Source organism: Erigeron canadensis, chromosome 2 (assembly GCF_010389155.1).
Source record: "Erigeron canadensis isolate Cc75 chromosome 2, C_canadensis_v1, whole genome shotgun sequence".
NCBI lineage: Eukaryota > Viridiplantae > Streptophyta > Magnoliopsida > Asterales > Asteraceae > Erigeron > Erigeron canadensis.
The window spans coordinates 35,175,254-35,288,962 of record NC_057762.1 but is presented as its reverse complement, the minus strand read 5'-3'; the positions used below and the strand labels follow the sequence as shown (position 1 = coordinate 35,288,962).

Below are 113,709 nucleotides of genomic sequence, written 5' to 3'. Positions count from 1 at the left end.
ATGAATATAACGCAAAATATGAATTTAGAAATAGTTAAAAATATTGTATAGTTACTTATAACATGCAAAATATTACTCGTAGCTTAGTGACGAAGAAATAGAAGTAGGTGGGAAGGGTGTTGGACATATGTCAGCACCCGGTAGACTAGTATGAAGGGCAGCCAATTCCGATGGGAGTTGATTACGTGGATACAGAGTGGTAAAAAAAAATAGGATCGAGTGATTTCGTCATTATGGTCCATGCATGGGCCTGTCGAGATCCTGGAATATGGTAAATGATGTCGGCAATTTTTTTAGTTGTAAAGTCGTTTTTAGATAAATATCTATCTCACTACTTTTTTTACTTGATTGTAAACTTCTACCTTTTGTCACACACATATAACTTTATCTTAATTTGGATAAGCATTTAATTAGGCGGTGATAGAAAATATTAAAAAATCAAGTAATCCTAAGACTAACCGCTAGTACATGCACCTAATATGCATGTTTATATTGATAAGTTTTCGAAAAGTCAGAAGTGCCTTTCCATATTTCATGAAAGTTTTTTTCTTAACGTACAGCAATTTTATTAATACGAAAAAAACTAATTAACCGGCCAGTTAAAAAGAGCTCAACCGTTAACAAGAAATTACATAGTTGAGGCTTTTTAAGCCACTACTTTATTAATTAATTAACCAAAAAATACTACTTTTCCTTCGACTAAATATTTTTTCGATTTTTTATGTTTGGATGACTGGATCGGATTGCTGTGGTTTGTGTTGGAGTTTCTGATGGTGACTTTCATAATAGCGGTTATCACTGTTGTGGCTATTGAAGTGTTGTTTGTCAGTTAGAGATCAAATTCTTGGGTGTTGAAATGAAGTGTCAGATTGTATATATGCATGCATGGTTAGGATATATATATCCTTGCATAATATATACTTGGTTAATTAAGTATGTGATGTTCCATGATTAATATATACTCGTAGTAGCTTACAAACATATTACATTGTCTCTAGAATTTGCATATGTCTGTTACGAATTAAGATGTATTTTAAATTATTCAATGTGTGACTGGGTAAATGGTTGGATTGTTGACGTGTCCACTGTCCAGCTGGGTGAATCTATCCAACAAATTAAGGTATTATTAGTTAACATTCCTTATGTGTTGTGTCCAGTATGTGCATGCTAACGAGTTAATTAGAGTAAGTCGGACAATTTTGACATGAAATTTGTTAACACGACACAACTTGCTCTGAATAGGTTTTGTGTAGTTTGACCTTAATAGGTTTCGTGTTTTAATAGGTCCGGAATTCCGGATTTATTAAGACCCTGTCTGGAGCTCTTAAGATTATACATATATATCATATATATAAAATACTAAGAATCCTCCCTTTTCTGCTCACTCGTAGGGGTCCGGACCCCACAAAGGGGCGATATTATGATTTGATATATAATTTTTATACTGTAAATGTCTATGAACTTTTGTAATATAAGTATTATTATCGCCATATAATAATTGAGATTTGTAAGAGTTTTTGTATCGTTAAGTTTTTTTTAATATTAGTCAAAATTTCTATAAAATATATGTTAACAGGTTTCTTAACAGGTATTCACAAGTGCACCTGTTAATTTTCGTGTTGTGTTCGTGTTTGAAAAAAAATGAAACGATTAGTTAACAGGTCGTGTTCGTGTTTAACCTTAATAGGTTCGTGTCTTAATAGATTTCGTGTGACCTATTAACAGGTTTCGTGTGACATGTTATGTCAACCCTATCCTCTAGCCATGCATGTGTACGTTCTCATAATGTACGGTTGCCCATAAAGTGTGGTACTCGATATCAAAATGGCTAGATATGCGGTACTGTACGTCGGCCAAGAATTAGAAGGTTATAGAGGTGATTGTTTTCTGCGCATTGGAAGAGTAGAAATGAAACAATATTTTCACTCGGAAAAAATTAAAGGGCTTTCTTAATTTGTGCAATTGTTTCTTTTTACTTTTTTTTGGTACTCATATAGATCATAGATGTAAGAAATGTTGTCTTATTTTGCGATGAGTGGATCAAGATTCAAGCTAGAACCCCGCTTTTTCATGTAGTTAATTTTTTGATACATTTTCAACTAATTCGTACGTAGTTAATAAATTATATGTTATAAATAAAAAAACATAAATATATCAACGAGTATCTTTCCTTTTTGGGGGTACGCATATGGATGTAAGAAATATTGTGTGATTGAGATGAGTAAATCAAGAGCCCTGTTTTTTCATGTAATTAATTTTGAAACTGATTGATTCATTTTCAACTAGCTATTATAGCTAACAAATTATATGTTAAAATAAATAAATAAAAACATAAATCAAATGTATACTTTGGGAGGAAACAGATGACATGTCACGATACCCGTGTCCGCGTCCCATACCCAACAAGCCATTCCTCGCCCCACCCCAAAACATGTTGGGATTTAAGTTTTCTCATTATATTCGATCAAGATTTAAATTCCTATCCAAAAGATAATTACGGACTTATATTTATCGATTTAAATCAACTTTCGTTTTACTTCTTAAAACTAAAATGTCTTAGAAACAATTAATTACTTAAACGAAACAAAATGTAAGTCATTTTTGTCTCTTTAATTATTAGACAAGTTATTTGAGATATTTTTGTTTTTCCCCCCCTAATTTGGTGGATACACTTTTCTACTCTTTTAACTTCCACAACCATTCACAACATGACCTATGATATTAATTAGTGTAATTACTTGAACTTGAATGCATCGAAATTGTTATAAAGCTAGCTACCAACACTTATTCTAATCTATGTTATTGAATTACCGGTAACGATAAACAAGCAAAAAAGTAAAGGTTTGTCCTAGAAAAGTGTAAAGAGAGTTGTACACGGGGTTTGTCACTTTGTCGACCATTTTCTTTTCGCTTTGATCTCAAATCAACAAGACATCCTTTATAGTTTATATCGTCGATAATCTTTCTACAGGTTCATTAACGAACTTTTGCTCATTAGTCTACAAAGTCGTATACCCTAATCCTAAAGCTTATCTTTATCCTTATATATATGTTTTAAAAATGTATGTATGTGTATATCATCTGTATATGTAAAATGTAAATGTTTGCCAAACTAAGTTGTTAAGGTTGTTTCTATGAACTTCTCAAATTACTTTGAAAAACTAAGTTGTTAGCTTCAAGACTGGGCTAGAAGTGAACTAGAAACCTGCTATGTGCAGTTTTAGGTAAGATCTGCTTCGGTCATAGACTGGACCCAAATGCTGAGTTTATTTTCTCATCATAAAATTTGAAAGTTATAAACTTCAAATGATGTTTGTGGACGCAAGTTCAAATCTAGTTATTACTACTATTCATGATACATGTGTAATGGCTGAGAATATTGTAACACAGATCAACTGAGACGCATTCCATGGACTTAATTCTAGTCATTAACTACCAACCCCAAACTTTTCGTTACATTGTCTATTCCAATCTTTTATCAATTCATTCAATTTTAAGTTTTTAACTAATCATAAGATAAGGAGGATGCGAGCTTGTTCGTGTGTTTCCATCTCCACATTTCATTTCGGATGTTGAATGATCCAAATGAAAGAACATAAAGTTCGTATGCTGGCCTTTACCCAAATGTCGGGACATCAATGTTGGTCATATCTTGTATTTGCTCAGGCTCAACATCAGCCAAACATGGGAGTCACTGAGTGGGTAAGTGTGTTGGCAAGTGGGACATAAATTGATACATATCCTATGTCAACAAGACTATTATGTGCTGTTTTTTTATTGCAGCTATTTATTTTTACTTGCTGTTTATTTATGAAGTGGCTGTTTTATTTGCTGTTTTTTTATAGTATTCCTCAAATTTTATAAGACTTTTAGAAGAGGTTTGCAACAACGAAGACCATCCCTTGGGATCACCTTGTGATGACGATTTCTGGTCAAAATTTGCCAAATGCCTGAACAAACGGAGTCAACATATTTTTCCGCCCAGTTGTGTGAAAAATTTTCCGATCATTTATTTGCTGCCTACAAAATAATGAAGGTGATGTCAACACTGTTTTTTGGCCCAAAAGATTTCATATACATTTTGTGGTTTGCAGTATCCTAACTTTAATAAGGAAGCTTACGTTGGTGGAAGGAATATTGACAAGCAATTGGAAGCTCTTGATAAGTTATACGGCCTCCATGCCCATAAATTCATACCTATTCCGGAAACTCCGCCATCAAGCGGCTCTAAACGATCATATGATAGCCGGACCTCCTTTACAGTAGCACCTGGTTCCACTATACCATTGGGGGAGGAGATTGAAATACAAGGACTTCTGGATCAGATGGCAAGTGAGAATCACTTACATATCGGTGATATCGCTTTCGCTCAAGATTTTCTCTCAAACAGCCCCTGGGCAGCGGGTTCTTTCAGACGAGAACAAGACGTAGTTAAGAGGAGGAGAATGATTCGCAATGCACGACACGAGATGGGTAAACAATGGATGGAGAAAAAAATGAGAAATATGTGATGTGTAGAAACATGTTAATTTGTGTGGAATCATGTACTGTTTGGCTACATTGAATTTCAACTTTTCATTTCTTCTTGTTTGCCATTAAATTGTAGGGAAACAAACCAATTCCATTAAAATTTCAAACTTTTCATTTTTTCTTGTTTGTCATTAAATTCACTAGAACACGCGCAAGGTACGACAATGATCACAAACAAAAAGCTCGTATTACACGGAGTAATACCCCGTGTGTAAAAGGCGTTTTTACCCTTTCTTTTAAATGGTATATAAATATTTTAAAATAATTATTTAGTAGACTATTTTGTTTATCAGTCCAACCACAACGACCTCCAAGCTAAGTCACATTAAAAGGCAATGCACAACATTGATTTGGTCGTTTTAATTAGATATACGATGTTAGATGATGTGTAATTTAATTAGAATTGTTGCAACCAAGATGTCCCATTCTTCCACCCTTTCCATCCATTCATTTCATTGGTTATTAACATTTATGCTTGAAAATGAGTTTGGAAGCGTCTCCTAATTGATTTTGAGGTGAAAATGAGGTTTTGGCGTATTTTGGGTCGAATTTGTGCAGGTTTTAGTGGCCGTTAATTCTAATCCCTACTAAGATGATCACCCCTTGCCTATTTGGATGGATTAAAATACCCCAACTAAGATGACCATTGGTGTTTAGTTGAAATTACCCCTATACCCCAACTAAGATCTTGATGGGTAACATAAAATGGTATGGTAGTTAATGTTTATTTCGTTACCAAAAGCTTAAAGGTTTTGGTAACGAAATAAACATTGTGTTGGCATCCGCATGGACCATCGCAATGTTTTGTTTTAATTAAACAGTCGGATTCCCCTTGTCTGTACCAGTTGTGAGTTGGCTGTTCGACGCCCGGGGAAGGCCCCCGAAGGAGCCGTTTCCAGTCCGTCCCACGGCCGGCACGCGGCGACCCGCTCTCGCCGCGAAAGAAGCTCGAGCAGTCCGCCGACAGCCGACGGGTTCGGGACTGGGACCCCCGTGCCTAGCCCTTAGAGCCAATCCTTTTCCCGAGGTTACGGATCCATTTTGCCGACTTCCTTTGCCTACATTGTTCCATCGACTAGAGGTTGTTCACCTTGGAGACCTGATGAGGTTTTGAGTACGACCGGGCTTGGGAGGCACTCGGTCCTCCGGATTTTCAAGGGCCGCCGGGGGCGCAGCAGACACCGCGCTACGTGCGTTGCTCTTCCAGCCGCTGGATAGTTCACCATCTTTTGGGTCCCGCCAGGCATGCTCACACTCGAACCCTTCTAAGAAGATCAAGGTCGGTCGGCAGTGCACCCCTCGAAGGGGATCCCGCCAATCAGCTTCCTTGCGCCTTGCGGGTTTACTCACCCGTTGACTCGCACACATGTCAGATTCCTTGGTCCGTGTTTCAAGACGGGCCGAATGAGGTGCCCGCTGGCCGGTGCCAGGAGCACGCAGGTGCCAAAGCACGCCATGACGGCACGTACTGCCAACCACGATCGACGCGACGACATCTCCACAGGCATATCAACAGCCCGGGCTTTGGCCGCCGCACCAATCTGCACCGGTCCACGCCCCGAGTCGATTAGCGGACCGTGTTTCGCCGTTCCACATCCGACCGGGACGCATCGCCGGCCCCCATTCGCTTCCCTCCCGACAATTTCAAGCACTCTTTGACTCTCTTTTCAAAGTCCTTTTCATCTTTCCCTCGCGGTACTTGTTTGCTATCGGTCTCACGCCAGTAGTTAGCCTTGGACGAAAATTACCTCCCGATTGGGGCTTCATTCCCAAACAACCCGACTCACAGACCGCGCCTCGTGGTGTGACAGGGTCCGGGCACGACGGGGCTCTCACCCTCTCCGGCGCCCCTTCCAGGGGACTTGGGCCCGGTCCGCCGCTGAGGACGCTTCTCCAAACTACAATTCGGACAGCAAGGCAATCCGATTTTCAAGCTGGGTTGTTCCCGGTTCGCTCGCCGCTAAGGGAATCCTTCCCATTTGATAGGAAGTGACTCCAACAAATCTATGGGACCAACTATAGGAAGCTTTCATAGGTGAGTTTTACTCACTTAGAACTCAAATAAGGTTGGAGAATTTGATTAGGTCCTTTGTGCAAGATGTTGATGAGGATGTTGTAGATGCATGGATTCGTTTCAAGGAAATGTTAAGGAATTGCCCAGGCCATGATTTGACCAAAGAGAAATATGTTGAGTTGTTCTTTGATGGATTGGATAAGAAATCTAAGAGAGAGTTGGGTTATGCCTTCGGTGGAAGTTTCAACAAAATTACACCCAATGTTTGGACCACCTAATACTATCTTGAGAAAGCAGGATATCTTTTGTGTACCTGTTTTGGTTAAATTGTATGATGTCCCATTAGTGGCATACACGGAGGATGGCCTGATCATGGTGGCAAGTAAGTTGGATATCCCGATCATGTTGGACTCTTATACCAGTGACATGTGTCTACACTCTATGGGACACAACAGTTATGCTCGGGCTTTAATAGAAATAAATTCAGATCAAGAGTTGAGGATGAAGCTGGTTGTTCCTATTTCGAGTTTGACCAGGAAGGGTTATACTAAAGAAACAGTGGTTGTTGAGTACGAGTGGAAACCCCCTAGATGTTCTACTAGTCTTTGGCCACTCTGATATAATGTGTCCGAAAGTATTAATACAAGTGAAGGTGGTTCAGAAGGACGAAAATACGGATGATGGTTTCACTTATATGGAAAGAAAGAGTGGTAGAGGGAAACAGGTGGAAGGAATGAGGCTTACTAAACCAATGACGAATTTTGTGTATAGGCGAAAGCAACAGAGAGAGCCGTAAGTGGCTTCTATATCTACAGCTGAAAAAACCTTAGTTTTGAATTCGGCTTGTAAGAAGGAGGTCCCTATGTCTCTAACTAGTCCTAAAGTTGCATTAAAAAATTCCTTTGATGTGTTAAAAAGTATGACCGATGACTACACGAATGCTTTACTTTTTCATGTTGGGGAAGTGACTCTACAAGTGGTTGATACTGATGAAGACGAGGTAGAGATGGTTTATGATGAAACTACAAGTTTCATGGGTCAACAGACAAAAGTAGTTAATACTAGCAAGGACAAAACAGGATATGTGTGAAACTGTGTAAAACCCAGAGCAGCAGACTAAAATAGATGAGAAAACAAGAAACACATGTAGTGGAGGTTCAAGGAATGTGAGTAGAGTGATGACGATGAGGATGAAGTCTACGACTTCGATGCAAATGAAATTTCTGAAATACATAGGGCTTTTTGCAAAACAATGGACGCCACTTTAAAAGGTCATCCCAAAAAATAGATTATTCGTCATCAGTAATCTAGTTTAATTGGTTGTCTACTTTTGTAAGCACTTGGTAGTGGTTTTATACTTGTGTTAATTATGAATTATGTATCGGTAGTAGGTTGTGTCAGTTAAGTATGTTGTATTGCCTATGTAACGTGCTGAGATGTGAGTCTCACTCACATCCTATGTACTTCATTGTTTTTGGCGTAATATACTTATCGGGCTTAAAGCCTTTACCCCCCCCCCCCAACCCTCCCCAACAAAAAAAAGAGCTACTTGAAACCAGTAATTCTAGTGCTGGCTTTGAAAAAATGTCAGTATCCGGCAATGTGAATGCCGGGTTTAAACATGGCATGTGGCAGGCGTTGGACACGTAGGATGAAACCAGTGGTGTCATTGCCGGGTTTGAGTGATTTGGACAAACTTTTTAAATTGAAAGCTTGTTTGGTAGAATGAGAGGCAAGTATGCCTCATTTGGGAAAAAAATTCTTATAACTAAAATTGAAAGCGTTATTGGCTATTTGGGTGTTGAAAATGGGTGTTTGTTAAAACATACCTCATCCGTCAGGTTGCGCCGGATATTCTCCAAGGCTTTCTTCAACTCAATCTTATTATTCGTTCGTTTGCCTGGTGCTACCATAAGTGGGCTATAGTACTATGGAGAGGGATATCTTTCGGTGACTTGGGAGACGAACCAACCCCCAGGAAAACATCTTTTACTTTTACGGTATGTATAAAAAGTAAAACGTCCCGTAAGGGTCTATATTACCCGTATTTCTTGTTTATTTGTTAATTTAGTAATTTAAGTAGCAGACTAAACTTCTTTTTTTTTTTGTTATATTTGCTTGAAAATGGACCGTACATGTCATATGATTGTTATTCACAACTGCAATGATTGTTAAATTACATTCAACTTTTTGAAACAAATATGTAACTTAAACTATATAAACCACATCTTTATAATATTTATCACATACAATAAGCCACATAGTTTATCACAATCAATTTTGTAATCTTACTTAATCAGTTTAAGGAGAAATGATTGCAATATTCCGTACGGTATATTGTTATTCCATTTGGTCCCAAGTTTATAACTTTCATTGACTTTAATTAGTCGACTAGTATATTAGCAGTCGACTTCACCGACCACTAGCTTTGTGTGATGGTTGGTGTTGATGATGTTAGAAAGAAACGATAATAAATGGTATGAATTAATTTATACGAGTGTTGATTAACATCCATGTACGTGAGACATTTATTATATATATATATATTAATTAGGTCTTTTACTCGCACGATGTGCGACTAATTAAAATATCGTTAATGAAATATACATAAGAAAAATTATCTAGCTAGATGTCGATATTGATAATTAGTAAAAGTGTTTTGTGTTAATTTATACAACCTTATCATTCGTTGGATTGGTAAAAATGTACAGTTAATTACAGGATTTTCAATTTTGGTTAAAAAAAATAAATTTTTACCTAAAATAAAAATTTTTAAGATCTATATAACATTTGAAAATTAGGTAAGTAATAATTTTTATAAAAATATTAAAATAATTTAATTTAAATAGTTTTAATCGTCACTATAAAAAGAATTAGATATACTTATTTTTGCGAGTAATGATTGTTGTTTTCTTTAAATGTTTTTTATATTCAATTTATTGTTCTATTCTTTTACATTGCAAATTTTTAATCAACACATTCTAACTATAAATTAAAATTTTGAAAAATCAATTTAATAGCCATTACTTACAGGATTTTCAATTTTGGTTAAAAAAAAACAAATTTTTATCTAAAATAAATAATTTTAAGATCTATATAACATTTGAAAATTAGGTAAGTCATAATTTTTATAAAAGTATTTATATATACATAATAAATAAATTAAATATTGTCAAAAAATTTACGAAAATGACACGTAGGATAAATCATATGTGGCATTGTTGGAAGAGAGTTTAAATTAAGGTGGATGGCCTAAAAATCCTATGATAACTACTCTTTTAATAGATATATAGATATAAAATAAGTGGCAAAATATCGTGTGTCAAAGTTTATCTTGGATTAACCAGCCCCACTAATTAGGTGAGTTGACCAGGGTATTTTCTAATTTCTAAATCCACTATGTGGGCTTCGGAGGTGGGGTTTCCCCAAGGTATCGGGTTCGAATTTTGGGTTTTTTATCGCTGGTTAAAAACTTAAAATTACCTCCAACACGTCTGAATCGAAACCAACTTAATTTTTTTTAAAAAAAGTTCATCCTGGATTAGATTGGAAGAACTTTTAACAAAAATAACTTATTTACCTTTCCGAATCGACATGTTGAACTATTCGCAAACGGTTGATTTTATGTACAAGTCCTTCAATTATTCGTCTGTGTCCATGACATTAAGGTAAAAATATATAAATAGAAAACATGGGTGTATGATGCCTCCGTCTTAAATGAAAAGAAAACAACGAAATGGACTAGGCCTTTTATCTCGCCCGTCATTCGTAAATGGGATACTTACTGTAGATAATCTAAAAGTAAAAACTAATGGTATCAAAAATTTTAAAATGTAAAAATGATCTCATTACCATTACATGACCTGGACACCATCGAATCTGCATTTTTAGAACTTTATATATGAGGCTAGAATTTAATGGTAATTAGTATCTTAAAGAAATTATTTTTTTGTCAAACGGAAATCAAACTAACATAGAACTTTAGATTTTAAGAAGACTATGTTTTTCTTATTACTAGACCAGGACTTGTTAGTACTAGTAACTTTTTCAAACAAAACGAACTTCGTTTGCTGAGTATGACTATTGACTAGGACTCTAGGAGCCTCGGAGGGGCCCTTTTCATGGCTGTTCTGTGAGCAGTTAAACATATACGAGTAATAGTACAATGATATGAGTAATATAATGCAGGCCCTGTGACTTATTGGGCCTTATAAAAAATCTCACTTGCACTTTTTTTTTAAAGGTTAATTTCGCGTGAAACTTCATGTCACGATTCGACAGCGAGAGGTCTAGTATACGTTGTCTTAACCGGGTCTGCGTTAGAGAGCTCTCTCGAAGTAGAAATGCCTATTTCAAATACCCAATGGGAGAAAAACCCCTACTAATCCGCCCGAAGGCACAACGATTAATAGGGGTAATCCCCCGCCCCTCAGACTTGAACCTAAGTATACTTAAGTCAAGTCCTCATAGAAGGACTACCTATATCTCAAAGTTGGTGGAATGAGGATTTGAACCTAAGACCTATAGGTCACAAGGGGAACTCCAAACCACTACACTAACTCATCATTGATAAATCTCACTTGCATTTAGCACGCCTTCATTACAAGTTTGAGATTTAGGTCACGTTTGGTTCACATAATTTGATGGAATTGGAATTGAAATCCACTTTTTAGTACATTTGGTTTCTTCCATCACGTCAATTTTCAAAAAAATAAAAACATTCCGTCAAATTCCATTCTTTCGAATTCCAATTTCTTTGAAAGATTTTATTCCTTACAAAAGCATTCCGTGAACCAAATGCGCCCTTAGAGTTTTTACTTCAAATTTTAATGTGAGCAAAATATTCTCAAAAATGTCAAAAATTTCCAGATATCGGATAATCTTAAAATTGGAGTTGATTATGTGAAGAGACAAGTCGTTAAAACCAAAATAACCGTTCAAAGAAATGAAAACAAGAAATAACAAAATTACAAGAAATATAAACTCACAATGGCACGTAATTAAAGTTTGAACTACACATACATCTATTTAGACGTTGGATAAAATTCTTAACTAACTTGTTATGTAAACTTTATATTTAAGGAAATCTGCTTTCGTTTCATATATTTAAAGGATTGTATTTTAAGACTAAGTGGTAAGAGGTATTCCATGGGTGGGGGGCTTTTGGCCACATGGCTCTATGTCATCATGTTAGGCATTCTCAGGGTGTGAGGCATCTTGGATGGGTGGAGGGACTTCTTACATTTGTCACTATATGATTGATTGAATGTATATAAAAGTGAAAAAGTGAAAGGAGAAGAGAGAGAGTTTACATGAGAAGAAACAAAAGTCAAAAAAAAGTCGACGGTTGTGCCTAACTGTGAAGGGCAAAAAAGCAAGTCGGGCAATGTATACGACGTTCTGTTGGCTTTTTTTTGGTGGGTGGGGGGGAGGTGGAATCCGGTTTAGAAACGCCTCACACCACTCGGTCTGATGAATCAATCATCAAGAGAATATAGTTAGTTTCTGGTGCTAACTCATCAAATAAACCCTATACAGAGAGCCATGTGAACTGCTACATGTAATGTCATGTGTACTTGAAAGATGATGAAACAAGAATCAACGATTAACTAGCTATTTTTTGTTGGCATATAATCATATTATTATAAGTCGTATGTCCGGAAATAATTTAAGCCTACGGGGTCACACGAAATGACACGGTAACTCGATAATAACAATTGATATATTAAAGTAATATATTAATTAGTTTGATCACGAAATAATTAATTAAACATAGTTAAAGGATTAATTATATTTAATTGATTAAAAAATATTTAATTGATTAAAAAAGAGGATTAAAATGTGAAAATTGGAAAGTGGGCTTGGACCTTGGTGCATGTATGGGGGACGGCTCATCAAGGCTTTCCATAGCCTTGATGTTGCTTAGTTTCCAAGTTATGTTTAACCTAAAATTACCCTATAAATACAAGGGCTAATTCCTAGGTTTTTCATTCATTCAATTCACAAACAATTCTCCTCTCTCCCTCTTCTCTTGGTTCGACCGAACTCCCCACCTCAAAGGGGTTTTCGGTTTTCGACTTAAGTTAGGGTTTTAAACAAAGGGTTGTTTAGGTTCGTGATCGGGGTACTAGCATACATTATTCGGGGTGTCTAGTGTGCGATCGTGGAGGGGTTTTGCTTTAAACCCTAAGCATTAATAATAAGATTATTATTATTTCAATTGGATCTTTGCATATAAGGTACATGTCTTAATTCTCTCTTTGTTAATTAATGTGATTGCATATATGTTTCGATTTCTTTCGTTGCGCTTATTCGTGATCTTGTATGTTTATGTGTTCATATTCTAACATCTTTAATATTAATTATTTAAATCTTAATTCTGCTGTTGAGCAAATATATTAAACGCTTTTGCAACCAAATCTCAAATTTATTGTAAAACTTCTCTAAATGTAAGAAATTGAGTAAGTGGTCCAGTTTACCTCGAGCGATCAAGTAGTGATTACATGGTCCTTGGTCAATTTACCTTGATATATCATAAACTCATAAAGTCATTCATATGCAGACTCAAACAACCTTCATTGGTATTTTATTGTTGATTATTATAACATATTTTAATTAAACAATTAATTTTTAGAGGTGCATATTATACACTTGATTCGTTACGATACCCTTAATTTACATTTTAAAAATTCCAATATCAATAATTTTAAATTATCTACGATATATTAGGGAAATATCTACACAATGCGGCGACGACGACAATTGATGGTGGTGGCTCAAATGATGGTACCGGTGATAAATAGTGTAGTTTTTAGTGGTGTAAAAGGAGTAATGTAGTTATTTTAGTTGTTAAAGGTAGATGTTGTCAATTAAATTCTTTAAAGATATCATAGATGTTTCAAGTATGTATTACAAATATTTTTAGTGGAGATGCTTAATATATAAATAATGAGTAAACAAGAGAGACATGTTGTGTTTAATTATCATTTATCAGTTTCTTTGTGGAAAAAATGAAAGACAATGTCTTATGAAACTATTTACAACAAATAACTTTAAATTGTTAATTAAAATAATTATACTATCTAATATTACATCAATTGTCTTTACATTAATAATCACACTTTTACCATAAACGCCCGTTCTACTGTTACCGCCGCCACTGCTATCTTTTCTTCAATTTTGTGCCTTTTTAATTTTATTTATATCTTTTTACCGTTCCCGAGTGCTAAGACAAACGGACCGCATTTCAAGTTTGCATAAACAATTCTAATGATTGCAAAATACGAGGAGCTTATCTTTTTGTTCCGTCAATCCTGATGACGTTATCTCCTCGATCTGCATTATATTCGGTGAAACTTGATCTCTCTTTACACAAATAGCCACCTACCTTTCTATGTATTTATTGACCATGGTACATGATAGAGAGTTATTGAACCAATTTGTCTATTTTCATAAAACTGTGATCTTAATTCTTTGTTAACCCCATTACACATATTTATTTAAATAATAATAAACAATAGTTTTGTTGAATACAGATATAAGAATATTTTTTTCTCATTACTTTCTCAATAGTCTTATGGCATGATCAGGATGTGCAGGGTTTAACATAACTCATGGCTGATTTATTTGTACAAGAGATGGTTGATGTTTCTTATTTCAAGGGACTAAAGCTGACATAACTGAAAAGATAAGGGGCTGGATTGCTATTTTAATAAAAGATTGACGACTATATATAGACAGTCAAAGTCACCAATAACCCGTATCTGGATGATTATCGTATACGATACAAATACATCTATTTTATTTTAGTTTTTCTTCTAGTATTCCAAACTATCAATCTCCATGCTGTTTCTTATCTAACACTTCTTCATAATTATCATCATCATTATCATATTGTGGAACAGTATCAAAGGCCTTCGAATCGATTTTTCTTTTATACACTTTTGCAGCAATTCAACCGACTCTTCTGGTAACTTACTTACACTTGAATCATCATATATTCATAACCCTGTTTTGTTTTTGTTTTTGTTTTTTTTCATTAACTATTTTGTTGAATCGCAAAATACCCGACTCCACCAGCTCAATAGTTATTTTGCTAACCCCCAACTCAACTTTGATTCTAACTTTCTTGATTATAAAAACCGCAAAATATATTTTTGTATACCATACCGTAGATTATACTTATATAAGGGGTATATATGCTAGATCTGTTTTTACAAATCTCCATGGGCTTACAAAGTAAATGTTACTGTTTTTTTTTTAATGATGTGAAATAAGCTTTACATGACCAATCTCTTTGTTACATATATATAAACCTAATGTTTATTTTGACCCGAAAAATATGACCAAGAGAAAACAAAAGGAATGACGGTTAGTTTGGAAATAACACAATTGCCCCTGATGAACCCCCTTCTGGAAAGAGTTGTAAGAAATTACCCGAATTAATTTACACTCTAAACCCTTATCTTGTAAATCAACACTATTATGTTTACATCAATTACATTTACGCTAACCTACACTATTTGAGATGCTGCCACCACGACCAATAGACTACGCCACTACCAGACCGCCTCATCTGAATTGCGCGGGTACCGTGCTAGTATAATATAAGTATATAAAAGTAGTTGTTAAGTTATAGTTATCCACTACCCAAATTGTTTTTTGTTTCTTAGGAAGAAAGAATGGATAAGAATGAGAATGATTTGATCGTGGTGAAGAAAGATGGTGCAGAGGGAATAGCATACGTGAGAATCAACAGACCAAAATCATTGAACTCCTTGACAAAGCCTATGATGACGGATTTGGCAAACGCATTCAAAGCCCTTGACGCCGATGAATCCGTGGGCGTTATCATACTGAGCGGGTCGGGTCGGTCTTTTTGTTCAGGGGTGGACCTTACAGCTGCCGAAGATGTGTTCAAAGGAGACGTCAAGGATATTAACAAGGACCCTGTTGCTCAGATGGAGCGTTGTCGGAAACCCATCATCGGGGCGATATCAGGATTTGCAATAACGGCTGGATTTGAGATAGCGCTTGCTTGTGATATTTTAATCGCTTCTACCGATGCTAAGTTCATTGATACCCATGTCAGGTTGGTGGACCCAACACATTCAACACTTGTGTTATTTATTCTTATTAACATGTCCACGTTTACTTGTAGGTTTGGGATATTTCCTTCATGGGGTCTCTCTCAAAAGCTTTCGCGCATAATAGGAACCAACAAAGCTCGAGAAGTTTCCCTAACAGCTGGCCCATTAACAGCAGCGACCGCAGAGAAGTTGGGATTTGTTAACCATGTAGTTGAAAGTAGTAAATTGTTAGAGAAAGCCCGTGAAGTTGCAGTGGCCATTAACAAAAATAACCGCGATTTGGTGTTAAGATACAAAGCAGTGATAAACGACGGTATCAAGCTAGACCTTCATCATGCTCTTTTGCTAGAAAAGGTATGCGCGATCCACTATACTAATTGTTTCATGTCTATATCAAAGTGAATCCTTAAGATCGAGTTGCTGTTTTTTTGGTTGTTGATTGCTAGGGGTGTTCATTATTCGGATTAACCGAATAGCCCACCCAATTCATTTGACTTGTGTATTATTTGGATTAGGTTATTTGGATTTGGTTTGGTGTTTGGGTGAAACCGATTAAGAAAGTTGTTAAATGGTTCGGTTTTGGTTTATAAAATTTTCAATTGGGGCCCAACCGAAACCCGGTTAAGCTTTTAATGTTTAATAAAGCTATAATAACCTAATTTAAATGATATAAATAGAACTTCAATTATTTTAATAATTTAATCCAAAAAATCTTAATACATGTAATTATTTGAATAACCTCACCATGAATAAACAATATGATGTACATTAACATTCGAAGTGCATAATTATTCAAATATACTAAATTAAAACTTGAAAACGTTTTTTATTTGGGTAATCCAAAACCCAACCAAATAACCCGAACTTTATTTGGGTGGTTTGGATTGGGTGGCCACATATGTGGATTGGGTAATGGGCGGTTTAATAATTCATAAAAAACCGAATAACCCAAACCGAATAACTTTATTCCCCCAAAACTTGACCAAATGAACACCCCTATTGATTGCGGTTTCTTATGGCAGGAGAGAGCTCATGAATATTACAATGGAATGACAAAGGAGCAGTTCAAGAAAATGCAAGAGTTCATAGCAGGTAGAAGTTCTAAAAAACCTGCTGCCAAGCTATAATTTATATGTTTATTCGTGTTGTGTTATGTGAAAGTTGTACCATGTTCTGAATTTCTATCTAAATGTGGGTAAGCTAAAGCCTAAAATAACATTCACTTTCTTATATCTAATGTACCATCTTCATGTATCTAAGTCTCATTACCACATCCCCGATGCCAAAAAACACCTATACTATATGTTGGTGATTGAACATTCAAACGTTAATTTAAAGTCACCAAGATACAATAGCAATACATATGCATAAAATAGAAGAACACAAACTTACAGAATCATTATTAATGGATAGATATGCAGTTGGATTGTTTGTTTGAACAAGAGTTGTTCGACGGTTCTTACAGAATCACTATTTACGGATGGATGGAATACACAATTACTCCATTTAATATCCGAGTTTGTGACATGCTTTTATGCAGAGTCCTATAAATTAGACATGAGAGGGAATACAAACCTGAAAACAGGGGCTGCATAAATAGAAATGGATATTATAGGTGTTTGATCCTATAATGTTTTCACTGGAAATATATTCAGTGATGTGCTGTGCACATTAAGTTCTTAAGGAAGACTGTAAGTTGTATCTGAAATTTGTGTAAAAGGGAAATAATATCCGTCCATATAATTTTTCTTAGTAGTCACCAGTGCGCATAAGGCGACTTGATGTTCTCAACTTCTCATAGCCTTACTGGGCGACACCTTGTCACCTTGAATTGGCAGGGAAAGGATTTAGAAATGATTACCGGATACCTCGGCTGGACAGAGAAAAGCAACTCGCTTACTCGGTTATATTTATCATCATCTACATGTTGAGTACCAACTCAAACACTAGAGACAATATAAACAAACATGTGAAAAAGAAAAGAACGTTGAAACTACGTGGGTGGGCAGATCAACAAGATGTGCTTATTTTGCAGTTGGGTTAAAGATAAATAGGTATATGGATGAGAAAATGGAGTAGTTTTTGTTTATTATGCAGTTGTTTATTTTGCAATTTTTAATTTCAATATCCGCAGTCTAATTGGGGTATCCCCTTACCCTGACTGTACCCTTTTCTTTAGGCAATCTTATGGTATGTTCACGAGTAGAAAGACTACCTCATAAAGGTCTTCGGCTAGATGGTGTGAATACAATGCAGGTCCTATGACTTATTGGGCCCTATTCAACTATCCCGGTTAGTCGGTTACAATGGCTCAATTACAGAAAATGTAGGTAAAAGGAAAATGGGAGAAAGGAAGAAGGATAGAACGTGTAACCTTTTACTACATTGAGCTTTGAATAGTTTTTTTTTTTGGAATGGCTGCATTTCGAATGAGCTATAAGTCCACCATCATGAAATGGTGATGCCTATGGCCAGTGTAGGGAAGTTGGTCCGTCTGACTAAGAGCATCATTGACGAGATTTGGATGGTTAACAGAACTTAACAGAAACTTGCATATATAGTTGCATCAATAGACTCGAAAAAAAGACAAATTGGAGAACAAACAAGGGTCAATTGGGATTTTTGGGAAGAAAAAAGAAAGGTACTTTAAGAATTATATTAATCCATTTCAAATTGAGAAAACATTAATAAACGTGGGAGTAATTAAGGGAAGGTTAGGTGACAACTAACATAGCCAAAAAAATATATGAAGTGGTAGAAGTCGTATAATCATTCTCTACCTTCATTCCGTGGGCCTCATCACTTTCCCTTTTTCTAATACGTCGTCATCTTTTTACTCCAAAGTCTCCTTATTTACAAAGGGTTATGACAAAAATGTATCTTTACAACTTCACGTACTACACTAATACTCAGTATATCCTTTATCAATCACAACGAATTGAAATGGTTAGTCTTTAGGGATTTGTGACAAGGATGATGAGAATGAATCTGGTTTTTTTGATTGCACACTTGTTTAGATAAGAAGAAACAATTTGCAAATGTTTGTTGACTTCTTTTTTTTGTAAAAGGCAAATGTTTGTTGGTTTAATCGGTTATAAATTAATAATTTTTGAAAACTTTGTATCCTAATTACTTGTCTAATACCAATGAATTTGAGATGGCAAATTGGCAACTTAATTACTCCGGACACATAACATGAACACAAACTTTATTTTCCTAAATTGGATGTAAAACCAGCCGATTTTTCCCCAAAAGTCGTTATAAACAATCTCTTTACTTTTGGATAGAAGCAAGACTGTTTATGTTGCATCTTCAATTCTCCATATCTAGGTGTTGTTGGATGTGAAAATGGTTTATTTGAACCTTCAAAATGACCCGTTATCCATATTCTTATGGCTTAAACCAATTAATAACTGAACGTCAATTAAGTATTTAAGTTATCTTTTTCATCTTTGTTGTAAGCCGCTGCCATTGTTGTTTAATAGTCAGACTTTCTATTGTTATTGTAAGAGATTTCGGTTAAGGATCCCATCAGATAAACATATAATTGAGGGATCAAAAAATATAGAGTTTTGCTAAACAAAGCTTTAAGGACTTTCGTTAAGATGTATTAATTAGTTGTACACTTACCTTAAAATTCAGGGGGCCGACATTTAATATAGAAATATATAACCTTTTTATGTACGTTAAGTGAAGCCTAAAGGCTTACTTTAGCATTTTCAAAAACTTTAATTTCCTTACCAGACCGTGCAGATGTGAATTAAAGATTTCAATTAAACTGCGTGTACATGAGTTAAATATTAGCTTTGTCTAAATAACTTGAATTTTTAATTTATATGAGATCCTCATAATTATATTATTTGATTTCTTGTTATGATCCCACCAAGTAAACGATTAAGAGCGGTCAAAGAAAATGTTTGGAAATTATAATTTTATGACCATTTAAACTGTGTATATGTAACTTGAAGACTTCTATTAAACTACTTACGTACACCTAAGTTATATATTAGCCTTAAAGAACTTGTATAACTTCTTTCATTTACCATTTTTTTTAAAGGTAAATTTTGCTGGAAACTTCGTGTCACGATTCGAATGCGGAAGGCCCAACATACGTTGTCTTAACCGGATCTGCACTAGAGAGTTCCCTCGAAGTAAAAATGCGCATTTTAAATACCAAATGGGGGAAAACCCCTACTAATCCACCCGAAGGCACGACGATTTATAGAGGTAAACCCTGTCCCTTCAAACTTAAACCTGGTTATACCCAAGTCAAGCCCTCATAAAGGGACTTAATTCTTATGTCCTCCCCAAAGCTTGATCATAAGGAAAGATGACCTTTCAACCATTGAGCCAAAGCCCAATGACTCATTCATTTACCATTTAACTGGCTCAATGACTCATTCATTTACCATTTAACGTACCTTATATTATTGTAATATCATCGTCATAATATTCTTTGTGAACTGTAAATAAAATCAAATATTGCTCTATTTTAGTTTTAGTAAATACAATGGCCTTATAATATATCCATCCAATAATGTGTAATACGTACGTGGCATAATCTAATCATATCAATTAGATATTGACTACTAATTATAATATTTGTAATATGTAATATTTACTACCATTCTAAGAAAATCTTGTTTTAAATAAGGAATTAATATATATTATTTCTTTGACCATGTTCTTTCATAAGGATCTTTTTTTTTTCTTTTAAATTTACTTTATATCAAGCAAAAGCAATAATCTTATATTATACGAGTATGCTGCAATTGTAATGTAATGTAATTTAATGCTATTTAACATTATTTCAAACGGGATTGCTATTTAATATTTATAATATAAAAATTAGCATGTCCACACCACACTATCATTTGGACTCTATATAAATCCACATATTCACTTATCAATTTGCATATATTTCTCACACAACACAACAGCCATGTCTAGAACCTCCATCATTTTTCTCACAGTATTCCTTGTCTTCTTCACGTTGTCTTCCGATGCCCGCCTCGTACCCGCTCTACCAGATACCGTCGTCACCCCCACCGTTAACGTCGCCACAGAAAAGGTATATATTTATTGTAGTATATATGTTATAGAGTTTTTATAAATGCTTTATTTACAAGACCAACTATACTTGGTGGATTAATTTATAATCTCAAACAATTTTATTTTATTATTTTTTGTAGGGTGTTGTTGAAGAAAGTTGTGAAGGAATTGGGAAAGAAGAGTGTTTGATGAGAAGGACACTTGTTGCTCATGTCGATTATATTTACACCCAAGATAAAAATCCTTGATCGAATAATTCACCCTTGCGATTTAATATATGTTTCAGATTATTTTAGCTTCACTATATATATGCTTTTATTTTTCTTGAAATATACTCCATCTTTATTTGCTTAAGTGATTTTGTACATGAAAATAGAGCAATATGATTTTTTTTCAATATGTTATAGACAAGTGTCTTTGAAACTTCAACCTTATTCAAGACATTAATTTTGTAAAGGTAATTAATATATATATATATAATATGTTATATTTCTATGGTGGCATCATTTTCTTATAAACTATTTATGAAGTAACTATGTTTATTTTGATAAAAAAAAAACATAAATAAAAATAATTCAGGAGGATAGTCGATTGAACATTGAAGGCGTTACCAAATAATCATAGAGTTTCAAGTCCTATGTAAGGACAAATGTGTATTGCAGTACTCTTGTAGATGCTGATTAGTATGTCTTGTCTTTGCTCATCCACACAAATAACTTTAAAAAGTTATATATATTTCTGATTGAATCTCTTTAAAACAAAAGTTACAAACATAACACTTTTAAAGAAAAAAAAAAACTTAATGAGTTTCCTTGACAACTGATAAAGAAAAAAAAGATTCTATACAACCTTAAGAGCAATAACCTTAAACAAAATAAAACATAAATTATGTAGTTTACTAATTTAGAATACTAGGATACACATTCCATAGTTTTTTTAAGATATCTGACATAATAGATGACCCTTTTAGTATTTTTGCAAGGTTATTCGATATTAAAACTCCAAATAAAGTTATTTTTAACAAAGATATACTTTTCAGCTAAAATAGGTTACTGCAAGTTATTAAAAATGATTTTCAATAAAGAGCAATTAATTTATTGACTCCGATTTAGTTGTCTAATCAGATTTTTTTCCTTATCTGTGGTCAGTTTCAACGATTTTTTAGACTGCTTTCGAGATAGTACCGTATATGCTTAGAGTTCCTGCCAAAAAACAGAACATAGTTACTAGCTAGTGAAAAAACAGAACTTTCTTTTTGGTCGCTTTGGTATTGCGTAAACATTATTCATTACAACACGTACATACATATATATTCGAATGATATGTTTTACTTTTCACTATACCACCGAAGGAATATTATTTACAACACTCCCAAGTCAAAAGTCATACGTGTTTTAATTATAATATATTGTTTTTTTTCTACAAATTTCCTACGTTCTTACGCACCATATACACACGAGTCAACGAGACACATCTGATGAGTGGACTCATGCATTTGGCCACGCTTTCAAATGGTCATCACAATGGGCCCCATCCTTACTATTTACGCACCATACAACACTACACTTGTTTAACAATTTCTTTATGGAAAGGGCTTCGGTAATCAGGGAATATAATATATGTGCTTTGATATTGGCTAAAATCAGATATAGCAAATAACATGTATTTTCATGTAACTTCAGTCTCTATTATTTAGACTCAATTACTAGGGGACTAAGTGAAGTTTTTCCGGTCCTTGGATTTTGCCTACTCAAATAGAAAATGATAGAATCCGACTAGACAAAAGACTGCCCTCAATGAGTATACCCTCACCTATACAATACATAGCTACTAGCTAGTGGGGGACGTATATATTCTATTCAAAAAATCGTCATTTCATAAACAATAATAATAGTAGTTAATGAGAAAATAAACCCTGTTAGTATGATTACATCAAGCTTCTTGTCTTTCTTTAATTTATATATATCTATATTACTTTATAATTGAAATAAAGGGGTTTTTTAATTTTTAAGTATTTTAAAAATTCTTTTTTAATTTAAAATTTTGATTTTCTTGAAAAATATAAAATGAGCTGTTATGATTAGAGATGATGTACATTAATTAATGTTGTTTTAATCATATACTTCCTCAGTCTCAGTTTAAATGTTTAAATTTAACTTGTTGAGTCTTTCTTTTCTAATTTTGATCATAAGTATTTTTATTTGTATATTATAATACATAATGAAAGTTATTGGGTTAAACCCCAGTGACCAGGGGTGTTTAACTAAACCTGCTATGCGGGCCCCCGGGAGAGTTTGCTCCAAGGTCTCGAGTTCGAGCCTTGATAGGTTCTCCTCGACGGTATTTTCCAATAAAGAAAATGGTATTGTGAGAAATGCTATTTAAGATCCGCTTAGTGTGAGACCCTTTCGTTGTTTGATTAGTACATATCATACACGTCTGAGATAAAATTCACTTATCAAAAAAAAAAATATTTTACATCAATTATTGTATAAGAAACATGAAACAATTTACGGTTAAAATTATAAAAAAATAAGACTTCAAAAGTTTAAATTGAAACGGAGGAAGCTGTTCTTTTTAATGAAGTTTGACATTTTGGAAAAATTAAATACAGTACTACATAGTTTATAGAGTCAACATAAATTTGCATGTACATATATTAAATTGAAAAAAAAAAATCAAATTTGAAACATAACACCAATACTATAACTTCTCTTTTACAAAAACCATTATATGCGATCAATTTAACAATAAAGATCAAGGTATGTAAGTGTAATTTAACTATTTTGAATTCACCTAAAGACTATTGTTTAATGTTTTTGGACCTTCACTTTCTTGGTCCCTAGGCATATGTCTTTCGTGCCTCCTATCCCAGCTGACCTTGATAAAGTTTATTGTTATACAACTTAGAAACATTCGACTCATGTCCATTGTAAAGATACAATTCTAGTTCTTAAATACACCATTTTCCAGATCTACACAAATCATTAACAAGAAAGTTAGATTGGCTCGCCGGTTTTTTGTTTGTGTAGAATGGGTGGGTCATGGGCGGGTCATGGGCTTTCTAGGATAGTTGCGTTAATGTGTATGTATTTTTAAATGACGAGCTTACTATTAAGAAAACTAGTGCATGAAATTTGTAAGAATTCGTGGGTAAACCTCCAGCATCCACCCACTACCCACACACCTACGCCCCTTTATGAGAGGGATGATATCTTACCTTTCATTATCTTTTTCATTACTCATTTCTAACCAATCACATTATGTCACCTCAACTCCACCACTCATTCATTACTCATTCAAATTTTGTTGACATCCAACTACTCACTTTACCACTCACTACAATTAAAAAAAAAACTTAAAAAAAAAAAGGCTAAATCACAAAGAATCTAACCATTGATGATGACTCGTAAGTTGTTCCCATGGATTATGGGGTGCTTGGTCTGACCACTCAATTTGACGCCACCACTCGTGGTGGAAGGTTGGTGGGGGTGTTCCAGCGTGGTGTCACGCCCACCACTCGCCTATCTTCCATCCAATGCCAATGCCATTACGGAGTAAAAGTGATTCTATCCTATTATATATTTACTAAACATAATGTGAAATGTACAAATTCTTTAAGCTTGAAATGTACAAGTTCTTATACCACATATTAATTTTTACCAAATTTCATTTAACTTTTATCCCATATCAAAGTTTTTGTTTTCATTTTATCCACACTAAACTTTTATGTTCTCATGTTTTCATCAAATAACTTTCACACATTTACGGTTTCCTTTTAAAAACACCATAAAGTTTGTATCTTTTAACTTTTACTCCACATCAACAGTGCACTTTGTCCGTACTCAACTTTTAGCAACGATATCGCTGCTAATAGTCAAGTAAGGACAATACGGCTTTGTTGACAGTCATATTGAACAATGTACGAATAAGGTATCAAACTTTTAACAGCACATCGCTGGTAAGAATACTAATACACTGCTCGGCCTACCTGGTGCCTTGATATATCACATTTTTTAGTCGTACATCATATATCTACGGTGTTATGTCTTAAAATATGTATACTAGTGTATAATTAAAAATTATAATGTACGGATCATCGTTTTGGAAATTGTCTATTCAAGAGGGTCCTTTCCCCACCCATAATAAATGGTGGATCCGCCTCTGTATTCTAATGTCAAGGATTCCCATTTTAAGCAATATAATTTAAGCATATTTAAAAGTGCTTATTCAATAATCAAAGAGAATACTGTTCTAAAAAAATAATCAAAGAGAATATGATCGTGAGCGTTACGGTAAATACATCGACTTCCACATTTTGATATGATGAGTCAACTAAAGTAATCCATTTAGTGGGGTCGGGTCAACATCAATGACTGCATTAGAATTAAGTAACCATAAGTTTTCTGCATCAGACAAACAAAAACTACTACGAAATTAGAACATCACCATCGGTAAATGCTAAATAGTTGGTAACTAAAACAAAATATTATTGAAATATCAAACCAAAACAATCTCTAATTTGGCAGTTTCCGTTGGGTCTGTTTCTCAATATGTATAGACGGCAATCATAGAATATTTTCACATTTTTATCATATTCAAATTGAATGCATTTTATCTTATTATTTTTTGTAAACATGATAATAAATGTATGGGCAAAAAACAATCTTTAGACTTTTTCTAGGATGGCATGTAGATCTGGTTAATTTGATTTTGATAGGATATATCCTTGTTGACCAATATAAAAGATTACAAAATTTGGAGTTATCAATCTTCTAAAGTTCACACTGGTTTATATAACGAACGAAAATAACATATTTCAATAATACAAGGTGTTTTCAGTCGATTTGTTCGTTTTTTTTTTCTTCTTTGTGGTTCACTGGTTTTTCATGAAATTTAGAGGCCTATCTTTCAGGTGATGATCCGTACATCACCTTTATTTAACCGTGCATAACTGTACGTGCTTTAAAAGTAGTGTTGTACCATAATTTCTAACAGTTTGATGGTGTACATCTAAAGAATATGGTGTTTGGATTAACTACTTCCAATTTTTTTATAAGTTACATAGTACGTGATCTCCGATTCTCAGAACAAACATGATGGTGCAAAACAAACTTTACACATGATACATGGTAACGAAATGAAATTGTAATTAGTCAAGGAAATATCAAATAGGGAAAAGTGATGATGATGATACTATTGTCCACCCAAGTTTGATGAAATACGTTTCACAAATTTTGAAAAAATATTGAAAATTTAAAATGTGATGAGGTTTTCATTTAACTCAAGTGTGTAACAACATCATTTTGATTTTCTGTTAAAATATTGTAGCTTATTATTATGCATATATAAGTGAACTTAGTATTGCAAACTTGTAACAACCTTAGTATAATCCTATATCCAAAGCAAACTTGTTAGGTGATTAAGCATGACCATATGTATGACATATTGACATAGTCATACTTTGGCTTATTTTCTTTCCCATATATGCAAAAATAGCCAATTGTAGATATATAGATAAGGGTCTCGTTATAGAACACTTCAATTCGACATAAACATTTAAATACCCATCATACGAAAAGTCTTTGTGTCTTACATATATAATTTAATTTATTTTTAGAGACCTTTTAGAGTATGAGAATCTAAAGAGGGATACGATATTGTTATTACCTAATACCGAATGTCAAACAACTTGAATACATGTTCTCAAAAAGGCTCCGACAATTGATAACGAATTCTAGTTTTAACCACCAGGTCGACAATTCTAACCTAGCTACTTTTTCTTGCTTTCATTATGACACATGGTAGGTGCTACTATCAAAACAGTTCAAAGTCAAATTTTGACAATCTTATAACATAAACTTTTAGTTCAAAGTTAGCGTGGATAAATGTGTTGTTAAAAAATAATTATAAAAGTTTACACTAAAAAGTGTGAACTTTTAGTTCTATCACACTTTTTAGTGTGGAGAAATTTCTACACACTTTTAGTTCTTTATAATTTTACACACATAAAAGTATGACAAAATTTTTGATTTGTTCACGCTAACTAAAAGTGTAGACAAATGAATCATAATTTGTAATGAATAATGCTGAAACATTATTTGATACAAAACATAGTTAGAAACTAAACAAATAAAACAATAATTGGACAGGTGACAATTTAAGTTTTCTAAAGATAATACTTAAAAGTGGCTGCTATATATAAATGAGCAATATCTGGAAGGCTTGTAGAAAAATATGTAAACTGACGTAACCAGGACGTATGTTTCGATTGTAACCGTGACTAGAGATTTATCAAAAGTCTTTAGCATATATGATAAGGATTCATCAAAAAAAGGTTGTCTCTGAAATTAAATATAAGTCCAATTAGCGTCATCAGAATGTATTTTTCCAGGACCTTCTAGTCTTCGAGCTAGACGAATTCACATAAGCTTTTCTGAAATGAATAACCACCTTTTATTTGTTGATTGACTTATTGGTCATTATATTCATGGAGCTAGCCACTACAGTCGACTTTTTGACTAACCATATACTTATCTGATTTAAGGATTTGACCTCCCTCATGGTAGTTATTAATTTAGTTAATTAGTTATAAGAAGCTGTCTGCTCTGTTTTCTTCGTCCGTCGATCGTCAGTCAACATGATTTTTTAGATGCATATATATGCCATAAATCAATAATTGTGCATAATTTCTTACAAGAATTCTTGTTTTTTTAGTTTTAATTTGAATCGGACTGTGTACTCATTTATATTAAACTAGTTTCTTACTAGCATTTTATTTGTTTATATTTAATGTCGTTCAAAAAAAAATCGCTCACATATGGCAGCTACTATATATTACGGAGAATCTCTAGAAACTCATTATACTGGCCTGTCGCTTTTTAACTTATTTTTCTACAACTAATTAATTAAGGCCATTCTAAAAAGTGAGGCATGGTTGGATAATTTGTAAATTATAATCCATTACATTCTTTTGATTTGGTGATTAAATACCCTTAACGTATAGGTTGATTTTGTGGGGGTTGCATTTGTTAGGTTAGATGGATTTTACCTTCTCTAGGTCAAAATAAAATTAGGGTAAATTCTTTAGCAGTAGGCAATAGCTTAGCAACGAAACAATCGTCGCTATAGAGTAGTTTGACTAACAGAGTCAAGCTGTTATTTTGTTGTTTAGCTGGCCTTTAGCAAAGACATTCCGGTGTCGCCAAAAACTTCCATAGAACCCAATTTTCTTGTAGTGATGATACAATTTAGACATAGTAAGATGAAAGTTTGAGGCTCCCTCGTTCCCTATTAAAATCTACCATCCCTGTTTTTAAAGTTAATTGTTGTAATTTAAAAGTTATAGGTGACGTTTTTTCTTTTCGGACAATAAACGTAAAATGATTATTTGTTGCATAAAGGAATACATTTTGGGACTATTAATCACTTAATATTTGATCGAGAGGAGGGTCTTCAATCTTTTTTCATGTAAAGCTAGCCAATCAACCTGGCCAGGCATTCCATGTTCATGGGCCAGCCCATAGCCGAGTTGCGAACCGTGGTACCATGCCAACAAGTGTTTAATAGAAGTCATTAACTACCAAAATGTATCTCTTTTTATATATTTATTTTCTGTGAAAGTGAATTTCACTTGAAATTTTGTGTCGTGATTCGACAGCAGGAGGTCTAACATACGTTGGCATAATTGGTTCTGCGCTAGAGAGCTCCATCAGAGTAGAAATTCCTATTTCAAATACCCGATGGGGGAAAACCCCCTACTAATCCGACATGGCGATTAATAGGGGTAAACTTTTTTCTCTCAGACTTGAACCTGGGTATACCATGTCAAACCATCATATAAGGACTTTCTATGTCCACTCAAGATTTGAACACAAGACTTCTTGAAAGAGGGGATGTTTAAATTCCCCACACATAACATGTAGAACTGGTCATGTGGGGATCGTAGTGAAATTGGCCGAGTAAACATTGTCTTTGTGGTGTCAGGACTTTGAACGCATGCTGTGCATCTGATTGTCATGAACCATGATGTTTAAGAAAATTATGCCGTAATTAAACTAATATTTGCTTCTTAAAATATGTAAAAAAAAAAAAAAAAAGGATTTATTTTCCTGGGATGGTCCTTTGCTAAAATGCGTCCTACTTTTCCTGACTTTTTTTTAACAACGTGCCTACTTTTCATAAAGCTAAATGCTTGACTAATTTTTACAACGAACCGGCCTTCTATCTTTTCTCATTGGCAAATTTCTTTGGCAGTGCATCTTTTGAAAACTAACTACAGATTAATTAAGAACTCAAATTGTCAAAAAGAATGATTTTATCAATTTACACTATTTGAACATGTGTGGATGAGTGGATCCAAACTGAATAGAATACCATCAAGTTCAGATTCAAATCAATATATTTTGTTTGAACTTAAATGCATTTTAAAAAAGTCTAAAAATTCTTCATGTAAAAACTTTCTATGTAGTTCACATATATCCCCAGGCACCGTCCTGGGTCAGCCATTAAGATGTCTTTCTTCATTCGTCAAATGTCTACGTGATAAATAGATGATGAACACAGAACAAGTTTTATGTTTTGTGAAATTGAGACTTTCTAACGTAAGGTATAATAATTAACGAGTACTAATAGTCGTGCGCATTACACAGATTGACTCATAATAACCATAATGTCTTTATCAGTAACCATTATTTCTAATCAGTGATAACACAAATTATAATATATAGTAAGAAAAAGACAGAGCACGAAAGTTAAATCAGTCAGTCTAAATATAATATTTCTAATCATATGCTTTTAATCAAAATAAATATATAACCAAAACTTTTATAAGGCATCTAATCATAAATATAGCGTCATGTGTCGATTAAAGGAAGATACAATCCTATTTTAATTTATTGGTAAATATGAGACGAACTGGACGATACAATAAATTTTAAGATATTGAGACTTTTTAGTAGTTATCAAAAAATATATCATTTCTCATTTTCAATATCTACTAAACAAATGTACTCTACTAAATTTTTTTCCTAAACTCATTTTTAATTACCAAAAGAAAAAGAGAATTTTAAAGAGGTTTTTTTTAGGATGACTTAAATATATATTTTATCTATATCTATATTTCTATATTATAAAAATAATAGTTTTTTATTTTATTTTTGGGAATGCCTGAAAATTAAATATGAAATATTTTAACTTGGTTACCCATTTGCTTTGGTAATATTTAATTTAATTGGATTAGGACGTCCACACTTTGATTCGTTCGTTAAAGTCTCCTTGTACATTCCCACTTTCAACTATATGTCATTATGTCTGCGAGTCGCAGACTGCGACCAATATATACCATTACGGCGAGACGTTAGTTGAAACTTGAAAACATGAAATAGCTTATCTATTGATGCATTTATTCATGCAATTTGGGAGATCAAACACTAAATAATGGTGGTCGTAATTACGTATTTCGATTCGTGACGTATTCTATTTACAGGGTTAAAACTCAACAAATTATTTATTTATATATATTTTGGAATAAAACAAAATCGAGTCCGATCCTTTTCATAGAAATGTCATTTCTTTAAATTAAACCTTTCTTTTTGAGAGGTATGACATCTATGTATTCCATTTCACTATTTTCGAAGGAGTAATCAATTCCATGCATGTAATTTGAGATAAATTGAGAAATAAAATATGTTGGCTAACAATATTAATTAATATTAATTAGAGATCGATGTCTTGTTGACAATGTCACACTAGTTAGTTGTTGCTGCGAAAGTTTTTCTTTTCAACATATCTAGCGTTTACCTATCTTAATTTTACAACCGTAATCTCCCATTTTTATCTTGAATTAGGATCCTCTAAAGTTATTTTCATGTTTGGATGCTCTTAAGCCTTTAATTGCAAGCAAGATCGATTTTCCTATTAATATTTGGGTTAATATTCCGTTGTTATTAAAATAAGAGATCAATGCATAAAATTGTGCTAAACTTTATTGTTCAGTTTGATATTGTGTGTACTTAATTATATTTAACTTGTAACCTTTATTGTGGTATATATTAAACTTTTAAAACTCGTGCTGGATTTTTTATCATCTTGGCCGTTGTCTCATTATCTGTGGCAATACTTGCATCTGCGATTTTAATTTTTACAAGCCACTGCTAGCAAGGTTTGATGAGGGATATCCATTACACCATCTTTAAATTTATTGGTTATTTCTCGGCTACCATTGCATCTTTCTGCCTCACCGTTGTCGTATTTGTCCCCCTCGACCTCAACCCATGGATTGCGTATCCTGTCATATGTATTCTATTTACTGCCACCCTTTTTGCCTGCTACTACCTTCTTTGGAAATATGTATGTGTTTTTCAACCAGATGACAACCAGTTCCAGCTCCCCATCCATAAGCTTGCAGGTCTTTTTATTACCCCGCCTTTCTGTATCACATGGTTTGCGTTCGTCTCCCATGGCCTTCACTGGATCAGGTATATGGTCTTGTGTCTTAACTTAACGATCCTAGTTGCATCTTGCTTCTTTACTGCATATATGACCCTTTTTTATGAAAGGAAACAACTTGGCTACTCATCCAATGATCCAACAAGACAAAAAGACCATCAATCATCCTATGGGGTTTAGCTTAGCTTCTTGATATCTTACCTAGAATAAAAGGTTTCTCAGACTTCGCTTACTGTGTTTTGTTTTATGGATCCATGTTTTTGTTGAATATTTACTTCATGTAATGTACTTCAATGAAATGCAATGCTTTTTCTTTTCTTTATTTCTTTATCGTCTTTGTATATACCTCCTACATATGAGGGAAACCCATATAATAGAGGTTTTTAAAGTTGGATACCCATAACACAAATTAAACTTGATATAATAAATTACACTTTCATGCACTAATCTTTTTAAATATTGATTTAAAGTTGAGATTAATTAAAGTTATAGGGTTGTTTGAATATACGGGATTGAAATTAAAAGTTGGTTGTGAACTTGTGATTATTAAACCCAATTCATTAGAAGCTCGAGATCAGCTACGTTTTTAGGCTATCTCCAATGGGGTGCCTTTGAGTTCCGTTAAAGTTGTCCAAAACTAAGGATTTTTTAAAGGATGTCTTTACCTAAGGGCATGCTATTACTTGTCCTTATCTAATATATTTTTGTTTTTAGTTTGAGGTAAAAAGATGTGTAAGGATATTTGTATGGTTGGAGATAAAATTATAGGATTTGAAAGATTCATAAGGATTGGTAAGGATATGATGTGGCAGCTCAAAGACGCCTTTGGAGATAGCCTTAGCTATTTTGATCTTGATTTTTGTCTTGAGCTAGCACAGTAAATATGTTTGTCTAAGAGTTCGAGATTAATTAAAGATCCAATCTTTGGATAACGGCCTTGTTCGTATATAACCAACAAATTAAATAAGTGGATTGAATTGCCACCATCAACACGATCATCCTCGATCGACTAACTTGAATATAACTAATGCGATCCCTTACTAAGCTATTAGATAGAGAGACGTATGTTAATTAATACAAACATATAGACGTATATGTACATACATAATGATATACATCTCTTTAGTTATGCATAGTTGCATAGATATACGCATATGGCATATGTAGATTATAGTATGCTTTTTACTAATTTGTGTACATCCTAAAGTCTACCTTTTGCTTCACCAAGTTCACACCATATTTTGGTGTCTATAAATTCACTTTTTCTTAATTTCATGATGCATCTCCATGAACTCAAGGATAACCATGTCTAGAGCCATCACCCTCTTCCTCATACTATCCCTTCTCCTAGCCTCCACACTATCGGATGCCACCCGCCCGATGTCCACTCTCCGAAAGACCACCTGCTTCACCTCACTAGTTACAAAATCTGACAACAAGGTAGGGTAATTAAATGTCTATACTATTGTCTAGTTAATAATTACATGCATCACCAATTATAATTGATAGATATTGTCTAGTTAAATCTCTATAGTATAGTTTTTCTTTGAAAAAGCCAAGCGAATCACTTACATCCATTTGTGTGTGTTTTTCATTTATTTAGGATGATGTTGATGAGAGTTGTGAAGGAGTTGGAAAAGAAGACTGCTTGACGAGAAGAACACTTGTTGATGCTCACCTTGACTATATTTATACCCAAGAGAAAAACCCATAATATTATTTATGCTAGAAAGGGTTTATATATATTGTGGTAATCCAAATATTGTTAGTTATGCTAAGTAAACGTTCATGTTAATGATCGACGCAAAATGACTTTTCGACTGTGAGCTAGTAATGTATATATTATTATTTTTAATATAAGATATATGTACACCTTTATGAATTTGTTCGCACTAATTAATTGTAGACGGTTATATGGAAGAGCAATTCAACAAACTTAGAGCATCGGTTGATAAAAGCTTTTTATTATTACATTAAGCTTTATAAAAAGCTTTGATTAATTGGAGTAAAACTTTTTATATAATGACTTGATAAATTTCAAGTCATTTGAGCAAACAAATACTCTCTTTCGTTTAAACTATATTACTAAAAAATGTATCAAAGACTTTCTTTAGTGTTTTATCATTGGAGGAAAAACTTTATGAAAAGCTTTTTTATAATAAGTCTTTGATAAAAAGCTTTCAAAAAACAACCATTGTGGATGCTCTTATATGCAATTTCAAAAGTGTGTATACTATAGAGTAATATGCACTTTTAAGAAACTATAGAGTGCCAATGGATTAGTGACTTATTTGGTAAGATTTTAGATATTGGGGAAATTCTTCACGGTTCAATTCTCATTTTCTACATTTACAAGAGTGCCTGGTTCAGATATGCCTGGTTCGAGATTCACATAATGTATAATTGGATGTCACTGTAATGTCTCTAATGTTAACTACCGGCAAATAAAAAAAAAACAAAACTATAGATCATAGAAGAGAGAGCAATAATTAAAATTAAAGAGATAAAAATACCCATATGGGCCTTTGCATGGGTTCACAATTGGGTTTCAAAATATACCCCAAAATCCATTTCTAATAGGTTTAGAACTTGGATACCCAGTTAACCCACTTATATTATACGGCAATACCCAAAAATAAATCGATACCAAAATCCCAGAATTGGAGCAGAGAAACAAGATGTTCAATAGAAGGAGATTCCTGTCGCTCCCCATGGTTATTGGAGCTGTTGTGTAAGTTCTAGAATCATTTAATTTAATTTATAATAATTAAATCAATTATTCTGGATCTACTTATGCACCTTCCCTTCATGAATTTTATACATTGCTTATTAAGTTATGTAAGTTTTTTTTGCTTGGTTATGTATGTTTTTGGTATGCCTTAATTTAGATGTTTATGGGGGCGTTTGAATTATCTTATTTTAGGCTTATTGTAGTTTGAGTTCATTGCTTATTTATGCTGATAAGCTCAAGTTGTTAGGGGTGTTTGTGTTAGCTTATTTTGAAGTTTATTACTGTAGCTTATTTTTAACCATTGGGTAATAGCCCAGTGGCCACCAACCGCCACTTTAAAGGGGAGGTCTTGGGTTTGAGTCTTGCCAAAGGCAAACTTGAGATAATCAGGGGATTATTAAGTGGTCGAGAATCAACTGGCTGGGAGATTAATGGGTACCAAATGGTACATGGGATCAGGAGGTTTCCATCCAATTACCTTTTTTTTTTGTTTATTACTGTAGTTTATTAGGTTCGGTTTATGTTAAAAAGCCACTTTTTGTGGCTTGTTTTCAGGCTTACAACCTTGCAATATTAAGTCACAGTAAACTTATTAGCCTAAAAATAAGCCACAAAAGGCAGTCTTACCAGATAAGCCAAACCTAAATAAGCTAATAAGCTCGAAAATAAGCTAACCCAAATTTGAATAAGCTTATAAGTGAGAAAAATGATGCTCTTTGAAATTTGGGCTAATTGTTATTAAAGCATCGAACTATTCTTTCAATCTTGATCATTATTATGACTACTCAACCAATAAAAATGTCTAACATTTGTGTTTACCTTTCACAGTCGTCTAATTTAAGATCCGTATTTATTAAAAAAGAACTTCCCAAATGAAATTCCATACTAGTTTCAAACTCATCATCTTCTCAAACTTTCTCGTCCAACTCCATTTTTTTGGACAAACTTCACTTTTTCCTGCCCAAGGCCCACCTTCATCTTTTTGGGGCGAATTCCATGACTTTCGGCGAATATATTTTCTGTCAAACTCAACTGATGGGAAACTTACTTCCCTGCTACCATTAGCTTATAATGCCCACTTGTTTTTGGCTCCCAAATGTGGTCTTCGACTCTTCATTGTCATGTGGTGGCCATTATTTCAACTTATCAATGGGGCTTCCAATAGTGAAAAAAATATACACAGAGACACTCAAAGATAAAAATTCATAGAGTACTCAAAATCAAACTCGCTTTGCTGTCATTTTCTCCATTTCTTGTTTATCTTTGTTTTGAACTCATACAATGATTTCCCGTAACAGACTCTTGTACAGTCACAGAAGTTTGTAATTTTGGGTATTAGAAGGTATAAACTTTTATGCATTATATTAAAGTTATTTTCTTTCTATGTAATTTTAGGAAACAAAAGATGGAAGAAAAGAAAGTGCCACATAAGAAAATAACTATGTTTCATCAGATTTTAGAGTCACATAAGACCATTCGTAACCGTTCACCCTTTCACCTACATTTTTTTCTGCCACATCAGCGTCACCTTCTTATTTCTTTCACCTTCTACTTTTCGCCTTAACCATTTACCTATCATTTGGTCCCCACTTTTATTTAATTAATAACACAATAGATACATTTTAATAATTATAAATAACATATTACTCGTATTTCATAAGCTTGTAAAAGATTCCAGGCCCCACAAATACTCCTTTTCAGTAGGTGAAAGGTTTAGCCAAGTGACTTTCACCTTTCCATTTAACCTACATGTAATAAGGCTTTTACCTACTATTGGACACATTTCACCTTTCCATTTAACCGACCGTTATAAATGGTCTAAGACGCATTTTGAAGATATCCTGTGAAACATTCATTTTAGACATTTTGTAGTTTTTTTTATTTTTTTTATAGGTAACTTTTATTCACAAATAATCACCCACTCAAACGAGTGATGACACTATACACGTATTACATACAGAAATTGAAGCTTAGCCAATCCTGCCAGCTAATAAAACCATCCCTAGCTCTATTACAATACCATAGCCCATACGAAACCAAGTGTTTTAACTTCTTGAAAAATCCTATCAACATTGACATTTTGTTCGAATCTTTTTTCGTTCCTTGCCTTCCAAAGACACCAACAAGCCACAAACACAATGCCCTTGAAGACCTTTCTCGCCTTCTTGCCAAGCCCAACATACTTATGCATTTCGACAATATCTTCGACAGTAAAAGGATATAAGGGACTTGCACCACTCACTAAGCTAATGCCAAATCTTCATTTTTTTAGGTGAGTAGTCATAATAATGATTGGAGGATAGTACGGTACCTTTAGAACACCCCCTCTTAACTGTTTTTTTTATGGCTATTTGGTTATGCTTATAGGGATTCTATTTACTTAAATTGCATTTATTTATTTTTTTGGTATAGGTTAATTGGATCGCATTTATTGTTTAGAATTATGTAAAACCCTACCGGTCAGGTACAAAGGGATTGAGGTTTAGCAATTATCGTGTGGTCTTTTTCAGTATTGGTGTTGTCTCTGGAAAAGCTATATTTGGACCACCAGTGGATGAGTACTGGAAGAAGAAACTTGCGGAAGAGGCTGCTGCCAAGGAGACTGACACCAGCTCGTCTTAATAGATTTTAAAAACAGTGAAGATCGTTGAATGAACATTTGCAGTTTTCTGTTGCACGTTCGACTGATGTATTTAAGTCCGTGAAAGTAGCTTACCCCCCTGCAAGAAGTTGAAATATGCTGAACTGTTGGGTGTAACAAGTGTTAAACTTATGAGTACAGTACAGAATGAAAGTGTCTCTTAGTTCATTTTTTCTTGACCATGTTCAGGAAGCACAAAATTACAAGTTATATTCCAAGTTTAATAAAAGCTTTACTTTCATACTTGCATATCAGTATGTTCAGTGTCGGATTTAAACAGAATTAGCAATCTCTATTTGTTGTGCTGCAGTTTGTTATCGTTCCAAAACTTTTGACCATGTTTTGGTTTTTTGGATTTGATGCAAAGGCCAAATCAAATTGAACTGCTCCAATTTAAGACACTCGGTTTGGTTCCCAGAAAGTGAAAGGCTGTTAACTGTGTTTACATTGGTTTACATTACAATGATAAATGTCCAATACACATTAGTTGGTCTTCATCCAAAATGCAAGATAACAGTGAAAGGTGGTTCCTCTATGATGAATTCGGCCTTTGTTGGTCCAAAAACCATATATAAGTATCGATCATAACCGATTCAAGTTGGATTTTAGGAACCCATACTATTCTCAAAATCAAACCAAAATCACAATTGTGTTATAAAGTATGCGAATTTCAATATTCATATACTTGAAGTTCAACCCTGTATACAGTATAACCTAAAGGGTCAAATACATAAATTTAAAACTGCTACAATATTATTGAGCTGTGATAAGCTATAACAAACATACAACATGTAAAATGAAAAGGGACAACTTCACTTCTATTTCACTCTATTCAACTTCTTTGAAAATTTTTTCTCCTTTATTGATTCATCAACAACAATACTTTTCGAGCCACCTTCCAAACTCTGCAAGGGCCGATACTTGATTCTAGACAACCGCTCCTTCGTTGCTTCAAGTCTAGTAGTCTCATCCTTCTTAGCCTTAAGAAAACCCGAAATCTGCTGCTTACAAAGCTTAATCTCCATCTCTAACGCATTAATCCTTGAAGCAACAGGCACACTACAATGCTCAACAATCTGTTTTTGCCTACTATGAATAATTGCAGGCTGCCACACCTTCAAAGCCGTAGAAGCTTCCCTCACTTTCAGCAAATTCTTTAACTCAACAATCGCGGATTTAATCTTGTCGTTTTCCTGCACCAGTTTTCCCTCTATTTCATGCAACTTTCTTTTGTGTTCGTGAACCTGAGACTCTACTCTAAGCACGGCTCTTTTTTCCGCCAACAGCCTCTTAACTTTATCCTTGTCAAACTTAATCTGGTAAAGCGTTTTGGGAGGCGGGTAGTTGGTGGAAGACGAAGGCTGGGTAGGGAAATCAAAAGTCAATAACTTTGACCACAAAACGCCTTCTTTTGATAGACGGTTAAGGCGTCTGCAAGTCATGGATAGGCAACAAAGATCTTTGTAGTTCAAACATGTCGTTTCGACTCCTAGCTCCAATATCCACCTCCACAATTCGTCGGGTAACGACATCTATAAAACCTCTAGAATATTATATTAAAATTTAAGCTTAAAGTTTAAGTATTCAGCCCCGTTCAGCTCTTACGAGTTCAGACACAATTATAAATAGAGAGATATTCTGAAGCCTAATTTACTGATATTGGATTCGGGTGGAATTGTTTACACCATCTAAAGAATTGGTTGATGATTTCTATTTGATAACAAAATAAGTAGAATTCACCAAAATTTAGGGTTTAAAGATTTGTTGGTGGTAGACAGTAGTAGGATGCAATTGAATATATTTTGGAACTGGAATTAGAAATAAATGAATTTTAAAAAATTAAAAATCAAAAACCAACCTGTGGAGGAAGAGAGCGATCGATTGCGTTGAGAAGTTGATTGATAATTTGATATGATAGCCGTGAAATTTCAGCCCAATTTCTGAAGTTAGCAAATGTTAACATTCATCCCCTTTAAGTTTCTATTTTCCTTTTTTTAACAATAAATTTAGATTCGACATTTTTTTATTACTTTTACTTTATAATTTATACTAATACTAATCTTTAAGGCCCATTCGATTGACGAATAGTTTTAAAAAATATATATATATCAAAGGTAAATATCAAAATAAACAGTAAAACATGTGAAAAATAACAAATCATGAACAAAAAATAATTAAAAGAATAAACCCTTTTATAGTAGAAGAAACCATAATCACACTACAATTGATAACAATAATTAAAAAAAGATGAAAAATAACAATAACATAACAGATCCATATCAAATAACTTTAATTGTCATGTTGACTAACTTTGACCGTAAATCACTTTGTTTGTTTCATGTAACACTTGATATAAAATATATGAATGGATTGGGTTTTTAATGTACTTTTCATTCATATAAGTTTCATCAACTAACATATAATACAAACAAAGTTATTTATGGTCAAAGTTAGTCAACATGACAACTAAAATGGGACGGGTGGAGTAATAAACAAACACAAATAAAATACTAAAAATAAAATTAAAGTGATATTTATTTTTTGTTTAAAAATTTACTGAATTTGATTTGTTTATTAAATATGGAAGGAGAAAAATAATATAAATGAGAATGAGGAATAAAAATTTAGGTTGTATATATAATAATTTATTTGAAGGGTTTATGTTGTCATCCTTATTGCCATATGGTGCATTTGGTTGGCTAGAAACAAGCATGTTTTTAGCCACATCAGGTCATCTCCAGATCTAATAATGGTTGAGATCAAGATGATATCCCAGCTTTGGTTATCCTCACGTTCTAATGGGGCTGCCACAAATTTTACCACCTCTTTAGCCTAGCCTTGTTTTCCCCGCTGATCCTGGTCCGTTGTTCATGTTTTTTCTAGCATACATCTTTTGCCCCTACTTGGTCTTGGTTAATTTTCTCTTTTGTTATTGTAATTGGTGCCTTGGTAGAACTCTTTGTAGCCTGCGTGCCGTTAGTGATGGATGATATTGTTGGATAGTTGTGGTGAGTAGGGGTCTTCGGGGATTGTTTGGGTTTGTATAAAAACACCACGGTGTGAAAACTGGTGGCTCGAAATCTATCGGTAGGAGTTTTTCTTATGTCTTGGTTGATCTATACTTGACATAATTTTTTTTTTATATCTTTTGCAATATAATAGTTGAAGTCCCAGGATATATCTAGATTGTGCAGTTTTGTTGATATTTCTAGATATTTGGTGCTTGTAATCCATGTCTTCTAGTACCTTGCTAGATTACAGCTTATTAATATATATCACCTTTGTCGTTCAAAAAAAAACCCTTAACTTTGATATAAATGATATTTTAGTTATATTTTAATTATACTACAGTTTTATATAAAGACTTTTCATGTTTTACTTTAATTCATTGTAATTTTTTGATAATGAAATTTCATTTTACTTGTATTAGTATTACTTGTATTTTACTTGTATTAGAAGAAAACAAATATTAAATTTGACATTTTTGAGTTGAGTACGAGCTATTTTATAGCATTTAGTAAATTCAAACTTTTTTAGTTGACACGAGCCACTGACCTAGTTTATAGCATTAGTGAGCCAAGCTCCCGTCTACATGATGAAGGCTTGTCAAACTATTGAGCCAAAAGAGTCGTGTCACAAACTTCCTTTGCGACTTCCATAGTTCCATGGTTATGGATTCAACTAGAGGGACTCCTATCAGCAATCTAGTATTACATTTAACCTTAATCTTAGTCCATACTTATAAAATGGAAAAAAAATAATAATGAAGCATCTTATTGTAAAACATACATATCCAGATTTATGTACAAGTAGCAATTCAAAGTGCCATAATTTAAATTCACAGAAACTGTTAACATGATATTCACATAAGGAAGATACATAACAAATTCATTAACAATGTGTAAAAGACAAAAAACATCATCATGCCACATCGATGTCGTCAACATCAAGCCAATCATTCGGAACCTTCGCCTCAGAGTTGCGACCGCTCACCTGTCGAGGTCCAGCAGTCGAAGAGTCACTGCCAAGCTGAACCCAGTCTCGTGAGTCTTTTGTTGACGAATCAGAACCATTTTTGTAATTTGCAGGGACATCTCCATCGTCTTCCTCAAGATCACTGAACGATACGTCCTCATCATTCTCGATGGGGATTGTAGTTGTACCAGTGACGTTCTCTGAGTTATCATCTTTATCATCGTCATCCTTCAACCAATCATCATCGTCTTTATCTTCAGCTACATTTTGATTTGTTTCGGTCGCATTTCGTGGCTCCTCTTGGATAACTGATTTGTCTACAATCTGAACTTCTTCAGATGGGATGGGATGTTTTTCGGTCTTTGCATCAACCGAAGTACCAGAGGTGGATGCTTGAGTTGTAGATAGCTCAAGTGGCACAGATTCTGATTGAACGCCAGATGGCTCAGGAAGATGCTGTTCTTGAGAAGAATCTGGCTTAAATTCGGAATAAAGAAGGTTATTTCCCGACCCTTCCTCCTCCTTTGCCTGGGAGCTTGAACGCCCCTTCAACTCGTATTTCAGCGCCGCTCTGGCTTTCACAATCTGCATGAAAGTAAGATATGTTGTAACCCAACCAGTTAAATCTGGAACAAACATCCAACAGTCCCTACCAGTAGGTTATCAAACAGAGAAATACTTTGTTACAAGGAAATAAAAAAGATCATGTGATTCTCTCTAAAGTCTCAAGTGTCACAAATAGCAAATAACTGCCAAATTATGTCATTTTTCATTAGAAATACTTTGTTATAAGCTATCAAACAGACAGATAAATTATACAGATTACTTGACGAGAAGCCATTCACTAATGATCAGGTAGTTAAGAAAAGGCGAGCTGAGTATAAAACAAGAAAGAAAATCAAGAGAGGTCTCCACAATCGATCAGCTATAGAGACAACACCTCTATTCTAGGCCTCTTGATAGGTAACGTTGTGATCTAAATCAGATCCCTCTATGTGACCCAAAGGGATAAAAAAAAAAGATCTACTTGTTGACGATAAACCCACTTGAGAAGAAATTGTAGAAACTAAAAGATAATTGATCATGTGAAAATATATGAATGCCATAAGAGGACGTAAAGAAAAAAAGAAGTATGCCTTTATGCACTACAGTTGTAGTGTGTAACAACCTAACAACTTTCGTAATCTCAGGTTGCCACATATACCCCATTGCATATAACAGATGAAGCTCCAGTTTTATGACATTAGAGAACCATTGTTGACTGACGAGGCTTCCATATACTATCAAGACCTTGTCAGCTAGGAAAAAGAAACTAAAAAGTTCTCCATATATAGAAACAGTATATTAAAAGTATATTTTCTCAAGAAAGCTTCGGCAGATCCTTAAATGCCCACTCCACATTACTAAATGGGTCTTGCTAAATACAGCCCAAGGGACTGTAGTTAAGGTGCATAAAACAGTTGTACACTTACCATAAGATTCAAGGGGTGGGCTTTTGATATGAAATGTACAATTTTCCTATGCACGTTAACTACAGCCTTTGGGGCTGCATTTAGCATTTTCCTTGCTAAATATGCAATGTGTGAAGACTGAAAGAGTCCCCCTCAATCACCAACTCTTGAATACTACCACCCTTATATCGTGTGTGTTTCTATTCTAGGCTCTAGGCAAAGTGATAAACAAATAGCCTCCACTATTGCAACTCACCTAGAGTACATTGTATATGCAGCATGAACCGTTGATGTCATAATACAAAAAATATGCCCCCAAAATGGCCTGGAATATAATACACCACTATAATGGACCTGCTAAGGCAATAGTCTGATGTTTTCAAGGGTCATTTCTATTATTGTGACTTTTGTCTTTTATATTATTAACATAAGACAATAAATCAGCAGAGAAATAGCATGGCAAACAAAACTATTTTGGATTAAAACTTTCAAAAGAAATAGCAAGGGCAAACAAACAGATGCCAAAGCCATAATCGCTTACTAGAACACTTACCTCGGGTGTTGAAAGAAGTTCCGCTGCATGAGGTTCAAGTCTGGGATGCAGCAGCACAAAATATATCTTCCAGAAAGAGCTTTCACTCATATAACCAGGGCAGAGTTCTATCCTAAGTGCAGCCAACCTTGGTGCCAAACTTTCAACCGTCAATGCATGCTCTTGTTGTGCATCAGACAGTTCAAAATCTAAAGTATAAAAAGGGAAGGTTATTTCAATTATCAAAACCACTTCAATATGGCAAGCTAAGGTACTACAGTATTATTTAATACAGATACAATCTCGACAACTACCTAGTTATAAACACATGATCTCATAAATGAATAACTAATGCTTCAAACCGAAAAAGTTCCCCAAACAGCAAACCACTTGAATCTATTCTCCTTCCATCCTATAATCACAGTTCACTTCTAATTTTAAAAAAATAAAAAATCGGACCCTCTTTGATCCCAATCTCTTCATTACCAACACATATAACAGGACTAAACGCGCCAAAAAGTATCTCACATCTTATAATTCTAAAGCCTGACAGGACAGGACAGGACTACTTATATGAACAATATTAAAAATAAACGAATAGATGTATAGATATAGATGTAAATATACCTTCTTGGACGTGGTGTTGATCATCAAAATCGGGCAGAGGGAAATCAAGCCAAGTTTCAGGATGCATAGTAATATCTCTAACAAAAGCAACAACTTCATCAGTCACACCAATGGCTTCACCTGCTTCTTTATTCAACACATAGTCCTCTCCATCAGCCGACAGCTGCAGAAAATTCGTTGCGATTTTCGTAATCTCGGAAACATCTATATTCGTTTTCAGCTTCGATATTCCACTTCTAAATCTCCCTCCTATCTCCGCAAAATCTCTTCTAATTCCAGATATAGCTTCCGGAGCTTCATCTTCCTGATCCGATTCGTGATCCGAGTGTTCGGGTTCTGGTGGTGGTGGTGGGGCCAGAAAGGAAGCGACGCCCCAAAACTGACGACTTAGGGTTTTGGTGATTTCTGATAAGTCTTCTTTAACTCCACGGTTTGGAGATAACGGTGAATCTTCAGCGTTATCTTCGACGTGATCTGGATCTTCTTCTTCTTCTTGATGTTTGGGAGGTATTTGATCGGTGTGGTCGTCGGCGTTATTGAGGTCGAGTTGTTGGAGAGTGTTGGCGATGGATCGAGTGAACCATGACATTGTGGAATGGAATGGAAAGGAATGAATGGTGGTGGGATTGGGGAATAGAAGAAGGAAATACAATAATAGGTTTAAGTTTTTTATTTTGTTTTGTGTGTTACTTTCTTCTACGTCACCAGACCAGCTTCACCCTCATATCTCATATGGTATTGATAATGGTATTGACGAATTTTTAAATCAGAGCTCGGAGTTTTTACAGTTTTTACAGTTAAGGCTAGATCAATCCATCATCGATTATCTTATGACCTATGAACCCATATGATTATTCATCACCTATCATCCTACTAACTACCCCTAATTAATAACCGAAATAACGAAGCCCGTATCGTATCAAAAATTTGTCGAAGTATATCTTATGAACTCTCTAATGAAAGAACATGAAATTTTAAGAACACCCATATAATTTTTATAATTTATCGATGTACGATTTTTTAGATAAAAGATTTTAAATGAATTAGAAAAATAAAATGATTTATGCACGAGAGGAAAAAAAAATGAGTAATTAAAATTTGAGAATTGAAAAAAATTTAAGTGGCTAAGATTTGATCTCCTGGTCTCAAATTAATTCACCCCTATAGATACATAGATATTTTTAAACTTTACTTAATAATTTTAAAAGATGTATCATACTAATAAAGAGATTGACATATGTATTTTTGAAAATGGCAAATAAAATGGAGAAGGGAGAAAATCAAGTGAATATGCGCGCCATGTATAATAAATATATTTAGATTGCACTGATGCGACATTTTCTAAATATTCTTTTTACAAGTTAACCTCTCTCATACAAATTAATCTTTCATACAAAGGTTAGAGGGTCTTTTTACATCTTAACCTCTCCATACACCGTCGAAATACAGTTGCTTTGTTGTTGTGTTTTTTTTTTTTTTTTTTTACAAGTTAACCGCTGATTAAACGAAAATCCATATCTAACATAATTTCCTGGACTTGAAGTAGTAGAACTTTAATGTAGACTTGTAGTTGTTTACTCGTGTCCAGGTTCGTGGCGGACCTGGGCCATTCTCAGTCAAGACTTAGTTTTAGTATTTGATCTAAGATAAATATAAAGGGCAAGACCAAATAAGACGTTAACTAACCAGTAATCACTAATCGGTAATCCAACTCTGGTCTCTGGGTACTTGGGCCCAATTTGCTGAGCGTGTTTTGGGCCTGGTCTCAATAAATGTTCCAACAACATTGCTCCTGTATGGCTCAATGGCTGTAGCCTCTATGGTGTACACAACCCTTAAATTCATAATCTTATTCATAATTTTATGAGAAATTGTCAGAAGTTGTCCCTGTGGTTTGCGTGATTAACATTTTCATCCCTTGGGTCAACATGTGATTGCTAATTGGTTAATTTGGTTAGGGAATGTTACATAATGAGCAGTTTACAAAACGGAACGGATAAGGTGTTACCTATGCAGATTAATGGAGAAGACAAGTCTCTGTTAACTAGGATGCATGTGGTTAGACGGGGTATCTTGTGACCCATTTTGAACTTTATATTGACCCCAATCCAAGATTATACGTGGCGAACATGGAACTTTTTGTAAAATAGGTCACCTTAAGATGGTTAGGGCTTTACCTAAACAAAATTGATGATATCCTAAATTCCTAACCATAATAAATAGATCAATTCTCTGACCAACGGCCCACTATTGTAGAAAACTCGTAGCCGGATCATGATCAGCCTCTTTATATATAAGCTTGTTTACCATGAAAACACAGGCATAATAATCGAAATGCATATCAGGACTAAAAAAATAGGTCTATTTTTTTCCCCATCAACACAAAGTGGAAAGGAAAAATAACTCAATCAATCAGCCACATGTTTTTAGTACGAACGATCGAAAGGGAATTGAAACAGTTCGTTTGTTTGTTCCTACAAAAAAGGATGCTTGGTCCAAGTCTTCAAGTCAGAATGGAAAGTCAACTATTCTCAGGAACTTGTTGGTAATCCCTCCTGCATAAATGGTATCTTGTATTATTATTACTAGATACAACTGGTACAATGTTGACTTTGTCTGATGTTTGACTTCCAACATCTTACAATGTGCATAAATTGAATCTTTTCTTGGATGAATGTGGCTAGAAGATCATGTCAAAAAGTCAGATATTGTTGTTATTAGCGTATTATTGGATGTAAATATTTTGTTGACTACTGAAAGACATATAAAAATAGTTTATTACTGATGTCGCTATCAAATAAATAACTCTATTATACAAATACATTGTAGTTAAGTTAGTCGACAGAAAATAATAGATCAATGCAACTTAAACCTAAGTAGACTACGCCAATGACCCGGTGCAACATTGCCATTATAACATCCGATATTCTATTTGGACCTGTATAATTGCTAACTGATCGTGTCGGAACTATTTTAAAGACTGTAATTTTTAGAACCGAAACTATTTTGAAGAATGTAACTTTTAGACTCCAAAGTCAAATATCAAAATCTTAATTTATGAAAGTTAAGAATGAAATTTGTATTAGGACGGTTTGGTAATTAAATCAGAAAAAAATGGGAAAGAATTGACCAGGTGGAGTTACGATGTTGTTGACTCGTCGTTTAGAATTTTTTTTTCTTTCATTTTTGTTTTTACCTTTTTTACCTTTTTATTATTCGGTTTGCTTTTAAGTATTATGTTTTCAATTTTTTAATATATATATTTTCAAGTCGCTCATAGTACAAATGTATTTTAATTTTCTGTGGTGGTTTTATCCAATCTTGAGTTCGATCCTTAGGGATGACAAGTATTGGGGTTTTTTTCTCCGAATACTTGTAACGGCCCAAGGTCAATATCTCGTAGTCTAGGGTACGTGCAAGGCTTCACTATTTACGGTGAGATTTCTCTAATGTCGAATACTGACTGAATGTTCGGAAAGAAAAATTAATTTGTGCGTTTTTTATATCTTTATAAGCGTTTACTTTTTTTTAAACTTTTCATGTTGGCTTATGATATTAACCTATGTTAGTATATTTTTATTTTTTCCACATATAGTCTAATTGATTGTCATATTTTATGTTGATATATTACAATAATTTAAATTCTTCTTCTTGTGCTATTTTGTAAATAATTATTGATAAAATTGTATATAAATATTTTCTGGAGAGGCTATACATACACAAATATGTAGTTACATGTTAAAATATTTAAAAGTTTAAAGTTAATGTTAATGTTAATATATTTTATATACAAAGTATCAATTTTGTAATATGTATGTCATTATCAAATTTCTTAGCTTAATAAATAAAAAAATCCGTTAATTAATATTTTTATTTGGATGGAACAAAAATTAACCAGATATAGTCGTGACTCGTGAGTTCGTGACCCACTTGAGGCTGCTATTGACATCATTTGTGATTATTAAATTCAATACACAACTTGGGTTGGGACGTGCAATTATTTTGCATGTTTTAAAATTCAATCTCCCTAATTAATTGGTAGTCAGAAGTCTTGAATTTGAACCAATTATAATTAGTTTATCACGATGGTTGGTGTCCGTGTGTTGCGGTGGTTAAACGGTAATGATAATACAAAACAGTGAGAGAGGAATCGATATGCGTGTGTATAAATAGGAAGGAGAAAAAAAGTGTGTTAGATCTTGGTAAGGTGTTTGTCTGTTTGTGTTTAGAGATATAGAATTAGAGTTAATGTGTGAATTAAGGGCAATATGAAAATATTGAAAAGATTGTTGAATTTCTTAAAATAGGAAGTCTAATATATTTTATAAGAGATTATATATATAATTAATTAGTTTTACTTAAAATAAAACAAATAAAACTATATGTTTTTTTCACTAAATTAGTTTTATCGTGTATCATGAAAATCATCTGAAATCAATATATACATGTATTTTCATTAATCTTTGTAACACCCCAATAATTTTAAGATAAATAAATTAACCCCTTTTTGTAGTTTTGACATTAAATTAATTTCCTAGTATTTTATTTTTAGATATGGGGTTAATTTAGTTGGAATTTTAGCGGATAGCGGGTAAAATAACCACAAATTAAGAGATGGTTCGTGGCATCCCCATGGAGTGCCAGCCATCTAACTTTCCATGAGTCATATTTCCATTCACCCTCATTTTCTTCACCTCCATTTTCCTCATGCAATCTCCTTCCTTTTCTTTTAAAATCAAAGATTATTTCTTCCAATCCAAGGATAGAAACCATAATAATAATCATCACCATCAAATAATCTTCATTCAAGAATTGAAAAGTTAGGGTTTGTGGGTATTGTGGTGGTGGCCAAATTTCAAAGAGAAAAGAAAGGAAGAAGAATTTCCAACTTAAGTCTTGCATTAACTTATTGTTTATTGAGGTATTGAATTCCCCTAATTTAGTTTTCATCTTTCTTTTGATATTAGGGTTCATGGAGTGAACCAATTTGAGGGTTTTTGCTAGAAGATGAATTATGGTTATATTCTCCCCAATTCCTTAGCTAACCTAGTTGTCATTGAGTTATATGATGTGTTTGATTATGAAATTGATAAGTTCAAAGTAATATTTTGAGTTTGCAAGAAAAGATGAAATTTTTGCTAGTTATTGAAATGTGGTTGTAAAAGGTAAGATGAACTACCTAATTTTTGTTGTTAAAGGTGGAAGTAACTCAATGGCAAATGGGTTGGGTTTTGGGTTTGGAAAAGGCTAGTGAATGAGAATTTGGTAATTTTGAGCAACTAGATGAAATGGCCACATGTTGGTGGTAAAATGAGATTTTTAGCAAAATGATAGATAATTGAGCTTGATGAGTTAGAAAGATTGAGCTTTGTTAAGTGAAACTTGATTTTAAGCCAACTCAAGGAAATTGAGTTTGGGTGAATAGGAATGCTAGTGAATCGTTAGTTTGGCTAAGTGAGTTAGCCAAGATTGTGAATAAAGTCTTATGTGCATATTGTATTGAATTGATAGGTTGAAAGCTTTGCAGTTGTTGTTGCATTGTTGATTGTTGATAGCCGCGGAGGAGGTGAGTATATTTGCATACCTTTATGTATACGTTGGTCCAATTACCATGAGATGTGAATGTTTCAAGCATGGTAATTGGTTTGGCGTTAAGCCCATGCGATAGTCTTTTGTGTTTTTGCCCATGCGATAGTCTTTTATGTATACATTGGCTACATGCGATAGTCTTTTGTGTTTTTGCCCTCCTTTGTATGTATAATTGTATGCAAGTATATTCACTAAGCCTTTGCTTATATTTTAGATGTTTACCCTCTTATATAGGTAGTTCCGGAGGAAGGAACTAGTGAGTGTTGATTGAAGGTAGTTGATTTAGAGTTTGAAGCGATTTTTGGACCTCTTGAAGGTAATTAGGTCATTCCCGGGTGAATGACGATCTTTTGATATCGAAGCTTAGTTATCCCTCATTTCTTGGCTCATGGTACATTTTAGTTTGGGGTCATGCTTTTGGTTAAAATTTCTGTAAATGTTCCAGTTGTAAAATTTTTGGATAGTTGTGAATTCATAATTTTGGTCAAAAAGGTGTCAAAGTGGGTAAATGACCCGTTTGATGGAAATCTTGATTTGTGTACTCGTTGATGTTGTAAATGTGTTTGAAATGTGTCTTTATAGTTGTTGGAATATTTGAAATTTAGTTTGTGGAAGTTGGGCAAATGAATATTATAGTTTGGAGTTGTTTGTTATGTCAAATGGCTGGTTTTTGCATCAGGCGCAGGTCAGAAAGTTCCCACTGAGTCGCAGTGGGAGGTGTCCTAACCCCACTGAGTCGCAGTGAGAGGTTTTTCGCTCGCAGATCAGAGATTTCCCACTGAGTCGCAGTGGGAGGTGTCCTAACCCCACTGAGTCGCAGTGGGAGGTTTTTCACTCGCAGATCAGAGATTTCCCACTGAGTCGCGGTGGGAGCTGTCCTAACCCCACTGAGTCGCAGTGGGGGTAAAAAAAAAAAACTTGTATTTTCGGTTTATCGAGTCGGGTTCTTTCAATCTTCATGTACCAATTTATCATAATTTAAATATTAAGATCTTGTCTTATTTATTTATTTTAATACATGTTTTTTAATAACCAACATCTATTACACGAGAACCCAACATTATATTCTATTGTTACCATCAAATACGTGTCAGTTTTACTTATAACTTATCACTATTCATATTAACTAGATCTATACCCGGTCGTTGACCGGGTTAAACAAATATTTATATATTTACGAAAACTTTATTTGAGTTAGTTCATCATTATTAGAATAGAAATAAAATAAAACAAATAATTAGATTCAAGAGATTATATATATATATATATATATATAATAAAATTAAAGAAAAAAATTATTTCTTACAAATCTGGATCAAAAAACATTGCATGGTCCTAATAACATGATACATTATACAAGATTAGATATTGAGCTAAGATTTCACAAATGAGTTATGTGTATGAAACCATAATATTATTTTTGTACTCAGTTGCATATAAAATGTTTTTAACACCCTAACATTATAAAGCTATCAATACTTGATCTAACTCAAAATCCAACTTACCAAAAACAACTAACCCAAAAATAACTCATATGATTTACCAGCCCGCTAACTCATTTGATTCGAAACAACTCATTTGACTAACTTAACTAAAACCAATCAATTTAACCTGTCATCTCTTTTAAACTAAAAACTACCAATTTGACCATGACCTAAAATCAACCCACTTGAAAGCATTAACATGTAAGTCATTTGAGCCCAAAGTAGCCTATCTGATCTGTCAACCCTCCAACCCATTAATTAATCAAGTCGACTCAAGACCACCCTGATTAACCCGTATAGATCCAGCTTCTAAATTGAAATTTATAATGGGTCGAGTTAGGGTTCGAGCTTTTCTTTATGTTAATTCCCCAACTCTTTATGTTGATTTTTATCATAAATTGTTAAAACGTAAGACCATTATATTCAGGAAAAAAAAAACATGTATGAGGCTTTTAGGGGGTTTTTAATTAGGAGCTTCAAAATCCTAAGTTTTTAAAAAATAACTCTTTTAAAGAAGATAGACTTGTTTGGATGTGCATTTGAGATTAAAAGTCTCAGCTCGAAAAAGCTCCTAAAAGTCCCTAAAATGTCTTTAAAATAAAACATTGTGTAAGAATGGTTGAAATAGAAGCTCTAGCTCCTAGCCACATCATCAAGCTTTAGCTCCAAACTCCTAGCTACTCGAATCTTTTCTACCAAACATACCCTAAAACCTAGTTAAAGTCTTAAAGTTTATGTTTTCTATCTATACACTAAAAAACATCATAAATATTAATGAAATCCTATATACAATATCTATGTTAGAATGTTATGCATTTGTTAAAACACCCCAGGCATGCTGGAACGTCTTTCTCATAAGCTTTTGTTACCTCCGCCTATCATTAGAACATTCTTAAAAAGTTATTATCTAACTTCACATAAAAAAAACACTAAAATAAATAAGGATTGTTGACAACAAAAATTGGTATATAATATCAATGTATGCATGTAAATGTCCAGACAACTTCAGGAAATGCAAATCTTCTTACTACAACATTTATCAAACTTTAATAGGCAAGATTTCTAATGTAATGGTATAATAATAGTTACATTAAATATCAAAAAATATTTACCATAATTAGATATCATAGTTGACTTTCAATTTAGATGGTGGAGATTGATTTGTAGGTTTATTTTTAATGGCTTAGATCAAAAGTAATCTTATTTTTTTCTCTTTGTAGTAGTAGCCATATATATATATATATAATTTATTTTACTTTACCACATCATCAAATATGACACCTACTTGGCTACTTACCTACTCCTTGTGTATATGACATTATTTTTTTTCATTCTATCATTTATCAACAACGTACTAACATGATACTCATACAATGCAGCAGCAATGATGGTGGTATGATGGCCTCGATAGATGATGTTAATGCATGGTGACAATACCAAATAGTATAGGTAATTGATATAAATGTAATTAAATTAAATAATATAGATATTTTATAACATAAAGGACTCATAATGTAAATTAATATAACTAACTTATTTTCATTAAATAAATATTCATATGAGGGAAGAAAAAAAACACATTTTCATTTGTCATTCTACTCGTTAGTCCTTCATTAGATAACTAATAATGAGTCACAGTGTGACACTCAATAGGGTTGACTCGTCATTCATTCATTCATTGGATGACAAGTCAAAGACAGACAAACAAGGAGGTATAATAAGGCCTCTAATAACTTGTTGTAAATTATAATTTACCGTTACTATCTTGCCTTTGAAATTTAGCCCCTAAACTTTTAACGTTTTAAACTGCTAATTGATTTACTTCTCAGAGTTCAATTTTTACCTACTTAGACATGGACCTTTTTTTCCTTTGTCAAACAAAAAAGTTAATTATATACCAAGAAAACCTAATTTTTATAATTGTTATAAGTTGACTTCACTACAAAAAAAATTGTCGTTAGTATAACACTTTTTAAAAATGTGAAAAAATTTATTAAGTTGTTCGTACTTAAAAATGTGAACAAATAGTCTACACTAAAAAGTGTGAAAAAATGTTACAAGTTTCACACTAAAAAGTGTGAAATTTTTTTACAAGTTTCACATTTGAAAGTACGAAGAAAATTTGTACAAACTAATAAGTGTGTACAATATTAGATTTGTATGCGCTTTTAAATGTAAAGATTATTTCTTCAATGTTAATTTCTACGCACTATAAAAATCATTTCTTCGCGGGTGATTTTTACACAATTGCGAAGAAATCACCCGCGAATAAATGATTTTTACACTTATAAGTGCATAAAATATAAAGTTTGTGCACGCTTATTATTATTGTGAACATTTTTTTCTACACTTTTAAATGTGAAATTTTTAAATTTGTACACACTTATTGATGTAGACATTTTGTATACATTTATAAGTGTGAACGATCCAAAAGTATTTTACGTACTTTTCAAAAGTGTGTAGAATTGACTAATTTATTGTAGTGCATGGTTTGAATATTAAACGCTATTTAGTGAAACTGTGAAAGTGTATATGACGTAACACTTTTATAGATACAGATTTTTGGAGTTATTAATTTATATTAGTTTTTTGTATACCTAGCTAGCTTCTTATGGGAAAAATTAAGTGAAATATATTTAACATGGTATCTTGGTATGAAATACGGAGTAATAATATGTTGTATCTTCAAGCAAGTAAATGAAAAAACAAACAACATAAAACATCTTTATTCGGGTTATTTTTGTGGATGCTATTTCAATTTTTTACCCAAAAGTAACGGCCCAACCGGTTTTTTCTCCCCCGTCAATGGACAGTGGTTCTAGACTTCTAGTCATTTTTGGCTTCTGGCCACTTACAAGATATTTATATAAAAAAAAAATTTGAAAATGAGATTTTCTATAAAAATAAAGGAAAATGATGGTTCACAAAATCTATATCTATACTTCTATACTTCTAAGGGGTGTTTGATAGGACGAAATCATAAAGAATGTACATGTAATAGAGAATGGAAATAACGAGAAAAAGAATGAGTATTTGAAAAGAGAATAGATTCCATTGTTTGGTACCCATAGAGAATGAATATATAAAAAAAATTAAAATTTTAAATAATAATACATTTATTACGTATAACATATTAAAAAAAAATTTTTTTTTTTTCATTCTCACCAATTCTCTACAATTTGTAGAGAATGGAGAGAATGAAATTGATTCCTCTTTCTCATTTCTCATTCCATTTCTTCGTTGTAAACAAACAAGAGAAGTCCTTCTCATTCCCTTTCTCACCTTTCCATTCCATCATACCAAACACCCCCAACTATAACTACTCTCCCCTTTTCAACTCTCTACCTTTAAAATACCCAAAATACCATTAATTTTCCAACACAATCCTAACTCAAACACTAAATCTATCTAATATATCCCTAAAATATTTTACACTCATATTTATCCAAACTATCTATCTTCTTTATTAATTAATTTACCACCTAATATTTCTATAATATTCTTAATAAAGTTATTTACAAAAGATACATCTCTTAACCATAAAATAACTACACTACCATTTACGTTAATTACTTTTAGATTAATAACCACATCGTTATCACCACCACCAGTAGCACCACCCGTTGCCGACATTGCCGTTGCATTGCGCGGTTACCCATCTCGTTATACAATACAACATTCTAGACACATTTATTATTGTATAATTAAAAATAGATGGTTTCCAGATATTCACCCAACTCTTGATAGTAGATAAAAAGCAAACATCATGGACCCTTAATTGGTTAAGGTATACATATTCTACGTTGTAGTCCATTTTTGATTTTGGAGAGTCTATATTATTTTGACTATTTATAGACTTGTATTATTGAAAATGTTAGTATGTATGTTGTGTCAGTATGATTGGAATGATCATATTCTCAACATACGTACGTGCTTTTATTGTTGTTAATATATAATACTATTATTGTTATTGAAATGATCATACTCTCAACATGTGCGCCCGTTTTGGTTAGTGTATGTAAGATTGCAACATTGCGACGTACAATATGGGATTCGGCTAGCTTGTCTTTTTTTTTTTCTTCATTTCCTTTTCACAACAAAAAATTTGTCATTTGTACACACCACTTTTTAAAAATGCGAAAAAATTTGCTAAGTTGTTCGCACTTATAAATGTGTACAAATAGTCTACACTGAAAAGTGTGAAAACATTACAAGTTTCACATTTAAAAGTGCGAAGAAAATTTTTACACACTAATAAGTGTGTACAATGTTAAATTTCCGGAAAGCGAGTTATCTGTGCATCAAAGAAGCAATCATAGGATAGGAATGGAAAGTACAGCAGTCGCTACTAGAATCTCAAACTGTACGCGCTTTTAAATGTAAAGATCATTTTTTCGCGGATGATTTCTTCGCACTATAAAAATCATTTCTTTCGCGGATGATTTTTACACAAGTGCGAGGAAATGATCTTCACACTTATAAGTGCATAAACTATAAAATTTGTACACATTTATTAGTGTGAACATTTTATTTCACACTATTAAATGTGAAACTTTTAACTTTGTAAGCACTTATTGATGTAGACATTTTGTACACATTTATATATTAATGTGTACAAAAGTACTTTACGCACTTTTCAAAATTGCGTATAATAAAGTGTGTAGAATTGATTAATTTGTTGTAGTGTTTATTTGAAGACAGTTAAGTTGATACTAGATGGGTGTACGCGCGTTGCGGCAACACTATCAAATTACAACATGCTCTACGCTTACGTTCAATATTTAAGGAGTTTTGTTGTATCATACAACAAAACTCTTTTATAAGTAGTTTGCTAGTGCCGCCCGCAAATTACAACTTGTATGTGTGTGATAACAGTTTTGGGGGTTAAATTTTTTTAGGGGTATTTTAGTTTAATTGTGTATATGATATATAGAAGATGTAAAAGAAAAAAGGTTAATATAGTCTTTTTAAGTTCTTAATTACTTAAAGATGAGGTTTAGTTTGTTTTATATAAGGTATTATGGATATATATCTATACTTCTATATTACTATATAAAAATTATAACCCCTATATTGAAAGTTTACATAAATGAGACATGTGAATTGACCAAAATACCATTAATGAATTAAATCACAATCAATCCTTAATAACAAATTACACCATTAGTCCATTATATTAAAAAAATATCTCTGCTAACCCCTTTTAAATAAATTATTTTTACCTACATAAATAGATGTCGCCACCACCGTCATTACCGACTCGCCGCCGCATTGCGCGGGTACTATGCTCGTATATATATATATATATATATTGTTCAATACTTACGTTAGGTCATCTCCAATGGTAGTTACAAAATGCTCTAGCATACTGGTCACCTTAGCAACACATCAGCTAGCACAATGAATCAACACATTGAACTTATTTTACCTCCAATCCAACATACCAAAATCCAATTTACTTGTACATTAGTTAAACAAAATATAATAGTAAAAAACACAATAAAGCATAATCCTCTACTGGTCAAATGGGAAAAAATAATAAAAAAATATCAAAGGCCCACTAAATGAGAACGCCTTCAGTATGCTACCAAGCATTTTGGTCGAACAAACTGGACGGCATTTTAAAGCTCCAACTGAGGCATACTGGTGGTCGGTGTGCTGCCCAGTATGCAAACTGGCATGAGATCTCCATTGAAGATGGCCTTATAAAACCTAGCCAGCACGCTGGTTTGAATCTTGATGTTCGTGTAGTAGATAAAATACCCTGATGTCTTTACGCTAGTCTCCGGGCAATATATAGTAAGGGAACATTTTTGCTAGATATATAAGACAGATAATAAGAATAGTGAAATGTACGTCGATGTAACAACATCCATAACGGTATATCTGCTGCTTTGTTGTCCTCTTTCTTTTGAATAATAATACCGTATTAGATTGTATTTCTAATATTAAAAATCAAAATGTCATTATTATCATGCCCTTCGATATATATATATATATATATATAGTGTTACTAAAGTCTAAATTTAGCAACACTTTGAATGTTATACTGATTAATATTCTCTTCTTACTAAAATATACTAGATGGGTGTCGAGTGTCCACGCGTTGCAGCGGTACTATTTAAAAAATGATAGTTAAGTGTGGTGATGATGGATACGGAAGGCCATGGTCAGGGTGTCAGTGATGATGGACACTGTCACGCTGGAAAGTGATAGTATGAAAGAAAGGGAGACAAAGAAGTGGTGTGAAGTGAACGTGTGTTACTTATTTTAGGGTTAGGGGTAATTTAGGTATATTGTAAAAAATGTTTAAAGTCTTAAACCTTATTCTCTTTATAAGAATTTATAGATTTTCACCGACTAAATTTGTTAAGAGATTGAGTTGAGAAAGACGAAAGTGTTGCAAAATGTTGTAACTTATTAGATTATTATGATAGTTACTAAATTAATACGGAGTACTAAAACGTTTAAGCAATAAAAACATATATAGTAAAGTAGTAAAGTTAATAACATATACAGAACATAAGATTAATATATTAATTTACAAATTTTCGTTCTAAATACCATTATCAACAATATAATCTTGTGTATCTCTACATCTACAATAGTATATATATTTGACATATAATTAAAGAGTTGAAGTCTATGAGATTCAAAAGCAATATACGCCATCTGATTTTATTTTGAATATAGGCGCCCATTTTGTCAGCTTCAAGCATTTTATCAGCTCATCAATAAGTCATATATCTTCATTACGTTGTGGAAACAAACTGGTTTAGAATTCGAAATCGTCTGAACATGATTTTTGTGCTAGGCCAAGACACATCGATCCAAAAATGGTAAAGTAGTAAAGCTATCTTGGTGCAACAGTTTTATTGTAAAAAAACCCAAACATAAAAATAATGTAGAGTTATAACTAAAATACAATAGCCAATTAAGTTGAATAACGTATGAAAAAAGACACTAGAGGACAGGGCTTTGATTGAACCCGAAAGGGGCGTTAATTGGGGCTCAATAGTAGCGAAGAGCACCACGAGATCGAGGATGGTGACAACGTACTGAATCCTAATGGGCTCATGAGTGCATTATAAGCCTTTGGTCCAGGTGATAACTTTAACGGACTTAAACCCCCAAAATAGTCCACAACAGGCGGTGACGACTTGGATATAAACCTATTAGTGTCAAGTGTTTCATTCAAAAACTTGCAAAAATCCGGGGACAGGGTGAAGGCCGAAAATGGGCTCACCGTCCCTCCACCGCCTTCTGAAGGCGGTGGAGGTGATGGTTTAGGAAATAATGATGGTTTTGGTATGGTAGAGAGAACTAAAGGTGGAGGAGCGATGTCTTTAAGGCGACGTATAGATTGAGATTGAAACTCGGGGGTGCTAGTGAGCCTACGAACGGCTTCCTTGAAATCGGAAGATTCAACTTTATAAACTTTAGCTGGAGTGGGTGGTAATGGTGCTATAAATTGTTTGGTTAGAGGTTTTTGGATAGTTTTGCGGACCGAATGGATAGAATCATGGTACGATGTTGTTCGGCTAGATTTCATTGCTTTTGGTAACTTGTTTGAAGACGAGGAAGATGTAGCAGTGTAGGAAAAACTAAATTGTTCCATTGGATTTTCTTTGTCCTTCAGACTTTTTGTGTTCTCTATTTTTTGTATGGATGTATAATGCACATATATATATATGTAGAAGGTATGCAAAGTCAATTATTCTATTTAACAGCTTACATTTATTATATCTATGTGGCATGTTATAAGTTGTTCAACGGTTTACTTACATCCATTATGTCATCATCATCATCGTTAATTATATATATCTCGACTAAGTTTCAATAGTGTACGTATAAGACAAATCAATCCAATTGTTGCTAAAAACGGTTTGACCGTGGACATACGACTTTTTCATAACTTATGAATAAAGATTCAGTCTTTAAAATAAACCAAGTTTCATGATATGGGTTAATTGTTAAGGCAATGTTATAACTTATAGTAAGACTGTAAGAGATATCATAAATGACTTGGTGTTTCTTCAGATCAATCTGGATTATAGGCCAGCAAGCCCGGAACGGTTATGTCATAAACATCAGTACATAATACGTACTATCAGTACATAATACGTACTGTTGTTAAATACTCAGATTTTTTTCAAGATACCTAAACAAAAATATATTTCATTCTATGTTTATTTAGGAAGTGTAATAAAAACCCCAATCGAAATGAGGTACTAATTCAAATTACAGCTAGCTAGCTTTTAATTGTACGTCACATATATATTGATCGAGTTTAATATATTGTCAACGTATCTTACAGTATCTTTGGATATTAGTATAGTATTGCTATGTTACTTTCATAATGACCGAAAGATGATGATAAATTTTAGCTAGTTAATTACTTTGCACTATTGATTAGATACTACTAGACTTATGCCCGCATAATGCGGCGATGGTGACGGTGGTGGGGGCGGCCGTTGGTGATGGGGTGACGATGGTAGTGAATGTAAAAGTAATTGATGTTAAAGATTTTATTGTAGTTATTTTAAGTGTTGATGATCTATACCGTAAATTATTTCATTAAAGGTATAATAGGTATATTAGATGGAAATGTTTAAAAAACTGAATAAAGGAGAATGGTATTTTTGGTTTTTCGAAGGTAGAAAGTTTAAGGAAAAAAAGGTGTTTTGTTTTATTAAATAGTATAGATATAAATAAACACATGTACTGTAACACCCCAAGATTTTTAAGATAAATAGATTATTATTTTTTTTGTAGTTTTGACATTAATATAATTTTCTAGTATTTTATTGAAAAGTGAGGGTTCTAAGTGTGGTGGTGGCTGAAAATTAGGAATAAGAGGGGGGGGGGGGGGGGGATTGTGAGGGTTCATGGGAAACCTAATTTGGAGATTTTGGGGTTGGAAGATAATTTTGTTACTTTTTCCCTAAACTCTAATTACATTTTGATATATGATTATAGTGTTGCATGAAATTGTTGATTTGAGTTTGTTAGTGACCATTATGGTCAAAATGAGAATTTGGTAACTATGATATGAAAGGGCCATATGGTGATGACAAATGAGATTTTAGCGAAATGGCAGCTAGTTGAGATGGATGATTTTGAAAGATTGAACTTTGTTAATTAGACTTGAAAATGAGCCTACTAAAAGAGAATGAGTTTGGGTGGGTAGGAATGCTAGTGAATTGATTGTTTGGTTAAGAATCACGTAGTTGTATTGAGATGGGGCCTAAGAATCCCATAGTTGTGTTGAGATGAGGCCTAAGAACCTCTTTGATTATTGTTAGCGTATATGGATCCATATATGTGTTTGTTAGTGCAAAATTGAGTATGCAAGTAATGGTACGGCGATATATATCATTGGCTACATGCGACAGTCTTTTTTTGTTTTTGCTCTCCTTCGTATATATATTTCTATGCAAGTTTATTCACTAAGCATTCACTTACTTTTTAGTTATTTACCTTTTTGATAGGTAGTTCCGGAAGAAGGAACTAGTTATTGTGATTTGAAGTTGTTGACATATTGAAGTTGCTAGGATCTTGAAGGTATTTTGGCCATTTTTGGAAGAATCGTGTTTGATAGAAACCTAGTTCATCCCACCTCATATGGCTCTTGATACATTTTGTGTCCTTTTTTATGAAAGTGTTGTAATATCATCATTTTAAGTCTTGTAATCCTGAATTTGTAAGTTTGTAGTTGACATTGTGTCAAATGGGTGCTTTGACAACTTGGGTAATTCGGGCAAGTGACCTATTTGGTTTGGTAAACTATGGATATGTTCAAGTAAAGGTTGGTAACTCATTTGATGTTGTATTCAGCGTTTTTGGGTTATTTTGGATGTTAGTAAACTGTTTTGAAAGTTGGAAATCAATAGAATGAGTTGCAAGTTATTTGGAGTGTCAAAAATAATGATTTTGTTGTCTGATCAAAAGTTGCGCCACAACTCTTTGTAGGTTCGCCGCAAATTTGGTCGTCCATTTTTCTGACCTCTTAGGTTCGCTGCAATTTTGAAGGGGTTCACCACAACTTTTTTTCCTTCAACACAAAACCCAAATTTTCAAACGACTATAACTTTTAAACCGTAACTCCGATTTTAACATTTAAATTATCCACGGAAACATGTTAGAGTCTACGTTCCAATGATAATGTCTTTCAATGATGAAAAAAAGACTTAAGTATCCAAATTTTGGTTTAAAGTAATTTGATCAAGTAAAAAAAAATTACGTTTTTGGGTCGTATCGTTTCATTTACGATAGTTATATAGCCTGAACTAGTCGTGCCGAAAATAACCGGCTTTGAGAGAATCGGATTTGAAAAACCAAAAACTAACCCCATAAAAACCCGGTATCTCCCAAAAGGTTTGATTTTTGGAAGTACCGTCGGTTGGAAACCCGTTTGGTTGTCGGTTCTTATAATCGAACTTTTACCGATTTGATATTGGTTTGGTTTCGGTTTTTGGGGAAAAAAGGGAAAAAACTGAAAAACCGGTCAACCTTTGACTAAAATTGGTTTCAAACAGATTTCAACAAACCGGTTTTTAATCGCGTTGACCCAGACCTCTTTCGGTTCCAAACCGGTTTTTGGACAAGACTAGCCGGAACCATAACTTATATTTTCATAAATGAATTTCAAAGTTTTGAACAAATACACGCAACTGAATGACGCGATGGAGATTTGCTCGCAGCCATTCGCCCAATTTGGGTGGTTGGTGGTGGTGGTTAAAATCTCCACAATGTCATGGACGGACACTCGTCCAACATCCATTTCAAGCCATGGACAATCATATCTCATTAAACGGGACCAATTTTGATTGGTATTCGGTTGTAATTCAGTATAATCTAATGTCCTCCATTTTCTACTCGTATATTTTGGGTATGAAATCTTGTACTTTATGAATGTAAATTATTTTTTGTCTTGATCTATTTTCCGAACAATGTACATACTACGGGTCAATTTAATTTGGGATTCCCATCAATTTAACTTATTCACTTTTAAAATTTTTTACTAAAACTACAAACTTATAAATACGAACATGTTCAACTAAAAGATAAATGAAAACTATCAAAATGCCGAAAAACTCTTAAAAATTGCTAAAATAGCCAAAAAAAATCTTTAAAATGATAAAAATTGTAACAATTTTGTCGTTGTTGTTACTTTACGCCGATGCAAGACTGGTGATAAAAATTATACTACGGGTCACTTTGAATCCCGGTTCCGCCACTAGGTATGGTAATAATCAAAAACCAAAAAAACTTTAAAAAATTTCCAATCACCACCACGATTCTCCGGCGAGAATTACACATGTGTAAGTTATATACACACGTTTAATACAACATACACATGTGTATATAACTTACATATGTGTAAGTCTCGCCGGAGATGGTCGCCGTCGCCGGAGGATCATGATGGTGGTCGGAGATGTTCAGGTGGTGGTTGGCGCCGACGGTCGGAGATGGAAGGAAGAAAAAGAATGAAGTAAGTTAACTTACACATGTATTTTTTGTACTTTTTTCCTCCTTGTACTCATAATAACCAACCCCTATATATATATATATCATCAGTCGTATTCGTTTTTTGAAGCCATAACTTTTCTTCTAACATGTGTAATTCACGCTTATTTAACATACCCTAAAATAAATTAATCATAATAATTATATAATGTAATTCACGTGAATAGTGAAGCAAACAGGCTGGTAGCTGGTTCAGCAACCTGCCTACCTATTGATCTTCTTGAGTTATTTTTTTATTTTGATTTATATCATTATGTTTTTAAGATTGTAACGATTTAGTGTTTCACACTTTAACCAGTAGATTTGTTAAGAATTTTTATTTTTACTATTAAAGTTATGTTTGAGGATTCATTCATGGTGCTAACTTAAATCTTTCTTACCTTTACCATTATGGTTGGTAGCTTATTATTTTTATCTTTAAAAAAAGTTTGCAAGTTTTTTTTTCGCCATCAAAGTTTTGTGTTTTAAGATTTATAGGGTTTAATGACTTTTTCCCCTCTAATAATAACAGTATACACGTTAAAAAGTAAAGACTTGTATTTATGTCTATATCGAATTGTTATTCTTGGCCAGCCAGATATAACGCTAGTTGCTATATATTTTAAAACAAAAACAATCACTTTCGTCGATCACGTGAAGAAATGCAAGTTGGTGGCGAGCTAAAATTAATGTAGAACAGGACCTATCAAACTGATCAATAATTCTAATAATAATGGCCAAGAACCAACTTATGTATGGTCGAAATGAAGATATAATGGATAGAGGCTTAATGGTTGTTCAAACTTTTTAGAAATGTCTAGTATCGAAGAAAGAAAGTCAATTGGTTAACTTGACTAATTCTCAAATCTGACCTTCTGAAATGCGAAGAACATGTGAATTGAAGCACATGTCCAAATTTATGTTGTGCAATAAGTTAAAGATGACTTCATGACATCAGATATGATTAGGGTTGTAATTAATAGATCGGGGTCGAAATTAAAAGTGACACAATGTCAAGCTCGAGGTCAATTCATTTGTCAAACTCGAAGCTTGAAACTCGAACCTCAAAATTCAACTCGAGCTCGGCCGAGCTTTTATTCTCAAGCTCAAGCTCGCTTTACTAATTGACATTCGTACTCGACTTGATTAAAATATATACTGAATTTTAAATCAAATTAGTCCTATAAATAAGCTCGATAATTTAAAGTTCGACTCAATAATTTTGTATTGAGCCCGACTTATGAAGGTTTAGTCTGAGAAAACTTAGGTTTGAATCCAAAAGATTGAAAGTTTTACCTTTAATTAGTTGTATTTGACGGATAATTAGGGAGCTTTTCCGGTAATCTATGGTGACATCCGTCCCAAAATATATGAGGGATCATTGAGGATAAACAACCCTACTACTATCGAAAAGAATTCCACTAGCTTGAATTAAAAAAATAAGTTTTTCTAAAAAGACAATTTCATTAGCACAGCAAAATAAACTGTTACATGGGAGATTACAAATAGCTAGAAAAACAACTATGTATACAGTGATTAAAATAAATCAAGGATTAAAATTCAAATAATAAATTTAAATCTTGACAATTGATTTTTATTCAAAGGTTGAGATCTCATTAACTTTATTAATTATAAAGTTGATAGGATCTTTATCCATGTATATAAATATGGTTATGGATTATTTATACTATCTAATGAAACAAATCTTCCATTTTTTTTCTTAAACCTTTTGTCTTTAAAAAACCAAAAATATCATTTTCCTTTATTTCTTAATTTAAACATCTCAATCTAATATACATATAATACCCTTAATAAAATAATTTAAAGTATAGATCTCCAACACTTAAAATAACTAAAATATCACGTTTAACATCAATTACTTTTACATTCACCACCACCGTCGCCCCCATCACCATCCTTACTGTCGTCCCCACCGCCCCCCCCCCACCACCACCACCACCACCACCATCACCACCACCACCTCCGCCATCACTACCTCACCGCCGTTGCATTACGCAGACATAGGTTTAGTGGAACAGTTAATGTGATCCATAAATATTATTGTTTTATAAAAACATTTATATATTCTTTTTTGAACGATATGGATAAAGTTGATTTCATAAAGTTACAAATTTTATCATGTTTTTACTTAGGACTTAGAATAATCTTCACAATGTCATGGACGAGCTCTCGTACTTCCACCATCCGTTTCATGCCATGGACAATCAGATCGACGGACTCATTATTAATTTGTATTCGGCTGTAATTCAGTATAATTATCCTAATGTACTCCATTTTGTACTCGTATATATATTTTGGGAGTGTATGAAATCTTATACTTCATTAATGTAAGTTATTTTTTTTTGTCGTGATTTATTTTCCAAATAATATACTATTTTCATTATATTGTGCATCCTGCTATTCTTTCAATAATAGTGTGATCATAGGCGGAACAACCTTAAAACAAGGGGTAGCCCGGGTTACGAGTCCGGTAAACTGATATAGTATGATTTTTTTTTATAAAAAATGATGAATTCTTTATGGATGCTAAAGGTCAACTTAATTTGGAATATAACGGTGTCAATGAAACTAATTATACACTTTTAAAAGATTTTAATAAAAATAAACTTAAAATTACGTACATGTACAACTAAATGATAAATGAAAACTATCCAAATACCAAAAAACTCTGAAAAACCGCTAGAATAACTCAAAAAACTCTTAAAAATGATAAAAATCTATATATATCATGCTTCATGCATCTTGTAGCCATAGCAGCCTCTTGGTTATGTTTATCGAGTAATCTATATATATCATGCATAATTGAAATTAAAGTTTGTTTCTTTGTATATATATATGGTGGTTGTAAATTTTTTATAAATATAATGTAATAGTAAAAATACCAATGAAATGCGCGCAAGGGACCGATCGAGAAAGAAAAACTAATGTATTTAATTTATTATATATACTCGATCAGCAAAGTCGCGAACATATATCATTGATCATAATATATACTCGTACTAGCTAGCTAACATAACATTTTAATTAAAAAATATAATGAAAACAGGACTATATTACAATTAAACACGTACAGTATGTAGTACTCGTAAATTAACAACCATGAATGTCGATCGTATGTAGTTAAAGGACCGCAGAAAGTGTTCCTGGGCTGAGAAGACCCGAATAACACCACGAGAGTGAGTTAGGCGACATACTGAACCGCAATGGACTACTCATCGTGGGATGAGAGTATGGGTCATCATAGCTGAACCCAACCGATGAGCCCAAATAATCCATCTCATTCTCATCATCATCATGTACTAGTGATGACTTTGAACCAAACGTGGTATCCGATCCCAATAATGTTTCATTCTTCAAGCAGCTGTAAAATTCCGGTAGTAGTGGGTCATGGTTTGACTTTTCTTCTTCAGTAGTAGTACTAAATTCTACTACAGGTGGCTGTGTGGGAAATAAAGATTGTTTTGGTAATGTGGAAAGTACAAGAGGTGGCGGAGCAATGTCTTTTAGATGACGGCGATGCGTATGATTAGATGATGATGAGTATAGAAATTCGGGGGTGCTCGTGAGCGCATGCACGACTTTCTTGAAGTTGAGAGCATCGACATCGTAAACTTTAGGTCGGGTTGGGGGCAATGGTGCGATGAAGTGCTTGGTCATGGGTTTTTGGAGCGGTTTATGGAGTATGGAATTAAGGTACGATTTTCGGTTTGATGATTTGGTTGGGACGTGGTTTTGTTCTTCCATTATATTTTTCAATTTAATTAATGTGATATATAACTATATATTTAGTGTATGCTTAATTTGCTGTTGGATGATATATGCGTCGTTATATATATAGGAGAAGATATTTATAGGATGACGGGATCTTAATTAATTGAGGGATCCTGTTTTGTATCAACTTGGCCAAGTTGTCTAAAATATATATGTGTGGTCTTTTAGTCTTGTTCCAGAACGCCACCTTATCATAAATCATTATTGTATCAGTGTTTGAAATTTAGAGTTCATCGAAAATAAAATGACGTGCTAACTTATTATTTTCTGTAGAACAATCATTTTCGGTGAATACGAGATGGTACCTGAATAATGTTTTCATTAATGGTGTGGGGTAGTTGACCACCTGGCTGCCCAAATAAATAAATATATTTACCAATAAACTAAAATTTAATTGAAATATTATTGAAAGTCGTCAAAAGTATATCTAATTGGATCTCTAATGAAAGAGGACGAAATTTTAAGACTACCCATGCTTTTTGTTTTGTCTAACGATTTACGGTTTGTGAGTTAGAACATTTTGAATGATTTGGGTGAATTTTATTATTTAATTGAAGAGAGAGAAAAAGGAAAAGAATGTGTGGTCCAGAATGGTTCTTGAGTTCTTTTTTTTTAGGAGTTTTCAAAATAACTCACCCCTATATATGTAATGTGAAAAGTAAAATACTGTACCAATATAAGTAATGTACTTGATATTTATCTATCTACTAATAAAATAAAACAAGATTGACATGCTCTTAAAACGACACGTGGCGTATTCTTTGATCGACACGTGTACTTTTAATTTATTTATTATGTTAAATCAGCTTTTGTAGTTGTATATAAATTCAATTTTCTTACTATACATATAATTAAACTCTAACTTTTGCCTTATTAATACAAAAGATATTATAACTTTATATGATTGATCTTTTCGTCATTAATAAAAAAACAAAATTCTCAATTTTTCAACTCTTATTACTTATATTAATCATAATAAGTTATTAATATGAAGACTTCAAAATTTTGAGTTTACCATCCGAAATCACAACTATTTGTCATCATCCACTGTGCTTACAAGTTCCGATTTTGATGTATATCTAAATATTTAAGGTAAATCCAAAACTTTAAATAAAAATATATTATATTTATCATTAATGTTGATTATAATATAACTTCGATCACCGATTTACTTAACCATAGGTTATTTCATATTCACGAATCATGTGTGAGGCATATTCTAATTTATTTATGATACAATCTATATAGCTACCGTACATCATACGAGTATTAGGACTATTAGTTAATATAACTAAAAGAGTGGGTGGGGGTACACTTGGCACCCCTAGTCCCCCTCCTTTAGCCTAATCCTTTATCCTTATTAATCCACTAATTTTTTTAATATTAATCTAAATTAAATTACAATTTTTGGTTTTCCATCACTAATTTACACTCTAACCCACTCTAAAACAATTAATTTACACTTTTTGGTTTTCCACCACCAATTTTCACTTTTTTACCCAGTTTAAAAATAATTAACTTAAACTTTTTGATTTTCCATCACAAGTTTACACTTTAACCCAATTTAAAAATAATTAATTATACTTTTTGGTTTTCAATCACCAATTTACACTTAAAAATAATTAACTTACACTTTTTGGTTTTCCATCACTAATTTACAATTTCACCCAATTTAAAAATAATTAATTTACACTTTTCGGTTTTATTAGTAATCTATAATACAACTCACGTACGACAACAAAAAAAAAGTTACGATCAATTACAAAAGGGTTTTTCTTTTTATATACTTTGCACATAATTAATCATTATTATTATTTTTTTAACATTGAATTCTTACGTTATTGTTATTATTATTCCGTTTAATTTAGTTTGTTGTCCATTATAGGTTTGTTATGACTTTTTTTTCAACAACAAAAAATATGACCACATTAGTTTATCTTGAAGATCTTAAGCCAACACATGTTAACCATCATTTACAACTCCGTGTTGTGCATGTATGGACTGTTTCGGAGTGGAACAACCCGAATAAAATCAAAACGTTCGAGATGGTCTTTGTTGATGAATTGATATGTAATTTTCAAATTATATAGTTTACACTTTTAAAATATAAGAAACTGTTAATTTTTTATTTAACTAAAGTTGAAAAAAAAAAGGTAAACTGGAATCAATATTTATATGGAATTAATTTTTGTATGTTTTTTCTTTAACTTTTGTATTGATTAAGTTGTGATATATGACTTAACTAATCTAAATATTATAAATTAAATTTTGTATTTGTAACCTATATTAACTCTTAGGATTTACGATTATATCTTTTTATAACCTTTTAGATATAAAGTCCAAATTTGTTATGAGTAAGTTTCTGATTACTTTAATATATTGATTTTGATTATTTTGATATCTTTTTGAAAGTAACTCATTAATGGGGTGTACTTAAGATTTACGATTATATCTTTCTATAAGCTTTTAGATAAAAAGTCGAATTTTGCTATGAGTAAGATTATGATTACATTAATATATCGACTATGATTATTTTGAATATGTTTTGAAACTAGCTCATTAATGGTATAATTTTTTAGCCGATGTTATTCGATCAGGGGAAAATGCTACATATTGAGATGGTGTTTAATGTTTTAGTATGATTATTTATCATGGTGGAACAACTCATCATTTTAGTTTGTGTATGACAGATATACTTCATATCTTATGAAAAGCATAATATCAATTTTAAATAATACCTTTAGATAAAACCCTTTGAACCACGCTATGTTTAGGATTTAACACAACAGGAGATGACTTTGCAAGGTTTTTTGCTCGGGTTTTTTTTTTATCAAGAATTTGTTTCCCTATCTTTCTTGCATTAGCCGATAAAATCATTTGATCCACGTTTGGAATGTCCTTAGTTGAGTTCATTTCTTATCCTGAATAATTTTTCTGGATCTGTATGCAAAGATGTTTATTTGATTTTTATGGTTAATTTGTTTGGGTTTATCTTTTAAAATTGGATTAAATACATAGAAACACACTAAGAGAACTTACCAGTTTTTTTTTTTTTTTTGGTTACTATTTACAGGGCACTACCAACTTAAACATTTTTATTTGCTAACTTTTTCTCATATACCAATCTCGTACAAAAAACAAAATAGAAAGAACCATTTTTGTTGAGTTATATATTTTTTTCATATACTAAACTTGAATAAATAAAAAAAAGCCCATATATCATGTTACCAAGCTACTGACCCATATCCACAAAAGAAAGCCCAATTATCATTAGCTTAAGGTCCACACCATAAAAAAGTTAAATACCATTCGTCTGATTTGACCCATTTGATCCAGTTCGTTTTCATTGAACCGATCAATAGCTATCCGAAGAACTCTGGTCGAAACATGGTCCGGTCGGCCAGTTCAAAAACATTGACCATCACTAATTCAATATGAAAAGTAGGTTTACGTTAATCAATATACATTCTATTGTAACTTTATGTTTTTTTGATGCGATGCTAACATGTTTGTTTCTTTTATTATGTGTCAGTCATCTGGTGATGGTTTTACGGCCCTGGAAATGCTATATGATCAACAAGAAGAAAAACGAGTTGTTGTGGTCATATTTGGAACACCCTCGTAATCGTATGGACAAACTTGTTCTCTTAATGTTCATATTCTGATAATCATGTTCATTCTGTCGCTTTTTAATAACCATCATCCGATAGTTTGATGTAAAGGGGGTAATATTAGTTATTTAAAGGATTGAGATATGTATCTTAGAATGATTTCATTAAAAGTGTGATAGGTATATTAAATGAAAATATTTACTTAGTATACAAAAAATTATGCATTTTGAGTTATCATCAATTTCATCCATTTTTTTTTTAAAGACAAATTTGGGCTCAGCGACATGCCTCTTCATATACCCAACTTCAATTTCAGATGAAATCCATTATGGGAAAACCTCTGTCTCTATTCCTGGGAATATTTTGCTTAAATCGGGATTTGAACCCAAGAATTCGCAGTCTTATGCTCCACCATATATCAACTTATTGATTGGTGATTAATCGATTTATGATATCGTTATCTCGTTCTAATTGGACGGATTAATTGCTGATAGGGGCAATTATTGTAAAGTATCTTGGCTTAATTGATTGAATTGGAATCTGTCGTAACCTCAAAACTCAAATGTACTTATCTATCTCTATGTATATAACTCATCTCTGATCTTCTAGCATGCATCCGCTAGTTGAGAGCGAGCTTATATTAATGAAAAGTACAAAGTTTCCGTTTATTGTAAATAGCAAGAAATTGAAATTAAGAACCTCGTACATTTACATGTCCAAAAAAGTCTCATTGAGTCGATATCGTTGTCAAGTTTGTTTTTACTTTTGAGACGGTGTTACGGATTGAAACCATTGCAAGGTATGAGACTTGTCTCACATCGGTTGTATGGGAAACCAATGTGGGGTTTATATTCCAAATGGACTCTCTCTCTCACCCATTAGGCTAGTCTTTTGGGTTGTGTTCTCTCATTTGGTATGTAACAATGGTATCAGAGCCAACTCGGAGTGGTGGCTTGGACCCAAAAGGAAAAGGGTGCCAACCGTGACCAACATAGCCGTGACCAATGAGGACGTCGGTCTCTTAAGGGGGACGATTGTTACGGATTGAAACCATTGCAAGGTATGAGACTTGTCCCACATCGGTTGTATGGGAAACCAATGTGGGGTTTATATACTAAATGGGTTCTTTCACTCATTAAGCTAGTCTTTTGGGTTGTGTTCTTTTATTTGGTATGTAACAGATGGTATAGGAATGAAAAGTATGTCCCTTTTGAAGTCAATTTATATATGTATAAGTCATTATATTCCAATCATATAAAATTAACGTTGTATCAATGCAATACGTATTAACAATAATTATTTCATAAATACTACAATTTCAAGAAAAACTTTTTGCCACTTAACCTAGAGGACATGATATATGCATTGCTTTAGTTAACCGCGGAAAGGTTTTCGGGACTGTGAAGAATCGACGAACACCAAGCAAGTGAAGCCGGTGACAATTTAAACAATGGACTGATCATTGCACCACTGGATGCTGATGCATCATAATCCACAGATGATGACGTTGATGCAAACTTAGTAGTTTGCAAGGTTTCATTCAAAAGGTTGCAAAAACCGGGTGACTTAATCAAGTTTGATGACGGGCTCATCAATATGTCTCCTCCACCTTCTAACCGGGGAGACAGGGGAGTTGTTTTGGGATATACCGATGTTTTTGGTATCGTGGAGAGAACAAGAGGTGGTGGAGCAATGTCTTTTAGACGTCGTGAAGATGGGTATTGAAATTCTGGGGTGCTAGTGAGCACACGGACGGCTTCCTTGAAATTGTCTGAATCTATGTTGTAAATTTTTGGAGGTGTGCGGGCCAATGGTGCAATGTAATGCTTGTTGGTGGGTTTTTTGGGTGGATTGCGTACGGAATGAAGGGAGTAAAGGTATGCTTGCCGCTGGCTAGATTTGATTAATGTAATTTTTGGATGATTTTGTTTTTTGTATGATGATGATGATCTAGTGGTTTGATCCATTTCAATAGTAGTAAGAGGTTGATTTGTTTTGTTGTGGTTTGATTAGGTTGTTTGGATCATTGGATGGATGTGTGTTTATATTCAGGATGATTAGGATTATTCAAATACTCTAAATCTCTTTGTTAATTAAATTATACCTTATCACGACTGGAATTTTTATTGGAAGTTTGGAGCATTATTTGGACACAATTGTTGTTTTTAAATTAATCTATATATAATACACTGCCTCCAGGCGACCAACCTATAGAATAAAATTAGAAAAGCTTTATCTTTGACTTATTCCCTTTACAGCTTTCTCGGGGAATTATGATGGATGATGTTCTCAATTACCATGATAGACGGGTACCCGCACAATGATGCGTCAGTGATGGTAGCGGTGGTGATGGCGTGTGGCGGTGATAGAGGCGACATGCGGCCATGCGGGAGACGGCGGTGGCGGTGTGGCAATGGCGGTGTGGTTATGAATGTAAACGTAATTGATACAAATAAGGGTAGTCTAGTTACGTTAAAGGTTGAAATATTTATGTTGTAAATAATTTCATTACGACGTTATAAGTATTAAGAGGGAATATTTAAAATAGTGAATAAAAAAGAATGATAATTTAACTATTTTAAATGTTGAAAGTTGAAAAATAAGGAGTGATAATTTGCTTTATATAAGAGCAAAAATAAAGATAAAAATATTACAGATTTAAGTAATGATCTTGATCAAGATACCCAAATTTTTACAAAATTTGTGCATACAATAGAGATTTTCATAATTTGTGCACACTATAACTTTTCGATCTTACTTATCTACATTTCAACACATTTACCCTTATTTAATCTCTTGTAAAAATACTAGGAAACAACCTAAGTTATGGGATTGTTTAAATAACATTTACCTGTTATTATTATAATAATATAAGAGAAAGCTGCCTACAATTAGTATTATTTGACTCGTTTTTATGATACATAACAAAATCTTCATGTTTTTCAAAAATGGTTAAACTTGAGTAACAAATTAATTGTCCCAGGGTAGAAGTTGATGCATAAAAAGAAACACGTTAAATTTTGAAAAGAATGATTCACATACCACATAAGAATACCAGTGATAGATATGTTATTATTGTAAATAAATAATATTTATGAGAAATATATATGAAATATTATTGTGATATGCTGATTAGAATGTTTATAAGAAAAACAATTTGAACTGATGACAGTTTTATATTATAAACATACTATAAATATATATTCATTTACCACTATTATGAATATGAATGTGTTAAAATATATCAATTTTTAGTAATTTATTTTAGTAAGTTATTTGTGTCCACCAAAGATGTATGAGGTATTTCACCTAGACAGGCATCTATCATTTCTATTGATATTTATAAATGAAATCAACACAACTGATAGATAATTTTTGGGGTTATAATTATGAATTGAAATCCTTTAAAGTTGATCAACTTTAATTATTGGATTAAATTCAATTGTCAAAATTTAAATATCAAATTTTAATCTTGACCATTGATTTAATCTAATGGTTAAAGTTGATTCAACTTCATATAAAAAGTTAGATCAATTCTAATCTTATACTACTTAATTAGATGTGACATACATGTGAGGTTTTTCCTTAACATAATGTAATATATATTCCCTTATAAAGCAAATCATTCTTTTCTTATCATAACTTTCGGCCTTTGAAATACCTAAATTACTACTCTTTTTTATTAATTAATTTAAATATCTCGACATAATATACATATAAGTGCTAAGTGCGCTGGAATGCAGTCCCAAAAAGTTATTGTGTACATGAACTCTAGATTTGTTTAATTGTATTCAAGAAACTTGTTCAAGAGTCTCATAGTAAACAAAATTTACCGGGTAAGAAGTTAGCCGGTCACCACTTTCACGTTGACTTGTTGATTACTTACGTGGTATGCACACAATAACTTTTTGAGATTAGTTTATGCACACAATAAAAATAATGATTTACATATTATAAGTTAATTATGATTAATTAGTTAAATAAAATAAACCAGTTGATTTCATTTACGGGTTTGCTAAATACAACCCTAGGGTTGTATTTAAAGTGCATAAATTATTTCTATATTTACCATAAAATTAAAGGGTGAGCTTTTAATATGGAAAATACAAGTTTTTTATGCACGTTAAATACAGTCCTTAGGGCTGCATTTACACTGTATTCTTGAGTTTTTATTAAAAGAAAAGATGGATAGGGGAAGAAAGGATAGATAATTACATAAAAAAAAGGCATTCTCGAGTTGAAAGAAAAAAAAAGAAAGTTGATAGTTAAATGTATTCTTGAGTTAGAAGGGAAGGAAAAGAAAAGATAAAAAGATACAGTTTTACATTTATAGCCTTGTAGTAATTAAAACTTTTATATAAGTTTGAGGAGTATAATAATAATTTCACCACTTTTCCTTCCAAATCTTGCCAAAAGTGGCAATAAAGTTTTGGGATCAAAACATCATATTTTTCCCTTTCTTTCGCTTCTCTTTCTTTTAAAACAAAAACTCAAGAATACAAAAACTAAAAGTTTCTTACCCTTTCTTTTCTTATCTCTTCAAAATAAATCTCAAGAATGCACTCTTAGCATTTCCCTTATTATTATCTTTTTAAATTTACAACAAATTATATTTGTTGTGATTGTTTTTTTAATTTAATTACCAACAAGGTTGGTTAAGTGGTTAACAACTTTGTCTCAAGATAGAAAAAGTAAAGGGTCTATATTACAAGGTTGAAAGTTCTTTATTATCTTAGAGTTAATATAGTATCTTGATATTTTTATGACATTGTCCATAAAAAAAATTAAAATGGGAAAAAAAAAATTGAAACTTATTTAAAGTTATTATAATTTTAGTAGATAATCAAGGAATATGGGCAAAAAAAAAATGAAAACTTATTTAAAGATATTATAAGTTTAAATAGTTTTAGTAGAAAATCATGGAAGGTTTCTATTTTACTTAATCTTTTAAAAACTAAAAAAAAATTTAAAAATCAACAATACCTATATAATAAATTAATTAAACTTTTCATAGTATCCTTTTTATATTTAACTAACTATTTTCTTTTGATGGTAACTAAAGTAACATGTTAAATGTTCCCAAAAGAGTCAATATGGAAATAGAAAACAAATTTGTAAATTAAAAATGATTATTGTAATACTATTTTGGAGTCAAAATATAATATTTGAATCATTATAAGATTTTTAACATAACTAATGTGATTTATATATTATGATTTTTAAACGAATTGTAAACTTAACATCAAATTTTATTTAGCTACCCGCATAATATGCGGGTTGATTAGCTAGTTATTTTTATAACTAATGAGTGATGTACACACATAAACGAATAACAGAGAACAATGCGTACGTACAATGGAATAGTATTATTGGATTGATTTATAAAATAAATCAAAATCTCATAAAACCCTGGATACCGAAATAATTGAAATCTTATATGTAAATAAAAGAAAATTATTATGAGGTAATCATTTAAAATTTTTTACATACATGGCACCACTAAGGCTTTCTATAATTCATACTTTTCATACAAGAATAATATTATGACATCACTTATTTATTTTCTTTTATTGTTTAATATTTTCTAAGTATTTAAAAAAGAATTTTAAATTTTCATAAATAATATCATACCATGATGGTTAAAAAAAAAGCTCTATTTTAAGTTTAACAATTCTAATCTTTATTTCTTTGCTAAATAAGAAAAATACTTCAATCATATCATCTATTTTTATATATAAGAAAAAATTATATAGATTATCACAATCAATTTTTAAAATCAATCTTAAAAAAAAACTATTTTGTGATGTCATATTTACATTATCAATTTTTATTTTTTAGATAAATATTTATCATTTCTAATGGGTAATTACAAGTTGTTTAAAATTAGCAAACAAGTTTTTAAATTTGTTATTTTTGCAAATTTTTAAATTTTTATCTTAATGTCTCTATTGTACATTTCAAATCCAAGTTATTGTCTCAAACTTATTTTCATGAATGGTTCACTAGACTCTTATATTTTATAATTTATAAAATAAGTTGTAACTTTACGAGTTTTTACATCAAGTTTATCATTTTTGTGTTAATTAATGTTAATAATGATTATATGCTTTAAAAATAAAAAAATATCATAATAATGCCAGGGTAACACCCGGGTTGATAAGCTAGTAGTTATATAAGAGATTATCGATTAAATATTTTTGAAGGATTGACCTAGCCTTCCATATCTTTTAAATAGTTATATATAGGATTAACTCATAATTAAGGATAACTACTCGATCTCAACGAGTCAAAGGTGAAGCAAAATTAAAACAAATTCACTTTCTAGGTTTTTTACCACGGGTTTAACTTTGACAAGTCTATGAAAGAAAAAATCTTAATCAAAACATTGTACTATTATGAATCTTAAAATATTAAACCTTGATGTTGAGTGTAACAGCCAGAAAACATCATGCCCTTACTACTCGTAGGACGTTTCTCATGGACTATGGGATTTTATAGTCAATTAATATCGACACTGCAGGATTAGAAAAGCAAATAGAATAAACAAATTATATTAAAATATAGATTTTCTGAATAAACGATCTTGATGACTTGATAAGATCATCAACGTTCATCACTATATCATCAAATATAGACTGATTTTGTATAACAAACTTTTTTGAAACAAAATTTTAAGTGTGTAAAAATGATTAATTGGTTATACATTATCGCAATCGGTATCTAAAAGGCAACTACCACCAAGTGGTTTACTAGTAAGAGATATTGTTTATCTACAAGCTAGCTATAGAGGTTTCAAAATCTATCCTAATCAAATATCAATGGACTGACCTTTTATGATTAACTTGTACTAACATATATATAGTTATCGGCCGGGGACCAAAACCAATTCATGTTTCATAGTTTTCACATTAATTAGCTGACATAGTATTTGCTAGTACCATCCAACCACAGACTTGTGAGCCAACACTGGGCCAGGGATGTTATCAGTTAACGTAACAACATGAATTATGAATGTATCAAAATTATCGTCATACGATCGATTTTACTTTGATTAAAATAACAATTTCTTTAATCAATCGTTGTTTTAATAACGAATGTGATTAAGCGTAATTAATAACGACTATTTAAACTAAATATGATGGGGCAAGATATGTGGCACAAATTGTAATTAGTTGATATGGTTGTATACTTGTATGTATAGTCAAACTAACTAGGTTGGATCAGTGGTTGGAGCTTATGCCTCTGAAAACAGAGTCGTGAGTTCGATCCTCATTCCCAGCAAGGCTGGATCTACCTTTAGTAGGGGTAAGGCTGTCTACATATCAACCTCCCCCATACACCGTCGAAGACACCGTGAAAGACGGCATTGGGAGTTACTTACTTGTATATATAGTCAGCAAAAAGAATAAAAATAAAAGAACCGGCTATTTGTATAGTAGGTCATTGTATACACACAAAATAAAACATTAGAAAGTTGGATATATATATTTTTCGGTTAAGTCACTGGATGACCATCGTAATTTCCTTCTTGTACATGGTTGCCTATCAAACCAGAAAACTAAGTTGTATGACCAACATACTTTTCAAATTTGTACACGGTTGACCAAAAGTTGACCGGTTGATCGGTGATAGCCGGTTAAACGTATTTATATTTTTACAATTAGTTGTTGGAAATGTGCTTTAGGACTGTTGTTGCAAAGATAACAAAAAAGAGATGGTGTGGAATATTATATAAACTTACATGATGTAAGTGTCTAACTCGAGTATTTGTGCTTTATATCTACAACCAAAATTGGTTGCATATCGATCTTATGACTGGGTGCCCGACGGCTTATAATCACTGATTCATTTTGCTTCATTTTTATTTTAGTACTATATAAAAGAGACTTTTTATTATTCTTTCAACCTTTCTACTTTAAAAATATTAAAATGTCTTTACTAATATAACTAATACTCCGTATTATTCATAAGACTACTTAATACATAATACACCCTTAATAAAAATCAATTTACAATATATATCTCTTATAGTCATTTTTAAAATAAGTACCTCAAAAAATTACAATATTCGCTGGCACAACCAATTGCCACCACCATCACCCGTCATCGTCACCGCCACAGTCGTTACCAACCATATCGTCACATTGTACGAGTATCCGTGTATTCAACTTAATTGGAAAACGCACTTGTAGACTTGTAGTAACATCAAGTATTTTCCAACATGAGGGTAGGCCCCTCGTACACATTAAAAATGTTCTAAATTTAATCAATTTGTGCATCAAAGTGCCATGAGATTCCCGTATTGCATTGATCTTTAATGCTCCTCAGAGTTTTCTTGACATAAATTTATAGCCCACATTTACTTTCAGACCACACTATCTTAACAATGTAAGAAATCATTGTTAGCATCATGACATTTCTAGGCACTGATTATGATTCAAAGATTCAAGTAATGAGCCGTTTAGATTTTACCCAATTATTTTATTTTTAGTTTTTTTTAAAGGTGAATTTCGATTGAAACTTCATATTGCGATTCGACAGCAAGAGGTCTAACACACGTTGTATTAACCCGGTCCACGCTAGAGAGCTCCTTCGAAGTATAAATGGTTATTTCAAACATCCAGTAGGGGGAAAACCACCTACTAATCCGCCCGAAGACACGACGATTAATATGGGTAAACCCTGCACTCTTAGACTTGAACCTGGGTATACCCAAGCCTAGCCCTCATACAAAGACTACCTATACCTCAAATTTGGTGGAATGGAGATTTGAACCTAAGAACTATAGGTCAACAGAAGATTCGACGTATAAGGACGGATTTATGTTAGGGGCCGAGGGGACTCTAGTCATCCTCGTTTTTTTTTTTTTTGCTTAGTAGTGTTATTTTACTTGTATTTCATTTGAAAAATTTATATTTATTAAGTCAATCCGTTCGTTTATTTTTCTTAAATTTTTTGATATTATAAAAAATTTAATAGTACAATAAAATTACGTTTCCTACTTTTTACACCCCATAATCTATTTGTTCCTTAATCCCTTATTTTTTCTAACTCACTTCACAGTTAGTAGTAACCCCACAACTAGGGCTGTCAATCTCGATCCATCCCGAACCCAACCCGAAAAAAGTCAGGTTAGGGTTGGGGATTTTCGACCCACCAACCCACTAACCCGCCAACTTGAATTTTTTCAGGTTGGGTCTCGGTTGGGTTGTTGGGTTGTCAGGTTGACCCGCCAACCCGATATCTTAAAAATATTTGATTTACATATAATATTGTATACTCCACAATCTATTTATCTATACGCCGCCATCTCATTTTCTATATATTTAATCTAACCTAACTTCACATCTAAAATAAGAGGGTGATTCAAAAATTTTGTGAGATGCTAACTGATGTTGGGTGAGACACTAAGTTTATTAACTTTGTGTCAAATTCTAATAATACCATCGAATTTCGTTTTTTTGGTACTTTTTGTTTTCAGCGTACACATCAATAATAGAGCTTTATATTGGTTGATTTATTCCGTTATATATTTATATATATTTGCTTATCAGGTCATATGGGTTGGGTCATGGGTTGGTGGGTTGTGGGTCAGGGTTGAAATTTCTGACCTGAAATTTTTAGTGGGTTGGGTTAGGGTCAGAGTTTTTCAACCCACTAACCCGAACCTGCCAACCCATGACCCAACCCATTGACAACCCTAAACAACCACTAAACTCCACACTCCACCGCCACTAACCTTCGACTACCACCATCTTTCGGCCAGTCGAGCCTACTGCCCACTACCATTTGGTTTGTCGATTTTACTTCTGCATTTTGTACTCTAATTTAGTACATTGCTGATGTAAGTTAATTGTTTATCCATAATTATTTTTATTGGATTTTACGTTCTTTATGTGATTTTAAGATTCTTGTTTCAATTTTATCCAATCAATGATAGCATTTCTTGAGAGATTTTATGACCATGAATACACTATAAACAACTATTAACATTCTCCAAGGATCCCCCGGAACAAAAATCTACCCAAACACTCGGCAATATTGGATGACCATGAATACACTATAAACAACTATTAACATTTCTAGGCGATGTAAAATATAGGAACGAAAAACATTTTGCTTTAAACTTTTAACAACCACAAAAGACCAAAAACAGCAAACTGTAGGGTTAATTAACTTCTAGTTCAAGAATGATCTTTGATTCTTTGTCATGATTTGAGTTGTTGTTATGGTCAAAAAATTAACAGGACTTTACCAGACAAAACATTGTTGAGGTGACCAACCCTTTGAGTAAAGGTTCACTTTACTTGCTAGTACAAGTGAGTGGAAATTTATTTACCATTTTTAAAGCTGTTTGTTCGATCCTTTTAGAACCATGGGTCTAAGAAGACCCTTGTAATAGAAGGGAAATCACTCTTTGAAATAGCAACCATGACAAGACAAGAACCATCGAATAAGCTGTAACAGTGTTGCACGAACCCTTTACCTTTTCAAGTTTTCATTGTTAATTACTCAGTTTGCAATGAATGCAAGGTTAAGATGAATAAACAAAATTAAAGCTCCATTTAGACTTACGAGCAATAGTACCCGCGCAATGCGGCGGTGGGATGGTGAGGCTGATAGGTCATATATAGGAGGTGATAAGTCATAGAGTGTGATATCCAAATGCCTTAGCCATACGGGCTCCGTACTCGGATTTAAAATTTTGTCAAAAGTATATCGAATGACATCTCTAATGAAAGAGCATGAAATTTTAAGAATACCTATACAATTTTTATAATTTATCGATATACGGTTTTTGAGATAGAAGGTATTGAATAAATTAGAGGAATAAAATAATTTATGGAAGGGAGAGAAAAAAATGAGTGATTGAGATTTGAGGAGAGAGAAAAACATGAGTAGTTTAGATTTAAGGATATTATAGGTATATTAGGTATAAATGTTTAAATTAGTAAATAAAAAAGGAGGGTAATTTAAATAGTTCAAATCATATTTTGATATTTGAAAAAAAGACAAAATGTTTCATAATATAGTATTAGAAGAGCTTTAAATGAGTTTCAAACTATTAACTACTTCAAGTAACAACGAAGCTGCAACTTCCGACTTTATACAATAAAAAGTATCGATTGTTTACATTTCACTTTACCCATATTTTGTACCGAGGCCGACCCTGACAAATGGGTCTATTTGTACTCTAAAAGGTTAGTATTATTTTACTTATAAAAGTCTATCTATAGTCGAGTACTGGTATGTAAAGCTTCTAATCGATACAGACCCCATTTTTACAAAGTTTGTTGTAGGCCTCAAACATTAGAGACGCCCGTGAGTTTCATTCCAACAAAATGCCTTTTTTTTGCAACATAGTTTCCGTATGAAATTCAATAATCATTAAAATAAAGAAACAAAGCAAAGTAGCCTTTTTATGGGTTTCAATACTTGGTGATGCAACTAGTCCAGCTACAGTAAAAGGCTTCTGCACGATATTGTTCATATCCAAGTCATCAGTGATGTGAAGCATGATTCTTTGATTTGGCCTTTCTCTATGGTCATTTCTGAATATGGCAATGCTTCTGTCTTCTCAACAATCAATCATTCTGACCAATTTTCACCATTCTACTTCTAATCATATGCGATCACCATTCCTAAAATCTATGACTTCAAACATGACATCAAGGTAAAAAAGAAGTAGGAACAAAAAGATACGGAAATGCATCCTGCAATCCCAACATTTAACTAAAAAAATACAGTAAATACCAAATCGTTCTATTCTATCAACCTACTTCATCCTATTAACAACAAGATTATCACATGTGCTAACCATCTCAAGGCAGTCCCACGGTTAAGCAAGCTCCAAGGGCTCAAAAGAGTCCCAGGTTGAAACCTCCTAGCCAAAGATGTTGTAAAGACTCCGAAAAAACCATGGAAAAAATATCCGATAGACCACGTACATCAGAGCCAAAAGCTAGATTTTCCTCGGGTAACCTTACCAACCACAGGAAACCGGTAATGACAGTGTACATAACAGCCAAAAGCTCGGCTCACTCGAGGTAGCCTAAACAGACGCTTTTAGAGGCAGCATTTATGGTCTATCTTGACTTAAGTTTTAAAGATGAATTGAAGCATTAAGATGGAACAAGAAAACATAGGATTACATAGAAAGAATTGAGCAAAATTGGAGACTCTTACTATTGAACATCATATGACATTAATTTTGAAACCATAAACAAGAGACTGAATGGAACATAGCAATCACCAAACAATTACAATTGTGATTGCGAACCCCAAATAGTTTTCCTTTTTAACAATATTAGCTCTCTGAACCAACAGTTTTGGCTCCCAATTTCAGTTTTTACCTTGGACGCAAAAAGATTCAAAAAGCTATGTAAAAATCTCATCTTTGCTTCTACAGTTCTGCCCAAATCTTGAACCGAATCCGTAACTGGGAACGAACATTAATCACGAATATACGTGAGTGCCCTGGCTTTCTTCATTAGGCATTTTCAAGCTCTATACTCTTTCATTGGATGGTTCTTGTAAGCTTGCATTTTGAAATGAATATCGAATCCGAATAGTTTAAGCTACATAACTTCAAAAGCTCTGCTGATTGTTGCTTTAGTGATGGATTACAACCACTTTGGATGACAAGTAGAAGCTTTGCTGCAAGACCAACATCCACAGCAATCAAAGAATACTCTTGAGGTGAAAGCTTGCATATAGACCATAAGATCGACAAAGCATGTTGTGTACAATTTTCCGATACCCTCATCAACACTCTAACCATATTCGGTATAGTACTCGAACAGCCACTTAAAGCCATTTTACCTTCTCTTATCGTCGACAAAGCGTCCAATATAAAAAGGGCTAACTCCAAACAATCCGAATTTAAACTAGGTAACAATTCGACTAATTGAGGAACAACACCAATACTAACAATCAAGCTTCTAACTTGTTTATGTAAACATATCGATTTCATTAAGCCAAGTCCAGGAAAACACCCACTTGGGTGTCTCTTATCTTTAACCAATCTTAACAATGCAACAAGCAAACTATGGCTGGACACGATTTCCACTTGGAAATCATTTTCTTCCATCAAAAGTTCAATTAATCGTGTACAATTAATCTTTGTTTCTATACAACCTTCATTTAACATATCAACCATTAACGATATTTTCGCAGGCTGCATTAGACTCAACCTTGAACACGAATCAAGATTCAAGTGAACAAGAATCGAAACAACTTCAGAACCAATAGCATGAGATGTATAAGGACCTAATAAACTCGAAAGAAGACTCACCCCACCTCTTTCCACCACTGTTTTCCTAACAATGTCATGATTTGTTACAATTCGCCTTAATTCCTTAAGCGAATTCACTCGAGCTTGACCCTTAACAGTTTTGAGCTTATCCAATATCTCCAAAACAATCCCTTGAACATCTTCTGATCTTTTCTTCACTTGACAATATTTTCGATATACCCAAGTATGAATCAGCCTATGCAGCGTATTATTCGGAGTAACAGAATCATCCCAAAGCTCTTGCATAGTAGTTGGGCAAGTAAAATGGCCCAAACTGAACCATTTCAAAATGTTGCACCGTTCATAAGTCTGCCCAGTACAAAGGGTCACAGGGTCTTCCATGGGTTCAAGCGAAATCGGGCAAATAAACACTGATGGAACCTCAACCAAATCTAGCCCTTGAATCATTTTCTTTAGATCCATTTTTTCAACAAACCCAAACCCATCTCCAAAACCCATGGTTCCACCAACCTCACCACCCAAGACCCCATCTTTCACAGCAGTTTCTAGATCCAAAACTTGCCCATCTGGCCCAGATGAACACACAGGCATTTTCACAAACAGTTGGTGTGCAAAATGCTAGTATTTCATGTTTTGTTTTTGTTTTTTCTCTCGGTGCAAGTCTTTTTCACTTTAGCTGGTCAAAAAGACACATTACCATCATTATATTATATAACAATAATAATAATGATGATAATTATATAATGACACACGACCCAGAATTCAAAGCAAATTACATCACATTCAAAGGCATTTTGTATTACTATTATTATTATTTATACAAGTGTCTAAACTGAATCCATGAAACAAATAGTGCAGAATAATAATAATATAAAATAGATACACAAAGATCTATGTATGTTATGTACTTTTTTTTATATAAAGTGGGGTTATATATACGTATGATATATAATAATAAAAAAAAGGACATAAATCAGATAGAACCTGAAATAGTTAAAGAGTGAATTGAAATGGTTGAGTGAGGAAAAAAAAAATACAGAAACTGTGATTATTTGTGGCAGTTGGTCACAGCAAGTTAAAAAAGTATAATAATGGAGACACCTAGAGATAGAATTTTTTGAGGTGTTTTCTAGTTATTTTTGATTTTTATTTGATGGATATAATGGACAAGTGGGCCAAGTCTTAGCTCTCACACACGTGCTTGCTTTAAATAGTTTTTGGGCTCAAAACTTCTGAGTTTTTGTTCACCCGCTCTAACAAAAATTTGTAGAATACTATCCCAAACAAACGTGTAAACATGAATGGAGAAACGATTTTTCTAGTAATAATTGTTAAGGCTGTTAATAACTTATATAAAAAATGCTAATTTATATCAACAGTTGTTTTAAAATTTTAAATTAAAAAGCAACGATTTTATACATATTGGTGGAAAAAAGAAAAATGATTAATCCTGTTAACCAAATAGCCTAATAATTCTCCTAATTATGGGATGGTGACATAGGGCAAGATTAGAAAAGAGAATTAGTGGATACTACATGTCATCTTCTTAATGTATTAGGAAGGTTATTAGGCTATTTTGTTAAGAGGATTTATTATTTTTCGGATTGTGATTTGTGGGGAGAGGGTGCAAACGGTGCAAAGGAAGTCTTCAATTTAAAATTTGATTATTGAAAAAAAAAGTTATATCTTTATGATAGAGTATTAATATATCATCTTGATTCATCATCTTAATTCATCGTCTTATCAACGGGATATTGACGCATATAATAATCAAAGTTGAGATCGAGAAAGGAAATTAATAATGGATTCTCTATGTCATAACTTTTTTACCGTATGTCGTTGCTAAAAGATTTCAAAAACAATCAATGGACATACATCTTAAATATCGAGTCTTTGACTTGTATACAGCATGTCAACATGCAGTTTATAATAAGTAAAGTTTACTAATGATATTTGATCGATTTCTCTAGTTATTTATTTCGATAGTAGTTATTATTATTTTTAATGAGCTGCGGATAATGTTTAAAAACCGGACTCTTTTTTTTTTTTTTCAACTAAAAAAGTATTCAGCCAAATTTTTTGGTTGAACATGTTGTAGAAACGTGACACTAAAATTCAAGAGATGGTTTATTCTTAACTCGAGTGTTTTTAAAACGATTTAAATAACCCCTCAAAATAATGTTGATCGTTGTAAAATTTCATTAGGTAACAAACATATGATGGATTCGTAAACGCAATTTGGTCACAACTTATTAGTGTGACTTTTTTGTTTATCAACTAAATGGATGTAAACGAATTTCCTACTAAATAATTTTACGAGATGTCTGCAAACGTTTTATTCTTTTACAGCCATATCCAAATGTGTCATTATATTATATTATATACATTCTAACAACCAACATGGAATTTACAAGTTTTCTATGCATAGAAGTACAACTCCTTTATGAATATTAGTAATACAAGTTTTTAAGCTTAAATTACAACACTTTTTTTTTACCTTTATCAATTTTCATTTTATACCTTAAAGTTTTAACTTTTTAACTTTCAACATGACTTTTGTGTCTTTTTATTTTTAACCCCTAAAGTTTATATCTTTTAACTTTTGTGTCTCACCAATGTTTTTATTTTTAGTTTTTTCACACTTAAAAACCAACATGGAATTTACATGTCTTCTATGCATAGAAGTACAACCCCTTTATGCATATTAGTAATACAAATTTTTAAGCTTAAATTACACCACTTTTTTTTACCTTTATCATTTTTCAGTTTATACCCTAAAGTTTTAACTTTTTAACTTTTAACATGACTTTTGTATCATTTTTTTTTAACCCCTAAAGTTTATATCTTTTAACTTTTGTCTCTCACCAATGTTTTTATTTTTAGTTTTTTCACACCAATCTTTAGATTCTCATGTTTTTATAAAACAAGTTTAACAGATTTACGGTTTTACATTTAAACATGCGATTTTGACTATTTTCTTTTGTTCTGTTATATATAATCTTTTTTTTTAGTATATTATAGTTTTTAGTTTGTTCCATGTTTTTTTATCTATCTTATTATAACTATTATTCTTACACGTTATTTTTTTTAATTCTACATTTTTATTGCCATTTTTAGACTTGAGTTCAAGAATTTGACATAAGTATGTTTGTAGTGTTCTAATACTACTATCTATTACAAAATGTATTTCACGACAACACGTGAATCTATTACTAGGATAGTTTTATTTTTAACAACTTTGATATGCTGGTAACTTAATAACGCGGTTCTTTTAAACTTTTGCTTATCTGACTTTTGCCACGAAATTTTCATTTTCTTTACTTTTTATCACAAAAACTTTTAACCTTTTACTTTTTGTCATATAACTTTAATTTCTTTTACTTTTGGCGCGAGATTTTTGTTTTAGTTACTAACTTTCATTCTTCTAACTTTTGTCACAAAAGTTTCATTCTCTTTATTTTTTATCACGAAAGTTTTGTTTTATTTAGTTATTAAACTTTCATTTTCCTAACTTCTCCTACGAAAGTTTCATTTTCTTACATTTTATCAAATAAACTTTTTACTTTTGGCACAAAAATTTAGTTTTATTTACTTTTTAAACTTTTGTTTATCTAACTTTTGTCACGAATTTTCATTCTCTTTACTTTTTATTACAAAAACTTTTAACCTTTTACTTTTTGTCACATAACTTTAATTTCTTTTACTTTTGGCACAAGATTTTTACTCGCTTACTCTATACCACATAACTCTCGATTTTTTTAACTTTTCTCATGATAGTTTTATTTTTTTACTTTTCACCACATAACTTTTAGATTTTTTCCCTTTGTCAACAAAGTTTCGTTTTTTTAACTTTTTACCATATAACTTTAATTTGTGGGAGAATGGCACGGGAGTGTAACCAACTATGACCAAAAGGTTATGTACTATAACCAACTACTCGACTAGCTATGTAGTGTAACCAACTTTGTTTTTTAGGTTATGCAATGTAAGCAACCGGATACAAAACAAGTTGTCAGTTACCACTTTTATTTTTATGGGATAATGACACCGGAGTGTAACCAACTATGAGCAAAATGTTATGTAATGTAACCAACTACATTCTCATTTGTCTACTCGACTAGATATGTAGCGTAACACCTTTGTTTGTTGGGTTATGTAATGTAAGTAACTGGATGGGAAACAAGTTGTCGTTTATCACTTTCATTTTTATTCTTTTTTTATTAAACAAAAGGGTCACTTGTCACATATGATGTGTATTTTCTAGTCTTAAATTTATGAACACGAAATACCTAGCTACTAACTACTACACACTTGCGGGCAGTGAACCCGTTCGTATGCAGTATAGTTGACTTGGTAAACCGAGGTCGAACACAAGGACTTAATAAGCAATTGGTACAATAAAGTGATTCAGATTAAAAGGGGGTTTTGTGACCGAATTGTCACGTTGCAAAATTAGTGAAGAAAGTCAGTAATCCCGTAGGATTAATCGCAAAGAGTATTTGATTGGTTGAATCTTAACACAGATTTAAAAATGAACACCTACTTGGATCAGCTCACATGCCAATCATCGGGTCTAAATACTACTTGCATTTGTTGAACGACTCAAAAAGTAGACAAGATGAACTCCCGTTATACTTGAAACTTTAACTGCTAAATAGATAATTATTGCTCCCGCACTTAATTTCTCCTCTAAACAGTTAAGCATTAAATTCCTGAGTTGATTTTATGATTTAATCTTTTGAAAGCTTTATCCCGAACTGCTTATTCGCCTAATCAGATCCCTCTATCATAGACGTTTACACATTCGAAATGAATTTAATTGTTTTTAATCTTCATCGTTGATTTCTCCCAAACTCCAACGATTTCAGGTTAATTACAGACCGATTAACCATTTCATAAATCAATTGACAATGACATAGATTTCTCCCGAACTTCTAATTACAATTATCAATCAATTAATATAAAAGTTGAAAACAATATTTAAATCCAAATAAATGTGGAACTTCGATTAAACATATAAACCTTGTTCAACATTTGCAAGCAACATCAATTCGACCCTATGACATGCTTACTACCCAAGCGGGTGCTAAAGATTTAGCTATTCATATTAGAAATGCAAGAACAAACAAATAGAGAGGAAATCATATTATACCAAATGAATGATGATAATCCGGTAGCAATGATGATTACAATCCAAAGCTGAAAATAAGCGAAACCCTAATCACTTGCTTGCTCCCAAAATATCCCTAAGTATGAGAAAACTATTAAAATATTGTTATGAATTCGTCCAAAAGTGCAGAACCCTAACTAATCCTTTGTACAAAACACGCGTCTAACGGCCGTTAGTGGGATAACGGTCGTTAGCATTATACTTGAGGTCTAACGGGGGTTACTGGGGTAACGGCCGTTACTCTTCAGTTGATAACTAACGGCTGTTAGTTCCCTAACTGCCAGTTACAGGAGAAACCACAAACCACCTATGTAACGGCCGTTACTGGGATAACGGCAGTTACAACTTCCAGATTTCGTTTTCTTCATCTTTCGCGTGATTTCACCCGAATCTTTCTCCCGTTTCTTCCTTAACTCATCAAAATCGACCAATTCATTCGTCTAATCAATTTACAACCTGAAAACACTCAACACACCTTCAAAGCATCGAAAGTTGGATATAAAACTATCAAAATGACGAATAATTGGTTCTAAAGTCACGTGGGAAATGGTATAAAATATGACACATCAACATATACTAAGAATATATATATATTTTTAATCATTTAAATATAAATAATTATATATATATATATATTATATATATATACACCTATTTTCTTTATCAAATACACCAAATTGATCATGGAGGTGGCGTTTTTGATTTTGAAGATTCTGGCGTCAAGCGACCTATCTTTTCTATCAGTTTAACTTTGAAGATTTGTAGGTTCTATTGAGAAATCAAATTTGTGTGTAAATGGCAAGATTAATAAAGGATATTTATTGAGTAGATAGTAAATGGCAACAGTGAAGAACAACACCAGATTCCTTCGATAGTGAAGAACAATATCAGATTCTGGCAACAGTGAAGAACATTAGTAGATTCCGGCGGCATGATCAGACTTTTTTTGAGCTTTTGCATCTTTAGTTGAGCCATTGCCATTCGGATCTTTAACAATAGTTGTGAAATCCAATTAATATATCTTCTTCTATCAATCACTATCTATATCTATATCTATATATATTTCTCCTTCTCCGAGCTTTTGCATCTTTAGTTGAGCCATTGCCATTCGGATCTTTAACAATAGTTGTGGAATCCAATAAAACAAAACCTATTGAGGTATTTGATCATGATATAGTGTGATGATTAATATTATAGAATGAATCGGCGTGGTAAAACCATTTGTCTATGACGGAGAAGGAGAAATATATATAGATATAGATATAGATAGTGATTGATAGAAGAAGATATATTAATTGATGATGATATGATAAATCAGGTGGGTTAATATATTTGGGTTTAGATTCTCATTTTGGTTTGTGTTGCATAGTCCCTAGTCCGTGTGATGAAATGAAAAAGATAAAAGAAGCAAAAGAAATGAATAATTCTATAACTTTATTTTTGTTAGTGGAATTACAAAGGTGGTTACACTACATAGGTAGTCGAGTAGTTCATTACATTACATAACCTTTTGGTCATAGTTAGTTACACAACATAACCTTTTTTCATAGTTGGTTACACTCCGGTGCCATTATCCCTAACTTTATTTTTGGCTTAACCGGATGGAAACTTAAAGTAGCCGGTAACTTACATGACATAACTCAAAAAACAAAGGTGGTTACACTAGATAGCTAATCGAGTAGTTGGTTACATTACATAACCTTTTGGTCATAGTTGGTTACACTCCGGTGTCATTATCCCTTAAATTTTCAACTTCGGTCACCAAAACTTAGTGGAAAATTCAATTTCCGAAAAAAAATCCCACGGCAACGCGCGGGGTATTTTTCTAGTATATATACTAAAAAGTAACTTCTAACTGCAAGAGCTTTTTACTGTAGCTAAAAGTACAAAAGTTCATGCATGAGGTACAGCTGTTATATGCATCAAAAGATAATGACAGTATTTCTTTATTACAACTGTTATATACATCAAAATATAGACAATATACATACATAGACATACACCTCCTATTCATACCGCCGGTAACAACCACGGGAACAACTACGCCGTCGAGGCGGTGCGTGAGTGTTGAAAATGACGACCCATTTCCTTCGCTGCTTACATCATCAATGACCGCCGGAAAAACTACAGCTGGTAAAAACCACGGGAACAACTACGCCGTCGAGGCGGTGCGTCAGTGTTGAAAATGACGACCCATTTCCTCCGCTGCTTCCATCATCAACACTCAAACCCCCACATCAAACTTCAAAGCTATTTCATATATATCAGACAAACAAAAGTATACGTATCTGATTACCGATGATAAAAACATACAATAAAAGATAAAATTACTTACACGCTAGACGAGATCTACGAACCGATCTCTCACATTCAACAATAGAAAATCATCTTGGGGATTTTGATAACTTTGATCTACATGCAGCTACAAGTATGAGAGAAAAAGGAAGTGGGTGTCACTGCTATGATGTTGGTCGATGATGGCAGTGGTGTTGTCGGCATCTGATGGTATCCAATAATAATTTTACAAATACAAACAACAGAGACAAAGGGGATCGATGTAGCCGTTTGTGGCTTGAGGGTGTTGGCCGATGATGCCGACGGCCTGTGGTGGTGTCGGCGTTTTATGTATCCAAGAATAATGTTTCTTTTTTGTATTATATATGTACTTAATTATTTGGGTTTTGCTACGATTATGACACCACATAAAATTGAATCTTTATGATAAAAGAATAAAATTTTCTGATGAAACGCAATATTGTTGATTAATGAGGAGTGAAATATAGAGATTGAAAGAAGATATCATAAAGGTTTTTTTCTTTTTGGTAAAGAAAGAGAAAATAATCCATAGTATTGGAAAACCAGTTAGTGGTCTTACTAACAAGTGTCCACAAATATACTCACATATACAAATTAGAGGGTGCCCGCGCGTTGCAGCGGTATCTCTAAAAAAAATGGTGGATAAATGTGGTAGCTTTGTTGCGTGAATTCATGAATAAAACATGAGGTTGTATAAGGTAGAAATACACATGCAATGTGGCTAATAATCTTAATCGATTGTAATAGTTAAACCGAGATCATTATCCTCAACATTAACCAACACTTGTCAATCCAATGTTTCAAAGATTAAAAATAAAAAGTTAAAAATAATACTTTCTAACGCTTTCTTGAGAAATTGACCTTCTACAAAATGAAATTTACAACTAACATACCCACCATTTGTCGATGCGACTGATGTTAACAACAATTTGAGAAAGTTTAACCTGGGAGATATATGCATTAGCATTTAAATATATTGCTACAAATATGGGATGGATATGCAAATGAGTAGTAGTTAAGTAACGCTTGGCAAGATAGAGATCTAAAATCCTTGGCCATGCTCACACATGTATCCCAAGTTAAACTTTCCGCGAGCATGATTTTGAGAGCATATAAGCATCAGCTACACAGTCATAGTCTTGCTCATTACCCTGTATATTGAAATAATAAAAGTTAAAAACAATATGTCCGTGGTTTGATCATTACCTTGTACATAATTACTTGATTGCGTCGGTGGTAACATGAAATGGATCTGGTCCAGCAGCCACAAAAACCAAGATATAAGTCCTTTCAAAATATTTCACACTGGGATGTCCTACCTAAAGATTACTACAAAACCATCAAATTCAAGTATTCCTTATGAATAAAAAAGAAACTTAAATGAAAAAAAGAAAGAGTTTACTCTTTGAGTTTTTTATGCTATCGAAAGGTGAGATCCTACTTGAGCAGTTGCAACATTAGATAATACAGACGATTATATTAAACCTTATCTTTTGCAGAAAACTATGTTAATGGATATATAGATCTCATTGATATTAGCAAGTCCTTGTGTTGAATTCTAATGTAGTTACTTACCAATTAGAGAGAAGAACAATGGGTAATCAAAAGAGACAGCCGAGAGCAAAACCTTTAATATATATATATAGATATATATAGTATTTGTCATTCCTGAAACAAAACCACCATTGATTTAAAGTATTCATCACTCAAATGGTTCATCCTTTCCGTCTACCTATTTTACCCCTCTATTACTCCTACAAATTCCGTTCAACAAAATAAAAAACGATAGCTTAGGCCTAAGATATAGACAAATGATTCATAGTAATATCTACGATGTCTCAACTAAAACTAACTTTAATGAAGATTCAATGGCTATACTGTCGGAGCTTGTGGTACATTAAACTTGAGACCTTTAAATTCTTTTATATATGACTTGAGTCCATCACTAAAAGTAAATAACTTATGTAGCAGTGATTCATCTGACCTTCACAACATATCAACACATGTAGCTGATTGCATAAGCATATATGATACGAAATACCTTAAGTGATTGACAACTTGTTTTAACAAACTTCAATTCACCCCAACGAAGAAAAAAAAAGAAGCTATTAAGACAATGATTTCAGCAAGAAATTTAAATGACATTGTTAATCATAAATATAATTATCAAGAATTGCAACTTAAAAAATAATAGCTATACACGAATTGCAATTTAAAGGAATAATAGCGGTGTCTTATAAAAACAATATCAAGATTTTTGAAGCAAAATTGCAACTTGAATGGAAAATCTAATAACCTCAATGAGTTATGTAATTCCTATTTATCAACCAGCTGTTGGAAAACATATTGATGTACCTGCATATGAATTTTCAAGATATATAGAAGAAAAAAAGAGAGCAGTAGTCGAATAGGGTTACCCTTCCATGAGAGGCCTCTTCGTTTACATACCACCACAACCGGAAGCCAAACCGCATCTGCAATCAAATATAACCCAATAGCTAAAGAGCATATAAGTTACATTTTAAGCAAAATAAATCCTATTTTTTATATAGTTGACTGATAATAGACATTAAATCAAGAAAAATATAATTAAAAAAAAAAGTATGTCATTTTTAAGGCTTTCGTAAAAGTAATACTGAATTATTTGACGCTAATGAGTATGTCACATATAGAAGATATTCGAACATCAAATCTCGCTTTTTTAATAACAACTGAAGTTACGTCCAATGCAACTTTGGTTTACGAACACAAAACGTGAAACCCATTGTATTTTGTGAATGCCAAAACTCAACAGCCTGAGAACCGCGTTCAATATAAAACATGTTAAAATACAACTTTTTTACCTTGGCTACCTATAACTTAAACAATAGCTATGCTAAATAACAATTTTTTTCACCTCAGCTTCCAGAATGCAAATTTGATCATAAATTACTAAACCTTTGTTGATGGTGATGAATCCGGTGACGGTGGTTGGTGGTGAATTGACAATCAATCCATTAAATAAAAAACCAAACTCTACCAAAAATATGCAAAAAAAAAACAACCCAAACTCTATCACAAATCTGCAAAAAATAATAATAACAATAATCAAAACATTAAATAAAAAACCCTTTTGAATCCGGTGATGGTCGACTAAGAAAAAAACAGAATCAACCTTTTGTTGCGGCAGAAAGAATCCGGCATCGGTGATGATGATGATGAATCCGGCGTGAATTTGGCGAGAGAGAGGGGGCGCGATAGGGGTTGGGGAAGAAGATCGGCCGACTCTTTTTTTTGTGTGGGTTTGTGTGTTTAGATCCGGCTTGTGTGTTTTGTGGGTTTATCTGTAATAAGGGTATTTTCGGTAGATAGTTAAGAAGGGGTAAAATATAAAAGAAAAAAGAGGGTATTATGGAAATGAAAAATGTTGCTTAATTTCTTAAACCCAATACCCTTTATAAGGGTTTATAGATAGAGTTTATAATGTGATAGTACTTTATATAAATAAAAATAAAAAGTAATGGTAAATACCAAAAACTTTCATGTTTTACACTAATTTTTTTTGTTGGAGTTTTTAAATTTTGTTAGACTTTTTTTTTAATTATAATTTTTATTTGGCATTTTCAAATACTATTGTTGTATTGTGGATGTCATTTCCTTAGCACATTATTATTTTAACATAATAAGTTAATAAAGTAAAAAGGATGACAAGATACAATGGTGTTTACAATCAATCGATCATTCCTAAAAGTCATATCTACATTGTATTCGATCTTACAAAAATAATACGTAACCTTTTAGAATCTACCATTTTATGATACTTTTAGTTTTTCATCCCGCCGCAAAGCGCGGGTTTATATACTAGTTATTGTCAAATTAACATTATAGAGGAAATGCTTAATCAAATTATTGGATTAAGATAGAGATTAAAATAATGGGAAAGTACCTTGACCGTGACAGTGTTGGGTTTGACTCTACCTTATCTGGTATTTTGTTTGACCGGCGACTTTTTGCCTGCTCCAAGATAGAGTTTTATTTTATTCTTTCCCTTAATTATTGAAGTTTCAAATCTAGTTCAAATGTCGAACCTTAAGGTGGTTCTAGTCCGACCAAACCTATGTGGTTGAGTAGTCATTTGACATATAAAAGGTATGTTTAACAAAAGTAGTTTTAGCTGATAACTCTAACTTTAAATTGTAGCTTTTAGCTAGAGTTGTAAGCTGTAGCTTTTCATCAAAGTTATTAGCGATAGTTTTTATCTTTTAGATATGTTTTACACGATAGCTGTAGCTGTAACTTATAAGTACAAAATAACCAAAAAGGACAAAATATTATAACAATAAAAATGTCACCATATATAAGTTATATGCATGAAAACATTTAAAAACAATTACAAATATATAAAATTCTTATAAGAAATCATCAACGTCGTGCATCTTATATTAAAGCAGCAATCTCATCTCCAGTATGTTTCCTCCCATTAGATGTTCTTTTAAAGGAGTTTTCGTAGTTTGTTCAATGATCATAAACATTATGAAGTGAGACAATAAACGATTTATCAATTTTGGGACAAAGTTGAATCTTAGTAACTCACATTCAAATCTTTCTTATTATATATGATGAAAACAATATTTTGAAAGGGAAAAGAGAATATAAGGCTGTCTGGCACCTAAGTTTAGGTGTGAAATCCTTCACATACTAATATTTTATTATTTATTATTTAATGAATAAATGTCTGGGCTCCATAATTTTTATGATTTTAAAAATTAATATTTAAGTGTCCGACACCTACGATTAGTTACCTAACATCTTTAAATTCTCATCCCCATTTTGAAAATACCAAAAAATCCAAACACAATAGCAAGTTGCAGAGTCTTGTTAGCGTTGACTCTTGACTATCTTTAGATGAAAATTTAGAAATATGTGAAGTGGGTTTTGGCCCAAAATCACTAAAAACATATGCGGCTTTCATAAACTTACAAATTTATATAAATTTATAGATCTGAGATGTTGGTTTGATGTGGATATTGTTAAAGATTGAATCTTTAGGCTTAAATTGATAATATTGAGTTTCTTAGAACATGAGTAGGAATATTGTTATGTTGTGATTTTGTGAAAGTGAAAGATGGACGAGGATGAAGGAAAAAGATTTAGTTACATTAATCTGTTCTTGTAGATTAAAAAGAAGAGTTATAAAAACTTGAAAAGGGGGCTTGTATGAAGCAGAATCTGAGTGTGTATGTTTAGGCGTGACTTTTGTAGGGCTGTTTAGGTAATTTTGTATACTAAAAGTTTCATCCCAAATAGAAACTAACGTTTAGATTTATAGCTTTTAATTTCAAACCAAAAGCTAAAGTTATTCCATCCAAATAAAGGCTTCTAAAATTTTAGGAGATTTTTTTTTAAAACAAAAAACTAAAGCTCTTGAAAAGCTTGAAAATTTTGTGTTAAACATAGTCAAAGTTAAAAATATACCCCTCATCAAATTATTCTCACCACTAAAAAGCGCATATCAAAATAGTTGTAAATATTTATTTATAAATCTATACTATATTATAAAGCAAAGAATCCTTGTCTAAATTTAAATTTAATATTTATTTTCCTCAAATGCCCCATTATCTAAAATAACTATATTACCTTTTCTCTCTCCTCAAATCTCAACCAATCATTTTTTTTTTCTCTCATCCATAAATCAAATATTCCCCCAATTCATTCAAAATCTTTTATCTCAAAAACCGTACATCGATAAATTATAAATCTTATATGGGAGTTCTTAAAATTTCATACTCTTTCATTAGAGATGTCATTTGATATACTTTCGACGAATTTTTAAATCTAAGGGCGGAGCCCGTACGGCTAAGGCATTTGGCTATCACACTCTATGACCTATCACCTCACCATCTCACCGCCGCAACGCGCGGATACTTACTCTCGTAATAATAAAAACAGTTCAGTTTTGCGTATGGCTCCTAATTTAATTTGATTGATATTACAAATTAAGACTATAATGACACGTAACAAGATACTCAAGACCGAAGTTCTACTAGAGATTGTTGTTTTCCGTATAAAATCGTAATCGTAAGATCAGGTCAAGATCGAAAGATCCTACATTCCTACTTTACATGTTTAAACTATTTATAATTTAATCGTATATTTTTATGGTACTACAATAACCAGATTTGATTCTATATCTAGTTGTGGGGAAAATTGTTAAATCTCCATTTTGTTCGCCAACATAATTTCTTCATATGTATAGACTGCAATCTGCAATGCAAAGAGACATAATGGCTGGTACGTAATTGGAACACTTGGGTGTCAACTGCTATGATTTGAGATTTCTATTAATATAAAATATGATATAAATAATCCTAGGAGTTACGTTAAAATAAAAAAAATATATTTACGATAAAAACATTCCTTTTGTGTTGAATATTTCTATCAATGTAAATGTACATAATCCTAGCCTTCAAGGAGAATATTCAGTGGTAATTTTAAGGGTAACTGTTATCGTGATCGTAATTGTAATAATTCTAATATAACTACACAACCAAAAGTCCAAAACAATAGAATAAGTGAATAACCCATTTAACTTGAATAGGCTCGTTGGGTTTACAAAGCAGTCCAGCCCATATTTATCTCTTGCTTCTGTTTGAAATCCGACGAAGAGCCCGTTCATAAAGAAAAAAAAAGGCCGTTAATTATGCCCCATAATTCTCAATCAGTTAACTTAAGGGTGATAAGGGTGATACTACGGATACACCGTCCACTGTTCATACAAACACTACTAAAACGTGTCGTTTTATGTAAAACGCTCCGTTGGTTACCACGTTTTACATAAAACGCCGCGTTTGCCCGGTGTGTAGATAGTAAAATTGCATAGTGGAATCACAAGTGGTCTAATACATATGTTAGTCATTCCCCCGTTTTAGGTACCGTTTTACATAAAACGCTATGTATTAGGTAACCTAAAACGGGGGAATGACTGACACGTGTGTCAGACCACATATAATTCTCCTTATAACTTTTACTATCTACACACTGGCCAAATGCGGTGTTTTATATAAAACATGGCGATAAACACGGCGTTTTATATAAAACGGGCCTTTTCGATACTATTTGCTTCAAACAGTTGATGTGTATAAATAGCCGCTCCCTAACTTAATTAACCGACCCATACCCATCCAATAATCATTCATTTTATTTTCGGGCCCTCCTTAATTTTAACATCACTTTATACTTCAGTAAGTTTCGTAATATTTCAAGTTGTTAATGATCTAGTAAGTAGCAACAAGAGATCTCCTTTTCTTATAAGAAGTATCAAGTTCACATGAAACTAATTATATTATGTTACTTAGCACAGGTTTACCTACTCTACCAATTAAACAGCTAAAAAATTAAATATGATCATACGTTCACTAATAGCTACTGAGTACTGACTCACATATTCACACACACATACTAGTGATATCTTTTCATCCATCAAATAAATGTACCAACAGAATCGCATATAGGTTAATGATTTTAGTAGCTTACAAGATGTAAATGCTAGCACCCAAGTTGAGGTATTTACGTTAAGTTCAGGAGCGACTTGGAGAAGTCCATTAAGTAACAATGTTCCTGATAAATCGATTCAGTTTGGATATAATTAGGCAGTTGTAGACGGGTTTATTTATTTGGATGCCGTTGATAGGATTAATTTGGATGATATATCTAGGAGTCCCATTCTGATCATGTCATTTGATTTGACAAGTGAAGAATTTACCAAAGTAAACCTCCCTGCTTCTTTATCACTCTCTTTAGCACTCGACAACCCTGATACTAGTTTGTCGCTATGTAACCTAAGGGAGTCGATTGTCGTTCTAGAGTTAGAGCTCAATAGAAAAAATTATCATGTATGGGTGATGATTGGGCATGGTTGTACTCGATCCTTTAATAAGCTATACTCCATTAATGCACCTCTTGATGAGGCATCCATACATTCAACACTTGGATTCCGAAAGATTGGTGCACCCATAGTTGAAGTGGATAATGACAAGGAACACTATTATAAATATGAACGTGCACTTGCTATGTACGATCCAGAATAAAAAAACAACACCAACATCGGAAACTATGGATTATATGGTAAACTTTTTGTGTGTTCTTACATGGAAAGTTGGAAACACTACTTTTGCTTGGTCATCCAGATATTTTGGAGTATAGGACATAGATAATGACCACACTGCTAACTGCTAAGTGTGCATTTGAATAGAGGACTTCTGAAAGAAAGATGCAACCAAAGTTCTGGAGACTCAAGCTCAACTTTCATTTAGATTACAACTTAAGAGAATTTTAAACACATTACATATAGATTCGTGCTTTTGTTATCTGTGAGATCCATGTTATGTTGAATCTTTATTCATTGTACACATTATGCATAATTACTTTGCTGACATTTAATGGTTTTTTAGTGTTGGTCTAATTTGTGCTACAACTCGGTCGTCATGCTCAGTTTCTCACTATGCCAGATATGTATAGTTTATATGTTTTGTTATTTCTGTTTTTTTTTTTTTTTCCAATTATATTATACCAGCTATGTTCTGTATCATTAACATATCAGCAGGGTACAACTTGGGTAACGCCCTTAGGGAGTTGTATTATCCGTACCCAATGGAGCCTATGCTGTCACTGCGGATCATTGTGTGGAATGTAGTTACACAGCAGGGGAAGGTTACAACACAAATACTTAGTGTCCATGCCTTTAAAGGAGTTGTAAAACATTTATACTAATTTCCATGTTATTTGGTGCAGGTTGTTATGCCAACCAGCTTCATTATCAGGTTGTATCCGCTCATGGTTATATTAGTTGTTTTCCATTGGCCTGAGGCCCTGAGCTTACACACACTTTGAGGTGTTGCAATTTGCAGACATTTGAGTTGAATTTCAAGTACTTACATTAAAACATCATGCTTAAACTTAGTGACATTTGAAGTACTACTTTGTTGTAATTGCTTTTGAGACCAATTGCCATATCAAGTAAAGCTTACATGATATATGAGGAACATACTTTTGTCCCATAAACACATGTGGTTATTACTTCTGTGCTCACACAACTCACATTGATGATTCTTAAATTTGGTTTTTGATCCCTTAATAACAATGTAGTTGTATTAATTCTTAATCACTAATAACTATATGTTTTTTTTGTAGCTTTACTCATACTTGATGCTTCATAATTCTCCTGTTACAGTAATGGAGCTGCTCTAAAGAGGAAAAGGTTGCTGATGTGTTGGTTGCTAAAGATGATCAGGAGCTTAATGATACGTAAGTATAAGTTTAGTTTTAGCGTAATTTAAATCCACGTAAACATTCTGCCCAATTCAAAATATGCAGGTTCGTTGAATTCCATAGAGTTGTGTTTGGTAAATTGAGACGTCAAGACAGTTGATGACTTGATGAGCATGGGCTAAGTTAGCTTGGGCTGATGGGCTGTGAGCTTGAATACCAGAAGCCGAGCTTTGCCAAGTTTTGTAAAGTTTCACACATATGATAGGTTAGCAAAAATACTGATGTTTATGGTAAGATTAGTGCGGTAGCCATTAGACTTACTTTTATTACTCGTAGTAAGAATGTAAGATAGTGAATGTTGCCATTTGCGGTCTCTGACTTATCTATACTGAGTATATTATAAAACAAATAACTTTTTTGTTTAGATTTTTTTTTTTTTTATATATTTAGAATTTTAAAGTCAAATAATTTATCAAACGTACATTACATCAATAACCTACACTACTCGACTCCGCCACCGCCACCACCAATCCACGCTGCACGCCATCACCAACTGTCACCACCACCACTGCCACCATTATACCACTGCATCGCGTATAATAAAGATTAATATGTTTATATGTTTTGTTGATATGCTATAACTCTGTCGTCATGCTCAGTTGCTCACTATGCCAGAGATGTGTAGTATAGATGTTTTGTTTTGTTTTTTTTTTTTAATTTTATTATATCACTGATGTTCTATCTCATTAACATATAAGCAAGGTACAACTTGGGAACGCCCTACAGTTTTTTCTTATGTTTCAAGATACCTTGGGTGTATCTTATTTTCATTATTTATATGAAATCAGGAACATCTATCAGCTGTCCTGCACGAACAGTGCACGGCTGCTTCCTCAAAACCTTTCATACATGCAAGGATGAGCCTTCCTTCACCATTGAGTCATTGACCTTGGTGAACTAGTAAGACTTTCGCTTTTCTCTTATATTTCTTTAAATCTTTTCATGCCTAATTGTGCAATTGGGCATACTTGATGTTGATTAAGATTATTTACCAAATCCTTTGAAACTGCTCACTTCAATTTGGCTAATTTAATGTCACTACCTTGTGTATTTGGGAGATCAAGAGCCAAGCTGCAATATGTACCTTTTTTCCTAACTGCGGTTATGTATTAAGCAAAGTGATCCAGCAAGTTGCTTGGATCATACAGTTACATGACAGTTACAACCAAGATGGCTGCAATATGTAAACCGGTCAAACGTGCTAAAGTAGGTAAATATAAACTCGTTGAGTACTTTTGCTTATTTTTCAGGCTGACTAGAATTGTTATGCTAAGAGTGGATTCGTTTAGTTTTAGACTGTAATATGATTATTCTTTTTAATCTTTAACGATACATGTTCCATTACATTTTGATACTAACCGGCTATGGAACTCGAAGATGTCCATGATTTGATTAAGAAAAACCAGGTAATTCATTTCTATTTATTAAGCCCTTTTAATAAAAATTTATTTTTTTTATATAAAATTTCCTTTTAAGATGTGTGCGATTTAATCTAAGTTAAGTTTTTTTGTTGTAGAAACTGAAAAGATACGAAGTCATAGTCGTGACACACAAGGACAAACCTTCTCAAGATGCCTGCTCTTAGTGCAGATGTCTTTGAAAATATGAAGAGTCTTCGTCTACTCGATGTTAACCTGAACTTCACTACTTCTGAACCTACCATAATCTCTGATGGGTTACTATGGCTATGTTGGAATCAATAGCCGTTTTCTTCTCTGCCATTAGCAGCCATGTGTAAGCTTGCTGGGCTTGGAATGCATGGTGATGTTATACATTCATGGAAGGGACAAAAGGTATGTTAACGATGAAATCTGTTTGTTATACGAAAAAAAAAAAACACAAAAGGTGTACATTAGTGTTCAGCCATGATCGAGTCTGTGACAGTTTGCGCGCTCACTTATAGTTTTATCCTCTCTGTTTTCTTGTCAGATTATATGGATCCTGAAATTTATTTACCTTCGATATCTGAGATCCTAATAAAGTTTCCAGAATAATTTTGAGCGATTGGTTTTGACGTATTTTACAATATTGGTAAACATTCATCAGTCTCTTGTATCTCACAAAATACTTTTTTACTTGGACATGAGTACGTGATTCCTGGAACCTAAAAGTGATTTCTTCCAAGAATTGAGATGGAGTCCTTAGAGACTTTAATTCTCTTTAGGAGCTCCAGTCTTGAACAATCCTTGAAATCACACCGTTTTCAGGAACTACGAGTGGCTGTACAGCTCCATGGTTGTTGGAAACTTCTGGATCAAAAAGATGGGATAAACCTCTAGAATATGTTGCAGCTATTTTTTCTTTGGGTTGTATATATAGTTTAATATGAAGAAATTATAAATGTATCATGTACTGTATGTATATTGGTTATCTAACCAAAACATATAGAAAAGGTCAAATTAAAGAAGGTTTTCTTTTATGTACCCATATGTATACTTCGTATACACAATATACTCCATATGTACATACATTGACATATGCATACACTTTATGTACGCATATGGTTCTTATTGTATTTAACTTCCAGTTGTCGATCAACTTACTTGCTAGCAGGTAAAAAACCACTGACTTGCTATCATTCACATCTATCAAATACCTCTTTAATTAGTGGCAATCTGTATATGAGATGATATGTTTTTGCTTAATTAGCAATTATGAGAATATGCCATGTAAAAATTTTCATGATGTTTTATTTTTCCAATAATTTTCTAATTTTAAGCAATATATATAAGCAATATATATCCTTTGTCATTTAAATTAGAGATTTTCTAAACATTGCTCCCAAGGCAATGGTTTAGTCTTTTATATATGGATAGTATTCTTAAGCATTAACTTTAACATTATATATCTAGCATTAATTTACGTACTACTTTATTCAACAATTGAAATGTTCAATATTTAAGCATTAATTATAGAATTAATTTACTAGTGAAACTAAAATTAGAAGACATATATTATATTTTGGTCAGAAACTAAAATGTTTAGGGATTGAAAAACGAATTTGTAACTAATAACCAGTAAATAGTAATTACTATGAAACTTAAAACAGCAACTCTAGTTGAAGATATATTTTGTTCAAATCATGCTTCATAATAAAAAAATTTGTAAATAAAATTCAAAAGAAATAATCGAACTAAAACCTTTTGAGACTCAAATTTGTTTGAGTGGTTTTTTAACTCTCCAGTGACAATACAAATCACGTTTAACAATCCTATCGTTTTTTTTTTTAATAAATTGATCTTTATGGATAGAAAAACCATTTTTGAAGACATAGTTTTTGTAGAAAATATGTGTCTCTTCAAATCTGGAGAAAGTTTGTCCAACAAAATATTCATAATCAACTAAAGTTTCATCGTCTTCCTCAAATGGAGGCTTGTTCAAATCTAAATTTATCATGATTACTAAATATTCCAAATTTATAAATAATGTGATACTAAATAAACATTACCTAAATTTTTAAGAATCATTAAATTTCGTTTTAAAAAAACTAAATAAACAAAAAGTTAGATTGTTACCTATAGACAACAAATGTCACAATATGAAGAATTGAAGATGAGGTGTTTCGGTGCATGTTCATCCTTTGAAATGCAAAATATATTTTTTGTATTTATTATTATTTTTTTTTTTTGAATTATGATAAAGATGAACACATATAGCACTTCATGAATCAAGAAAAAATTCGTGTGATATTTGACATTATAGAATTGATTTGATAAATCATATATCTTGACTATCCTAGAAATTAGTGATTTTAATTAAGTAAACTAATGCTAGAATTAATGTTAAAATATTAGTTATTAAATGATGAATACTATCCATAAATAAAGTAGACTAAACCATTGCCCAGGGCAATGTTTAAAAAAATCCTTTAAATTATTTCTAATTATTAATCCTAATTATTATTAATTAATAATAAAAAAAATTAAAAAGTAAAACAACCATTGAATATATATATATATATATTAGGGTAATTTAGATTACCTTAATAATGACATCATATGTGTAAAGTTTAAATGCCATCTTTTTTATATTGTTTTTATAATTATCCGTTTATAACTTATTATCATTTAAAAAAAAAAGTTTAAAAAGACTAAAATCTTCATATTTCATTAATAGTTGTTTTTCTTCCTGAATTTTCTATTAAAATTACTATTTTTTCCCCCATTTTAGACCGATATATCTTCTCTCTTTTTTTCCATATATTATAATATATATATTAAAAACAAAGTATCGAAAAATGTGTAAAGAATAGTATACTTTGTATTTTATTTATTTTCACCACATAAGTTTCAATCTTTACAATTTTAGCACTAAATTATAATACTTTTTAGTAAACTTTTTATTCTTTTTATATTTACCACAAAACTTTCAATCTTTACACTTTTAACACTAAACTATAATACTCGAATATTTTTTAGTAATAGTATACTTTTTATTCTTTTTATTTTCATCACAGAAGTTTCAATCTTTACACTTTTAGCACTAAACTATAATAATTTTTAGTAAACTTTTTATTCTTTTTATTTTCAACATAAAACTTTCAACCTTTACACTTTTAGCACTAAACTACAATATTTTTTAGTAAACTTTGTATTCTTTTTATTTTCACCACAATATTTGAACTCTTTACACTTTTAGCACTAAACTTTCATAGTTTTTAATTTTCTTTTATTTTAAGGTACGAGAAAGCGTGTATAGAATAGTATAATTTTTTTTTTCACCACAATAGTTTCACTCTTTCCACTTTTAGAACAAAACTTTTATACGAGTAATTCTTAGTAAACTTTTTAATCTTTTTATTTTCACTACAATATTTTAACTCCTTACACTTTTAACACTAAATTTTTCTACTTTTTGTTAATCTTTTATTTTAACTACAACATTTTAACCTCTTACACTTTAGCAACAAACTTTTTAACACATATATTAAAAAGCAATGTACGGGAAAACTTGTAAAGAATAATAAACTTTCTATTCATTTTATTTTCACCACAAAATTTTAACCCCTTATACTTTAAACACTAAATTTTTATATTTTTTGATTTTCTTTTATTTTCACCACAACATTTATGTCTTTTACACTTTTAGCACTAAACTTTTATGCGAATGACTTTCACACAAAATTTTTACAATTCATTTTTTAACTGACAAATGTCAGTTTTTGTTTTATTTTTAATCATTTGAATAATACATGTTTTCTTCAAAAAGTTTATGGCGCATTTTCTTAAATAATATTTTTTATTAAATCGTTAACAAGATAATGTCTCCCGGGGCAACGCCCGGGTGACATATCTCGTATTATTCTGATTTTAACTTTCTATTATTTTTATTTTTTTATTTTGTGCAGATTGTATTTAATTCTAAGTTTTAAGTAAGGATGGTTTAGAGCTAATGTAAAATTAATTTTTGTTTGACAACTAATATATTTGTTTGCTTATCACTTGCTCATTTTATTTGATGTTAATTTTTGCCAAATAATATTTGATGTGGATTTAGTTGTTAAAAGTTATATGTAATTCAAGATTTTGAATTCAAAAACACATTTGAATTTATTTTTTTTGGTCAATTATGCTGAAATACATATAATAAAAAATTGAAAAGATATTTAGTGATCATATATATTTGATAATATTTTCTAATACATTTACTAGATATTAGCTTTTAATGGTCTAAGAGTTTAAAAAATAACATATATTATCTATTTATTATAATATTACCGTCCAACGGACGGGTTTAATCTAGTTGATCAATAAGGGACTCAAACTAACTAGAGGTGTGGGGAAATTTTCTTTGAAATGGATCGGGTCAGTCATTCAGGTCACAAGTGCGACTATATAAATATACATATAAAATGAATAGTCCAATTAATGATTAAGAATTAAAGTCGTTACAAAACTAGCCAATTCATAAGTAATCCATGAACTGGGCTAGTGGGATTTTTCCTAACAACTTTTAGATGGAGGAGTAACCTATATATCCGATAATTGGCGTTTAAAGAAAATATAAATTTCAGATAACTATTAAGTACCCAATTGCTAAAGACTTTACGAACTTATATAAATTTCTAAACGGGTAAGGAATTAGCAAGTGGAATCGGGGCTAGCTATTTGAGACAGAGATTAATCTATCGGGTCGATTTTGTTTAGAATTTCAGTTCTATAATATATAGAAAAAGTTATGCATGCTAATATATTATTTAAGACTCGAGGGGCCGGTACCCGTATAATGCGATTATCCCGAATATGTTATTTAAGAACCCGTTTTTATTTTTAAACACACCGTTAAAATATATAAATATAAAAATGGAATGTTTGACAATGGGTAAGTTTAGATGTGAAAGTTGACCAAATATATAAGGTTAATTTTATTAAAGATTGTCAGGATTAAGGATTAATCTTTTTATATACATATTTGAAGAATATATCAATGTATAAGGTCCATATTGTAAATATAGATAGATTAGGGACTTAAGTTGTACATTAGTTAGTTAGAGGCGGTTATCGTTTTAGATATATATATATATATATAGTAGATGTAGCAGTATTCAGATGTAAGAATTCATTTTCTTGTATTTTATTTTCACACAGTAATGAGAAATACATTCTCCATATTGATATTTCTTCATGGTATCAGAGCACAGGGAAACTGAAACCCTAACTTTTCGTTCTATTTCAGATTTCAATTAAATTCCGTTCAGTTTCTTATCAATTTTCTGATCAATTTTCTGATATTGTTCTCCGATCAGTTACTGTTCTTCTTTGATCAATATTTCTATTCGATTTTATATAAATCGTTATTTTTCCATAAATTTGATCAATAATCAAATTTATAATCAGTTTATTCATTTCTAGATCAAATTAGGGTTTCAGAACTTGAATTTCTCAAATGGCGATTCCTGAACCAAATAATAATTCCAATCTGAATTCAATTAATGATCCATTGAGTTTGACTAACTCAGATCATCCTGGTATGGTTCTTACCAATACTCCTTTTAATGGCGGAAATTTCCTAGGATGGAGTCGCAATATTAAGATGGCATTGGGAGCAAAATTAAAATTAGGTTTTATTGATGGTACATGTATCAAACCTACTGATGCTGGTTCAGTTGATCTTCAGAGATGGATTCGTTGTGTTTTATGGTTATTTGCTGGATTTTGAACTCCATGGCACCAGAATTGTCAGAGGCCTTCATGTATACTCAATCTGCTGCAGAACTTTGGAAAGAAATTATTGAGAGGTATGGTCAAAGTAATGGTCCTCTGATCTTTCAACTAGAAAGGGAATTAAGCAAAATCACTCAAGGTAATCTCTCTGTTGCCTCCTTTTACAATAAATTGAAGAGATGTTGGGATGAATTAAGTAATTTGAATAGTATACCTACTTGCATTTGTGGAAAATCTGCTGCATGTACTTGTGAATTGACTAAGAAAATTCTTTGAGATGGAAAATAGGTCCAAGTTAATGCAGTTTTTGATGAAACTTAATGATGACTATGATATGGTTAGGAGTCAAATTCTGTCAATAGATATTCTGCCTAGTATTAATAAAGCGTATTACATAGTTCAACAAGTTGAAAAACAAAGGCATGTTACTAATCATCCTGTTGAGCAGTCTGCATTCTTTGCAAATAATAGTGCTAGACCTTCTTTTGGTGCAAAAAGAGAGGGAAAGTTCACCAAATATGAACATAGGGGTGATAATAAGAGGGTTTGTACTTACTGCAAACAAGAAGGACACTTGTATGAACAATGCTTTGAAAGACTTGGATATCCAGACTGGTACAAGGGTAGAAAACCTAAGAAAGGAGGAAGGATGGTTAATCAAGTAGGTTGTTCATCTTTTGAAGAAATTAATGGTGATTCTCCATTTGATACACCACATATGGACTATGGAGTTATTGATGCACCAAAACAAATGATGGATCAACAACAATTGGTTGCTGCAGTTTGTTAAGAAGTTCTCAAAATGTTCAATGGGAAGAGTTCTATGGTTGATCAATATTCTAATCCTGCTAATATGGCCGATACTTCTTCTAATTTTGCAAGTACTTCTGAGCATGCAGGTATCTTTTCTTTTTATGCCTCATGTAATGCCTTGTTTACCAATCCTATTGCATATGCTCTATTATGCCATCCCATCTTGGACGTGAAGAAAGATTGGATTAGTGATTCTGGAGCTACTGATCATATGTCCCCTAATCTCAACTTGTTTCACTCCATAAAAGTACTACCAAAGCCAATTCTTATCAAACTTCCTGATGGTACTTTTAAACAAGTGACTATTATAGCATCTGTCAAGCTTACCCCATATGTCACCCTACTCAATGTTTTCTATGTCCCTGAATTTCAAGTTAATCTCTTATCTGTTGGTTCTTTGGTTCAAACCAACAAGCTTGTTGCTCATTTTTATCCTGATGACTTTGTGTTTTAGGACCCTTCAACTAATCAAATAGTTGCTCTTTGAAAAGGGTCCAACAAGCTGTATATCTGCAAGCCGACACCAAGTGTAGCTGCTTTTAAAGCTTCTGTTTCGGATTTCTATGAAGCTCATAAAACCTCTGTTCCTATTGCTTGTTTGTGCAAAAATGTTTCTAGCAACTTTGTAATGCCCAAATCTGATCTCAGTTTGGATATATTGCATGCTAGACTTGGACATTCATCTTTATCCAAATTAGTGCATCTTGATGCTTGTAAAAACCTTGATGCTTCTGATTTTCATTGTGAAACTTGCATGCTTTCCAAAAATAATATATTGTCTTTCCCTATAAGTTCTTCAATTTCTGCAAATATTTTTGATCTTCTTCATATGGACCTTTGGGGTCTTTATAAGGTTCCTTCCTTAAATGGGGCTCATTATTTTTTTACCATTGTGGATGATAAAAGCAGAGCCACTTGGACTCATTTGATTCATACAAAGGATCAAATTCTCTCAGTAGTTTCTGATTTTCTTTCATATGTTGAAACTCATTTTCATAGGAAAGTCAAATTTATTAGATCAGATAATGGGACTGAGTTGGTCAACAAAAATTGTTCAAGTTTTTTCAAACAAAAGGGAATTGTTCATCAAAGATCCATGTCTTATACACCTCAACAAAATGGTGTAGTTGAGAGAAAACATAGGCATCTTTTAGACACTGTTAGAGCATTAAGATTACATGCTAATCTTCCTATTAAATTCTGGGGAGATTGTATCCTTGCAGTCACCTATTTGATCAATAAAATGCCTATGCAAAATTTATCATGGAAATCTCCATATGAAATTTTACATGGTCAATCTCCTTCTTATGAGAATCTTAGAGTAATAGGTTGTCTTTGCTATGCAAATATTCCCAAAAATCTTAGAGACAAGTTTGAAAATAAAGCTTGGAAATGCATTCTCATAGGATATCCTTCAAACAATAAAGGTTATAAGTTATATAACCTTGATACTCATGATGTTCACTTAAGCAGAGATGTGATTTTCAAGGAACACATTTTTCCTTGCAAGAGTTATGTGACACATTCTGATCTTCCCACTTTTAATGAGTTTCCCTCTTTTGAGACTTCCCAATCAAATCCTATTCTAGTTTAGCCTCATCTCTCAGAGGAAAATGTGGTTCCTGAGGAAAATGTCATTGTTGCACCAACTCCCATTATTCAATTTGAAAATCCTCCTGTTATTCAACCCCAGTCTGTTCCTGTTAAGTCTGCTCCTGTTACAAAGTCTAGAAAGTCTAACAGAAACACTTCTAAACCTATTTGGCTAAAGGATTATGTCATTCCTTCTGCTGCTAATTCTGTATCTTCAACTACTACTAATTACCCTCTTTTTACTACTCAATATATTGAGTCCATTCCAAAGGAGCATCTATCCTTTTTGGCCAATGTGTTAGCTGTCTATGAACCTTCTACTTATTCTGAGGCCTCCAAGCATTCTGAATGGGTTCAGGCCATGAACAATGAACTGGATGCTTTTGAAAAGAATAATACATGGGATTTAACCACTTTGCCAAAGGGACACGAAGCAATTATTTCTAAATGGGTGTATAAAGTGAAGTATAAAGCTAATGGGGAAGTGGAAAGATTTAAAGCCAGATTAGTTGTGAGAAGCTTTGTTCAACAAGAAGGTTTAGATTATAAGCATACTTTCTCTCCAGTAGCTAAGCTAGCCACTGTTAGAGTTATTATTGCAATGGCCACAGCCAAAAAGTGGCCTCTTCATCAACTGGATATCAATAATGCATTCTTGCATGGATTTATTGAAGAAGATATTTACATGAAACCTCCTGCTGGTTATTTTAAAGCAAAAGAAGGGAAGGTCAGCAAATTGAAAAGATCATTATATGGTCTTAAGCAAGCATCTAGACAATGGAACCAAGAATTTACCAGATTTTTAATCTCATTGGGTTTCATACAATCTAAGCATGACTATTCTTTGTTTGTCAAGACTGAAGGATCGAATATTTTAATAGCTTTGGTATATGTTGATGATGTTTTGTTAACTGGTACTTGTGAGGCAGATATCATTCTTGTCAAGAAAGCACTTGATGCTAAATTTACAATAAAGGATTTGGGTCCTGCAAAATACTTTCTTGGCATAGAAATTTGTAGGACTTCCACTGGTACTTTTCTTAATCAAAGAAAGTACATCCTTGATCTTCTTCAGGATTCTGGTTTTACCGGTGCTAAACCTGCACCAACTCCCTTTCCTACTCAATTAAAGTTGAAATTAGGCAAAGGTGATCTCTTGCCTGCTGCAGACACTGACAGAAGACTGGTGGGCAGACTGTTGTATCTTACCATGACACGACCTGATATTTCATATCCAGTCCAACATTTAAGCCAATTTGTTTCTGCACCAACTCAAGAACATATGCAAGCTGCTAGACATCTTTTGAGATATCTTAAAGGAACCATTTGTGAAGGTTTATTTTATCCTGTTCAAACTGATCTTCAATTAACAGGTTTTTCGGATGCAGATTGGGCTTCTTGTGTCATGACCAGACGTTCTCTTACTGGTTATTGTATTTTTCTAGGCCATTCTCTTGTTTCTTGGAAAACAAAGAAACAACCAACAGTTTCTCGTTCTTCCACAGAAGCAGAATATCATAGCATGGCAGCCACTACATGTGAACTTGTTTGGCTAAGTTTTCTTCTCAAAGATTTATATATTCCCATTCGATTACCCATCACCTTATTTTGTGATAACAAATCTGCCCAACTCATTGCTGTTAATCCCTGCTTTCATGAACGCACAAAGCATTTGGATATTGATACACATTTTACAAGGGACAAAGTAGAATAAGGGTTTATTCAAACTGCACATATTCCTTCTAATTTGCAGTTGGCAGATCTTATGACCAAGCCTCTGTCTCAAGCACAACACAACATTCTTAGTGCCAAGTTGGGTCTTTCCCAGCCTCCAACTTGAGGGGGGGATGAAGAATATATCAATGTATAAGGTCCATATTGTAAATATAGATAGATTAGGGAGTTAAGTTGTACATTAGTTAGTTAGAGGCGGTTATCGTTAGAGGCGGTTATCATTTTAGATATACATATATAGTAGATGTAGCAGCATTCAGATGTAAGAATTCATTTTCTTGTATTTCATTTTCACACAGTAATGAGAAATATATTCTCCATATTGATATTTCTTCAGTATTACTAGTCTTAATACACGTACGATGTACGGTAGCTATATAGATTGTATCATAAAGAAATTCAAATATGCCTCATACATGATTCGTGAATATAAAATAAATTGTGGTTAAAGTAAACCAATTATCAAAGCTAAATTATAATAAACAGTATTAATGATAAATATAATATATGTTTAGTTAGAGTTTTGGATTTACCTTAAATTTTTTTAATCACATCAAAATCGAAACTTGTAAGCATAGTTCATGACGGTAAATAGCTTTGTGATTTCGGATCGTAAACTCAAATGTTTGAAGTATTCATGTTAATAACTTATTATTATAAATGATATAAGTAATAGGAGTTGAAAAAATAAAAAGAGACAATTTATTAATAATAAAACGATCAATCAAATAACGTTATAATGACATTGTATTGATAAGTTAAAAGTTAGAGTTTAATTTTAAGTCTAATAATGAAATTGAATCTATATACAATTAAAAAAAGCTAATTTGATAAAAATAAATAAATTAAAAAAGAGACGTGTCGATACCAAGTGTCGTTTTAAGAATATTTCAATCGTGTTTTAGTTTATCGGTAGATATATAAGTAGCATAAATAATATGGAAAGAATTTGCCTATTTTTTTCTTAGACAAAATATAGTTTTAATCAGTTACATATCTTACGCAAAAATAGTTCCCCTTTTCTTTAATTACATTATTGACTTTTATATTCAAGAAATCCAATCCAAATCCATATATATATATATATATATATATATATATATGTATTAACTCTTTCACCAAAAATTCCACAAACACTCAATGGACAACACCTCCACTACCCTTTCCAATCCATCTTCTCAAAAGTTGCATCGTAAAAAAACAAAAAAAACAACATCAATTGCGATTAAGGTTTTAAAGGCACCGTTACGTGCCATATGCAAGATTCGGGACATGTACATATTGGGTATGTACAAATGTGCGGCTGGAATGGGTGAACCAACGAATGTGTACACATCAAGTTTGCCAAAAAGCTATAGCACCACGTCCTCAAGAGCCGACGATGATTACGCCGAGCTCATACGTATTGCTTCCACTAGAAGTTTGACTAAGTTGGATCCAGAGTTTCTCCAGCGACAAAAGACGACGGTCGTGGCACGTAGCCAAAGTTTGGCTTTTGGTAGAATTGATGAAGACAAGACTTGTGATTATTTTGGGGATGATTTTAAGTTAAATAATTCTGATCACCATCAGATGTTTCCTAGGAGTAAAAGTCATGCAGCACCACCACTTACAAGAATGTCTATCTGATCATCGAGATAGAGGTTTTTCTATTTAATTGGTTTACTTTTTAATCTTGATACAAGAATGTTTGTTTGTGTTCATGATATTTCTTTTATTCTTATGATCAGTACATAATTAAGGTGGCTTCTATTTTTCAGTGGATTTGATGATAAGAATGTATTGCAATTCGTTGATGTACTTAAAAGCTAGTAGAATTATAATTAATACGAACTAAGAAAACTCGTTGTTATTTTTGTGTCATTTTATTCAATAATTAAAAGCCATCATTAATTCATTTAATTAAGAAAATAGAAGGTAGTTAATGATTAATGGGTAAAATTACTATTTAGTATTTTTTTTTAAAGGCTAATTTCGCTTGAAACTTCGTGTCGTGATTCGACAGTTGGAAGTTTAACATACGTTGTCTTAACCAAGTCTGTACAAAAGAGCTCTTTCGAAGTAGAAATGTCTATTTCAAATACCCAATGGGAGAAAACCCCAACTAATCCGCCCGAAGTCACGACGATTAATACGGGTAAACCCTGCCCCAGACTTGAATCTGGATATACCCAAACCAAACATTAATAGAAGAACTATCTATATTTCAAAGTTGATGGAATGAATATTCGAACTTGAGACCAATAAATCACCAGAGAAACTATAAACCACTACACCAACTTATTATTAATACTACTATTGAGTATTTAACTTTATCAACTATGCATGTTTATCCTAAGAAACCAAAAGTATTATTTAAATAATTTACTTTGTTATCCACACTCAATACTTTTTATCGACTCTAGCTTCAAACGCAAGAGTAAACCTTTCGTACACTTACCGGTTTATTTTATTTAAAAGTAGGATAGGATAAACACGTTATCTTAGGCAACATTATACTCAATTGATAATTTAAAAAAAAAGAAAAAAAAAACCAGAAAAACTAGCAACACTATACCTACATCGAATTCAAATCCTGACAATGTCTTAAAAAGTTTTGTCTCTACAAATGTCCTCTCTTCAAATGTATATATATTTAGGTACGTCTTTATAAAAACTGTCCATTTGTTAAACTTCAATGTGATCAAGGGTTTTTGAAATGTATGCGGACAATCTTTTTGTTACGCATATGGTAGAGTGAGTAATATTTTTTTGGGTGAGAATATACGACATGATACATATTATATCAGGAGTTATTTCATTAATCAAGAATATCATTGACACATGAGAGAAGTCATTGTTGGAAAGAAAAAGTTCAATAATCATACCTAATTCTAATTAGAATAATCAACATGGAGTTAAAGTTTCGAAAATGGTGTTTTAAAAATATTGCTGACCTGTCTCGTATGTTTATATGTGGGTTGCTTTCGTAATTCAATTCCATCAAAAAGAACCATAAAGGCGAAAACAAATAAGTATAGAATAAGGTCATGTAAATGGTAGTTGTATTTTTATATAGAACCAGGTATTTAAACACCCGCGCTTTGTTGTGGACTACTATATCCATAAAACAAAATTAGATAGAAGTTAATGATAACATAAACTAAGGCTAAAAATAAAGTTATATTGATACGTGTAACAGCAGTACCATGCAACCTAAAAAAGTTAAAGGTATGTGTTATAGCACTTTGTTTATGCGGCACATATGGTAATTAAAAAAACACTCAAAAGAATAATATTAATTG

The 113,709-nt window shown here is 32.6% G+C and overlaps 7 protein-coding genes and 1 long non-coding RNA gene across 9 annotated transcripts; 3 read left to right on the top strand and 5 right to left on the bottom strand.

Annotated features, from left to right (window-relative positions):
* The first annotated feature begins 14,320 nt into the window (after positions 1-14,320).
* On the top strand, positions 14,321-16,887 carry LOC122587354 (probable enoyl-CoA hydratase 1, peroxisomal). Of its 2 annotated transcripts, none has more exons than XM_043759493.1 (4): positions 14,321-14,513; positions 15,217-15,635; positions 15,705-15,987; positions 16,656-16,887. In XM_043759493.1, exons 2-4 carry the CDS (start codon positions 15,226-15,228, stop codon positions 16,758-16,760), a joined length of 798 nt encoding a protein of 265 aa, XP_043615428.1. In that variant the 5' UTR covers positions 14,321-14,513; positions 15,217-15,225; the 3' UTR covers positions 16,761-16,887. The 2 variants fall into 2 exon arrangements, with proteins under 2 accessions (XP_043615428.1, XP_043615429.1); XM_043759494.1 differs by lacking the exon at positions 14,321-14,513 and adding an exon at positions 15,035-15,132.
* A 16,805-nt stretch (positions 16,888-33,692) lies between these two features.
* LOC122589306 lies at positions 33,693-36,755 on the top strand. Its single transcript, XR_006322250.1, has 2 exons — positions 33,693-33,865; positions 36,376-36,755. It is a non-coding gene; the product is annotated as an uncharacterized LOC122589306 (long non-coding RNA).
* A 411-nt stretch (positions 36,756-37,166) lies between these two features.
* LOC122589226 (F-box protein SKIP24) lies at positions 37,167-38,599 on the bottom strand. The gene is made up of 2 exons (XM_043761485.1): positions 38,365-38,599; positions 37,167-38,038 (listed from the first exon to the last, which is right to left on the bottom strand). The coding sequence occupies exons 1-2, from the start codon at positions 38,467-38,469 to the stop codon at positions 37,325-37,327; spliced, it is 819 nt and encodes a 272-aa protein (XP_043617420.1). The 5' UTR covers positions 38,470-38,599; the 3' UTR covers positions 37,167-37,324.
* A 1,668-nt stretch (positions 38,600-40,267) lies between these two features.
* Positions 40,268-43,795, bottom strand: LOC122589819. Its single transcript, XM_043762141.1, has 3 exons — positions 43,092-43,795; positions 42,486-42,673; positions 40,268-41,066 (listed from the first exon to the last, which is right to left on the bottom strand). Exons 1-3 carry the CDS (start codon positions 43,678-43,680, stop codon positions 40,428-40,430), a joined length of 1,416 nt encoding a protein of 471 aa, XP_043618076.1. The 5' UTR covers positions 43,681-43,795; the 3' UTR covers positions 40,268-40,427.
* A 13,209-nt stretch (positions 43,796-57,004) lies between these two features.
* On the bottom strand, positions 57,005-57,810 carry LOC122589508. Its single transcript, XM_043761808.1, has one exon. The coding sequence runs from the start codon at positions 57,780-57,782 to the stop codon at positions 57,165-57,167; it is 618 nt and encodes a 205-aa protein (XP_043617743.1). The 5' UTR covers positions 57,783-57,810; the 3' UTR covers positions 57,005-57,164.
* A 7,003-nt stretch (positions 57,811-64,813) lies between these two features.
* Positions 64,814-65,350, bottom strand: LOC122588160. The gene has a single exon (XM_043760292.1). It carries the CDS (start codon positions 65,348-65,350, stop codon positions 64,814-64,816), a length of 537 nt encoding a protein of 178 aa, XP_043616227.1.
* A 15,887-nt stretch (positions 65,351-81,237) lies between these two features.
* On the bottom strand, positions 81,238-83,331 carry LOC122588405 (U-box domain-containing protein 30-like). Its single transcript, XM_043760510.1, has 2 exons — positions 83,315-83,331; positions 81,238-83,006 (listed from the first exon to the last, which is right to left on the bottom strand). The coding sequence occupies exon 2, from the start codon at positions 82,919-82,921 to the stop codon at positions 81,593-81,595; it is 1,329 nt and encodes a 442-aa protein (XP_043616445.1). The 5' UTR covers positions 82,922-83,006; positions 83,315-83,331; the 3' UTR covers positions 81,238-81,592.
* A 28,234-nt stretch (positions 83,332-111,565) lies between these two features.
* On the top strand, positions 111,566-112,054 carry LOC122588159. Its single transcript, XM_043760291.1, has one exon. The coding sequence runs from the start codon at positions 111,566-111,568 to the stop codon at positions 112,052-112,054; it is 489 nt and encodes a 162-aa protein (XP_043616226.1).
* Positions 112,055-113,709: the final 1,655 nt, after the last annotated feature.

Excerpts from the sequence above, each read along its gene's own strand:
- LOC122589819 (XM_043762141.1), bottom strand. The coding sequence starts at position 43,680 with ATGTCATGGTTCACTCGATCCATCGCCAACACTCTCCAACAACTCGAC. Across the intron at positions 42,674-43,091 it reads TCAACACCACGTCCAAGAAG|ATTTTGAACTGTCTGATGCA; the intron begins GTATATTTACAT and ends TTTATACTTTAG. Across the intron at positions 41,067-42,485 it reads AACTTCTTTCAACACCCGAG|ATTGTGAAAGCCAGAGCGGC; the intron begins GTAAGTGTTCTA and ends ACTTTCATGCAG.
- LOC122587354 (XM_043759493.1), top strand. The coding sequence starts at position 15,226 with ATGGATAAGAATGAGAATGATTTGATCGTGGTGAAGAAAGATGGTGCA. Across the intron at positions 15,636-15,704 it reads TTCATTGATACCCATGTCAG|GTTTGGGATATTTCCTTCAT; the intron begins GTTGGTGGACCC and ends GTTTACTTGTAG. Across the intron at positions 15,988-16,655 it reads ATGCTCTTTTGCTAGAAAAG|GAGAGAGCTCATGAATATTA; the intron begins GTATGCGCGATC and ends TTCTTATGGCAG.
- LOC122589226 (XM_043761485.1), bottom strand. The coding sequence starts at position 38,469 with ATGTTAACATTTGCTAACTTCAGAAATTGGGCTGAAATTTCACGGCTA. Across the intron at positions 38,039-38,364 it reads ATCGCTCTCTTCCTCCACAG|ATGTCGTTACCCGACGAATT; the intron begins GTTGGTTTTTGA and ends GAGGTTTTATAG.
- LOC122589508 (XM_043761808.1), bottom strand. The coding sequence starts at position 57,782 with ATGGAACAATTTAGTTTTTCCTACACTGCTACATCTTCCTCGTCTTCA.
- LOC122588160 (XM_043760292.1), bottom strand. The coding sequence starts at position 65,350 with ATGACCAAGCACTTCATCGCACCATTGCCCCCAACCCGACCTAAAGTT.
- LOC122588405 (XM_043760510.1), bottom strand. The coding sequence starts at position 82,921 with ATGCCTGTGTGTTCATCTGGGCCAGATGGGCAAGTTTTGGATCTAGAA.
- LOC122588159 (XM_043760291.1), top strand. The coding sequence starts at position 111,566 with ATGGACAACACCTCCACTACCCTTTCCAATCCATCTTCTCAAAAGTTG.